The following is a 109,731-nucleotide window of genomic DNA, read 5'->3' as shown; positions in this document are numbered from 1 at the left end:
TACTACTCTACCATGCTGGTGTTGGTACTATACTATACTGTACTACTCTACCATGCTGGTGTTGGTACTATACTGTACTGTACTACTCTACCATGCTGGTGTTGGTACTATACTATACTGTACTACTGTACCATGCTGTTGTTGTTACTGTACTGTTACTGTATGCTGGTGTTGGTACTATACTGTACTGTACTACTCTACCATGCTGGTGTTGGTACTATACTATACTGTACTGTGGTGTTGGTACTACTCTACCATGCTGGTGTTGTTACTATACTGTACTGTACTACTCTACCATGCTGGTGTTGGTACTATACTGTACTGTACTACTCTACCATGCTGGTGTTGGTACTATACTATACTGTACTACTCTACCATGCTGGTGTTGGTACTATACTGTACTGTACTACTCTATGGTGGTGCTGCCCACTCTATCAAAGTGGACAGCACCACCAACAGGTGAAAGCCTGTAACTGCACCCTTCAAGGAAGGTGGAAGGTTTGGGATAGTTACAGTATGCAGAGCTGGTAAGAGCGAGCCTGCCTGTCCTCCTGACCACTATATTCTGTCCAGTCGCGGTCAGAAAGCTTTTTCCATCCACTTACTTATTGAAATGTTTAGATTACTCGAGTTCACCAGTTCATATTTTATTACAGTTTATCTCAATCCCGTACAAGCATTTTTTTTCATAACAAGAATCCACAAGAAACAGAACTTTGTGGGCTTTTGCAAAACAGTAAATCCGTTTTCAAGGTGAAGTTGCCTTCTCAAAAGTAAATTCATCAAAAGAACATGACTGCCTGCAAGAACATTAACACAACCATACTTATCTCTCAAGTCCAAGCAGACAAAACAGGAAGTTAAAGTATTTTAAAAATCCCAGTAGATCAACACATTTTATTTCTTTACTTCTATTTTTTGGTCACTAAATCCTGATGATTAAAATTGGAAGCACAACTATCTAAAGGTGTGGAATGATGGGCAAATACTCTGCTTTTATGCATATTTCACCAAACAATTTCATACACAGGAAATCAAATATAATTCCTGGTAAAAACATTGAAAAAAAATAAGCACATTGTGTGCAGGACTCATTCATCACAATCCAATTCCATGTATTCAATTCAAAAGTTGGTTCGCTGATAGTTTAAAAAAAAAACCTTCCATAGCTGCACAGAAACACAATTCACAATAGAACATGGAAAAGTGAATACAATGGAGAAACACAACTGATATGAACATATAAGTCTAAATCCACACCAAAGCAAAGCTCTATACTGGAAGGTCACAATGTGGGAGATGAAAAGGAACCCAACTTAATTGTTTGCGTCTCTGCATGTCCGCAATACTGCCAAAAAATCATCATAACAATTAGACAGTCCCCATTGTCTAGATCTTCCCATATATTGTACATAGTATGACACTGATGGGATGATTTAGAATTTTGCCCAGTAGTATTTACTGATTGCCGGGACATTTCACACATTTCTCTTCTGATGAAAACAATGTGTTAATAGTCCATGAACGGGTACTTAAGGCAAGAAAATGATCAGAAGTTCTGTAAATGTACACTGAACAAAAATGTGAACGCAACATGTAAAGTGTTGGTCCCATGTTTCATGAGCTGAAATAAAAGATCCCAGAAGTGTTCCACACAAGCAAGGTTATTTCTCTCAAATGTTGAGCACATGTTTTTTTTTACAACCCTATTAGTGAGCATTTCTGACAGGTGTGACATATGTAGAAGCTGATTAAACATCATTACTTTGATTAAACATCATTACACAGGTGCACCTTATGCTGTGAACAATAAAAGGCCACTCTAAAATTATTTTTTTTGTCATACAACACAATGCCACAAATGTTAAAGTTTTGAGGGGAGCGTGCAATTGCCATGCTGACTGCAGGAATGTCCACCAGAGCTTTGCCAGAGAATTTAATGTTAATTTCTTTACCATCAAATCAAATCAAATGTTATTTGTCACATGCGCCGAATACAACAAGTGTAGATCTTACCGTGAAATGCTAACTTACAAGCCCTTAACCAACAGTGCAGAGTTAAGAAAATATTACTATATAAACTGTTAAGAAAATATTACTATATAAACTAACAGATTTTGTTTTATAAAAGTAACAATAAAATAACAATAATGAGGCTATATACAGGGGGTACCGGTACCAAGTCAGTGTGCGAGGGTACAGGTTAGTCGAGGTAATTTGTACATGTAGGTAGGGGTAAAGTGACTATGCATAGATAATAAATAATAAACAGTAGCAGCAGTGTAAAAACAAAAGGGGGAAGTCAATGTAAACAGTAGTCAGTAGTCTTATGGCTTGGGGGTAGAAGCTGTTAATTAAGGAGCCTTTTGGACCTAGACTTGGAGCTCCGGAACCGCTAGCCGTGCAGTAGCAGAGAGAACAGTCTATGACTTGGGTGACTGGAGTCTTTGACAATTTTTTGGGCCTTCCTCAGACAATGCCTAGCATATAGGTCTTGGATGGCAGGAAGCTTGGTCCCAGTGATGTACTGGGCGTACGCACTACCCCCTGTAGCGCCTTATGGTCGGAGGCCGAGCAGTTGCCATACCAGGATGTGATAGAACCGGTCAGGATGCTCTCGATGGTGTAGCTGTAGAACCTTTTGAGGATCTGGGACCCATGACAAATCTTTCAGTCTCCTGAGGGGGAAAGGTTTTGTTGTGACCTCTTCACAACTGTCTTGGTGTGTTTGGACCATGTTAGTTTGTTGGTGATGTGGACACCAAGGAACTTGAAACTCTCGACCTGCTCCACTACAGCCCCTTCGATGTGAATGGTGGCGTGTTCGGCCCTCCTTTTCCTGTGGTCCACAATCATCTCCTCTGTCTTGTTCACATTGAGGGAGAGTTTGTTGTCCTAGCCTCCCTATAGGCTGTCTCATCATTGTCGGTGATCAGACCTACCACTGTTGTGCAAACTTAATGATGGTGTTGGAGTCGTGTTTGGCCAAGCAGTCGTGGGTGAACAGGGAGTACAGGAGGCGACTACCACAAGCCGCCGTCAACGTCGTCTTAGAGGATTGGGCATTACGTCCAACTGACCTCACAACCGCAGACCACGTGTATGGCGTCATGTGGGCGAGCGGTTTGCTGATGGCAACATTGCGAACAGAGCGCCCCATGGTGGCAGTGGGGTTATGGTATGGCAGGCATAAGCTACGGACAATGAACAGAATTGCATTTTATCAATGGCAATTTGAATGCACAGAAATAAGGCCTATTGTGAGGCCCATTTTTTGAAGTTATATTTGACCAACAGATACAAATCTGTATTCGCAGTCATTTAAAATCCATAGATTAGGGCCCAATGAATGCATTTAAATTGACTGATTTCCTCATATGAACTGCAACTCAGAAAAATCTTAGAAATTGTTGCATGTTGCATTTATATTTTTGTTCAGTATATTTGAGCATTTCATTATTGCTGTTCTGGGATAGATAGGCCTACATTTCAACACAGATCCAATTAAGAAAAACAATATATTGTATAGCCTGTTACATATTATTTGGGTAGTATTAATTTAACAATAGCTGCACAGCCTTCCATTTGTGTAAAAGTGGAAAATCTGGAAATGTATACATTTAGCAGGAAGTCTATACATTTACCAATGTGGTCGATATGAAGACCTCCAGATAAATGTAGATTAGAAAGAGACTTTAAACAGTGATAAGCTTCAAGAGACTATTTAATGTAAGCAGATTGGCTCCACTAGCACACTGCTGCACATAATCACATCAAATCAAATAAATGTTATAAATGTTTCACGTGTGCCAAATACAACAGGTGTAGACCTTACAGTGAAATGCTTACTTACAGGCCCTAACCAATGGTGTGGGGAAAAAAGGTATGTGTGTGTGTGTGTGTGTGTGTGTGTGTGTGTGTGTGTGTGTGTGTGTGTGTGTGTGTGTGTGTGTGTGTGTGTGTGTGTGTGTGTGTGTGTGTGTGTGTGTGTGTGTGTGTGCAGACGTGACAGTGTGTTGAGTTTCTGCTAACTGAGCACGGCGGGCACAGAGGGGTCAGGTGTGTTACCCTCACGGGGACCCCCAGTCAGTGACACCCAGGTGAGAGGGTTACAATTGTGTGTAGGTAAGTAAAGAAATAAAACAAGAGTAAAAATACATTTGAAAAAAGAGTAGCAAGGCTATATACAGACACCTGTTAGTCAGGCTTATTGAGGTAGTATGTACATGTAGGTATCGTTAAAGTGACTGTGCATATATGATGAACAGAGAGTAGCAGAAGCGTAAAAAGAGTGGTTGGCAGGTGGTGGGACACAATGCAGATAGCCTGGTTGGAGGGGGGAGGCACACAATGCAAATAGTCCAGGTATTATTATGGCTGGGGGGTAAAGCTGTTGAGAAGCCTTTGTGTCCTAGACTTGGCACTCCGGCACTGCTTGCCATGCGGTAGTAGAGAGACAAGTCTATGACTGGGGTGGCTGGGGTCTGTGACAATTTCTAGGGCCTTCCTCTGTAGAGGTCCTGGATGGCAGCTTTGCCCCAGTGATGTACTGGGCCGTACGCACTACCCTCTGAAGTGCCTTGCGGTTGGAGGCCATACCAGGCAGTGATGTAACCGGTCAGGATGCTCTCGGTGTTGCTGCTCTAGAACCTTTTGAGGATCTCAGGAAACTAAATCTTTTTAGTTTCCTGAGGGGGAATAGGCTTTGTCGTGCCCTCTTCACGACTGTCTTGGTGTATTTGGTCCAATCTAGTTTGTTGTTGATGTGGACACCCAAGAACTTGAAGCTCTCAACCTGCTCCACTACAGCCCCGTCGATGAGAATGGGGGCGTGCTCGGTGCTCCTTTTCCTGTAGTCCACAATCATCTACTTAGTCTTGGTTACATAGAAGGATAGGTTGTTATTCTGGCACCACCCGGCCAGGTCTCTGACCTCCTCCCTATAGACTGTCTCGTCGTTGTCGGTGATCAGGCCTACCACTGTTGTGTCGTCAGCAAACTTAATGATGGTGTTGGAGTCGTGCCTGGCCATGCAGTCGTGGGTGAACAGGGAGTACAGGAGGGGACTGAGCACGCACCCCTGGGGAGCTCCAGTGTTGAGGATCAGCGTGGCAGATGTGTTGCTACCGATCCTCACCACCTGGGGCGGCCTGTCAGGAAGTCCAGGATCCAGTTGCAGAGGGAGGTGTTTAGTTCCAGGATCCTTCGCTTGGTGATGAGCTTTGAGGGTACTATGGTGTTGAACGCTGAGCTGTAGTCAATGAACAGCATTCTCACATAGATGTTCCTTTCGTCCAGGTGGGAAAGGGCAGTGTGGAGTGCAATAGAGATTGCAACATCTGTGGATCAACCAATCATGTTGTAAAGCAAAACATTATAATTATAAGATGAGATTATCAACATGAAATTCATGAAATTGTAGGCTACTCCAAAATATGATCGATAAGTGATGGAAGGTATACTTTTGATTCTTTCCCCTTGGATACTGCTTTAAGAGTAAGCCTACAACATATGAAAACAGTCATAGAAATCATGAATGTCTTCAAGGATCTCCTTATACTCTGGGGTATCCCGGTCCAGGTGCATCTCTCTTTTCACCCATATTTTGAGGTCTCTTGCTTGACCCTCGTTGATTATCCCCTTGTAGAGATATTCATCGACCAGGTCAGTGTAGCCATATCTGTAGTAGCTCCTTGTGCCTTCATCAGACATGTCAACTTTACCCTCGGTACGTAGTGCGGCGTCAACCAATCCTACAAAAGGGGGCATATTTTCACATTTACAAGGGATTTTTACACGTTGAGAGAATGAATGTTAGTGATTCCAACACTAGTCCTTCTCAACTACACATTTTGCCTAGGCAGCCAATAGTGCACGGGCACTAGATCTGCACTATCAATCATCTAGCTAGGCTTGATGTGCATATCCGGTAATACACTCATGTCTCCTGAAGACGGCTCGTATATAAAAGCCTCCTCCATTCAGGCTGCAAATGCATAGTTCACCTTGTTAACTAGCTTTAATGGTAAGAAGGCAGAAAATAACAGAGAAAATATGCATGCTGTCTTTATGAAACACCTTTTCCACCACCTTTTTCATATTTTCAGACAATTTAGGATGCTGCACACAGCGTTCAGCCAATTAAAGGAGTCCAACATCCTAAATGATCAGAAAATACAAAAATGGTGGTGGAAATGGTGTTTCATAAAGAAAGTATGCATATTTTCCCTGTTTCCACCCCCCGCCCACCTTCTCGCCACTAAAGTGAGGACAATTCTGCCTTTACAGCCTGAATGGAGGATGCTTTATGTATGAGCTGGTCCATGGGGGACATGAGTGTATTACCCAGGAATGCACATCAAGCCTAAATGACATGGCAGCAGGACATAGAGGTGCTGAGGTGCTGCACACCCACTGAAAAATCATAATAAAACTAAAATTACACACAAAACAAATAATCTCACAAAAGTAGTGCACTGGGCCTTTTTCTATGTCAAATCACAGCACCTTCACCCCAAACATCTTTCCGCAGCTATGCTAAATGATAGTGCAGATCTAGCGCTATCGGGTGCGCTATCGGGTGCCTAGGCTTCTACAAGTTCATAAAACAATCTAAAACATTGACGGAAAAACAAATACTGGATACCTTTGTCAGATTTATGTTTAACACTAAATATCCATATGATGAGGGGAAAATATACACTGCCGGTCAAACGTTTTAGAACACCTACTCATTGAAGGTTTTTCTTTATTTGTACTATTTTCTACATTGTAGAATAATAGTGAAGACATCAAAACTATGAAATAACACATATGGAATCATATAGTAACCAAGAATGTGTTCAACAAATCAAAATATATTTTAGATTTGAGATTATTCAAAGTAGCCACCCTTTGTCTTGATGACAGCTTTGCAAACTGTTGGCATTCTCTCTACCAGCTTCACCTGGAATGCTTTTCCAACAGTCTTGAAGGAGTTCCCACATATGCTGAGGACTTGTTGGCTGCTTTTCTTTCACTCTGTGGTCCAACTCATCCCAAACCATCTCAATTTGTTTGAGGCCAGGTCATCTGATGCAGCACTCCATTATTCTCCTTCTTGGTAAAATAGCTCTTACATAGTCTAGAGGTGTGTTGGGTTATTTTCCCATTGAAAAACAAAGGATAGTCCCACTAAGCCCAAACCAGATGGGATGGTGTATCGCTGCGGAATGCTCTGGTAGCCATGCTGGTTAAGTGTGTTCTAAATAAATTCTAAATTCTAAATCATAGACAGTATCACCAGCAAAGCACACCCACACCATCATGCCTCCTCCTCCATACGGTGGGAAATATACATGCAGAGATCATCCGTTCACCCACACCGTATCTCACAAAGAAACAGCGGTTGGAACCAAACATCTCCAATTTGGACGCTCTAATGTCCATTGCTTGTGTTTCTTGGCCCAAGCAAGTCTCCTTTTCTTACTGGTGTCCTTTAGTAGTGGTTTATTTGCAGCAGTTCAACCACAAAGGCCTGATTCACACAGTCTCCTCTGAAGAGTTGATATTCAGATATGTTGGTTACTTGAACTCTGTGATTCATTTATTTGGGCTGCAACCTCTGAGGTAGGTAACTCTAATGAACTTATCCTCTGCAGCAGAGGGAACTGGGTCTTCCATTTCTGTGGCGGTCCTCACGAGAGCCAATTTCATCATAGTGTTTGATGGTTTTTGCGACTGCACTTGAAGAAACTTTCAAAGTTCTTGAAATGTTCCTTATTGACTGACCTTCATGTCTTAAAGTAATGATGGACTGTCATTTTTCTTTGCTTATTTGAGCTGTTCTTGCCATAATTTGGACTTGGTCTTTTGCCAAATAGGACTATCTTTCTGTATTCCACCCCTACCTTGTCACAGCCCAACTGATTGGCTCAAACGCATTAAGAAGGAAAGAAATTCAACAAATAATTTTTTAACAAGGCACACCTGTTAATTGAAATGCATTCCAGGTGACTACCTCATGAAGCTGGTTGAGAGAATGGCAAGAGTGTGCAAAGCTGTCATCAAGGCAAAGGGTGGCTATTTGAAGAAAAAGATTGTTTAACACTTTTTTGGTTACTACATGATCCCATATGTGTTATTTCATAGTGTTGATGTCTTCACTATTATTCTACAATATAGAACATAGTAAAAATAAAGAAAAACCCTTGAAGGAGTAGGTTTTCTAAAACTTTTGACCAGTAGTGTATATACTGTATGTATATATATTTTTTACCAGCATCATGTCTGAGCATCTGGGAAGCTATAGGATGACCCATGATAAAAGCTTGCTCCAGCATTTTTACTGCACAATCATCTTTTCCGCTTAGCATTGTTTGTGTCAAAATCCACCTGTGAACAGGAGGGGTAAACATTAAAGATAACACACAGAGCAGGGGAGCTGCACAGGCAATGTCCGGAAACAACCTCTTACACTTACCCCCGTGGAATTTGTGGTTTTATGAAAATATGGGATAGGTATAATCGGATTAGAAAAATAATATGCCATTCAAAATCCTCAATGGACACGTTTAAAAAAAAACAGTTACTTTCAGGAATTTTGTTAATTTATCATTTGTAACCAGAAAAGTCTGTCATTGTAAGGGTAAGAGGTTGTCTCTGTTTTTTCCCCAATTTCCAATTAAGTTTACACTTGTTCAGTCCCACTCAAGCAGGGTTGGGTCAATTCTGAATTGAGAATTGCTCTTTAATTTTAATTTAACTCTTGAATTAGGAAGCAGAATTTGAATTAATTTTGAATTAGATTTAAAGTATAATTTAATTCCATGAAATTCAATGAAATTCAAATGGCTTATTTATTCTATCACCATAGAAATGTTTATTTTGACATCATGTACAACCTGGTCTCAGAGCATATTGTATTATTCTGTTCGTATCCATTTAATATGATAGGTTACGTTTCGCATGGTATGGCTTGAATTGTGGATGTCCATCACCCATTTCGTATGATATGGTACGAATTACAATTCGTAATATATTACAAATTTGCAAAACGCACAATATGTTACAAAATGTACAATAATACTAGCTAGGTGGCTAACATTAGCTAATGCTAGCTAGGCTAGGGTTAGGCTTAGAAATTAAGGTTAGGGTTAAGATTAGGAGTTAGATTAAAGGGTTAGGGGAACGTATTAGCTAAAATGGTTAAGGTTCAGGTTAGGGAAGAGTTAGTTAAAAGGGTTAAGGTTAGGGTTAGGGGAAGACGAAGGGTTAGCTAATATTATAAGTAGTTGCAAAGTAGATAAAAAGTAGTGAGTTGAAAAGTTGCTTATTAGCTAAAATTCGAAACACCCACCCACCCCAACCAACCACCCTACTTTCATTTTTTGCCTTAAGTTACCATCTGTCTTATGTAACCATACCAAACATAACATGTCATACTAAATTGTTTCCCGGATTTAGACTAGACTATGAGACCAGGCTGTCATGTATGGTTACCAACACCATGTAGCATACATTTAATTTAAAAAATGCATTCTCCTAAAACAATTTTAAATAATTACAGTGGTCTGCAAATATTCTAAGATCATATTGTGGGTGTCTATAATAATTAATAAATCCCTCAATATTTTTTAAGATCAGATAATTTCTGGCAAGAATGCATTACATCAAACACTACAGTATGGAAGGGAACAATCTAACATCTCGTATAATAAAACAAATATTTGGAATGGCATGTGTATTTTTTGCATTAATAAGTGGCATATCCTTTGGATAAACATTTGTTTCATGTCTCAGCTGATTTGGCTTGAATTGCTTTGAATTAAATTATACTTCCTGCAATTGAAATTCAATTCAAATGATGCTTCCTGAATTGACCCCAACCCTATGCTCAAGGATGAATAACTATTTACAATCGTTAAGGGGAGGGAACTTGTACACATATCGGGGGAAAGCCGTGAGCATTTCTAAAGCATTCACCTGCTTATTTTAGATTCTTTGCTGCTACCAGTGGTCAGAGCATCTCTGTGGTCCTGGTAAAGAACCCTCATGGTTAATAGTTTCTGTCCAGTTGGGTCATTAACAAGGCTCATGATCATCTCATGAAGGCTTGGATTCACTTGTAGGAGACGATCCAGTCGTCCATTGTTTAGGGCCTTCCTCAGAGAATCTTTAGGTGGAATATGGTCTGCCTCTGTAATGCCTTCATTCTCCTTATCACACCAAGATGGTCGAAATTTTTTGTCACTTATGAGGAGAGAAGAAGAATTAGTCGGTCAGGTTTACATCATTTGTTTAACCTCGTCCCCAGTCTCGAATTGCTGGCGTGTAGAGCCTGGTAACAGTGTGGGACTAATTGGAATTCTGGGGGTGTGAATTTACTGAGTGAAATGCTAATCAATTTAAATTCTGAGTGAATCCCACGATTATGAGGCGTGGCTCTAAATGGAGACGGGAATGGAGCCTATGACAGTAGATGGGACTTAAAAAATATTACAAAATCGGCGAGGAAAATGTATGTTAAATCACATTGACCGTATTACTATTTCTAAGATGCGTACTTTCCAATTTTCTAAGCTCACTTTAAATCACTTGTGGTGCTGGCATTTGAAGTCCACAATGTAGGGGGGAGGTTCTAAGGATTATGCTAGAGGATGGACTGAGAGATCATTCAATTAAAACCAGAGGTTGTTTCATCCACTTCTGCCATAGACATCTATTCAACTTCCACTCTGAGGCCCTGTGAAACCATATGGTTCGACAGAGAGCCAGCTGGTGGACGAGATTATTAGTTTGTCAATGCAGTTGGAATTATATACATGCTGTCATGAACATTATGTCCTAGGCCTATCCATAACAAGGCCTATTGTATTCAGCTATCAAAGTAGACTTTAATCTAACCCCTTTTAAACATTGTGTGTTTGTTGTTCATCTATTTCTTCTGCGTCCATTGATAGTAACCATTAGTCTGTGTGATTAACGGTAGCAATGTTTGCGGATCCCGAAGGGGTTCACGAGCGCTTTTTCTCACAAAAACGTTGGTCGAGTTCGAATGATTTGAGCTACAAACTATTGAGACTCTCACAAACATGTACTTGTAATCTGTTTTGCTCTATAACGCTCACAAGCTACACAATAGTAGTTTGAAGGTAAAGAGTTATTCTACATAGAAGATCAAAGGAAATCAATAGGGTCTATAATACTCTAATAAGTTCACATAGTTGCTGTTACAAACTCCAAACTCCACACAGTTGTCACTGACTAGTTAAATATTAATTTCCCAATGGGCAAACACTTTCTATACTTACTACATTCTTATAAATTGCTTTCAATCAGGTTCTTGTTTGGCTGACCTTATTTTTCTTATTGACATCCATCAACAAAACTCATGAATGCTACAGTTTTTGTAATTTACTTGTAGCCCTGGTTGTCCTGAAAATAAACTGCTGAAACACTTCACTGTGAGGCTAAATATAAGGGTTGGACATGCAGATAAATGACAGTAGTGATTTCTATTTTTTTTTACACATATTTAACACCTTATTTTTGGGGGCACAAAACTACCTCTCTACTTCCATTAGCTTGTATGGGTTACCATCAGACTTCCATTGTTTATATTGGTTAACTTCAGACGAGTACTGGGACACTTGTGTGGGTCAAAGAGAAAAACAGAGAACACCATCGTGTTTATTCTCCACTTTCTATAAGTTTGTAGGCCAAACCTTCTGGACGCTACAGACGTTTTCGTGAGAAGACCGAGTTTTGGGATCTCTCATGGTCTGTAGTTCGGCCACCTTCCACTACAGATGTGGAACGCTGACATAGGCGGATGCTGTGGGTTGAGATGCAGCCCACGCCAAAATATCTGTTATCTTCACTTTAAACTGACAGATTTTGATGGGGATATTTTTATTATGTTACTTAGACTGACACACAGGTCCGTCAATAGACTCGGATTAAGTTTAAGGTCAGAAATCACACTGAAGGAAAGTGAGGTGGACTTGTCTGCAACCAAAAATGGATCCACCATGGTTCTGCCTTTCACACTAGTCATCCACCCAGAACCCAGAACATCGAGTAGATGGCTGAAGTATTCTGCTCACACAGTAATTGATTCTGGGTTGATGAGATTAGGCCTTGGTCTATCTGTAACTCCACACAAAAATGTACCCAAATGAAGGACTTACTCTTTATATTTGTGAACATGTCCAAGGCCGTAACCTTTTATTATGTCATCCTCATGTTCGTCATGACGGCATGGCTCTACTCTATTCTTCCTAGAGTTTCCAGTTCTTCCAGAAGCTTCATTAGACTTTTCCTCCTTCAACCGTGTTCTCTCGTCACCAAAACACTTGTGAGTTCCTGGAGAAATAGAACGTTTCTCCTCTCTGTTCTTTTTAACCACTTGAATCACTATAACCACCCCTACCAGCGCTGCTGCCCCCACCCTACTGGCCCCAAGAACTCTAACAGCCCGGCTGGAAGACCCATTTCAACTCCTGGTAGTCTGCAATGTCTTGTAGCCCAACTCTTGGTTCTCAGCAAATGTGTCCTCTCTGATCTTAACTCTGAAAAGTTATAATCTTGACACACAGGTTTGTCATGCGGCTTGTGGGATGGGCGGAGTTGTGCAATATATGACCAATGAGTCCAAATTCTAAGTGTGTGTGTGTGCATGTTTCTAAGTGAAAGAGAAAGAGATATTTTATACATTACTGGGTGAGGAGTGCCTGGATACATACACACATGCGCACACCCACATACTGTACACACACATTCAAACAGAAATATGCTATGTGGAACAAACATACCTCTCTGACATGGAGATCAAGGAATCATGTCGTCTCTTTTCATGGCCTTTCTATCTGCAATTCAATATTTGGTTGTGTGTTTCTACGCTTCGGCCTCGGTCTACCTGTACTTCACCACAAAAATTAAGCAAAATTATAGACCTACTCTTTAAACACACTTCGAATTTTTAATTATTTTTATAGCTGTGGCAGCTGTTGTACTTTAGAGTTTCTAGAGAAGTTAAAGTTCTACTTATCAACAAATGGGTAATATAATATCCATTTTCAAGGTGTCTAGTATCATTCAGTGAAGTTTCATATGATTTCTGGAAATGGTCACAAGACCACAAGAACATTTGTCCAAGGTGTTCTTATACAGACAGCTTTGGCACCAGAAGTCTGCATTCAGCTTTAAAAACAAAAACATTGTTCAAATAAAGTATTATGATGGATTAATAGCTTATTAATAATTTAGAGAGCATTGTGCCTAAATGTATAAATATTAGTAAGCTATTCATAAATGGTATTTTATCAATTCATAAACACTCTTATAAATTATGTATTAATGATTAAGAAGATCCATTAAAAGGTGTTTAATAAATGTATTTTCATACTTTATAGTTGATTTATAAACTAGATATAAATGAATTATTATTGCAATTACAAGCCAGTTGTAACAGACCTGTTATTGGTTCATGAAATCATTGAGAGCATTAGTTAACGGTCGGCAGATGATTTAGATACTGTATATATTAATATGTATAATTATACATATAATGAATTGGATATATAGTAATGGTTAATAAGTGTGTTCATACATATTATCGTCAACACTTTTAATACTGCAATGATGTAACGGTTTTCATGCGGTGAAGGAGAGTCGGACCAAAATGCAGCGTGTAGATTGCGATCCATGTTTAATGAAAACGTAAACCACGAATCAATACAAATACTACAAAACAAAAAGAACGTAACGAAAACCGAAACAGCCTATACTAGTGTCAACTAACATAGAGACAGGAACAAGGACACTAAGGACAATCACCCACGAAACACACAAAGAATATGGCTGCCTAAATATGGTTCCCAATCAGAGACAACAATAATCACCTGACTCTGATTGAGAACCGCCTCAGGCAGCCATAGACTAACGCTAGACATCCCACAAAACCCCAAGACAAAAACACACCACAATAACCCATGTCACACCCTGGCCTGACCGAATAAATGAAGAATAAACATCATATATTTCGACCAGGGCGTGACAAATGAGTGATTAATAGGGATACTTACAACACATATGTGTAGTTGACATGACGACCCATTGTTTTGTCCATGGTGGCAAACACAAATAGCTTAGATTTTGTTTTAATTGTATCATGAGTATTCTTAGGCAATGTTTTCTTACAATTTCGAACCAAACGTGACAATTGTCCCATGGTGTGACTGTCCCATGTAAGGTAGTGGAACATTGAACTTCAGTAAATGAATTAAAATAATGAATCAAATTCCCTTCACTTACTCTTTTAGTTATAGCACATAAGTTTATTTCAAGAAACAATAGTCCATATTTCCATATAGTTCTGGTTGATTATATTTTGTCCCTAAAAGCAATGTCCACTTGGTGTAACACAATTCAGATCCTCAAGAAGTTCTAAAGCTGCACCATCGAGAGCATTCTGACTGGTTGCATCACTGCCTGGTATGGCAACAGCTCGGCCTCCGACCGCAAGGCACTAGAGAGGGTAGTGAGTACGGCCCAGTACATCACTGGGGCCAAGCTTCCTGCCATACAGGAACTCTATACCATGTGGTGTCAGAGGAACGCTCTAAAAATTGTCAAAGAACCTAGTCATAGACTGTTCTCTCTGCTACCGCACGGCAAGCCTTACCGGAGCGCCAAGTCTAGGTCCAAAAGGCTCCTTAACAGCTTCCACCCCCAAGCCATAAGACTCCTGAACAGCTATTCAAATGGCTACCCGGACTATTTGCATTCCTGATTGTCCCTCCCTGCATTAGACCATCCATCCCCTTCCTCCTTCTCTGTCTGTCCTACCAGTTTCACTCCTCTTGACCATGAGCCACGTGATCCACCCTGGGAGGCCCCCCATCAGCTGTTCTTCTTTTGGAGACTGTTCCCCCCTTTTCTACCTGGTTGATCCTGCCATATTCTTGTCCCCCAAAGATTAAGCCATGCAAGTCTTAGTACACACGGAGGGTACAGTGAAACTGTGAATGGCTCATTCAATCTGTTGTGGTTCCATTGATCACCCCAATGTTACTTGGATAGCTGTGGTAATCCTAGAGATAAGATATGCCAACAAGTGTTGACCTTCAGGGACACATGCATTTATCAGACCCAAAACCCATACAGGGTGCTCTCGGGTGCCCTGGCGCTTTTGGTGAAGCTTTGTGCCACTGGCGTCTCATTCTAATGTCTGCCCTATCAACTTTCGATGGTAGTTTCTGTGCCTACCATGGTAACCACGGGTAACGGGGTAATCAGGGTTTGATTCCGGAGAGGGAACCTGAGAAACGGCTACCACATCCGAGGAAGGCAGCAGGCATGCAAATTACCCCTCCCGACTCGGGTAGGTAGTGACGAAAAATAACAAAACAGGACTCTTTCAAGGCCCTGTAATTGGAATGAATACGCTTTAAATCCTTTAACCATTACTGATGTTTTCAAGGATTTTTACAGTGGTCAGAAACCTCTGAAAGTTTCCTTAATTATGTTTTAACAGTACAATGACTGCCTGATGTGTATTGTTGTCACGTGTGCTCCCTCTCCGGCCTCTAGGTCACCAGGCTCCTCGTTATGGAGCACACCTGTCACCATTGTTATGTGCATAATGACACTCACCTGGACTCCATCACCTCCTTGATTACCTGCCCTTTATATGTCACTCCCTTTGGTTTCTTCACCAGGCGTCATTGTTGTTTCATGTTGGTGCGCTGTTAATGTTTCTTGTTTTGTCCATTAAATGTATTCACTCCCTGAACTTGCTTCCCGACTCTCAGCGTACATCGTTACAATTGTCCATTGGTGTGTCATAGTTATGGCCAAAACACATGGCAGCGTTGATCACATTTATTTACCAGGACCTCAGAGTTGTTTTATCAAAGAGGACGGCACCATCAACAGGTGGACACCTGCTACTGCACTCTTCAGGTAGAAGAAGGATCTGTGGAAGTAGAGGGTTTTACACACAGCTAAACTTTACACACGACAAACAGAAGATTTAATACAAATAAGAAAGTAATGTCCACTCACTCTCTGCTGCTTCCAAAATAGATGATATTTTAATGACGGTTTTCCCAGACATTGAGCTAGTGCGCACTGCATAATGTTACAATAACTGCAGAGAATCAGGAAATCTAAACATTTTGCACAGAAATCTATAGGCTGTACACTTACCAAATGCAACAGTCAGACAGGATCTACTACTAGTACACTGCTGAACATAATCAACCAGGCACAGACTATACAGTAGGCCAAAAAAACTTGGCAACAATTATCAACAATAAATTATCCTCCTCATTATGATATTTATACTGTTAGATTCTGAACAAACGGAGCAAAAACTCAAACGGACGACTACACAAAGCTCGAACCAAGTTTATTCACCCACTGGGTCAAACAGCTGCAAAGGCAAGACATGATTACACAAGCATTTATTTATTACCTTCTAATATGTGGGATCATGTCCTTACACATCTAGACAGCCAATACATCGCTGTTGTTAGGCAGAAACGTAATTGGTTCCTCTCACTGGTGTAGTTATAGCACTGCCTGATACTAAAACCTTCATGCATGGAAGTACATGTGTGAAATAGGACTGCAGTATGTTAGAGTTGCGTCAATTCGAATCTGGTATCAGGATAAATATGACAATGAGCGACCGATTGTATACTATGTATTTTTTATTAGCTAAGCAATAAATGGTAAATGCAATTTTCGTATATACGGGCTCTCTGTCCCACCTCGCAGGGCAAACAGAGAACTGACTTGTTCCTGACAAAGATATTATAATGTACCCTGATGACAGTAGTAGTTCCAGCTTCCGAGCCGGTCTGTCAGAGTAGAGACTGGGCGTGGTTTAATCTCACCCAGCCTATCGTTGATTGTTGTCGTACGAGCTGGTACCAGCCCCCGGGCGCTCCAGTTGATAGATGTAACTTGCTGTGTCGAGTATCTATGCGCTCATTCCCTAGATACCGTTATCACATATCTGGTTTCTGTTATTGTTAAGTTTGAGTTCTAACAAAAAACAGCCTGTGGTTTGCTACACTACGTTCTGTATGTGTCCGTTTTTATGTTATTCTGTATTCTTCCATCATGAGAAAGGCCCATGGCCCTGAAACTGTTAACAATGTTTCAAGTCAGCTATGTTGCATAACACCTACATACATCCACACAAGCCAACAGCAGATAGTATTCAAACACATATATGGTAACAGGCTATAGTGCATAACACAGAATTCTCATAAGTAGGAGAGTCATTGTGGTGGGTCTCTCTTGCCTGCCTCCCAGAGGTTTCTTATCACTTCATTTGTTGACTTGACCTCGAGATACATTCCTCGCCCCTCCCTAGTTCCTCAGCTGGCCTGCCTTTTCAGAGACTAACTATTGCCCTTCGACTCCCTCCTTAGAAACATGGAGCAGAATATGAACTTTCTACACTGTAACTTTCCATAAGTCCCTATCTACCCTTCCTTGACCCCAGCATATGCATTCCTTATACGTGTAAATTAATCAAGTTAATCAAGATGGTGCATTAATCGAGTTCTAGAATGGCAACATGAATTAGTATATTTCAAACTATAATCCAACTATACTGAATTCCATAAATTGCATATCATAGAAAGGGTTTTAACTTGGGAACTCCCGTTACACGGAACCCAAACATTTATGCACGTGCGCTATCGTGCATAAATGTATTTCTAAATGTATTTTGCGACGCTCGCGCGCGACGTGTCCAGTCTGGTCAGCATGTTAGATTACACAATCTGTATTTACTCTGTGTTGTCTGAGTTTGTTTGACATTTCTACCACCGGAAAACACGAATATGACGTTTAATGTAATCAAGGATCTCCTTATACTCTGGGGTATCCCGGTCCAGGTGCATCTCTCTTTCCACCCATGAAATGAGCTTTTTTGCTTGATTCTTGTTGATTATCCCCTTCCTGTGGTATGCTTCGACCAGCTCAATGTAGCCATTTCTGTAGTAGTACCTTGTTCCTTCGTCAGACATGTCAATGAAACCATCGGTTTCAAATAGGGAAAATTTGAACTTTAAAGTGGCATTTTACTCAAAAAGCAATTATGCATTTTTATTTTTATGTTTAAAAAATATGTTTTTCATTAGTCCATTTTTGATGAAATCCCAAATTGTCCCTCACATTCAAGGCATTTAGCTTCAAGTCGCCAGGAAAGCAAGAGCAAGTGTTGATAACAGTATTTTAGGAACTAAACAAGTTTTCTATAAGTCTGGCGCTGATGCTCCATTATTCAAAATGATGATATTCTGAGACCATATCAATGGTGGACTGGTGAGAAATAGACTGTATGCATATCTTAGTTTTTTTGTAAAATACTCCTAATATAACATACAGGCAAACTCAGCGACTAAGACAAACTTAGTGAAAATGTTACTTTTGTAAGCGACACTAAAGATCTACAGTGTCTACTGTAAGATGAGGGAACAGGGAAAGAATCCATGTCTTTACCTGCGTCTTCTCTGAGCTGCCAGGAAGATATAGGATGACCCATGATAAAAGCCTTCCTCAGCATAAGTGCAGCATCTCCGTCTACGATTGTCTCTGCCAGCAGACGACTAGAACACAGAAAACATGACAACGGAAAAGGTGATGACCACACCTATGTTTTGATGGCCGAGAATAACTACGGTGCCATGTACGACGTCACACATCATCATCATGGTGGCCATTTTGCTATTCTGCCTTAACTGGACAATGTATTTTCCTTCATATCTGCTAAACCATACAGGATAACACAGAAAAGGTGTTGCCTACTCTAAAGCATTCACCTGGATACTTGAGATTCCCTGCTGTTTCCAGTAGTCAGAGCATCTCTGTGATCCTGGTAAAGAACCCTCATGGTTAACAGGTTCTGTCCTGTTGGGTCATAATCAAGGCTCATGATCATCTCATGGAGCCTTGGATTCACTTGTAGGAGACGATCCAGTCGTTCATGGTTTCGGGCTATCCTCAGAGAAGCCAATGGTGGAATATGGTCTGCCTCTGCCATGCGAAAGTTACCCGGACCAAACTGAGATGGTCTACCTTTTTTAACACTTATGAGGATAGAACAGGAAGTATCAGTGGGCTAACATCATTCTTGTGTCAATTCAAAAGGAATTATACAATGTCATAGGAATTATATCATTAAAATAATGGCCTAGGGTAGGCCTATCCATGCTCTTATGAATAAAAAGGCACATTGTACTCAGTAAAGAAGACTTGATAGAAATATGTCAAAAATTATAGACCTACTTTTTATAAGTGTCAACCACTCCAAGGCCGTAAGCAATTATGATGGTAGTTTCATTGCTGCTCCCCTGTCCTTCTGTCTTCTTGCTGGCAGCATTTCCAGTGGGTTCATTTCCAGAAGCTTTATTTGACTTTACCTTCACGGAACGTGTTATTATGGGACTTCCTGGATGATATGAAGGTTTCTTATGAATCGCCTTAATCAATATAATCCCCCCTACTGCGACTGTTCCCAATGCTACTGGTAACGCAAGGGGCCCCAAAAACGGTATCAGACCCAAGGCTGGAAGACCCATTTCAACTCTTGGTAGCCTACAATGTCTTGTAGCCCAACTCTGGTTTCTCAGCAAATGTCCTCTCTGAGCTGAGCTCTTATACTCTTGACGCAGTTAGAAATGTTTGTCAGATGGCACAGAACAGTGGTGGTGCTGTAGAGCAGCAAATGACCAATGAGTCATGAAGTCTATAAATAGGCCTCTTTGTTTGTGTTGGAAAAGGCAGGCCATGGGGAGGAATGCTCAAACTTGGAATTGCTGGAGAAGAGCTCATATCCACATTCTGAACTTGTGTACTTTAAGGGAGAACTTGTAGGATAGTAAGGGTTTTAACAGGGGTTTATTAAGTGGGTGGGGCGATGTTCTGAGTGTTCCATATAGAAATGCAATGTATAGAGCAGCTCACATGATGCCCTACTGTTTATGACTGAGAACCATGCCTGTTCCACACTTTCTATCTAAATGTTCTAGAATGGCGCACCCTCCCAAACAGCCAAAGGTGTATAGTTATGAAGTGGTTCATTTATAAATGCTACAGTAGAATAAAGTGCTTCAAGCAAACACTGTTGGTGCAATTTTGAAATTTGGTTGTGCAACAGCAGTCACCTATAATTAGCCAATGTCAGCTACATGAGTCTAGGGCCAGCTGTCTAAACTTGTAGTCAGCATGGTAAAGGTTTGTAAGGTTTGAAATGTAAAGGTTTATTCCAACCTTTTTAAAAACACGTTCATAAAATATAAATTCCTACCTTTTTTAAAGGTATAGATTAGGTCCTAATTTATTTATTTAAATTGGCTGATTTCCTTATATGAACGGTAAGTAAGTACAAACTTTGAAATTGTTGCAAGTTGAGTTTCTATTTCTTTTCAGTATACATAAAGAGACTATTGGGGGTCGGGGTAACAGAATGTTTTTGAATGAGGAAAGGTCACAGGATTCAAAACCATTGGATGACTCCATGGAGAGGTTGTCGTGATTGGACCATGTCCTGGTGACCTAATGACTCCTCCAGTCCCCCAGCAGGACTGGTTGTAAAACAAAGAATCAGAAGGAGAAAAATCATCAGCAGCAGAAGAAGAGCCAGCCTCGAGCAGCTGGAATACAGCATGACCCATTAAAAGTACAGATATTCTGCTGCAGGAGGGTGGATGTTCACCTTATATGGAAGCAACCTGTTGAACTCAAGCCCTGGGTCAGAGCTGATAGAGCTGTAGAACAGCAGGTGGGAGGAGACATCACATTCTGTATCCTTGTTAAAAGGAGACACATAAAACATGTTAAATACCTTCTGTTGTAAAATGAGTTGGTGGAAAACTAAAACCTCCACTGACAACAATCACACGAAGTCACAAACAACCCCTACACACGTTAGGCCTCCTATAGGTCATAAGGGTGAATCAGTCCCTCTCTGACTGCACACACAACACACCTTCACTGGTCCCCAATTCTCAGGGGATTTGGACACACTGTCCTGGTGGATGGTCTGAGAGAAAGCGGGCCATGTTGAAGAATGCTCAATCTTGGACATGCTGGAGAAGAGCTCATATCCCCATTCTGAACATACAGTGAGCTCTACATGTATTGGGACAGTGACACGTGTTGTTGTTTTGGCTCTGTACATTCAATGGCTTTGAGGGTATTTCAACCATATTCGGTGAACCGTTTAGAAATTATAGCAGTTTTTGTACATAGAGCCCCATTTTAGGAGACCAGAAGTATTGGGACAAATTCACTTATATGTGTATTAAAGTAGTCAGAAGTTTAGTAATTGGTCCCATATTCCTAGCACACAATTTATCATTTTATTTTACCTTTATTTAACCAGGTAGGCCAGTTAAGAACAAGTTCTCATTTACAACTGCGACCTCGCCAAGATAAAGCAAAGCAGCGAGACACAAACAACACAGAGTTACACATGGAATAAACAAACATACAGTCAATAACACAATAGAAAAATCTATATAGAATGTGTGCAAATTAGGGCAAGATTAGGGAGGTAAGGCAATAAATAGGCCGTAGTGGTGAAGTAATTACAATTTAGCAAATAAACACTGGAGTGATAGATGTGCAGATGATGAATGTGCAAGTAGAGATACTGGGGTGCAAAGGAGCAAAAAAATCAATAACAACAATATGGGGATGAGGTAGTTGGATGGGGTATTTACAGGTGGGCTATGTGCAGGCGCAATGATCTGTAAGCTGCTCTGACAGCTGATGCTTAAAGTTAATGAGGGAGATATGAGTCTCCCTCATTCAGGTTAGCAATGATTACATCAAGCTTGTGACTCTACTAACTTGTTGGATGCATTGTGTTTGTTTTGGTTGTGTTTCAGATTATTTTGTGCCCAATAGAAATTAATGGTAAATAATGTATTGTCATTTTTAAGTCACATTTATTGTTAATAAGAATATAATATATTTCTAAACAATTCTACATGAATGTGGATGCTACCATGATTACAGATAGTCCTTAATGAATCACAAATAATGATGAGTGATAAAGTTAGAGGCACAAATATCAGGTTAGCATTTTTGAAGGGTTTTGTGAGTCTAGCCCACATTCATTGCCAGACCAACTGACAAGCCCGTCATGATGCGTGGTCTCATGTCTGCCACAAGGTGGGAGTATAATGCATTAAAAATAAACTCACTGAAAGATGTGGAACAAGATTAGTTGTATAACCTGAGTAATGATTGAGTATATACACTAACAATTTAGTATTTTCAGGTCTGCTAAACTCTTGAGGTGAGTACAGAAAAATACTGGCATGATTGATGTGTTTGTCATAAAGATGGCTGAAAAACTATTTTCATATTTTAATTTCAAATTTAAACCAACAAATAATGTAATCTTCTATAAAAGTACATCTTTATTTCTCAGTTTAATTTCTCTTTTTGTTTGCATATTATACATTGTGACCGTTAAGACCATTGAGATTTTATTTACATCACTGTCTATCTTTAAGAGGCTCATAACATCATTGATAGAACTGATTAACATACATTGGTAGATTGAGACACTTTTTTTTGCTTTCACTACTATATATAAATTAGGACATCTTGAAGTGACATTCACCACTATGAAGGCTACATAGTGATCCCGCATTTGACTGACAATGTTAAGATAAAAAATAAAACAATGATTAAGTGACAGACTATCTTTGTGTAATGGTGTAACTCCTTGTACTTGTCTGTGTTATAATTGTGTATCATTGTTATATTACGATGGTTGATTATTGCATAATGTAGCTGACTATTTGGGAGGAGTTCCTCTGTCCTTGTCCAGCGAAGACATTGACCATCAGTGTCCTGGAGGTCCCAAAGTGGGCTTTATCCCAGGACTCTTCATCCACTGTCCTGCACACCTTCAGCAGCACAGAGACTCCAGACAATCCTACTGCTCTACCATCACTGTGACTCCATACTCCTGCTGCTCACCTTACTGTCCATCTACCTTATCTGTGGAGAGAGGAAGGACAACATTGTAATTCAGCAAAGTTTTTAAGTGTAACATTAACTATCCAGTGGTTAACGTGTGCTCAGTCAGATTGGTTAGGTATCAACCAGAGACATTGACATGTTTTGACTATAATCTAATCAAATTGGCTTGACATTCCATGACAACATAATTTAAGTGAACCCGTACCTTTAGGGACGAACTTCAGTGAGCTGCTGAATATTCAGAAACGTGAGAGTCCTTTCTTTGGCCCGTCTCCCACAAACTCATGACCCAGTCCGTTTCCACACTTCCCACATCGGACCTGAAACACACAATTATCAAATTCCATCTTTCCGTACAATAGTAAAGTCAATTCTATGTGTCACATTTTTATCAAGAAAAAGGTGTTTTCCTTCATAAAAACTCTGTTCACAACGTTGACATCGGCAAACCGCTCCCCCAAACAACACCATACATATGGTCTGCGGTTGTGAGGCCGTTTGGACGTACAACATATTCTAAAATTATGTTGAGGTGGCTTATGGTAGAGAAATGAACACTTTGGTGAACAGTTTTGCAGTCAGCATGCCAATTGCAAAAATAAGCTTTTTGTGCCTATGGAAAATGTCGGGGATATTTTATTTCAGCTCATGAAACATGGGACCAACACTTTACAAAGTTGCGTTTCAATTTTTGTTCAATGCACAATCAACATATCAAACATGATTATTAGGACCCTCCCAAGTTCAAAATGAAACACTGCTTACAAATGCAGAAATTGAATGCAATACCCTACACACATCCTGTTAAAATGAACATGGGCTCATCAGTGTATTGACCACAAGCAGACAACTACTTAGCAATGAACAGTCAACAGAGGGACACCCCTATGGAGAAGGGATAAGTTGTCACCCATATTTTCTGTCACGATCACTTTCGCAGTCAAAAAGCAAGCCGAAATTTACCGCTCAGATTAAAAAAATATGACTTAACTTTATACGTTTCTGTGCAGTAAACCTAATACATTATCACAGCATATTTGGCTATATGCATGGCCTGCCAATATTGTTCTTCTCAGACCATATTATATTTCAAAACTCAAGCTTTGATAACAAAATAGATGAGTTGCGAGGCATTGTTGAGCATTAATTGAAATAATCAGATGTTTTATTTTACTGGACTAATTAATGGTACCTGCATCTGATGGTCAGTCTCAGCGGAGGAAAGGAGAGAGCAGCAGAGCATCCGTCTGTCACGGTCCCTGCTGTCTACCTTCCTCCAGTGACACTGACCAGAGGGTACACATTATTTCTGCCTCATGCACAAACTCATGCTGTTCTTACGACCAGAGAAAGTGAAATATTCATCGATATTAAAATAGACATGAGCTGCTGATAATGAAGACGCAGGCCTAGCGACACACTTGGCTACTAACTCGTTGCAGCTGCAGGTGATCGACTACGAATGCCTAGAAGATCGACCAGTCAATCGGTTGGTGACCACTGCCATAGACAATGATCTTGGATTAGTTTTGAATTTCCCCCACTAATGGATAAGATTGGGGAAGGGGAAGCTTAGCTGACCTTAGATCTGTACCTAAGGTAAACTTCACAACTCTGGTCCAATGCAACTCCACGGCCAAACTGAGAGGATCTCACCTTGAATGCCCCAGGTCTCTCCTCGTGCTTGGACACACTGTCCTGGAGGATGGTCTCAGTGAAGGCAGGCCAGGGGGAGGAATGCTCGTACTTAGATCTGCTGGAGAACAGCTGGTGTCCACACTGGGCACACACATACAACCCTGGGGAGATAGAAGATTACAGTGAGATTAGCCAAAAGTAGATCTAGGATGTATGTTCAACACATTCTCTTTGAGTGAAGTTACAGGATGATTTGACCAGTGAAAACGTCATTAATCCACCAGGAACAATCCTCAATGAGAGGATAAAAGTGCAGTTGACTCACATTATTTCCTTAACCAAACCGGTTTGTCATCTATTAACCCTGGGGAGGGACCCATGTTCAACACATTCTCTTTGAGTGAAGTTACAGGATGATTTGACCAGTGAAAACGTCATTAATCCACCAGGAACAATCCTCAATGAGAGGATAAAAGTGCAGCTGACTCACATTATTTCCTTAACCAAACCGGTTTGTCATCTATTAACCCTGGGGAGGGACCCATGTTCAACACATTCTCTTTGAGTGAAGTTACAGGATGATTTGACCAGTGAAAACGTCATTAATCCACCAGGAACAATCCTCAATGAGAGGATAAAAGTGCAGTTGACTCACATTATTTCCTTAACCAAACCGGTTTGTCATCTATTAACCCTGGGGAGGGACCCATGTTCAACACATTCTCTTTGAGTGAAGTTACAGGAGGACATGTCAAAACCTACATTTAGGAGAAATGATGACATAAGTGGCCACATTAAGATCTAAATATACTTGTATTGGCGCTACATTGTATACATATAATTTGTATACATACAATTTGTATTTTGAATTATACTTTACAGTTACTGCAACTACTAATGTTTGGTTTACATTTGTTTTCTTGGCCCAGTGGAGTAAGTTGCTACAGTTTAACTGGCTGGTGGTTCAATCTTCCATCACGGTTTGGTAAGAGCCAGAGGGCGATCAGAAGTAATGCAACGTTTTGGAACGTTCAGACAGAAACATGTTAGCCATGCAGAGCAAACATGGCTCTCTGACATGTAGAATAAGGACTCACGACGGCTCTATTCATGGTATTTCTATCTGCAACGTTCGAAAACGTTTGGCACTTTAACGTGGCCCTTGTGTAATCAGTGATTACAAGAGCATGCTACTTTTAGTTAGTTACTGATTGAGCATAAGTTAGGTCATAGCATAAGTTAGGTCATAGTCCAACACAGTTGGGCTAACGTTACTGTAAAAGATACCAGACGTTATAGTTATGTGCCACAACGTCCCAAATCAAATGTATTTATAAAACCCTTTTTACATCAATGTCAAAGTTCTTATACAGAAACCCAGCCTAAAACCCCAAACAGCAAGCAAAGCAAATGTAGAAGTTATTTTTACTGACTAATCTCATGTTTACAAGTTAGCTTAGCTTAGCTACTGTAACTGCCTAACTTCAATGCTATCTTAGCTAGCTGAGGAGCCTCTTACCAGTTTTAAAGTGGTCTTTAAAGACCTCACCACCGAAGAAGGAACAAAATGACATTACTCCACCTGCAATTAACCTTAATGAGAGTATAAAAGTGCAGTTGACTCGCACTCTTTCCTTCCGGTTTGTTATCTATCGGCTTTGAGAAAAGTTCAGACTTGTGCTTGCTTTGGGACAGCAGCAGTGGGCTGGTACTGCTGAATGACGTCGATTGTTCAAAGCTCCAATTAAAGTGTACTTCCGGTTGCTTTACAGTGAGGTTTCAAAATAAAAGCCTCAACTCCAACGGTTAGTGCTTTCAGGGATCCTTGGGACGTCCCTACTGTAAACCCTAACCTTGGGAGCAGTCAGGCTTTTTTTTCTACAACCAAATCTCTAATTTTGATGTAAATTGAATGTTCCTGAGAAACCTAACGCAACCAGTGATTCATTCATTTGATATTTTTGCACTGTCTCTATGCACACTTACAGGGCCCTACACACACCCACTCACATAGGCCTACAATCATCATATACGCTGCTGCTGCTGATCTGTTTACCATAAATCCTGATGCCTAGTCGTGTTATCCCTATACGTGGGCTCCTGAGTGGCCCAGCAGTCTTATGCACTGCTCTTTGCTCTTAATTGACTTGCCTAGTTCAATAAAGAATAAATACATACTGTAACGACCCTGGCTTTATAAGCGCGGATAAGTCTTTATAAGAGCTGGACTTCGGGCTAGAAGGTTGAGGGTTCGAGACCTGCTCCCTGCCTGTTTCATTACACTGGTGTCAGAAGTGAGATCGGTCCTTGCATCCACGAACTTGCGTGTGCTTGCCCAGTGAGCGTGTTCCTATAAGACGTTGAGTCACAAGCTAAAACGAGGACGCGCTCTTTAAATGGAGTGAGTTGTGTAACAACCCTGGGTTTATATGCGCGGATATCCACGCTCCCACTTGAGCATGCTGCTCAGTCAATAGCACGCTGGACTTCGGGCTACAAGGTTGAGGGTTTGAGACCTGCTTCCTGCCTGTTTTAAAACAATACTTTATCTACCTCTGTCACTCCAGTATCCCTGCACATTGACCCTGTATATAGTATTCTTACTTACTTTCTCGTTTTTTATTTCTTGTGTTTTTGTTCTACATTGTTATTTGTGTATTATTCTTATTGATTACTGCATTACTGGGATTAGACCTGGCAAAAAAAGGCATTTCACTGAACTTGTGCATTTGACATTAACACTTCATCAAATCAAATGGTATTAGTCACATGCGCCAAATACAACAGGTGTAGACCTTACAGTGAAAAGTTTACTTACGAGCCTCTAACCACAATGCAGTTAAAAGAATATATGGATAAGAATAATAAATATAAGTAACAAATAATTAAAGAGCAGCAGTAAAATAACAATAACAAGACTATATACAGGGGGGAACCGGTACAGAGTCAATTTGAAGGGGCACTGGTTAGTTGAGGTAGTATGTACATAGGTACGTACGTAGGTAGAGTTAGTAAAGTGACTATTCATAGATGATAACAACAGAGAGTAGCAGCGGTGTAAAAAGGGGGAGGGACAATGCAAATAGTCTGTGTAGCCATTTGATTAGATGTTCAGGAGTCTTATGGCTTGGGGGTAGATGTTGCTAAGAAGCCTCTTGGACCTAGACTTGGCGCTCCAGTACCGCTTGCCGTGCGGTAGCAGAGAGAACAGTCTATGACTAGCCTAGCTGGAGTCTTTGACAATTTTTAGGGCCTTCCTCTGACACCGCCTGGTATAGAGGTCCTGGATGGCAGGAAGCTTGGCCCCGGTGATGTACTGGGCCGTTCGCAGTACCCTCTGTAGTGCTTTGCGGTCGGAGGCTGAGCAGTTGCCATACAAGGCAGTGATGCAACCAGTCAGGATGCTCTCGATGGTGCAGCTGTAGAGCCTTTTGAGGATCTGAAGACCCATGGCAAATCTTTTCAGTCTCCTGAGGGGGAATAGGTTTTGTCGTGCCCTCTTCACGACTGTCTTGGTGTGCTTGGACCATGTTAGTTTGTTGGTGATGTGGACGCCAAGGAACTTGACGCTCTCATACCTCCTCATCCTTGTTTTGCAGTACGGTGGCACTGAAAAAACACGAACAAATACTCCAAAAACACCCAAATACATCCTTTTAGAAACAAAAGCGCTGTTAGTATAGCATGAAATTGTGTCATTCCTGACTTAATATTCCATTTATTGTGACTCGAGCTGCTTCCCCATTCTCTGTGTCGCCTGCTGCTACAGGTAACTGACGAAATAAAAGAAACACCAACATAAAGTGTCTTAATAGGGTGTTGGGTCACCATGAGCCAGAACAGCTTAACTGTGCCTTGGCATATATTCTACAAGTGTCTGGAACTTCCTGTGTGATAGCACCTGCTTTCAATATACTTTGTATTCCTCATTTACTCGTGTTTCCTTTGTTTTGGCAGTTACATGTAGAATGGACGGAGAGGCATCACTCGAGTCTCAGCAAACAAACTGCGGAACTTAGAAATAACACAATTTAATGTGTACAACACGTGAAGACTTGCATTACTATACTTAAAGCTTTTCTGTTTCTAAAAGTGTTTTCCCCGCCTTTGTTCATGTTGTTTCAGAGCCCCATAGTGCACAACTAGGATGAGGAAAATAATCACTGGTTGGGGGTAAGTTTCTCAAAAACAAGTGAAATCACATAAAAAGTGTCTGGACCCTTCCACAACATGCTATTTACATAAACAATGTAGGTTGGTTGTGAAAAAGCTATAGCAAGGACCCCAATGTACAATTAGCATCCAGTGACTGTAAGTGACAAGTTGCAGACTAATGGGCCTGACCCTTCTAACCCATTTGTCACTTCAGTTTAATAAACTAAACAAGAAACTGATGAACTACAGATATCACAATTCCCCCACGTATTGTCATTTCGTTTATATGAATGACACCAGATATTTGAGCAATATTTAATTTATTGATTTGATATAAAACACAACAACAACATGATTGCAAATTCATGACTTAAATCATCCCTTAAAGCCAAATCACAACATTGATCAGATGTTTTGTCCTGTCGTAGTCTGTAACAAGCAAAGGAAATGCCCCATACCGTATAGAAGACAGACATTTCAAAGGTACATTTTCTCCCCAGTTTAAAAGAAAAGCAGAGGCTGGATATTCAGGCCATGCATTTTTCTATATGTCTTTTAAAGGGCACCATGGCCAACAAAACTATACCAACACAATTCAGATTCAGAAAGAGAACGCCTCCACTTTAGAGGTCTACACAGACCTCTTTCTCTCTCCAATGCAGAGATTACAGCAATTCCATAGCATTGAAAGACATCAATGAATTCAGCATTTTTACAATAGATAACTCTTAAATATACATATTTACAAAACAAAACCCAGGATAAAATAACACTCTCCTGAAATCCACCGTTTTACTCTGTTCACAGCGACGACCTACAACAAACCATGAATAACAACCAACACACAATTACATTTGAAATTACATGGCGTCAATTTCCAACCAATAAGAGGGCTTGACTGCAAGGAGAGAGGAGGAAATGAGTTTGATCATCCCACACATTTATATCCATATGAAGAAAGATTGAGTGTGCTGATTGAAGAGTCTATTTATCAGATCTCTGTGTATCTAGGTAACAAACCCTGAGATACAGTATCAACTGAGATGAAAGAGGACTGAGACACTGAAGAGAAGCAAAGTATTCAGAGGAATGTGAACTAAATTAAATCAGACTATAATTGACCTTCACATGAGCTTTCTGGCTGGTAGATGGTGCTGGTTGCTGTGTTTTGATGGGACCAATGGAGAGGTTCAAGAGGTTTTTAAAAGACACTCAGTGTGTGTGAGAGTGCGTGAGTGTGTGTGTATGTCTGTGAGTGTGTGTGTGTATGTGCGTGAGTGTGTGTTTGCACGTACATGTATTTGGTGTGTGCCTTGAGACTCCTCTCCAAGTGTTGCGTGGTGATCAGACTGACTCTCTCTCTGCAAAAGCAGACCAAGACACAGTTAGTTGGTGACAGTGGCTGGCTTCAGGGTGATACCAGCAACTGTCTGTGGAGAGGCATTTACCACACCACCAAGTTACAGGAGGTCTGTGAACAACACTCCCTTTTACATAAGTTGTCTAGGGGACAAAATGGCCACTCCCTGAATGTAGATAGGTGTATACCACACCTATGGGTCCCCCTCTCATTCAGGCTGGGGGCTAGGGGTTGAGCCCCAGGAGAAGATGCTAGCCAGCCTGAAGCCTGAGTCCCTGCGATTGGGGTCGGGGAGGGTCAAGGTCTCTGGGGCTGACTTCTTCCTGGGTCGGTCCTTGGGCACGGAGAGGTACTCTGGAGGCTCCGTGGAGAGGGGGTGGAGGGGCGCTGGAGGGCCCGTTGCGGGCCACTGAGGCCAAGGGGGTCTCGGTGATGGAGATGGATGGGGGGAAGGGGCCGATCTTACGGTTGGTGGCCTCCTGGGTGGCCCGCTCGTACTCTCTCACCTCGTCCATGGTCATTTCTTCAGGGGGGGAGAGAGAGGGATATATTTCAACCCCATGACATCTACTGTATGTCTTAGCATTGTAGTGTAATAACACAATTACATTATACAGTAAATACGTATCTGACTTCACCTGTTGCATTTAAAAGAGCTTCCATTTCAAAGGCTCTTGGAGATGAATACAAGCAATACATGAAAAGATGTTCCCTGCTCTGAACACAAATCTGAATTCATCATCAGTTGTGTGTGTTCCAAAGGAGACACAGTAACAAAGTCATCATCCTCGTTCACAAGTGTGTGTGTGTGTGTGTGTGTGTGTGTGTGTGTGTGTGTGTGTGTGTGTGTGTGTGTGTGTGTGCGCTTTGGTGTGTGTGTGTTTGGGTCCGTACACGTGTTCTGTGCTGTTCCGGTAGGACAAACAAAGCATGAAGTTTGATGCAGTCAATGACAATCCATGAACGTTTGAGTGTGTTTGAATGGATGACATGAAATGAGTCAGAGAGGAAGAGGGAGATGAGTCACCAGCAGACAGAGAAACAGTGAAGGAAGAGTGAAGACATACGGCTGGCTGTCACAAGGCTCTCTACCATGTCCAGTGATGGCGGTGGGTGGCAGGTGAGTTTATGCTGTGCTATGCTGTGGTTGTTGGACATGGCCAACTCTAATGCATGTGTTTCTCGTACTCCTGCACATCATCCCAAGTTATATCTGTGGAGATGTTCCAGACCACCACCACGCCGCCTGTTAGCTAGCTAGGGCACTTGGTGCAGGAGGAGCAAGGTCTTGTGGGAAGGGTCGGCAAGAGGTCAGGTGGTCACAGCCATAAAGAGCTGAGGAAGTTGACGTAGTCTGCAGGTAGTTAACCATTAGTGACAAACACTTGTACTTTCAATTGAGATTCTCATTTGAGAAGTATTTAAATCAAAGACTTTACCTGGCTCTGGGAAACCTTGGTGAGATAGAGTACGTACTGGGCAGGTATGGATATAGGTTAAAGGCCCAATGCAGCCATTTTTTTTATCTTAATACCAATTCATTTTGGGGTAACAATTAAGTACCTTACTGTGATTGATTTAAATTAAAATGGTAAAATAGAAACAAAAATTGGATCTTAGCAAAGAACAATTTCTCAAGCAATAATTTTTCTAGGACTGTCTGGGAGTGGTCTGAGATGGGAGAACTGAAAACCAGCTGTTATTGGCAGAGAGGTTTGGAACTCTTTCTTATCAGTCTATGAACTAATTTACCACCTGGTGATGTCACCAGGCAGGCCAAAACTCCATCCCATCAAAACAGGCTGACATTTTAGATAGCTCTTACAAAAGGGAATCATTTTTGATAGCTCCAACACTAAAAGGGAATTATCATAATGTTCAGAATTGAACAGTATTATTCCAACCTCATACACTTTAGAAAAAAAGATGCTATATAAAACCATACAGGGTTCTTCGGCTGTCCGCATAGGAGAACCCTTTGAAGAACACTTTTTGGTTGCAGGTAAAACTGTTTTGGTTCCAGGTAGAAGCCTTTCTACAGAGGGTTCTACATGTAACAAAAATGGCTCTATCTAGGCCCAAAACAGGTTGTACCTGGAACCAAAAAGGTTTCTCATATGGGGACAACTGAAGAACCCTTTTGGAACCATTTTTTGTAAGAGTGTAGTGTGGAAATAAATATAAAACACAGAAAATCACATTTTTGACTGCACTGGACCTTTAATGTGAAGTGGAGCAGCGCATTAGTGGGTGGACACAGGGTGGTTTGATATAGTGGTGGTTTATGGTATAAGATACACACTCTCAGGAATATTATTTGACAAGCCTTAGTAATGTCGGCTGTGGAAAACCACAATGCAAGGATGGAGGGAAGGACCACTGCTGGACAGCAGGGACGTGTTCGTTTAGGGCACACAACGTTTGAAAATGTTTTGCAACAGAAAATCTAAACTTGTTTTTCTTATTGGACAGGTAGTCCCTCTGATTCAGTTGATTTACTTCTGTTTGGTGCTAAATTAATATGACCCAGATGATATACAGCCCACAGGAGGTTGGTGCCACCTTAATTGGGGAGGACAGGCTCGTGGTAATGACTGGAGTAGAATTGGTGGTATTGTATCAAATGTGTTTGATGCATTCCATTCACTCCGTTCCAGCCACTATTATGAGCCGTCCTCCCCTCAGGGGCAAGCCAGTTAAGAACAAATTCTTATTTACATTGACGGGGCCTGGGATAAAAATAACATTTATAAATACTGAATCAATCAATAATGAATCATTATTGTTATTATTATTAAGAATGTTTATGTTCCTTCTCCATGACAATCGTGATGCGTCAGCTTTTCAAAAACACAAAGTTAAGTACATAATTCAAAATGTACAAAAGAGTGGTCTGGCCTATCAATTGTCTTTTTTCCTAAAATAAAAGGCTGCTAACAAATGTAACAACAGGATGAGAAGTGTAGTTTCAGTCAAATCTGCATTCAAATACTGTTAGAAATGATTTGAAATAGTGAAGCTGTGGTTGATTGAGCTGGCCTGTTGCATTGGAACTAATAAAAAAGTATTGGAAATACAACCCCCGCCCACCTGGCCCTCCAGGCAGGTTAAAGCAACCGCTTAAGCTATTTGAAATACTGTAGTGTTGAACTCAGGTCTTATTGCAGTGTACCTTGTGTTTGACCATCCTGGCCACACAGATCCATTTTATAAGCCGTTTGCTCATGTTAACACAAATCAATGCTTGTATAGATGAGTTACTGACATTTTGAGATAGCTTTCAGGAAACAGACAAATGAACACAAACTGAAATATACAGATAATAGATAGTGGCAGTGCTTGTTGCCTTGGCCCAGGTCCTACATTAGGCAGAGCGAAGATCATGGTCACATAGAAGTAGATAGTAGTTATGCGCCAGAGGCTGGTCTAGCAGGTAACTGGGCCACTGCAGCACATACACGTCACCCCTCAGTGTGGGTAAGAATCCTGGCCCCAGCACTAGTCTGCATCTCCCTCCCGCTCCATCTCCTTGCTCACTAAAATACAAATACTATGAAATATACAGTGCCTTGCGAAAGTATTCGGCCCCCTTGAACTTTGCGACCTTTTGCCACATTTCAGGCTTCAAACATAAAGATATAAAACTGTATTTTTTTGTGAAGATTCAACAACAAGTGGGACACAATCATGAAGTGGAACGACATTTATTGGATATTTCAAACTTTTTTAACAAATCAAAAACTGAAAAATTGGGCGTTCATGGGGGCCGAATACTTTCGCAAGGCACTGTACATTAAAAAAATGTAATAATAATAAAAATATATATATACACACAGTATAAACAAGCTAGCTCACTCTGTCTCTGACAGAGACAAGATGCAAACTCACCAATCCACTCATCCACCCAGGCAAAGGCTTGTCTGTGTCCTAGGAGCAGGACGTCACGGATAACCTGAGGATGGAGAGAGAAGGACAAGGAAGGTAAAGAGGGAGAGTGAGAAGGACAAGGAAGGTAAAGGGGGAGGGAGGGAGGGAGGGAGGGAGGGAGGGAGGGAGAGAGGGAGGGAGGGAGGGAGGGAGGGAGGGAGGGAGGGAGGGAGGGAGGGAGGGAGGGAGGGAGGGAGGGAGGGAGGGAGGGAGGGAGCAAGAAAGAAAGAAGGGTGGACAGGAAAGGAGGTTAGAAGACTTAGTGAGAGGACAGGTGAGTCAGAGAGGAAAGGAAGTTAGAAGACTTAGTGAGAGGACAGGTGAGTCAGAGAGGAAAGGAAGCTAGAAGACTTAGTGAGAGGACAGGTGAGTCAGAGAGGAAAGGAAGTTAGAAGACTTAGTGAGAGGACAGGTGAGTCAGAGAGGAAAGGAAGCTAGAAGACTTAGTGAGAGGACAGGTGAGTCAGAGAGGAAAGGAGGTTAGAAGTCTCATCACATTCGTCCCAAGATGGCAGTTCAGACGTCTTTTGTCCTCGTCTTGTCGTGTCCCGTATATATATATATATATATATATATATATATATATATATATATATATATATATATATATATATTCTTTTAAATTTTCCATAAACTCATCTTCAAAACACTCTCCTGCAACCTGCCTCACCAATTTATATTTATAAAAAAGTATTATTTACCTCAAATCTGTAATCCTCCAAGAAGCTAGCCAGAAACTCCAAGAAGCTAGCCAGAAACTAGCCAGGAGCTAGCCAGAAGCTAATCCAGAAGCTAATCAGAAGCTAGTTAAAGCTTTCGTCGATTCCGGAGCAAACATCAGTTGTTCCGGAGCTAGCCAGCTGAGGAGTTCCATCAATCACTCCTGGGCTGCGGTCACCTATCCGGACCCGTTTTGCTGCCTACGTGGAGCCCCACCGTGCCTTCACGGCTGGACTGCCGACGTTATCTACCCGAAGGAGTTATCCGGCTGGCTCCTCCGTCGCGACCTTGCCTGGGCGCCCATCTGCGGCCTGCTAGCCATTAGCTGTCTTATCGGCTGCTATCTGAATAGACAATCGGACAATTTATTTATTTATTTGTATTGTTATTGTTATTTTTTCTTCTTCTTGGGCCTCTAGCTATATCTATTGTTATTATTTTTGTTTTTGTTGTGTGATTTGGATTAATCCCCTCTACCACACGGAACCCCACTAATCTACTGACGGAACGCAAGAGGTGGCTACTAACAGACGTCCATCATATGCTAGCTTGCTACCGATGGCCTGGCTAGCTGTCTAAATCACCGTGACCCCCCCCAACCAACCTCTCCACTCTCCGGACCCTTTTGATCACTCGACTAAGCATGCCTCTCCTTAATGTCAATATGCCTTGTCCATTGCTGTTCTGGTTAGTGTTTATTGGCTTATTTCACTGTAGAGCCTCTAGTCCTGCTCACCATACCTTATCCAACCTATTAGTTCCACCACCCACCCATGACATCTCCTGGTTTCAATGATGTTTCTAGAGACAATATCTCTCTCTTCATCACTCAATACCTAGGTTTACCTCCACTGTATTCACATCCTACCATACCTTTGTCTGTACATTATACCTTGATGCTATTTTATCACCCCCAGAAACCTCCTTTTACTCTCTGTTCCAGACGACCAATTCTTATTGCTTTTAGCCGCACCCTTATTCTACTCCTCCTCTGTTCCTCTGGCGATGTAGAGGTGAATCCAGGCCCTACAGTGCCTTGCTCCACTCCTATTCCCCAGGCACTCTCTTTTGACGACTTCTGTAACCGTAATAGCCTCGGTTTCATGCATGTTCACATTTTTTTTTTTTTTACCTTTATTTAAGAACACATTCTTATTTTCAATGACGGCCTGGGAACAGTGGGTTAACTGCCTGTTCAGGGGCAGAACGACAGATTTGTACCTTGTCAGCTCGGGGGTTTGAACTCACAACCTTCCGGTTACTAGTCCAACGCTCTAACCACTAGGCTACCCTGCCTCCTCATTAGAAGCCTCCTCCCTAAGTTTGTTCTATTCACTGCTTTAGCACACTCTGCCAACCCGGATGTTTTAGCTGTGTCTGAATCCTGGCTTAGGAAGACTACCAAAATTTCTGAAATTTTAATTCCAAACTACAACCTTTTCAGACAAGATAGAACTGCCAAAGGGGGCGGTGTTGCAATCTACTGCAAAGATAGCCTGCAGAGTTCTGTCCTACTATCCAGGTCTGTACCCAAACAATTTGGACTTCTACTTTTAAAAATCCACCTCTCTAAAAACAAGTCTCTCACCGGTGCAGCCTGCTATAGACCACCCTCTGCCCCCAGCTGTGCTCTGGACACCATATGTGAACTGATTGCCCCCCATCTATCTTCAGAGCTCGTGCTGCTAGGCGACCTAAACTGGAACATGCTTAACACCCCAGCCATCCTACAATCTAAACTTGATGCCCTCAATCTCACACAAATTATCAATGAACCTACCAGGTACCTCCCCAAAGCCTTAAACACGGGCACCCTCATAGATATCATCCAAACTAACTTGCCCTCTAAATACACCTCTGCTGTCTTCAACCAAGATCTCAGCGATCACTGCCTCATTGCCTGCATCCGTAATGAGTCAGCGGTCAAACGACCTCCACTCATCACTGTAAAACGCTCCCTGAAACACTTCAGCGAGCAGGCCTTTCTAATCGACCTGGCCTGGGTATCCTGGAAGGATATTGATCTCATCCCGTCAGTAGAGGATGCCTGGATATTTTTTAAAAATGCCTTCCTAACCATCTTAAATAAACATGCCCCATTCAAGAAATTTAGAACTAGGAACAGATATAGCCCTTGGTTCTCCCCAGACCTGACTGCCCTTAACCAACACAAAAACATCCTATGGGGTTCTGCATGAGCATCGAACAGCCCCCGTGATATGCAGCTGTTCAGGGAAGCTAGAAACAATTATACACAGGCAGTTAGAAAATCCAAGGCTAGCTTTTTCAAGCAGAAATTTGCTTCCTGCAACACTAACTCAAAAAAGTTCTGGGACACTGTAAAGTCCATGGAAAATAAGAACACCTCCTCCCAGCTGCCCACTGCACTGAAGATAGGAAACACTGTCACCACTGATAAATCCACCATAATTGAGAATTTCAACAAGCATTTTTCTATGGCTGTCCATGCTTTCCACCTGGCTACTCCTACCCCGGTCAACAGCACTGCACCCCCCACAGCAACTCGCCCAAGCCTTCCCCATTTCTCCTTCTCCCAAATCCGTTCAGCTGATGTTCTGAAAGAGCTGCAAAATCTGGACCCCTACAAATCAGCCGGGCTAGACAATCTTGACCCTTTCTTTCTAAAATTATCTGCCGAAATTGTTGCCACCCCTATTACTAGCCTGTTCAACCTCTCTTTCATGTTGTCTGAGATCCCCAAAGATTGGAAAGCAGCTGCGGTCATCCCCCTCTTCAAAGGGGGGGACACTCTTGACCCAAACTGCTACAGACCTATATCTATCCTACCATGCCTTTCTAAGGTCTTCGAAAGCCAAGTCAACAAACAGATTACCGACCATTTCGAATCTCACCATACCTTCTCTGCTATGCAATCTGGTTTCAGAGCTGGTCATGGGTGCACCTCAGCCACGCTCAAGGTCCTAAACGATATCTTAACCGCCATCGATAAGAAACATTACTGTGCAGCAGTGTTCATTGATCTGGCCAAGGCTTTGGACTCTGTCAATCACCACATCCTCATCGGCAGACTCGACAGCCTTGGTTTCTCAAATGATTGCCTCGCCTGGTTCACCAACTACTTCTCTGATAGAGTTCAGTGTGTCAAATCGGAGGGTCTGCTGTCCGGACCTCTGGCAGTCTCTATGGGGGTGCCACAGGGTTCAATTCTTGGACCGACACTCTTCTCTGCATACATCAATGAGGTCGCTCTTGCTGCTGGTGAGTCTCTGATCCACCTCTACGCAGACGACAACATTCTGTATACTTCTGGCCCTTCTTTGGACACTGTGTTAACAACCCTCCAGGCAAGCTTCAATGCCATACAACTCTCCTTCCGTGGCCTCCAATTGCTCTTAAATACAAGTAAAACTAAATGCATGCTCTTCAACCGATCGCTACCCGCACCTGCCCGCCTGTCCAACATCACTACTCTGGACGGCTCCAACTTAGAATACGTGGACAACTACAAATACTTAGGTGTCTGGTTAGACTGTAAACTCTCCTTCCAGACCCATATCAAATATCTCCAATCCAAAGTTAAATCTAGAATTGGCTTCCTATTTCGCAACAAAGCATCCTTCACTCATGCTGCCAAACATACCCTTGTAAAACTGACCATCCTACCAATCCTCGACTTTGGCGATGTCATTTACAAAATAGCCTCCAATACCCTACTCAACAAATTGGATGCAGTCTATCACAGTGCAATCCGTTTTGTCACCAAAGCCCCATATACTACCCACCATTGCGACCTGTACGCTCTCGTTGGCTGGCCCTCGCTTCATACTCGTCGCCAAACCCACTGGCTCCATGTCATCTACAAGACCCTGCTAGGTAAAGTCCCCCTTATCTCAGCTCGCTGGTCACCATAGCATCTCCCACCTGTAGCACACGCTCCAGCAGGTATATCTCTCTAGTCACCCCCAAAACCAATTCTTTCTTTGGCCGCCTCTCCTTCCAGTTCTCTGCTGCCAATGACTGGAACGAACTACAAAAAGCACTGAAACTGGAAACACTTATCTCCCTCACTAGCTTTAAGCACCAAATGTCAGAGCAGCTCACAGATTACTGCACCTGTACATAGCCCACCTATATTTTAGCCCAAACAACTACCTCTTTCTCTACTGTATTTAATTAATTTGTTTATTTTGCTCCTTTGCACCCCCAATTATTTTTATTTCTACTTTGCACATTCTTCCATTGCAAATCTACCATTCCAGTGTTTTACTTGCTATATTGTATTTACTTCGCCACCATGGCCTTTTTTTGCCTTTACCTACCTTATCTCACCTCATTTGCTCACATCGTATATAGACTTGTTTATACTGTATTATTGACTGTATGTTTGTTTTACTCCATGTGTAACTCTGTGTTGTTGTATGTGTCGAACTGCTTTGCTTTATCCTGGCCAGGTCGCAATTGTAAATGAGAACTTGTTCTCAACTTGCCTACCTGGTTAAATAAAGGTGAAAAAAAAGAAAAAAAAGAAGACTTCAGAGAGGAAAGGAAGTTAGAAGACTTAGTGAAAGGACAGGTGAGTCAGAGAGGAAAGGAAGTTAGAAGACTTAGTGAAAGGACAGGTGAGTCAGAGAGGAAAGGAAGTTAGAAGACTTAGTGAAAGGACAGGTGAGTCAGAGAGAAAAGGAAGTTAGAAGACTTAGTGAAAGGACAGGTGAGTCAGAGAGGAAAGGAAGTTAGAAGACTTAGTGAAAGGACAGGTGAGTCAGAGAGGAAAGGAAGTTAGAAAACTTAGTGAAAGGACAGGTGAGTCAGAGAGAAAAGGAAGTTAGAAGACTTAGTGAAAGGACAGGTGAGTCAGAGAGAAAAGGAAGTTAGAAGACTTAGTGAAAGGACAGGTGAGTCAGAGAGAAAAGGAAGTTAGAAGACTTAGTGAAAGGACAGGTGAGTCAGAGAGGAAAGGAAGTTAGAAGACTTAGTGAAAGGACAGGTGAGTCAGAGAGAAAAGGAAGTTAGAAGACTTAGTGAAAGGACAGGTGAGTCAGAGAGGAAAGGAAGTTAGAAGACTTAGTGAAAGGACAGGTGTGTCAGAGAGAAAAGGAAGTTAGAAGACTTAGTGAAAGGACAGGTGAGTCAGAGAGGAAAGGAAGTTAGAAGACTTAGTGAAAGGACAGGTGAGTCAGAGAGGAAAGGAAGTTAGAAGACTTAGTGAGAGGACAGGTGAGTCAGAGAGGAAAGGAGGTTAGAAGACTAAGTGAAAGGACAGGTGAGTCAGAGAGGAAAGGAAGTTAGAAGACTTAGTGAGAGGACAGGTGAGTCAGAGAGGAAAGGAAGTTAGAAGACTAAGTGAAAGGACAGGTGAGTCAGAGAGGAAAGGAAGTTAGAAGACTAAGTGAAAGGACAGGTGAGTCAGAGAGGAAAGGAAGTTAGAATACTTAGTGAAAGGACAGGTGAGTCAGAGAGGAAAGGAAGTTAGAAGACGTAGTGAGAGGACAGGTGAGTCAGAGAGGAAAGGAAGTTAGAAGACTTAGTGAGAGGACAGGTGAGTCAGAGAGGAAAGGAGGTTAGAAGACTAAGTGAAAGGACAGGTGAGTCAGAGAGGAAAGGAAGTTAGAAGACTTAGTGAGAGGACAGGTGCGTCAGAGGAAAGGAAGTTAGAAGACTAAGTGAAAGGACAGGTGAGTCAGAGAGGAAAGGAAGTTAGAAGACTTAGTGAGAGGACAGGTGAGTCAGAGAGGAAAGGAAGTTAGAAGACTTAGTGAGAGGACAGGTGAGTCAGAGAGGAAAGGAAGTTAGAAGACTTAGTGAGAGGACAGGTGAGTCAGAGAGGAAAGGAAGTTAGAAGACTTAGTGAGAGGACAGGTGAGTCAGAGAGGAAAGGAAGTTAGTAGACTTAGTGAGAGGACAGGTGAGTCAGAGAGGAAAGGAAGTTAGAAGACTTAGTGAGAGGACAGGTGAGTCAGAGAGGAAAGGAAATTAGAAGACTTAGTGAGAGGACAGGTGAGTCAGAGAGGAAAGGAAGTTAGAAGACTTAGTGAGAGGACAGGTGAGTCAGAGAGGAAAGGAAGTTAGAAGACTAAGTGAAAGGACAGGTGAGTCAGAGAGGAAAGGAGGTTAGAAGACTTAGTGAGTCAGAGAGGATGAACTTTAAGAGTTGTTCTCTGTCTTTCTTCCTCTCCTCCACCAGTTAATGTTAGCCATGTGTGTCCCTGTATGAGTAATGCTGTGTGTGTGATGTTAGGGAAAGAGACCCTTAGGCAAGGAGAGGGACAGCTCAGAGGGGGAACAGGGGTATAGGCTGGGGTGGAGGGGGCTAAATTGAATTGTGTGTGTGAATACAGAAATGGTGGGTGGACATAACTGGACTGACCTTGTGTACAAACTGCTCCACCCGTGTCTGAAGACCCCACACCTCGAACTTGACTGTCACCAGTTTGTAGGAGCACATGATGGGTTCCTGGTTGTCGATCCAGCCCTCCTGCAGAACACCCCGGTCTGTCTTCTCTGATTTAAAGTACCGCAAGTCCTACAGGGAACCATGGAAACACAGTATGGACAGTATTAAAGCTACACACCGGGATTGGTACATCCAATGTTGGACATCTTTTGACATAGTGACATTGAAGAATATAACTTTCACATACCTCATGAGCTTAGTGCCACTGTCTCACCTCATTGTTTTGTCTATATACAGGAATGCAATTCAATTCCTGACCCAATGAGTTTTGCAGTAAACATTCTGACAAGTATGAATGAACCATGTTTCTTTGTCCAGCAGTCCAGCAGAGGGGTTGGTAGGTACCAGGTGGGTACAAGTCTCATGGAGAGCTCAGTCTGGAGCAGCCCGCTGGGGGGGAGGGTTCTCATTACAAACAGTACCCATTACGCATGAATTAATCACACTTCCCTGGGGACTGTAATGCTCATTAGCAAGGTCAGGTGTCTCAGTGTTGGGATGGTGAGAAGGGATGCGTCTCACACGCACGCACGCACACAGAAACACACACACACACAGAAACACACACACACACAGAAACAGACACACACACACGCTGTGCACAGGAGGAGAAACCTGGAGGCACTTTAAGTGATTGCAGATGAGACGCGTTATAACGTTTGGTTAGGTTGGGTCAGAGGTGTGTGTGTGTGTGTGTGTGGGGGGGGGTGTATATAAGCTATTTTATGTGCACAGTCTGCTTTTCAGGTGCTTCTTGATCATGTGACCTTACCAGGAGAGAACTCTGGGACAAGATGGTATACAGTCACGAACAGAATTGACTTAGGAGAACTTACGCAGCAGGATAGGATAATTAACCTAGCAGGTTAGGAGAACGTACACAGCAGGATACGATAATTAACCTAGCAGGTTAGGAGAACTTACGCAGCAGGATAGGATAATTAACCTAGCAGGTTAGGATAACTTATGCAGGAGGATACATTAATTAATCCAGATAGGTTAGGAGAACTTAAGTAGCAGCATAGGACAATTGTCACGCCCTGACCTTAGAGATCCCTGTTTATTCTCTATATTTTAGTTAGATCAGGGTTTGACTAGGGTGGGTACTCTAGTTTTTGTATATCTATGTTTTCTTTTTCTTTGCTGGCCTAGTATGGTTCCCAATCAGAGGCAGCTGTCTATTGTTGTCTCTGGTTGGGGATCATACTTAGGCAGCCCTTTTTCCCACCTTCAGTTGTGGGATCTTGTCTTTGTTTGTTGCATGGGTTGCACTCCTAAGCTTTTCGATTGTTGTATTGTTTATTGGTTTATTTTTCTGGTTCACATTTTAATAAAATATGATGAACTCAAATCACGCTGCGCCTTGGTCTCTACCCTTAACAATGAACGTTACAACAATTAACCTAGCAGGTTAGGAGAACTTACGGAGCAGGATAGGACAATTAACCTAGCAGGTTAGGAGAACTTACGGAGCAGGATAGGACAATTAACCTAGCAGGTTAGGAGAACTTACGGAGCAGGATAGGACAATTAACCTCGCAGGTTAGGAGAACTTACGGAGCAGGATAGGACAATTAACCTAGCAGGTTAGGAGAACTTACGGAGCAGGATAGGATAATAACCTAGCAGGTTAGGAGCATTAGGTTAAGGTTAGGACAATGGTTAGGCTTAGGGTTAGTTGAAATGCTACAATTCTCCCCCAAACCACCAACAAATTTACATTTTGACGATTTATGTGTCACTTTCGGCTTTAGAAGCTTCTGATAGGTTAATTGACATAATTTGAGTCAATTGGAGGTGTGCCTGTGGATGTATTGAAAGGCCTACCTTCAAAATCAGTGCCTCTTTGCTTGACATCATGGGAAAATCAAAAGAAATCAACCAAGAACTCAGAAAAAAGTTGTAGACCCCCCACAAGTCTGGTTCATCCTTGGGAGCAATTTCCAAACACCTGACGGTACCACGTTCATCTGTACAAACAATAGTACGCAAGTATAAACACCATGGGATCACTCAGCCATAATACCGCTCAGGAAGGAGACGTGTTCTGTCTCCTAGAGATGAACGTACTTTGGTGCCAAAAGTGCAAATCAATCCCAGAACAGCAGCAGAACAGCTTGTGAAGATGCTGGAAGAAACAGGTACATAAGTAGCTATCCACAGTATAACGAGTCCTATATCGACATAACCTGAAAGGCCGCTCAGCAAGAAAGAAGCAACTGCTCCAAAACCGCCATAAAAAAGCCAGACTACGGTTTGCAACTGAACATGGGGACAAAGATTGTACTTTTTGGAGAAATGTCCTCTGGTGTGATGAAACAAAAATAGAAGAACAGCATCCCAACCGTGAAGCATGGGGGTGGCAGCATCATGTTGTAGGGGTGCATTGCTGCAGGAGGGACTGATGCACTTCACAAAATAGATGGCATCATGAAAAAGGAAAATTATGTGGATATATTGAAGCAACATCTCAAGACATCAGTCAAGAAGTTAAAGCTTGGTCGCAAATGGGTCTTCCAAATGGACAATGACCCCAAGTATACTTCCAAAGTTGTGGCAAAATGGCTTAAGGACAACAAAGTCAAGGTATTGGAGTGGCCATCACAAAGCCCTGAACTCAATCCTAGATAAAATTTGTGGGTAGAACTGAAAAAGCGTGTGCGGGCAAGGAGGCCTATAAGCCTGACTCAGTTACACCCACTCTGTCAGGAGGAATGGACCAAAATTCACCCAACTAATTGTGGGAAGCTTGTGGAAGGCTACCTGAAACGTTTGACCCAAGTTAAACAATTTAAAGGCAATGTTACCAAATACTAATGGAGTGTATGTAAACTTCTGACCCACTGGGAATGTGGTGAAATAAATAATTCTCTCTACTATTATTCTGACATTTCACATTCTTAAAATAAAACGATGATCCTACCTGATCTAAGACAGGGAATTTTTATTAGGATTAAATATCATTGTGAAAAACTGAGTTTAAATGTATTTGGCTAAGGTGTATGTAAACTTCTGACTTCAACTGTATATCATTGTTCTGGTATAATGTGAATTTGGGTTGCAAAATTAGAAGGGTTCAACCTAGAACCAAAGTAGTTCTACCTGGAACCAAAAAAAGGGTTATTCAAAGGGTTCTCCTATGGGGCAGCCAAAGAACCCTTTTAGGTTCTAGATAGTGCAGTTTTTCTAAGACCGTATTCTCTTAGATATTTTGTTATCACCCTCTTACACTTTTTCTGACTTTGTGAAACAACCAGGTTGCTAGCACCCAGAGCTCACCCCCCCACTCCTCCCAAAAAGTACACTTCCACAATTTCTAACATGGGTTTAACAATGGTAGAAACTCTTGCCAGCCAATGCTTACACCAATCATATGGTTTTAAATCCATGCCGGTGAGTGTACAAGTACACACTTGTACTGGAAAACGATGGAGAATTGTGACTGTCGAAGTCCACTGCTGCTGAAACAGTGACTTGGGATTCCTAACCCTTGACTTCTAACCTTTGACCTCCTCACCTCAGACTCCTTGTAGTAGCGCTCTGGGATCTCGTCGTAGGCGATATCCACTAAGCACACCTCTATCTCCTCCTCCCTTTGGGCTCGCTGTCAAAGATCTGAGGGATAGAGAAAAAGAGATGGGCATGTCATTTTAGAGAGAGAGAGAAAAGAGAGAAACATAATCAACTGTTCTCCATGATGAGGACGTTGTATTTCAGCAACACCTTATCTATGTAGATGTATATCAGTGATCTTAGGAGTGAAGCTTAATCAACGGTCATTCCCACAGCAGCCACTAGGTGGAGCTCTGATGTTTGGGTAAGTTGAGCCAGCGAGCATTTCATGATACTGATCTGCCAGAGCTGCCAATCATATAGAGAATCACATTGTTTGAAGGAGGAAAGCGAGGCTTTTAACGGTTATGAATGCTTTACTCCTTTCCCCATTAAAGCCATTAGACCTCGTCAGGTGACAGGTGCTTTCGCCCGGAGGATACATTTAGCTCATTTTGCAGGGAGAAAGAAACAGGAGAGACAGAGACAGAGCTGGTGCAGTAATAACCTCCTTGAAATAGTTGAATAATCCAGACAAAAATCCATCCATTACTGACATCAATGTATATTCATCTACCAACCTTTGCATGATAAGTAGACTGAGAGGATGAAAAACTGAACTGAATAACGATGTCTTTGAGAGTAGAGGAAGTAAGCCTTGGCAAATTGAGGCATTGATGGGATGAATTTAAAACAGGGAGGGATTACCTGGAAATGTCCAATAAGAAACTTTTCTTTTGTCTATAGCAAAACGTTTTGAAATGGTTTCCGTTATGTCCTAATGAACACGACCCAGGACAGACAAGATCAGTTTTATGATATGACATCATGTAAATGTTGTGGAATGGTAATGTTAATGTGTCCCCCACCAGGAAATGAGGATCAGTGGTGAGAGGAACAAGAAGCAACAGTCCTTGTTTAAAGGACTAGATCAGACATGCAGACAGATACACACAATATCTCCCTATATCTTATTTCCTTTCTATCTTACTCCCCCTTCTCTCAACTCGGGTTGTCTGGATATCAGTCCTTCATACTGTAGGGAATTCAAATATGTAGCCAAGGAGCTGTAGGCAATCATCCCTTTCTCCCTGACATACCAACTCTCACAAAGAGAAGATGCAGCAGGCGAACGTGGCTGAAAACAACTGTTGTCTGCATCTCAAATGGCACCCTATTGCCTATGCAGTGCAGGGCTCTGGTCAAAAGTAGTGCACTACATAGGGAATAGATTGTCATTTCAGATGCAGATATGTGACAGAGTAAGACATTGGTGTACTAAGGATGTCCTTGACATGTCCTTCAAACCAGAAGTAGGGAGATGAGTTATGAGTAAACCCATTGTGTAACATGAAGCAATGGGCATCTGATAGCAAACCCAACCAAGATAATGCATTATTGAAACTCTCCTATCACAGAGGTATACGATATAAACTCTCCTATCACAGAGGAATACGACATAAACTCTCCTATCACAGAGGTATACGATATAGACTCTCCTATCACAGAGGTATACGATATAGACTGTCAGGACCCGGTTACGAACCTGGGTCTCCGGAGTGAGAAACAGTCACTTAACCAACTGAGCCACGAATAGTCAGCAGAACCCAGAAGATGAGGCAGACACAGCAGTACTTAAGACGGTGTATTTAATAAAGTAAAAAAGGAGAAGTCCTTAAATACAAAAATGGTAAATCCAAAAGGTGGTAGGAATAACACAAAAAGCCTCAAGAGATACTCAAAAACAAAAACAGAATTCCACAAGAGCATCCACCGGAATCGACAAGAATACACAGAACACTAGGGCTGGGTGCTAACATACAAACACAGAGCACAGAACTGAGGGAAACTTAGGGTTTAAATACAATCAGGGAAAACGAGGCACAGGTGCAAATAATAATGGGGAACAAGGGAAAAAACTTAAGGTCAAAAAGCACAATGGGGGCATCTAGTGACCAAAACCCGGAACAACCCTGGCCAAATCCTGACAATAGACTCTCCTATCACAGAGGTATACGATATAAACTCTCCTATCACAGAGGTATACGATATAAACTCTCCTATCACAGAGGTATACGATATAGACTCTCCTATCACAGAGGTATACGATATAAACTCTCCTATCACAGAGGTATACGATATAGACTCTCCTATCACAGAGGTATACGATATAGACTCTCCTATCACATAGGTATACGATATAAACTCTCCTATCACAGAGGTATACGATATAAACTCTCCTATCACAGAGGTATACGATATAGACTCTCCTATCACAGAGGTATACGATATAAACTCTCCTATCACAGAGGTATACGATATAGACTCTCCTATCACAGAGGTATACGATATAAACTCTCCTATCACAGAGGTATATGATATAAACTCTCCTATCACAGAGGTATACGATATAGACTCTCCTATCACAGAGGTATACGATATAAACTCTCCTATCACAGAGGTATACGATATAGACTCTCCTATCACACAGTTATCCATATTTTATTTAACTAGGCAAGTCAGTTAAGAACAAATTCTTATTTACAATGACAGCCTAGGAACAGTGGGTTAACTACCTTGTTTAGGGGCAGAATGACAGATTTTTACCTTGTCAGCTCAGGGATTTGATCTAGCAACCTTTTGGTTACTGGCCCAATGCTCTAACCACTAGGCCACCTGCCACCCCAACGGATGAACCCATATCCAACTTGATTTGATATGCTCCACATTGAAAGGCTGGAGAAAGAACCACTTCCACTTGACTCGGAGGCCTGGGCCCATATTAATAAATCCTCTCAGAGTTGGAGTGCTGATCTAGGACCAGTTTTGACTTGAACAAGGGGAACCTGATCCTAGATCAGCATTCCTAATAAAGATGCTTTATGAATATGGGCCCTGAAGCCCACAGACTGAATGGTAATCTCACTGATTTTAGTGAGGGAGAGGCTAGCCAATGAAATAAACATGCATTCTGATGAGTTGGTTGGGGCATCGTGAATATATTAGACCAGTGTTCTTATTCATCCCAGCATCCCCCTGTTCTGACTCCATCCACTCGTTTAGCAGTGAGAGAAAAAGATGGGACTGAATGTTGTATGTGGCATTCAAGTGCACACACCATGACCACTCACAGACACACACCATGACCACTCAAAGACACACACCATGACCACTCACAGACACACACCATGACCACTCAAAGACACACACCATGACCAGTCACAGTCACAGACACGCACCATGACCACTCACAGACACACACCATGACCACTCAAAGACACACACCATGACCACTCACAGACACACACCATGACCACTCAAAGACACACACCATGACCAGTCACAGACACACACCATGACCACTCACAGACACACACCATGACCACTCAAAGACACACACCATGACCACTCACAGACACACACCATGACCACTCACAGACACACACCATGACCACTCAAAGACACACACCATGACCACTCACAGACACACACCATGACCACTCAAAGACACACACCATGACCAGTCACAGTCACAGACACGCACCATGACCACTCACAGACACGCACCATGACCACTCAAAGACACACACCATGACCACTCACAGACACACACCATGACCACTCACAGACACACACCATGACCACTCACAGACACACACCATGACCACTCACAGACACACACCATGACCACTCACAGACACACACCATGACCACTCACAGACACACACCATGACCACTCACAGACACACACCATGACCACTCACAGACACACACCATGACCACTCACAGACACACACCATGACCACTCACAGACACACACCATGACCACTCACAGACACACACCATGACCACTCACAGACACACACCATGACCACTCACAGACTCACCAGACCACACACCACCATGACCACTCACACACACCATGACCACGACACCATGACCACTCAAAGACACACACCATGACCAGTCACAGCACAGACACACACCATGACCACTCACAGACACACACCATGACCACTCCACTCACAGACACACACCATGACCACTCACAGACACACACCATGACCACTCAGACACACACCATGACCACTCACAGACACACACCATGACCACTCACAGACACACACCATGACCACTCAAAGACACACACCATGACCACTCACAGACACACACCATGACCACTCACAGACACACACCATGACCACTCAAAGACACACACCATGACCACTCACAGACACACACCATGACCACTCACACACACCATGACCACACAGACACACACCATGACCATGACCACACCATGACCACTCACAGACACACACCATGACCACTCACAGACACGCACCATCCACAGACACACACCATGACCACTCACAGACACACACCATGACCACACCATCACAGACACACACCATGACCAGTCACAGACACACCATGACCACCATGACCACTGACACAGACACGCACCATGACCACCACACACCATGACCACTCACAGACACACACCATGACCACTCACAGACACACACCATGACCACTCACAGACACACACCATGACCACTCACAGACACACACCATGACCACTCAAAGACACACACCATGACCACTCACAGACACACACCATGACCATCACAGACCACACCATGACCACTCACAGACACACACCATGACCACTCACAGACACACACCATGACCACTCAAAGACACACACCATGACCACTCACAGACACACACCATGACCACTCAAAGACACACACCATGACCATGACACAGTCACACCACTCACAGACACACACCATGACCACTCACAGACACACACCATGACCACTCACAGACACACACCATGACCACTCACAGACACACCATGACACCATGACCACTCCACAGACAACACACCATGACCACTCACAGACACACCATGACCACTCACAGACAAACACCATGACCACTCACAGACACACACCATGACCACTCACAGACACACACCATGACCAGTCACAGACACACACCATGACCATTCACAGACACACACCATGACCAGTCACAGACACACACCATGACCAGTCACAGACACACACCATGACCGTGCACAGACACACACCATGACCATTCACAGACACACACCATGACCAGTCACAGACACACACCATGACCAGTGACACACACCATGACCATCTCACAGACACACACCATGACCAGTCACAGACACACACCATGACCGTGCACAGACACACACCATGACCAGTCACAGACACACACCATGACCACGCAGACACACACCATGACCACGCAGACACACACCATGACCACTCACAGACACACACCATGACCACGCACAGACACACACCATGACCACGCACAGACACACACCATGACCATGCACAGACACACACCATGACCATGCACAGACACACACCATGACCATGCACAGACACACACCATGACCATGCACAGACACACACCATGACCACTCACAGACACACACCATGACCATGCACAGACACACACCATGACCATGCACAGACACACACCATGACCATGCACAGACAACCATACTGACATTGTCATTGCTGCCTTTGTTGTCCTCATACTTGGTCTCTATGTGAATGGAGAACTTTGGCAGAAAGGAGCACTAGAGAAGAGGAGAGAACAGCAGGAGATTACACACAGAATTTAGACACATTAAGACAATATTTTGACTTGTTATGTCTGAGTCCCAAATAGTACCCTATTGCCTATGTAGTGCACTATTGTTGACCAGGACGCACTATGTTGGCCCCATAGTGGGCCAAAACACTACATTGGCTATTGCCCATTTGGGACATACCCTAAATGTAGAGTGGTTAAATCCGAATCATCTCCAACAAGGTGTGGAGCACTGGGGAATCTGATCTCCATGGGAGATGGGATAGTATCTTTCTACCACTATCCATACAAGCTCAGGAAAGACAGAGGGAATATCTTCCTGGGTCTTTGTGGTCAGCCTGCAGGGTGAGGTGTTTTATGGGCAGTGTGTGTGTGTGTGTGTGTGTATGTGTGTGTGTGTGTGTGTGTGTGTGTACGTGTACGCATGTGTGTGTGTCATGCTGAGTGTGATTGCGTGTGTTTTATTGCCCCCGTCTTCAGTAATAATGATTATATTATATCGCCCTGTGGATTTACTGGCTCCTAGTCCACACCCCGAACCTCCCCCCAGTCCCCCCCATGGCTAGTCAACTATCACTCATACCTCCCCCCAATCCCCCCATGGCTAGTCAACTATCACTCATACCTCCCCCCAATCCCCCCATGGCTAGTCAACTATCACTCATACCTTCCTCCCCATCCCCCCATGGCTAGTCAACTATCACTCATACCTTCCTCCCCGTCCCCCCATGGCTAGTCAACTATCACTCATACCTTCCTCCCCATCCCCCCATGGCTAGTCAACTATCACTCACACTGCTCTCACCATAGGCTTTGATTAGATTAACTCTTTAACACCGCAATTACAATAAAGCATAATAGATCTCCAGTTACATAACGGTATCAGTGAGTGAGTGTGTTTCGGTATGTGTGTGTGTTCATATGTCTCTTTAGAATAGAGAGAATGGGAACAAATGAATATGTCCACAGTGCAGCAACATGGGGTGGGGCCCAGGCTATAGGCTTGCTGCAGGAGGTTGTGTGTGTGTGTGTGCTTATCTAGAGAGAGGGTGTGTCCTTATCTTCATCTGAACCAACATTATCTTCAGCACATCCATCCCTTTTGTTTCTTTAAATAACATCTCCTGTCCTACAAAACTACACAGCAGGAGACGCCTTCAATCCCTCCACTTCAACAGAGCTGTTTGGTATACTACACCCAATCTACTGACACAATATCACACAACCAAGAACCCCATGTTGAACATGTTCACTGTAGTCAACTCCTGTTAACGAGCACGTGTTCCATCTTTTCCATTCATTTAGCCTCATTAAAGTGCGCACGCACACACACACACACACACACACACACACACACACACACACACACACACACACACACACACACACACACACACACACACACACACACACACACACACACACACACATACACACACACATACACACACACATACACACACCAGGTTCAGTGCATTGTGTAACCGAGCAGCTCTCCTTTAATAATTTCAGTAAAAGCCCATACATGAATGAGGTTGTGTCCCAAATACCATCCTATTCCCTATGTAGAGCCCATAGGACTCTGGTCAAAAGAAGTGCAGTATATAGGGGAAATGGTGCCATTTAGGACACAGACTGAGGTGGTTGAAAATAAATCCTCAATGGCTAAATATAGAACCAGAACAATAGATGAAGCTGTCTGTAAAACTCATTGAAAAATTATAGGCGAATTAAATAATATTCCATATTGAAGTCCCTTTAATGACATTCAAAGCCTAATCAAATTGAGCTTGTGCTTTACATAAGAGTCTAAGCTATTAAGTGAACATATGGAATTGTTTTAAGATGGTCATGCAAAGGATCATTTAGCTATTAGATTTGGAATTTAAGGACCCACACAGCATTATTGTGGCATTGTATTGCTGCTCTATACATCTCTGGGGGAACCATTCACTGATTCAAAACAGAGATGGAATTCTACAGGAATACAACATTTCATCCTCTTCTGTCTGTCATCAGAGCACAGCTCACCTAACCCTTGACTTCTGGCAGACTGCTCTGCATGTCTACTAGTTTATTTAACTAGACAAGTCAGTTAAGAACAAATTCTTATTTACAATGACTGCCTACCCCGCTCCAGCCTCGGACGACGCTGGGCCAATTGTGCACTGCCCTATAGGACTCCCGATCACGGCCGGTTGTGACACGGCTGGTTGTGACACAGTGTGTGTGTGTGTGTGTGCGCGTGCGTGCGTGTGTAAGGAACATCAGTGGTATACTCACAGTGTACTCTGCGTCACAGCAGGTGAAGAATCCAGGACCAGAGAGAGATGGAGAGACAGAGTCAAAGAGGGGAGGGCGTTAAACAAGAGGAGAGAGAGATACAGAGAGAGAAACAGAGAGAGAGAGGGAGAGACAGAGAGAGAGAGAGAAAGATGGGAGGGAGGGAGAAAGAGACAGAGAGAGAGAAACAGAGAGAGAGAGCGAGAGAGAGCGAGAGAGAGACAGAGAGAGAGAGCGAGAGACAGAGAGAGACAGAGAGCGAGAGAGAGAGCGAGAGAGAGAAAGACGGGAGGGAGGGGGAGAGAGAGAAAGAGAGGGAGAGAGGTAGTGAAAGAGGGGAGGGAGTTTAACAAGAGGAGAGATGGAGAGAGAGAAAAAGAGAGAGAGGAAGAGAGGGAGTGAAAGAGGGGACAAGAGAAGAGAGGGAGAGAGAGCATCATGTGTTAAGAGGACACCTGAGAAGGACAACAAGGAGCAGCAGGAGCTTGTTTTATTTTAGAGCGCTAAAATACTATGATCCTCTCATCATGTTTTCATCCATCACTCCCCCCATCTCTCCCAACAAGCTATTGGGATTCTTCTCTCTGAGGAAAGAAATATTGTGTGTGTGTGTGTTTGTGTGTGTGTGTGTGTGTGTGTGTGTGTGTGTGTGTGTGTGTGTGTGTGTGTGTGTGTGTGTGTGTGTGTGTGTGTGTTCGTGTGTGTTCGTGTGTGTGTGTGTGTGTGTGTGTGTGTGTGTGTGTGTGTGTGTGTGTGTGTGTGTGTGTGTGTGTGTGTGTGTGTGTGTGTGGTAGAGGGATGAAGTCTGAACAGATAGAGAAGGTTGAGAACAGATAGAGCTCTTAGTCAGTCCAGTCCAAACTAGCCAGCCAGAACAAACAGTCCCTGTGCAGAGTACAGTACAGTCCATCACCTATCTATAGACTATATCACAATGTCTATCAGAGTACAGTACAGTACATGGTTTGAATCAAGGTGTAAAAATGTGTGGTTCTTCACCTTGAGCGAGACAGTTAACCCCCAACACCACCTGCTCCCCGGGCGCTGATGACGTGGATGGAGATAAAGGCAGCCCCCGCACCTCTCTGACTCAGAGGGCTTGGATTAAATGTGGAAGACTCATTTGGGTTGAATGTATTCAGTTGTACAACTGACTAGGTATCCCCTTTCCTCCTTTCCATTATCAGACACACTGTACTTCCTGTACTGCTCTTCTGTGATGTGTAGTAGTAGGTAAGAGGTGTTACAGTGTAATGGTCCTAGTAGTGTAGAGGTGTAGAGGTGTTACAGTGTAATGGTCCTAGTAGGTTACCTGTGATGGTGTAGGTAGTAGTGTAGAGGTGTTACAGTGTAATGGTCCTAGTAGGTTACCTGTGATGGTGTAGGTAGTAGTGTAGAGGTGTTACAGTGTAATGGTCCTAGTAGTGTTACCTGTGATGGTGTAGGTAGTAGTGTAGAGGTGTTACAGTGTAATGGTCCTAGTAGGTTACCTGTGATGGTGTAGGTAGTAGTGTAGAGGTGTTACAGTGTAATGGTCCTAGTAGGTTACCTGTGATGGTGTAGGTAGTAGTGTAGAGGTGTTACAGTGTAATGGTACTAGTAGGTTACCTGTGATGGTGTAGGTAGTAGTGTAGCGGTGTTACAGTGTAATGGTCCTAGGAGTGGTTACCTGTGATGGTGTAGGTAGTAGTGTAGAGGTGTTACAGTGTAATGGTCCTAGTAGGTTACCTGTGATGGTATAGGTAGTAGTGTAGCGGTGTTACAGTGTAATGGTCCTAGGAGTGGTTACCTGTGATGGTGTAGGTAGTAGTGTAGAGGTGTTACAGTGTAATGGTCCTAGTAGGTTACCTGTGATGGTGTAGGTAGTAGTGTAGCGGTGTTACAGTGTAATGGTCCTAGGAGTGGTTACCTGTGATGGTGTAGGTAGTAGTGTAGAGGTGTTACAGTGTAATGGTCCTAGTAGGTTACCTGTGATGGTGTAGGTAGTAGTGTAGAGGTGTTACAGTGTAATGGTCCTAGTAGGTTACCTGTGATGGTGTAGGTAGTAGTGAAGAGGTGTTACAGTGTAATGGGCCTAGGAGTGGTTACCTGTGATGGTGTAGGTAGTAGTGTAGAGGTGTTACAGTGTAATGGTCAATAGGTTACCTGTGATGGTGTAGGTAGTAGTGTAGAGGTGTTACAGTGTAATGGTCTAGGAGTGGTTACCTGTGATGGTGTAGGTAGTAGTGTAGAGGTGTTACAGTGTAATGGTCCTAGGAGTGGTTACCTGTGATGGTGTAGGTAGTAGTGTAGAGGTGTTACAGTGTAATGGTCCTAGTAGGTTACCTGTGATGGTGTAGGTAGTAGTGTAGAGGTGTTACAGTGTAATGGTCCTAGTAGGTTACCTGTGATGGTGTAGGTAGTAGTGTAGAGGTGTTACAGTGTAATGGTCCTAGGAGTGGTTACCTGTGATGGTGTAGGTAGTAGTGTAGAGGTGTTACAGTGTAATGGTCCTAGTAGGTTACCTGTGATGGTGTAGGTAGTAGTGTAGCGGTGTCACAGTGTAATGGTCCTAGGAGTGGTTACCTGTGATGGTGTAGGTAGTAGTGTAGAGGTGTTACAGTGTAATGGTCCTAGTAGGTTACCTGTGATGGTGTAGGTAGTAGTGTAGAGGTGTTACAGTGTAATGGTCCTAGTAGGTTACCTGTGATGGTGTAGGTAGTAGTGTAGAGGTGTTACAGTGTAATGGTCCTAGTAGGTTACCTGTGATGGTGTAGGTAGTAGTGTAGAGGTGTTACAGTGTAATGGGCCTAGGAGTGGTTACCTGTGATGGTGTAGGTAGTAGTGTAGAGGTGTTACAGTGTAATGGTCCTAGTAGGTTACCTGTGATGGTGTAGGTAGTAGTGTAGAGGTGTTACAGTGTAATGGTCCTAGTAGGTTACCTGTGATGGTGTAGGTAGTAGTGTAGAGGTGTTACAGTGTAATGGTCCTATGAGTGGTTACCTGTGATGGTGTAGGTAGTAGTGTAGCGGTGTTACAGTGTAATGGTCCTAGGAGTGGTTCCCTGTGATGGTGTAGGTAGTAGTGTAGAGGTGTTACAGTGTAATGGTCCTAGTAGGTTACCTGTGATGGTATAGGTAGTAGTGTAGCGGTGTTACAGTGTAATGGTCCTAGGAGTGGTTACCTGTGATGGTGTAGGTAGTAGTGTAGAGGCGTTACAGTGTAATGGTCCTAGTAGGTTACCTGTGATGGTGTAGGTAGTAGTGTAGAGGTGTTACAGTGTAATGGTCCTAGGAGTGGTTACCTGTGATGGTGTAGGTAGTAGTGTAGAGGTGTTACAGTGTAATGGTCCTAGTAGGTTACCTGTGATGGTGTAGGTAGTAGTGTAGCGGTGTTACAGTGTAATGGTCCTAGTAGGTTACCTGTGATGGTGTAGGTAGTAGTGTAGAGGTGTAGAGGTGTTACAGTGTAATGGTCCTAGGAGTGGTTACCTGTGATGGTGTAGGTAGGAGTGTAGAGGTGTTACAGTGTAATGGTCCTAGTAGGTTACCTGTGATGGTGTAGGTAGTAGTGTAGAGGTGTTACAGTGTAATGGTCCTAGTAGGTTACCTGTGATGGTATAGGTAGTAGTGTAGCGGTGTTACAGTGTAATGGTCCTAGTAGGTTACCTGTGATGGTGTAGGTAGTAGTGTAGCCACAGTGTAATGGTCCTAGGAGTGGTTACCTGTGATGGTGTAGGTAGTAGTGTAGAGGTGTTACAGTGTAATGGTCCTATGAGTGGTTACCTGTGATGGTGTAGGTAGTAGTGTAGCGGTGTTACAGTGTAATGGTCCTAGGAGTGGTTACCTGTGATGGTGTAGGTAGTAGTGTAGAGGTGTTACAGTGTAATGGTCCTAGTAGGTTACCTGTGATGGTGTAGGTAGTAGTGTAGAGGTGTTACAGTGTAATGGTCCTAGTAGGTTACCTGTGATGGTGTAGGTAGTAGTGTAGAGGTGTTACAGTGTAATGGTCCTAGTAGGTTACCTGTGATGGTGTAGGTAGTAGTGTAGAGGTGTTACAGTGTAATGGGCCTAGGAGTGGTTACCTGTGATGGTGTATGGTGTAGAGGTGTTACAGTGTAATGGTCCTAGTAGGTTACCTGTGATGGTGTAGGTAGTAGTGTAGAGGTGTTACAGTGTAATGGTCCTAGTAGGTTACCTGTGATGGTGTAGGTAGTAGTGTAGAGGTGTTACAGTGTAATGGTCCTAGGAGTGGTTACCTGTGATGGTGTAGGTAGTAGTGTAGAGGTGTTACAGTGTAATGGTCCTAGTAGGTTACCTGTGATGGTGTAGGTAGTAGTGTAGCGGTGTTACAGTGTAATGGTCCTAGTAGGTTACCTGTGATGGTGTAGGTAGTAGTGTAGAGGTGTAGAGGTGTTACAGTGTAATGGTCCTAGGAGTGGTTACCTGTGATGGTGTAGGTAGGAGTGTAGAGGTGTTACAGTGTAATGGTCCTAGGAGTGGTTACCTGTGATGGTGTAGGTAGTAGTGTAGAGGTGTTACAGTGTAATGGTCCTAGTAGTGGTTACCTGTGATGGTGTACGTAGGAGTGTAGTAGTGTAGAGGTGTTACAGTGTAATGGTCCTAGGAGTGGTTACCTGTGATGGTGTAGGTAGTAGTGTAGAGGTGTTAGGTGTTACAGTGTAATGGTCCTAGGAGTGGTTACCTGTGATGGTGTAGCTAGGAGTGTAGAGTGTAGAGGTGTTACAGTGTAATGGTCCTAGGAGTGGTTACCTGAGATGGTGTAGGTAGTAGTGTAGAGGTGTTACAGTGTAATGGTCCTATGAGTGGTTACCTGTGATGGTGTAGGTAGTAGTGTAGCGGTGTTACAGTGTAATGGTCCTAGGAGTGGTTACCTGTGATGGTGTAGGTAGTAGTGTAGAGGTGTTACAGTGTAATGGTCCTAGTAGGTTACCTGTGATGGTGTAGGTAGTAGTGTAGAGGTGTTACAGTGTAATGGTCCTAGTAGGTTACCTGTGATGGTGTAGGTAGGAGTGTAGAGGTGTAGAGGTGTTACAGTGTAATGGTCTTAGTAGGTTACCTGTGATGGTATAGGTAGTAGTGTAGAGGTGTTACAGTGTAATGGTCCTAGTAGTGGTTACCTGTGATGGTGTAGGTAGTAGTGTAGAGGTGTTACAGTGTAATGGTCCTAGGAGTGGTTACCTGTGATGGTGTAGGTAGTAGTGTAGCGGTGTTACAGTGTAATGGTCCTAGTAGGTTACCTGTGATGGTGTAGGTAGTAGTGTAGAGGTGTTACAGTGTAATGGTCCTAGTAGGTTACCTGTGATGGTATAGGTAGTAGTGTAGCGGTGTTACAGTGTAATGGTCCTAGGAGTGGTTACCTGTGATGGTGTAGGTAGTAGTGTAGAGGTGTTACAGTGTAATGGTCCTAGTAGGTTACCTGTGATGGTGTAGGTAGTAGTGTAGAGGTGTTACAGTGTAATGGTCCTAGGAGTGGTTACCTGTGATGGTGTAGGTAGTAGTGTAGAGGTGTTACAGTGTAATGGTCCTAGTAGGTTACCTGTGATGGTGTAGGTAGGAGGTAGTAGTGTAGAGGTGTTACAGTGTAATGGTCCTAGGAGTGGTTACCTGTGATGGTGTAGGTAGTAGTGTAGAGGTGTTACAGTGTAATGGTCTTAGTAGGTTACCTGTGATGGTATAGGTAGTAGTGTAGAGGTGTTACAGTGTAATGGTCCTAGTAGGTTACCTGTGATGGTGTAGGTAGTATTGTAGAGGTGTTACAGTGTAATGGTCCTAGTAGGTTACCTGTGATGGTGTAGGTAGTGGTGTAGAGGTGTTACAGTGTAATGGTCCTAGGAGTGGTTACCTGTGATGGTGTAGGTAGTAGTGTAGAGGTGTTACAGTGTAATGGTCCTAGTAGGTTACCTGTGATGGTGTAGGTAGTAGTGTAGAGGTGTTACAGTGTAATGGTCCTAGTAGGTTACCTGTGATGGTGTAGGTAGGAGTGTAGAGGTGTAGAGGTGTTACAGTGTAATGGTCTTAGTAGGTTACCTGTGATGGTATAGGTAGTAGTGTAGAGGTGTTACAGTGTAATGGTCCTAGTAGTGGTTACCTGTGATGGTGTAGGTAGTAGTGTAGAGGTGTTACAGTGTAATGGTCCTATGAGTGGTTACCTGTGATGGTGTAGGTAGTAGTGTAGAGGTGTTACAGTGTAATGGTCCTAGTAGGTTACCTGTGATGGTGTAGGTAGTAGTGTAGAGGTGTTACGTGTAATGGTCCTAGTAGGTTACCTGTGATGGTATAGGTAGTAGTGTAGAGGTGTTACAGTGTAATGGTCCTAGGAGTGGTTACCTGTGATGGTGTAGGTAGTAGTGTAGCGGTGTTACAGTGTAATGGTCCTAGTAGGTTACCTGTGATGGTGTAGGTAGTAGTGTAGAGGTGTTACAGTGTAATGGTCCTAGTTTACCTGTGATGGTGTAATGGAGGTGTTACAGTGTAATGGTCCTAGTAGGTTACCTGTGATGGTGTAGGTAGGAGTGTAGTAGTGTAGAGGTGTTACAGTGTAATGGTCCTAGGAGTGGTTACCTGTGATGGTGTAGGTAGTAGTGTAGAGGTGTTACAGTGTAATGGTCTTAGTAGGTTACCTGTGATGGTATAGGTAGTAGTGTAGAGGTGTTACAGTGTAATGGTCCTAGTAGGTTACCTGTGATGGTGTAGGTAGTATTGTAGAGGTGTTACAGTGTAATGGTCCTAGTAGGTTACCTGTGATGGTGTAGGTAGTGGTGTAGAGGTGTTACAGTGTAATGGTCCTAGGAGTGGTTACCTGTGATGGTGTAGGTAGTAGTGTAGAGGTGTTACAGTGTAATGGTCCTAGTAGGTTACCTGTGATGGTGTAGGTAGTAGTGTAGAGGTGTTACAGTGTAATGGTCCTAGTAGTGGTTACCTGTGATGGTGTAGGTAGTAGTGTAGAGGTGTTACAGTGTAATGGTCCTAGGAGTGGTTACCTGTGATGGTGTAGGTAGTAGTGTAGAGGTGTTACAGTGTAATGGTCCTAGGAGTGGTTACCTGTGATGGTATAGGTAGTAGTGTAGCGGTGTTACAGTGTAATGGTCCTAGGAGTGGTTACCTGTGATGGTGTAGGTAGTAGTGTAGAGGTGTTACAGTGTAATGGTCCTAGGAGTGGTTACCTGTGATGGTGTAGGTAGTAGTGTAGAGGTGTTACAGTGTAATGGTCCTAGTAGGTTACCTGTGATGGTGTAGGTAGTGGTGTAGAGGTGTTACAGTGTAATGGTCCTAGGAGTGGTTACCTGTGATGGTGTAGGTAGTAGTGTAGAGGTGTTACAGTGTAATGGTCCTAGTAGGTTACCTGTGATGGTGTAGGTAGTAGTGTAGAGGTGTTACAGTGTAATGGTCCTAGGAGTGGTTACCTGTGATGGTGTAGGTAGTAGTGTAGAGGTGTTACAGTGTAATGGTCCTAGGAGTGGTTACCTGTGATGGTGTAGGTAGTAGTGTAGAGGTGTTACAGTGTAATGGTCCTAGTAGGTTACCTGTGATGGTGTAGGTAGTAGTGTAGAGGTGTTACAGTGTAATGGTCCTAGTAGGTTACCTGTGATGGTGTAGGTAGTAGTGTAGAGGTGTTATGTAATGGTCCTAGGAGTGGTTACCTGTGATGGTGTAGGTAGTAGTGTAGAGGTGTTACAGTGTAATGGTCCTAGTAGGTTACCTGTGATGGTGTAGGTAGTAGTGTAGCGGTGTCACAGTGTAATGGTCCTAGGAGTGGTTACCTGTGATGGTGTAGGTAGTAGTGTAGAGGTGTTACAGTGTAATGGTCCTAGTAGGTTACCTGTGATGGTGTAGGTAGTAGTGTAGAGGTGTTACAGTGTAATGGTCCTAGTAGGTTACCTGTGATGGTGTAGGTAGTAGTGTAGAGGTGTTACAGTGTAATGGTCCTAGTAGGTTACCTGTGATGGTGTAGGTAGTAGTGTAGCGGTGTCACAGTGTAATGGTCCTAGGAGTGGTTACCTGTGATGGTGTAGGTAGTAGTGTAGAGGTGTTACAGTGTAATGGTCCTAGTAGGTTACCTGTGATGGTGTAGGTAGTAGTGTAGAGGTGTTACAGTGTAATGGTCCTAGTAGGTTACCTGTGATGGTGTAGGTAGTAGTGTAGAGGTGTTACAGTGTAATGGTCCTAGTAGGTTACCTGTGATGGTGTAGGTAGTAGTGTAGAGGTGTTACAGTGTAATGGTCCTAGTAGGTTACCTGTGATGGTGTAGGTAGTAGTGTAGAGGTGTTACAGTGTAATGGTCCTAGTAGGTTACCTGTGATGGTGTAGGTAGTAGTGTAGAGGTGTTACAGTGTAATGGTCCTATGAGTGGTTACCTGTGATGGTGTAGGTAGTAGTGTAGCGGTGTTACAGTGTAATGGTCCTAGGAGTGGTTACCTGTGATGGTGTAGGTAGTAGTGTAGAGGTGTTACAGTGTAATGGTCCTAGTAGGTTACCTGTGATGGTATAGGTAGTAGTGTAGCGGTGTTACAGTGTAATGGTCCTAGGAGTGGTTACCTGTGATGGTGTAGGTAGTAGTGTAGAGGTGTTACAGTGTAATGGTCCTAGTAGGTTACCTGTGATGGTGTAGGTAGTAGTGTAGAGGTGTTACAGTGTAATGGTCCTAGGAGTGGTTACCTGTGATGGTGTAGGTAGTAGTGTAGAGGTGTTACAGTGTAATGGTCCTAGTAGGTTACCTGTGATGGTGTAGGTAGTAGTGTAGCGGTGTTACAGTGTAATGGTCCTAGTAGGTTACCTGTGATGGTGTAGGTAGTAGTGTAGAGGTGTAGAGGTGTTACAGTGTAATGGTCCTAGGAGTGGTTACCTGTGATGGTGTAGGTAGGAGTGTAGAGGTGTTACAGTGTAATGGTCCTAGGAGTGGTTACCTGTGATGGTGTAGGTAGTAGTGTAGAGGTGTTACAGTGTAATGGTCCTAGTAGTGGTTACCTGTGATGGTGTACGTAGGAGTGTAGTAGTGTAGAGGTGTTACAGTGTAATGGTCCTAGGAGTGGTTACCTGTGATGGTGTAGGTAGTAGTGTAGAGGTGTAGAGGTGTTACAGTGTAATGGTCCTAGGAGTGGTTACCTGTGATGGTGTAGCTAGGAGTGTAGAGGTGTAGAGGTGTTACAGTGTAATGGTCCTAGGAGTGGTTACCTGAGATGGTGTAGGTAGTAGTGTAGAGGTGTTACAGTGTAATGGTCCTATGAGTGGTTACCTGTGATGGTGTAGGTAGTAGTGTAGCGGTGTTACAGTGTAATGGTCCTAGGAGTGGTTACCTGTGATGGTGTAGGTAGTAGTGTAGAGGTGTTACAGTGTAATGGTCCTAGTAGGTTACCTGTGATGGTGTAGGTAGTAGTGTAGAGGTGTTAGTGTAATGGTCCTAGTAGGTTACCTGTGATGGTTACAGTGTAATGGTCCTAGTAGGTTACCTGTGATGGTGTAGGTAGGAGTGTAGAGGTGTAGAGGTGTTACAGTGTAATGGTCTTAGTAGGTTACCTGTGATGGTATAGGTAGTAGTGTAGAGGTGTTACAGTGTAATGGTCCTAGTAGTGGTTACCTGTGATGGTGTAGGTAGTAGTGTAGAGGTGTTACAGTGTAATGGTCCTAGGAGTGGTTACCTGTGATGGTGTAGGTAGTAGTGTAGCGGTGTTACAGTGTAATGGTCCTAGTAGGTTACCTGTGATGGTGTAGGTAGTAGTGTAGAGGTGTTACAGTGTAATGGTCCTAGTAGGTTACCTGTGATGGTATAGGTAGTAGTGTAGCGGTGTTACAGTGTAATGGTCCTAGGAGTGGTTACCTGTGATGGTGTAGGTAGTAGTGTAGAGGTGTTACAGTGTAATGGTCCTAGTAGGTTACCTGTGATGGTGTAGGTAGTAGTGTAGAGGTGTTACAGTGTAATGGTCCTAGGAGTGGTTACCTGTGATGGTGTAGGTAGTAGTGTAGAGGTGTTACAGTGTAATGGTCCTAGTAGGTTACCTGTGATGGTGTAGGTAGTGTAGTAGTGTAGAGGTGTTACAGTGTAATGGTCCTAGGAGTGGTTACCTGTGATGGTGTAGGTAGTAGTGTAGAGGTGTTACAGTGTAATGGTCTTAGTAGGTTACCTGTGATGGTGTAGGTAGTAGTGTAGAGGTGTTACAGTGTAATGGTCCTAGTAGGTTACCTGTGATGGTGTAGGTAGTATTGTAGAGGTGTTACAGTGTAATGGTCCTAGTAGGTTACCTGTGATGGTGTAGGTAGTGGTGTAGAGGTGTTACAGTGTAATGGTCCTAGGAGTGGTTACCTGTGATGGTGTAGGTAGTAGTGTAGAGGTGTTACAGTGTAATGGTCCTAGTAGGTTACCTGTGATGGTGTAGGTAGTAGTGTAGAGGTGTTACAGTGTAATGGTCCTAGTAGTGGTTACCTGTGATGGTGTAGGTAGTAGTGTAGAGGTGTTACAGTGTAATGGTCCTAGGAGTGGTTACCTGTGATGGTGTAGGTAGTAGTGTAGAGGTGTTACAGTGTAATGGTCCTAGGAGTGGTTACCTGTGATGGTATAGGTAGTAGTGTAGCGGTGTTACAGTGTAATGGTCCTAGGAGTGGTTACCTGTGATGGTGTAGGTAGTAGTGTAGAGGTGTTACAGTGTAATGGTCCTAGTAGGTTACCTGTGATGGTGTAGGTAGTAGTGTAGAGGTGTTACAGTGTAATGGTCCTAGTAGGTTACCTGTGATGGTGTAGGTAGTGGTGTAGAGGTGTTACAGTGTAATGGTCCTAGGAGTGGTTACCTGTGATGGTGTAGGTAGTAGTGTAGAGGTGTTACAGTGTAATGGTCCTAGTAGGTTACCTGTGATGTTACCTGTGATGGTGTAGGTAGTAGTGTAGAGGTGTTACAGTGTAATGGTCCTAGGAGTGGTTACCTGTGATGGTGTAGGTAGTAGTGTAGAGGTGTTACAGTGTAATGGTCCTAGTAGGTTACCTGTGATGGTGGTAGTAGTAGTGTTAGTGTAATGGTCCTAGGAGGTGTTACAGTGTAATGGTGTTACAGTGTAATGGTCCTAGGTTACCTGTGATGGTGTAGGTAGTAGTGTAGAGGTGTTACAGTGTAATGGTCTTAGTAGGTTACCTGTGATGGTGTAGGTAGTAGTGTAGAGGTGTTACAGTGTAATGGTCCTAGTAGTGTTACCTGTGATGGTGTAGGTAGTAGTGTAGAGGTGTTACAGTGTAATGGTCCTAGGAGTGGTTACCTGTGATGGTGTAGGTAGTAGTGTAGAGGTGTTACAGTGTAATGGTCCTAGTAGGTTACCTGTGATGGTGTAGGTAGTAGTGTAGAGGTGTTACAGTGTAATGGTCCTAGTAGGTTACCTGTGATGGGTAGTAGGTAATGGTCCTAGTGGTTACCTGTGATGGTGTAGGTAGTAGTGTAGAGGTGTTACAGTGTAATGGTCCTAGTAGGTTACCTGTGATGGTGTAGGTAGTAGTGTAGAGGTGTTACAGTGTAATGGTCCTAGGAGTGGTTACCTGTGATGGTGTAGGTAGTAGTGTAGAGGTGTTACAGTGTAATGGTCCTAGTAGGTTACCTGTGATGGTGTAGGTAGGAGTGTAGTAGTGTAGAGGTGTTACAGTGTAATGGTCCTAGGAGTGGTTACCTGTGATGGTGTAGGTAGTAGTGTAGAGGTGTTACAGTGTAATGGTGTTACAGTGTAATGGTCCTAGTGTAATGGTTACCTGTGATGGTGTAGGTAGTAGTGTAGAGGTGTTACAGTGTAATGGTCCTAGTAGGTTACCTGTGATGGTGTAGGTAGTAGTGTAGAGGTGTTACAGTGTAATGGTCCTAGGAGTGGTTACCTGTGATGGTGTAGGTAGTAGTGTAGAGGTGTTACAGTGTAATGGTCCTAGTAGGTTACCTGTGATGGTGTAGGTAGTAGTGTAGAGGTGTTACAGTGTAATGGTCCTAGTAGTGGTTACCTGTGATGGTGTAGGTAGTAGTGTAGAGGTGTTACAGTGTAATGGTCCTAGGAGTGGTTACCTGTGATGGTGTAGGTAGTAGTGTAGAGGTGTTACAGTGTAATGGTCCTAGGAGTGGTTACCTGTGATGGTATAGGTAGTAGTGTAGCGGTGTTACAGTGTAATGGTCCTAGGAGTGGTTACCTGTGATGGTGTAGGTAGTAGTGTAGAGGTGTTACAGTGTAATGGTCCTAGTAGGTTACCTGTGATGGTGTAGGTAGTAGTGTAGAGGTGTTACAGTGTAATGGTCCTAGTAGGTTACCTGTGATGGTGTAGGTAGTAGTGTAGAGGTGTTACAGTGTAATGGTCCTAGTAGGTTACCTGTGATGGTGTAGGTAGTAGTGTAGAGGTGTTACAGTGTAATGGTCCTAGGAGTGTTACCTGTGATGGTGTAGGTAGTAGTGTAGCGGTGTTACAGTGTAATGGTCCTAGGAGTGGTTACCTGTGATGGTGTAGGTAGTAGTGTAGAGGTGTTACAGTGTAATGGTCCTAGTAGGTTACCTGTGATGGTATAGGTAGTAGTGTAGCGGTGTTACAGTGTAATGGTCCTAGGAGTGGTTACCTGTGATGGTGTAGGTAGTAGTGTAGAGGTGTTACAGTGTAATGGTCCTAGTAGGTTACCTGTGATGGTGTAGGTAGTAGTGTAGAGGTGTTACAGTGTAATGGTCCTAGGAGTGGTTACCTGTGATGGTGTAGGTAGTAGTGTAGAGGTGTTACAGTGTAATGGTCCTAGTAGGTTACCTGTGATGGTGTAGGTAGTAGTGTAGAGTGTAGAGGTGTTACAGTGTAATGGTCCTAGGATGGTTACCTGTGATGGTGTAGGTAGTACAGTGTAATGGTCTAGTGGTTACCTGTGATGGTGTAGGTAGTAGTGTAGAGGTGTTACAGTGTAATGGTCCTAGTAGGTTACCTGTGATGGTGTAGGTAGTAGTGTAGTAGTGTAGAGGTGTTACAGTGTAATGGTCCTAGGAGTGGTTACCTGTGATGGTGTAGGTGTAGAGGTAGAGGTGTTACAGTGTAATGGTCCTAGGAGTGGTTACCTGTGATGGTGTAGGTAGTAGTGTAGTGTAGAGGTGTTACAGTGTAATGGTCCTAGTAGGTTACCTGTGATGGTGTAGGTAGTAGTGTAGAGGTGTTACAGTGTAATGGTCCTAGGAGTGGTTACCTGTGATGGTGTATGGTGTAGGTAGTGTAATGTGTAGATGGTGTAGGTGTTACAGTGTAATGGTCCTAGTAGGTTACCTGTGATGGTGTAGGTAGTAGTGTAGAGGTGTTACAGTGTAATGGTCCTAGTAGGTTACCTGTGATGGTGTAGGTAGTAGTGTAGAGGTGTAGAGGTGTTACAGTGTAATGGTCCTAGGTTACCTGTGATGGTTACCTAGTGTAGAGGTGTTACAGTGTAATGGTCCTAGAGTGGTTACCTGTGATGGTGTAGGTAGTAGTGTAGAGGTGTTACAGTGTAATGGTCAGTGTAATGGTCTAGTGTAGAGGTGTTACAGTGTAATTACCTGTGATGGTGTAGGTAGTAGTGTAGAGGTGTTACAGTGTAATGGTCCTAGGAGTGGTTACCTGTGATGGTGTAGGTAGTAGTGTAGAGGTGTTACAGTGTAATGGTCTTAGTAGGTTACCTGTGATGGTATAGGTAGTAGTGTAGAGGTGTTACAGTGTAATGGTCCTAGGAGTGGTTACCTGTGATGGTGTAGGTAGTAGTGTAGAGGTGTTACAGTGTAATGGTCCTAGTAGGTTACCTGTGATGGTGTAGGTAGTAGTAGTGTAGAGGTGTTACAGTGTAATGGTCCTAGGAGTGGTTACCTGTGATGGTGTAGGTAGTAGTGTAGAGGTGTTACAGTGTAATGGTCTTAGTAGGTTACCTGTGATGGTATAGGTAGTAGTGTAGAGGTGTTACAGTGTAATGGTCCTAGTGGTTACCTGTGATGGTGTAGGTAGTAGTGTAGAGGTGTTACAGTGTAATGGTCCTAGTAGGTTACCTGTGATGGTGTAGGTAGTAGTGTAGAGGTGTTACAGTGTAATGGTCCTAGGAGTGGTTACCTGTGATGGTATAGGTAGTAGTGTAGAGGTGTTACAGTGTAATGGTCCTAGGAGTGGTTACCTGTGATGGTGTAGGTAGTAGTGTAGAGGTGTTACAGTGTAATGGTCCTAGTGGTTACCTGTGATGGTGTAGGTAGTAGTGTAGAGGTGTTACAGTGTAATGGTCCTAGTAGGTTACCTGTGATGGTGTAGGTAGTGGTGTAGAGGTGTTACAGTGTAATGGTCCTAGGAGTGGTTACCTGTGATGGTGTAGGTAGTAGTGTAGAGGTGTTACAGTGTAATGGTCCTAGTAGGTTACCTGTGATGGTGTAGGTAGTAGTGTAGAGGTGTTACAGTGTAATGGTCCTAGTAGGTTACCTGTGATGGTGTAGGTAGTAGTGTAGAGGTGTTACAGTGTAATGGTCCTAGGAGTAGGTTACCTGTGATGGTGTAGGTAGTAGTGTAGAGGTGTTACAGTGTAATGGTCCTAGTGGTTACCTGTGATGGTGTAGGTAGTAGTGTAGAGGTGTTACAGTGTAATGGTCCTAGTAGGTTACCTGTGATGGTGTAGGTAGTAGTGTAGAGGTGTTACAGTGTAATGGTCCTAGGAGTGGTTACCTGTGATGGTGTAGGTAGTAGTGTAGAGGTGTTACAGTGTAATGGTCCTAGTGGTTACCTGTGATGGTGTAGGTAGTGTGTAGAGGTGTTACAGTGTAATGGTCCTAGGAGTGGTTACCTGTGATGGTGTAGGTAGTAGTGTAGAGGTGTTACAGTGTAATGGTCCTAGTAGGTTACCTGTGATGGTGTAGGTAGTAGTGTAGTGTTACAGTGTAATGGTCCTAGGAGTGGTTACCTGTGATGGTGTAGGTAGTAGTGTAGAGGTGTTACAGTGTAATGGTCCTAGTAGGTTACCTGTGATGGTGTAGGTAGTAGTGTAGAGGTGTTACAGTGTAATGGTCCTAGGAGTGGTTACCTGTGATGGTGTAGGTAGTAGTGTATGTGTAATGGTCCTAGTAGGTTACCTGTGATGGTGTAGGTAGTAGAGAGGTGTTACAGTGTAATGGTCCTAGTAGGTTACCTGTGATGGTGTAGGTAGTAGTGTAGAGGTGTTACAGTGTAATGGTCCTAGTAGTGGTTACCTGTGATGGTGTAGGTAGTAGTGTAGAGGTGTTACAGTGTAATGGTCCTAGGAGTGGTTACCTGTGATGGTGTAGGTAGTAGTGTAGAGGTGTTACAGTGTAATGGTCCTAGTAGGTTACCTGTGATGGTGTAGGTAGTAGTGTAGAGGTGTTACAGTGTAATGGTCCTAGTAGGTTACCTGTGATGGTGTAGGTAGTAGTGTAGAGGTGTTACAGTGTAATGGTCCTAGGAGTGGTTACCTGTGATGGTGTAGGTAGTAGTGTAGAGGTGTTACAGTGTAATGGTCCTAGTAGGTTACCTGTGATGGTGTAGGTAGTAGTGTAGAGGTGTTACAGTGTAATGGTCCTAGGAGTGGTTACCTGTGATGGTGTAGGTAGTAGTGTAGAGGTGTTACAGTGTAATGGTCCTAGTAGGTTACCTGTGATGGTGTAGGTAGTAGTGTAGAGGTGTTACAGTGTAATGGTCCTAGGAGTGGTTACCTGTGATGGTGTAGGTAGTAGTGTAGAGGTGTTACAGTGTAATGGTCCTAGTAGGTTACCTGTGATGGTATAGGTAGTAGTGTAGAGGTGTTACAGTGTAATGGTCCTAGTAGTGGTTACCTGTGATGGTGTAGGTAGTAGTGTAGAGGTGTTACAGTGTAATGGTCCTAGTAGGTTACCTGTGATGGTGTAGGTAGTAGTGTAGAGGTGTTACAGTGTAATGGTCCTAGGAGTGGTTACCTGTGATGGTGTAGGTAGTAGTGTAGAGGTGTTACAGTGTAATGGTCCTAGTAGGTTACCTGTGATGGTGTAGGTAGTAGTGTAGAGGTGTTACAGTGTAATGGTCCTAGTAGTGGTTACCTGTGATGGTGTAGGTAGTAGTGTAGAGGTGTTACAGTGTAATGGTCCTAGGAGTGGTTACCTGTGATGGTGTAGGTAGTAGTGTAGAGGTGTTACAGTGTAATGGTCCTAGGAGTGGTTACCTGTGATGGTGTAGGTAGTAGTGTAGAGGTGTTACAGTGTAATGGTCCTAGTAGGTTACCTGTGATGGTGTAGGTAGTAGTGTAGAGGTGTTACCTGTGATGGTCCTAGTAGGTTACCTGTGATGGTGTAGGTAGTGGTGTAGAGGTGTTACAGTGTAATGGTCCTAGGAGTGGTTACCTGTGATGGTGTAGGTAGTAGTGTAGAGGTGTTACAGTGTAATGGTCCTAGTAGGTTACCTGAGTGGTTACCTGTGATGGTGTAGGTAGTATGGTGTAGGTAGTGTAGCGGTGTTACAGTGTAATGGTCCTAGGAGTGGTTACCTGTGATGGTGTAGGTAGTAGTGTAGAGGTGTTACAGTGTAATGGTCCTAGTAGGTTACCTGTGATGGTGTAGGTAGTAGTGTAGAGGTGTTACAGTGTAATGGTCCTAGGAGTGGTTACCTGTGATGGTGTAGGTAGTAGTGTAGAGGTGTTACAGTGTAATGGTCCTAGTAGGTTACCTGTGATGGTGTAGGTAGTAGTGTAGAGGTGTTACAGTGTAATGGTCCTAGTAGGTTACCTGTGATGGTGTAGGTAGTAGTGTAGAGGTGTTACAGTGTAATGGTCCTAGTAGGTTACCTGTGATGGTGTAGGTAGGAGTGTAGAGGTGTAGAGGTGTTACAGTGTAATGGTCTTAGTAGGTTACCTGTGATGGTATAGGTAGTAGTGTAGAGGTGTTACAGTGTAATGGTCCTAGTAGTGGTTACCTGTGATGGTGTAGGTAGTAGTGTAGAGGTGTTACAGTGTAATGGTCCTAGGAGTGGTTACCTGTGATGGTGTAGGTAGTAGTGTAGCGGTGTTACAGTGTAATGGTCCTAGTAGGTTACCTGTGATGTGTAGGTAGTAGTGTAGAGGTGTTACAGTGTAATGGTCCTAGTAGGTTACCTGTGATGGTATAGGTAGTAGTGTAGAGGTGTTACAGTGTAATGGTCCTAGGAGTGGTTACCTGTGATGGTGTAGGTAGTAGTGTAGAGGTGTTACAGTGTAATGGTCCTAGTAGGTTACCTGTGATGGTGTAGGTAGTAGTGTAGAGGTGTTACAGTGTAATGGTCCTAGGAGTGGTTACCTGTGATGGTGTAGGTAGTAGTGTAGAGGTGTTACAGTGTAATGGTCCTAGTAGGTTACCTGTGATGGTGTAGGTAGGAGTGTAGTAGTGTAGAGGTGTTACAGTGTAATGGTCCTAGGAGTGGTTACCTGTGATGGTGTAGGTAGTAGTGTAGAGGTGTTACAGTGTAATGGTCTTAGTAGGTTACCTGTGATGGTATAGGTAGTAGTGTAGAGGTGTTACAGTGTAATGGTCCTAGTAGGTTACCTGTGATGGTGTAGGTAGTATTGTAGAGGTGTTACAGTGTAATGGTCCTAGTAGGTTACCTGTGATGGTGTAGGTAGTGGTGTAGAGGTGTTACAGTGTAATGGTCCTAGGAGTGGTTACCTGTGATGGTGTAGGTAGTAGTGTAGAGGTGTTACAGTGTAATGGTCCTAGTAGGTTACCTGTGATGGTGTAGGTAGTAGTGTAGAGGTGTTACAGTGTAATGGTCCTAGTAGTGGTTACCTGTGATGGTGTAGGTAGTAGTGTAGAGGTGTTACAGTGTAATGGTCCTAGGAGTGGTTACCTGTGATGGTGTAGGTAGTAGTGTAGAGGTGTTACAGTGTAATGGTCCTAGGAGTGGTTACCTGTGATGGTATAGGTAGTAGTGTAGCGGTGTTACAGTGTAATGGTCCTAGGAGTGGTTACCTGTGATGGTGTAGGTAGTAGTGTAGAGGTGTTACAGTGTAATGGTCCTAGTAGGTTACCTGTGATGGTGTAGGTAGTAGTGTAGAGGTGTTACAGTGTAATGGTCCTAGTAGGTTACCTGTGATGGTGTAGGTAGTGGTGTAGAGGTGTTACAGTGTAATGGTCCTAGGAGTGGTTACCTGTGATGGTGTAGGTAGTCGTGTAGAGGTGTTACAGTGTAATGGTCCTAGTAGGTTACCTGTGATGGTGTAGGTAGTAGTGTAGAGGTGTTACAGTGTAATGGTCCTATGAGTGGTTACCTGTGATGGTGTAGGTAGTAGTGTAGCGGTGTTACAGTGTAATGGTCCTAGGAGTGGTTACCTGTGATGGTGTAGGTAGTAGTGTAGAGGTGTTACAGTGTAATGGTCCTAGTAGGTTACCTGTGATGGTATAGGTAGTAGTGTAGCGGTGTTACAGTGTAATGGTCCTAGGAGTGGTTACCTGTGATGGTGTAGGTAGTAGTGTAGAGGTGTTACAGTGTAATGGTCCTAGTAGGTTACCTGTGATGGTGTAGGTAGTAGTGTAGAGGTGTTACAGTGTAATGGTCCTAGGAGTGGTTACCTGTGATGGTGTAGGTAGTAGTGTAGCGGTGTTACAGTGTAATGGTCCTAGTTGGTTACCTGTGATGGTGTAGGTAGTAGTGTAGAGGTGTAGAGGTGTTACATTGTAATGGTCCTAGGAGTGGTTACCTGTGATGGTGTAGGTAGGAGTGTAGAGGTGTAGAGGTGTTACAGTGTAATGGTCCTAGGAGTGGTTACCTGTGATGGTGTAGGTAGTAGTGTAGAGGTGTTACAGTGTAATGGTCCTAGTAGTGGTTACCTGTGATGGTGTAGGTAGGAGTGTAGTACTGTAGAGGTGTTACAGTGTAATGGTCCTAGGAGTGGTTACCTGTGATGGTGTAGGTAGTAGTGTAGAGGTGTAGAGGTGTTACAGTGTAATGGTCCTAGGAGTGGTTACCTGTGATGGTGTAGGTAGGAGTGTAGAGGTGTAGAGGTGTAATGGTCCTATGAGTGGTTACCTGTGATGGTGTAGGTAGTAGTGTAGAGGTGTTACAGTGTAATGGTCCTAGTAGGTTACCTGTGATGGTGTAGGTAGTAGTGTAGAGGTGTTACAGTGTAATGGTCCTAGGAGTGGTTACCTGTGATGGTGTAGGTAGTAGTGTAGAGGTGTTACAGTGTAATGGGCCTAGTAGGTTACCTGTGATGGTGTAGGTAGTAGTGTAGAGGTGTTACAGTGTAATGGTCCTAGTAGGTTACCTGTGATGGTGTAGGTAGTAGTGTAGAGGTGTTACAGTGTAATGGTCCTAGTAGGTTACCTGTGATGGTGTAGGTAGGAGTGTAGAGGTGTAGAGGTGTTACAGTGTAATGGTCTTAGTAGGTTACCTGTGATGGTATAGGTAGTAGTGTAGAGGTGTTACAGTGTAATGGTCCTATGAGTGGTTACCTGTGATGGTGTAGGTAGTAGTGTAGAGGTGTTACAGTGTAATGGTCCTAGTAGGTTACCTGTGATGGTGTAGGTAGTAGTGTAGAGGTGTTACAGTGTAATGGTCCTAGTAGGTTACCTGTGATGGTGTAGGTAGTAGTGTAGAGGTGTTACAGTGTAATGGTCCTAGGAGTGGTTACCTGTGATGGTGTAGGTAGTAGTGTAGCGGTGTTACAGTGTAATGGTCCTAGTAGGTTACCTGTGATGGTATAGGTAGTAGTGTAGCGGTGTTACAGTGTAATGGTCCTAGGAGTGGTTACCTGTGATGGTGTAGGTAGTAGTGTAGAGGTGTTACAGTGTAATGGTCCTAGTAGGTTACCTGTGATGGTGTAGGTAGGAGTGTAGTAGTGTAGAGGTGTTACAGTGTAATGGTCCTAGGAGTGGTTACCTGTGATGGTGTAGGTAGTAGTGTAGAGGTGTTACAGTGTAATGGTCTTAGTAGGTTACCTGTGATGGTATAGGTAGTAGTGTCGAGGTGTTACTGTGTAATAGTCCTAGTAGGTTACCTGTGATGGTGTAGGTAGTAGTGTAGCGGTGTTACAGTGTAATGGTCCTAGTAGTGGTTACCTGTGATGGTGTAGGTAGTAGTGTAGAGGTGTTACAGTGTAATGGTCCTAGGAGTGGTTACCTGTGATGGTATAGGTAGTAGTGTAGCGGTGTTACAGTGTAATGGTCCTAGGAGTGGTTACCTGTGATGGTGTAGGTAGTAGTGTAGAGGTGTTACAGTGTAATGGTCCTAGTAGGTTACCTGTGATGGTGTAGGTAGTAGTGTAGAGGTGTTACAGTGTAATGGTCCTAGTAGGTTACCTGTGATGGTGTAGGTAGTGGTGTAGAGGTGTTACAGTGTAATGGTCCTAGGAGTGGTTACCTGTGATGGTGTAGGTAGTAGTGTAGAGGTGTTACAGTGTAATGGTCCTAGTAGGTTACCTGTGATGGTGTAGGTAGTAGTGTAGAGGTGTTACAGTGTAATGGTCCTAGTAGGTTACCTGTGATGGTGTAGGTAGTAGTGTAGAGGTGTTACAGTGTAATGGTCCTAGTAGTGGTTACCTGTGATGGTGTAGGTAGTAGTGTAGAGGTGTTACAGTGTAATGGTCCTAGGAGTGGTTACCTGTGATGGTATAGGTAGTAGTGTAGCGGTGTTACAGTGTAATGGTCCTAGGAGTGGTTACCTGTGATGGTGTAGGTAGTAGTGTAGAGGTGTTACAGTGTAATGGTCCTAGTAGGTTACCTGTGATGGTGTAGGTAGTAGTGTAGAGGTGTTACAGTGTAATGGTCCTAGTAGGTTACCTGTGATGGTGTAGGTAGTAGTGTAGAGGTGTTACAGTGTAATGGTCCTAGTAGGTTACCTGTGATGGTGTAGGTAGTGGTGTAGAGGTGTTTCAGTGTAATGGTCCTAGTAGGTTACCTGTGATGGTGTAGGTAGTGGTGTAGAGGTGTTTCAGTGTAATGGTCCTAGGAGTGGTTACCTGTGATGGTGTAGGGGTAGTAGTTCCAGGCCTTCTCTGTCACATAGAAGATTTTAGGGACCACAGCCCTGGCCCAGCTCGGGAGCTTACTGAAAGAGACAAAAGAAGATAAGTGAGCTGAATGAAATAAGGGAGGAGTAGAGTGAAGAAAAGAGAGAAGCAAGGGAACGAGGGATGAGAAGAGACAAGAAGAGGGGAGAAGTAGAGGTAAGGTGGAGCACAGTGAGAGAAATAGAGAACAGCATCAAGCAGAAACGAGAGAAGACATGACATCCATCTGAATCATAGACCTGAACCTTTCCACCCCTTGCTATCCCTTCCTCACTGTTAGACCCTATACAGTATCTGGCGCCAGCTGTGAGGAGACGAAAATGGAGACTGCTGGGTGGCCATTGCGGCTCAAAATTCTGTATATGATGGTGATGTTACTGGGCAACCTGCAGTAAAAGGGAGAGGACGGAGCACAGAGAACACAGACAGGGGTTTTCTCATTCAGAACTAAAGGGACCTCTGTGACCATCATGGTCTGACCTTGTAGCCAATCAGGGAGAACCCATTCCAGAATGTCCTATCTAAACCCTAACCAGAGAACCAGAGCTGGAAGGATGAGCAGCGAAGATGTCTGCTGCTGTGATGCTGAGATGGATGTTTATATTTTGGCAAAGTTTGGAAAAGCAAAATGCTGAGTTAAAACTGTTAAATACGAGGAGAGAGGACAAGAATCCTATGAGAACAAATTAAATTGCCACTGAGATTTTGAGCCCTTGGGTGGAGGCATAAACTTTATTAGAGGCATAAAGTATATTTTATCCCAATTCCATCCGGACACTACATTTGTGTGGATGAATCGAAGCAGAAATCCCGCAACAGCAAAAGCCAACAGGTACAGCCCAAATGGCTGTGTATGAGGGACGCAGACCCATAAATATTGTGGGTGTCACGGGTGGGGTAGTTTACTGCAGTCAATATCATACATTGGAGAAGTGCAGACTGCAGCACCAGGCCAGCCATAAAGTTGCAAATAGCTCTGTCAACAGAAGGTGGGCGGCTGCCATTTTAAACAGCCAAATGCCACTGGGGGAGGATTCCCACTCAAAATGCTACATTTACTGAGTAATGTTGGAGCACAACCCTCCCTCCCTCAGCCTTGTTGATTCGATGGCTGAATCACATGAGGATGGGGGCCCCTTAATTGGGGAGGACGGGCTGGTGGAACGGTATCAAATACATAAAACACATTGTTTCCATGTGTTTGGTGCCATTCCATGCGCTCCGTTACGGCCATTATTATGGTCCGTCCTCCCCTCAGCAGCCTCCTGTGGACTGAATATTGTGTTCCTGTTGGTCCCAGTCTACAGATCCTCCAGTCGCTAATCTCCTGTCAGTTCCACAGAGGACTGACATGCTGTGTTCATTGCACTCTCACTGACGGACCTTTAAATAGCAAAGTATAGAGGACCACTTTTATGTCCTCAACCTCCCTTTCTGCACACACAAACTCTCACACACACTGACGTACTTGTCTGGCTGTGGTAGCAGGTGGTCTGTGGGTGGGAAGGCAGGTACAGCATCCCAACGTGACTGTTTAAATGATCCACCACTTACACAACACTGATCTCCTCTCCCATCAGAGCTCACACTGGCAGCTACCAGTCTTACTTCTGTCTGAAAACCCCCACTCCTCTCTGTCTTTTCCAGTTCTTTCTCTTTCTGCCTCGCCTGGCATTTTAAAATCTAAAACCGGCACTCAAATCTCTACAGGGAAGTGACTGGTGGTAACAAAACCAGTCATGGTAACATAATGTGTGCTAAATTAGAACTAAGGTTTTGAAATTATGTTTAAAAACTTGAGTTTCAGAAGTGGGCATCTGTAACCTGTGAACTGGGACCCTGTACCACCCATATATACCATACATTACTGGTACCACCCATAGATACCATACATTAATGGTGCCACCCATAGATACTATACATTACTGGTACCACCCATAGATACCATACATTAATGGTGCCACCCATAGATACCATACATTACTGGTGCCACCCATAGATACCATACATTACAGATACAACCCATAGATACCATACATTACTGGTACCACCCATAGATACCATACATTACTGGTCCCACCCATAGATACCATACATTACTGGTACCACCCATAGATACCATACATTACTGGTACCACCCATAGATACCACACATTACTGGTACCACCCATAGATACCATACATTACTGGTCCCACCCATTATCATGACCTGCTTCCCAAATGTCACTATTTTCCCTATGGTCAAAAGTAATATTGCATTATAAAGGGATTAGGGTGCCATTTAAGATGTCGCCCATCTCTGACCCGGTTTGTACCTATCTGACCCCCTGGAAACCAATCAGAGTGTCTCCTTGCTTCCAGACATCTAATGAAGTCAGTGAATGGGAGATAGATAACGCTCCATAGGGACCAGACCCATGGAATCAATAGAGAGCAGTTCCTTCCGCCAGGCAGGCAGGTCTGCTGTGATCAGAATGAAACAGTCTGGAACACAGTTAGACCTGATGGATTTCCCAGAGCAGCACACTGCAGGGCCGTGGCTTTCTGTGACTGTCCGCCAACGCTGTCCACTTAGTGCATGAAGAACCCCTTGGGTTGTGACGGTTGCCTAGCTGGTGGAGGATTTGGCTAAATTTGGATGTGGGAGGCTGTTTCCATTGGCGACCGCATCTTGACCATTTTCCAAACTGGAATGAACCCACTCTGCTAAACTGTGTTCCTGGTCACATCTCTGATGACGAGTCAGTGACTCAGTTGATTGACTCTGATCTGTCAGTATTACTACAAGAGAAAGATGTGTGTGTTTGAGATAAAGAGAAAGAACAAAACATTGTAAAAAGAAAGAAATAGGGAGAAAGAGTGAGGGAGAGACAAAGAAAGAGAGACAGAGGTATACAATATGCATGTCTGAGTATCAAAGAGCAGGCGGGCTTGCTTTTGCACGCAGTGTGTATGTTATCATGTGTCTCTGTGTGTGGAAGTGTGTGACTGATTGGGTCAAATCCAGGGCCAACTCACAGAAAGGGCATTAGTGAAGCAGAACGTGTATTTCAGACTCACCAGTGCGTTTAACAGCAAATTCAATTGTGATCTAAATCTACATAATGGAGAATCAAATATTCAATTTCACACAGTAATCATGTTCAACAGAGTGTGGAGATGGACTAACAAAAAAAATGGGATTGAAATGACACATGCAATAAAATAGATTGCTCTTCTATGGCCAGAACCTGTGAGACCTATAATGTGTTAAAATCTTTATGTCCTCTTATGAGTGTTTTATGGAACCTCCATGTCCATACGGCAGCCCATACTGTGTACAGTATGTTTTATTCCATTCTATTCTGATCTATTCTATTCCATTCTATACTATTCCATTCCATAATGTTCTATTCTTTTCCATTCTATTCTATTATGTTACATTCTATTCTATTAAGTGACCCATAATGATATGAGGATATCACAATACTATTTAAGTTCCTCGGCATACACATCACGGATAAACTGAAATGGTCCACCCACACAGTCAGTGTGGTGAAGAATGTGCAACAGCGCCACTTCAACCCCAGGAGGCTAAAGAAATGTGGCTTGTAACCTAAAACCCTCACAAACTTTTACAGATGCACAATTGAGAGCATCCTGTTGGGCTGTATCACCGCCTGGTACGGCAAATGCACCGCCCACAACCGTAAGGCTCTCCAGAAGGTGGTGTGGTTTGCACAACGCATCACCGGGGGCAAACTACCTGCCCTCCAGGACACCTACAGCACCCGATGTCACAGGAAGGCCAAAAAGAGGGCAACAACCACCCGAGCCAGTGCCTGTTCATCCCGCTAGCATCCAGATGGCGAGGTCAGTACAGGTGCATCAAAGCTGGGACCAAGAGACTGAAAAACTGCTTCCATCTCAAGTCCATCAGACTGTTAAACAGCCATCGCTAACACAGAGAGGCTGCTGCCTACATACAGACTCGCAAAATCATGGGCCACTTTAATAAATGGATCACAAGTAACTTTAATAATGTTTACATATCTTATATTACTCATCTCATATGTATATACTGTATTTTATACCATCTATTGCATCTGGCCTATGCTGCTCTGTCATCGCTCATCCATATATTTATATGTACCTATTCTTATTCCATCCCTTTAGATTTGTGTGTATTAGGTAGTTGTTGTGGAATTGTTAGATTACTTGTTAGATATTCCTGCACTGTCGGAACTAGAAGCACGAGCATTTAGCTACACTCGCAATAACATATGCTAACCATGTGTATGTGACCAATAAAGTTTAATTTGATTTGATTTAGATTATAAAATGGCTGGGCCTGAGTAAAAGTGACTGGGCCTGAGTAAAAGTGACTGGGCCTGAGTAAAAGTGACTGGGCCTGAGTAAAAGTGACTGGGCCTGAGTAAAAGTGACTGGGCCAACATTTTCCAGTAAAAATACAGCAAAAATAACTGAACATTTTTACGATCACATTGCATCATTTAACACATGATAAATGTGACCAAGAAACACCACAAAATGTCCTTGTCCAACAAACCCTTTTTAGGCCTACAGATGTAAGATCTTAACTTGAGAATGTTTGTTACAGCATGAAAATAATTCTGCAGCAACAGGAATTGTGAATTGTTATGTGGAATATGATTACATTTACATTTTTGTGGGGGTAGATACATATTTTGTCAAGGAAAATCAAGTCTGAAATGTCAATGTGTAAACTACAAACTTCAGAAGCCTTTTTAAACCTCCAATACACTACTAATATTTCTACTATGATCCTACATCTGTAGCCAGGGCAGCTACACACATTACAACCTCTTACAGCAACACTGCTGACAAAACAGGCAGACTGTCCAACTCAGACAGTAAACAATCATAATGAAATACACAACATCATAGGAGGCGTGTGAGTTTCATGTTTAGTGTAGCAATTCAGCCCCAACTAGAGGAACATTTTCAAGGAGCATTCGGGGGGGGTGGGGGCTTTTATAAACACATTTCAGGTAATTCTATGACATTCATTATCAGAATCTTTAATATGATACCACAACCATGACAGGGTAGGCCTAGGATACTCTACTGACACTGACAAACTGAGATCAATGAAAATGACCTTGTCTTGAATGCAACCATCTAATCTAGGCCTACGAGAAGGGGAGACACACATTGTACAATATGACATCCATCTAGCCTGGAGGAGAGAAGTATTGTCCTAAACTTTCCAGTGGCACTGACTCACCCAATGAAGACAGTGAATATGGCACTCCCCAAGGATATGTCAGACGCTCCCCGCTAGTGCCAGGAGATTAGTCCTGCTGTAGCTTACTAATGGGAATAAACTACACAACACCTTGTGCTTAAATCATTTGACAGGATCCTTCGGAGTATACAGTATGTGACTTTTGTGTTTACTGTATCTTCTGTAGGCAGTATTCAATCTGGCAGGACCATGGCTTTGTGGCGTCTGGTTTGCTTAATATGAGGAATTTGATGTATAGCATTTTATTTTATTTTTTACTTTTACTGAAGTGTGACAATTGAGTACTTTCCCCACTACTGTGCACATAAATCCAGATACTTTTATACTGTTATTACTCAACTAGTATTTTACTGGGAAACTTTCACTTTTACTTAAGTCGTTTAAGTCGTTTTCTATTAAAGTAACTTTACATATATTTTTTGTGTACTTTTTACCCTTTTTTCTCCACAATTTCGTGATATCCTATTGGTAGTTACAGTCTTGTCCAATCGCTGCAACTACCGTACCGACTCGGAAGAGGCGAATGTTGAGAGCCATGATTCCTCTGAAACAAAACCCTACCAAGCCGCACTGCTTCTTGACAGACCGCTCGTTTAACCCGGAAGCCAATGTGTAGGAGGTGATGACCCTGTAAGCGTGCATTTGCCCAGCCCGCCACAGGAGTCGCTAGAGCGCGATGGGACAAGGATATCCCGGATATCCCCTAACCCGGGCGACGCTGGGCTAATAGTGCGCCGCCTCATGGGTTTCCCGGTCTTGGCCAGCTGTGACAGTCTGGATCTGTAGTAGCGCCTCAAGCGCCGCAGTGCAGTGCTTTGGACCGCTGTGCCACTCGGGAAAACCTTTATTTTCACTCAAGTATGTCAATTGAGTACTTTTTACAACACAGTTGGTAAGTACACACTTACTTGTTGAGGTAGACCCGTTTTTCTGTGAACTGTCCCTGTCCATGTGTGGGGTCCTCGTAGGGTTCGTTCTGCACCACCTCCACTCCTTCTCCACGCTCACTCTGTTCATGGCTGTGCTTGCTGATCATATACAGCTGGCCAATCCTGTACTGGAAGACAGACAGACAGACAGACAGACAGACAGACAGACAGACAGACAGACAGACAGACAGACAGACAGACAGATGTGGTTTTAGATCCACCATTCTAATGTTAGCTGTACAACAAATTGGAATGTTTCCAAACATTGTAGGAACGTTCATTGTTTGCAGGAATACATAGAGCAAGACGACAGCTTTAGCATGAGGCCATTTAAAGATCATTAATAAGTTAAGATTAGTTGAGTATAATTAGGAATTTTATTGAGTGAAAATCTAAGGTTGTTGAAGAATGATGGTAAGATAAAACCACTAGTAAATCTCCCATTTAATGTTAGGCATCAGAACAATAACTTCATGACCATCATTAAACATATAAGCCCAGATCAGGTGCTATCCCAAGATCATAAATACCAGAGTTACAACAACCATGGCATATTCACACCTGGTAACCATCTCCATAACAACCAAACACATGATTTAAAAGAGTCACCCACACCATAACAACAGAAACGTCCATATCAGTCCCACCCCCGAGCTAGCTCTAAACAACAGAACAATAGCAACAGTTGCCCACGCTAGGTGATACCATATCCCAGAGGCCTCCAGTCTAGTCAACACTCACAATCCTTCACTCATCACATACCGGCATGGACGGTGAGGGCGTAACGACCATGTTGCTGTGAGCGACAGGGATGGTGTCATCCAACTCGGGTGGAAAACATGAGTTGGGAGAGCAGGAGGGGGGATCTCAACAGCTTTGAGAGCGCGGTTTTCCGACTGCTGGCATCCCCATTCGTAGTCCAGGAAATCAATACTGAACTGTGACTAACATATATGACCCTGGTAGTCCTCTCAGGGACACAGGGGCTCAGTGCCTGTATCCCAAATGCCTACATAGTGTACTACTTTAGACCAGGACCCATAGGGCTCCGGTCAAAACTAGTGTACTATATAGGGACTAGGGTGGCATTCGGGACTCAACCAGTGGCTCAGAGTGTAGCTTCCTATAGAGTTTCAGAGAGACCAAACTAATCTAGGAGGGGGAACAGAAACAGTCCACGGGGCTCTGACTTGTGGCTGACACCTCTTTTGATGATGTACCCCCAAGACGTCGAAGAGTAAGGTGTGGAGCATGAGGGAAAAAGAAGACCATTCTTAGAAATAGCACTATCAGCAGAACCAGTGGCAGCAAGAAACAACATGTGGGGGTGTGAGTGCAAGTTAAACTACAAATACTTATATTATGCCCAACAATCCAATCATTTTGGAACTTTCAGACTGTGGTAATGGCTGGTTCACTAAAGCAAATGGGGGAATATTCTATATATTCTGGTCACAATTAACGACCTTTTTGCTGTCACACCAAATTAGGTTTCTGTCACAATGGTACCCTAATGCAGTATACCTTATTATTACAGTAGGCTTGGTGGTGCAGCTCCACCGTGGGACTCCCAATCCCGTTAATTACACTGGGACCCCTTTGATACACAGGAGCGCAGTGCCATTCATCACAATGGGCTCCCTGACGCAGCTGCGCATTAGGGCGAGGTGACACTTTTAATGGAATTCTATGATCTGATATGTGATGTTTAGTGCTGCCTCTGTTTACAGGGCCTCTCGCGGAGGTGATTTCTCAAACTGAAGGCTGAAGTACAGACGTTAAATTAAATGATGTTCTCTCTCTCTGCATCTATTTTTCTCTCTCCATCTCCATATCGCAATTAAATTAAATTCAGTAGACTTTATTAACAGCAAGTTAAATGACTTATGTTGTCAAAATACACTTATAACAACAATGGTGGGACCAACTGCAATAAGGTATCAATAATGTATCTAATTCTCTGTCCATATATCTCTCTATGTATCTATTTCTCTGTCCAGATCTCTCTCTATGTATCTATTTCTCTGTCCATATCTCTCTCTATGTATCTAATTCTCTGTCCATATCTCTCTATGTATCTATTTCTCTGTCCATCTCTCTCTCTATGTATCTATTTCTCTGTCCATATCTCTCTCTATGTATCTATTTCTCTGTCCATCTCTCTCTCTAAGCATCTATTTCTCTCTCTCTATGTATCTATTTCTCTGTCCATATCTCTCTCTATGTATCTATTTCTCTGTCCATATCTCTCTCTATGTATCTATTTCTCTGTCCATATCTCTCTCTATGTATCTATTTCTCTGTCCATATCTCTCTCTATGTATCTATTTCTCTGTCCATATCTCACTCTCTATGTATCTATTTCTCCGTCCATATCTCTCTCTCTATGTATCTATTTCTCTGTCCATCTCTCTCTCTCTATGTATCTATTTCTCTGTCCATATCTCTCTCTATGTATCTATTTCTCTGTCCATATCTCTCTCTATGTATCTATTTCTCTGTCCATATCTCTCTCTATGTATCTATTTCTGTATCTATTTCTCTGTCCATCTCTCTCTATGTATCTATTTCTCTGTCCATATCTCTCTCTATGTATCTATTTCTCTGTCCATCTATCTCTCTCTCTCTATGTATCTATTTCTCTGTCCATATCTCTCTCTATGTATCTATTTCTCTGTCCATATCTCTCTCTATGTATCTATTTCTCTGTCCATATCTCTCTCTATGTATCTATTTCTCTGTCCATATCTCTCTCTATGTATCTATTTCTCTGTCCATATCTCTCTCTCTATGTATCTATTTCTCTCCATATCTCTCTCTCTATGTATCTATTTCTCTGTCCATCTCTCTCTCTATGTATCTATTTCTCTGTCCATATCTCTCTCTCTGTATCTATTTCTCTGTCCATATCTCTCTCTATGTATCTATTTCTCTGTCCATATCTCTCTCTATGTATCTATTTCTCTGTCCATATCTCTCTCTATGTATCTAATTCTCTGTCCATATATCTCTCTATGTATCTATTTCTCTGTCCATCTGTCTCTCTCTATGTATCTATTTCTCTGTCCATATCTCTCTCTATGTATCTATTTCTCTGTCCATATCTCTCTCTATGTATCTAATTCTCTGTCCATATATCTCTCTATGTATCTATTTCTCTTTCCATCTCTCTCTCTATGTATCTATTTCTCTGTCCATCTCTCTCTCTAAGCATCTATTTCTCTCTCTCTATGTATCTATTTCTCTGTCCATATCTCTCTCTATGTATCTATTTCTTTGTCCATATCTCTCTCTCTATGTATCTATTTCTCTGTCCATATCTCTCTCTATGTATCTATTTCTCTGTCCATATCTCTCTCTATGTATCTATTTCTCTGTCCATCTCTCTCTCTCTATGTATCTATTTCTCTGTCCATATCTCTCTCTATGTATCTATTTCTCTGTCCATCTGTCTCTCTCTATGTATCTATTTCTCTGTCCATCTCTCTCTCTCTATGTATCTATTTCTCTGTCCATTTCTCTCTCTATGTATCTATTTCTCTGTCCATATAACTCTCTATGTATCTATTTCTCTGTCCATATCTCTCTCTTTATGTATCTATTTCTCTGTCCATATCTCTCTCTCTATGTATCTATTTCTCTGTCCATATCTCTCTCTCTATGTATCTATTTCTCTGTCCATATCTCTCTCTCTATGTATCTATTTCTCTGTCCATATCTCTCTCTCTATGTATCTATTTCTCTGTCCATATCTCTCTCTATGTATCTATTTCTCTGTTCATATCTCTCTCTATGTATCTATTTCTCTGTCCATATCTCTCTCTATGTATCTATTTCTCTGTCCATCTCTCTCTCTAAGCATCTATTTCTCTCTCTATGTATCTATTTCTCTGTCCATATCTCTCTCTATGTATCTATTTCTCTGTCCATATCTCTCTCTATGTATCTATTTCTCTGTCCATATCTCTCTCTATGTATCTATTTCTCTGTCCATATCTCTCTCTATGTATCTATTTCTCTGTCCATATCTCACTCTCTATGTATCTATTTCTCCGTCCATATCTCTCTCTCTATGTATCTATTTCTCTGTCCATCTCTCTCTCTCTATGTATCTATTTCTCTGTCCATATCTCTCTCTATGTATCTATTTCTCTGTCCATATCTCTCTCTATGTATCTATTTCTCTGTCCATATCTCTCTCTATGTATCTATTTCTCTGTCCATATCTCTCTCTATGTATCTAATTCTCTGTCCATATATCTCTCTATGTATCTATTTCTCTGTCCATCTGTCTCTCTCTATGTATCTATTTCTCTGTCCATATCTCTCTCTATGTATCTATTTCTCTGTCCATATCTCTCTCTATGTATCTAATTCTCTGTCCATATATCTCTCTATGTATCTATTTCTCTGTCCATCTCTCTCTCTATGTATCTATTTCTCTGTCCATCTCTCTCTCTAAGCATCTATTTCTCTCTCTCTATGTATCTATTTCTCTGTCCATATCTCTCTCTATGTATCTATTTCTTTGTCCATATCTCTCTCTCTATGTATCTATTTCTCTGTCCATATCTCTCTCTATGTATCTATTTCTCTGTCCATATCTCTCTCTATGTATCTATTTCTCTGTCCATCTCTCTCTCTCTATGTATCTATTTCTCTGTCCATATCTCTCTCTCTATGTATCTATTTCTCTGTCCATCTGTCTCTCTCTATGTATCTATTTCTCTGTCCATCTCTCTCTCTCTATGTATCTATTTCTCTGTCCATTTCTCTCTCTATGTATCTATTTCTCTGTCCATATAACTCTCTATGTATCTATTTCTCTGTCCATATCTCTCTCTTTATGTATCTATTTCTCTGTCCATATCTCTCTCTCTATGTATCTATTTCTCTGTCCATATCTCTCTCTCTATGTATCTATTTCTCTGTCCATATCTCTCTCTCTATGTATCTATTTCTCTGTCCATATCTCTCTCTCTATGTATCTATTTCTCTGTCCATATCTCTCTCTATGTATCTATTTCTCTGTTCATATCTCTCTCTATGTATCTATTTCTCTGTCCATATCTCTCTCTCTATGTATCTATTTCTCTGTCCATATCTCTCTCTCTATGTATCTATTTCTCTGTCCATATCTCTCTCTATGTATCTATTTCTCTGTCCATATCTCTCTCTCTATGTATCTATTTCTCTGTCCATATCTCTCTCTCTATGTATCTATTTCTCTGTCCATATCTCTCTCTCTATGTATCTATTTCTCTGTCCATATCTCTCTCTCTATGCATCTATTTCTCTGTCCATATCTCTCTCTATGTATCTATTTCTCTGTCCATATCTCTCTCTCTATGTATCTATTTCTCTGTCCATATCTCTCTCTCTATGTATCTATTTCTCTGTCCATATCTCTCTCTCTATGGATCTATTTCTCTCTCCATATCTCTCTCTCTCGCTCTTCGCCTAAGCACAGTACCCCAGCCCGCTGAGGCTCTAACACAGACTTATATTCTGTCTAATACAATTTTTCATAAAGCTCAAAATGTACGCAAGATCTCATTTAGATGTAGGCTGCCTACACGTCAATTGCAAAGACTGGCAACCACATTGTCAGCTGTTATAGTCAATGGCTTCATTCAAAATGGCACCCTATTCCCTATATAGTGCACTACTTTTGACCAGTGCCCATAGGAGAGCACTATGTAGGGAGCCAATTTGGAAGCATCAAATCACTGTTGTTTGGCATAGGTAGTGTAAGCTGGCGTTACATATAGACAGTCTGCTGCATCCATCCTCCTAGAGAGGAAACACATAGATAAGACACTAGGTTTACAATAATAATGACCTCCTTCAGTCCTCCTGGTATGGTTGAGATGTGTTTTAGCCTCAACTGTCTCTCCTCACACAGAAGCCCAGTCATTTAGCCTTTAACTAAGATATATGGAGAGCTATATTAGCAGTAATTAGTCTGTCTATGTTCGCATTTGAATTACATCATTGTGTTGAGTAGACCATTGTCTGTTAGTTAGCGCTGGGTTGCCGTGTGGGTTGCCGTGTGCCGGTTCTAGCCCCAAAAATATCTAGAAAAACGTTCCCTGGCTGTAAACACAAGCTTCTCGCCCCCACCTGCTTTTCTGTGGACATGGTGTGTGTGTCTGTCTGTGCGTGTGAAAGTGCGTGTGTGAGCGTGTGTGCATGGTGCATATACAGTGGGGAGAACCAGTATTTGATACACTGATGATTTTGGAGGTTTTCCTACTTACAAAGCATGTAGAGGTCTGTCATTTTTATCATAGGTACACTTCAACTGTGAGAGACGGAATCTAAAACAATAATCCAGAAAATCACATTGTATGATTTTTAAGTAATTATTTGCATTTTATTGCATGACATAAGTATTTGATACATCAGAAAAGCAGAACATAATATTTGGTACAGAAACTTTTGTTTGCAATTACAGAGATCATATTGTCACGCCTTGGTCTTAGTATTTTGTGTTTTAGTTAATTAGTTGGTCAGGTCAGGGTGTGACATGGGTTTATGTTATTGTGTTGTCGTATTGGGTTTTTTGTAGGCATTGGGATTGTAGTTGATTAGGGGTGTGTTTAGTTTAGGTTTGGCTGCCTGAGGCGGTTCTCAATCAGAGTCAGGTGATTCTTGTTGTCTCTGATGGGGAACCGTATTTAGGTAGCCTGGGTTTCACTGTGTATTTCGTGGGTGATTGTTCCTGTCTCTGTGTAGTTTCACCAGATAGGCTGTAATTAGGTTTCACGTTCCGTTTTGTTGTTTTGTATTTATTAGTTATTTCATGTATAGTTCCGTTTTTTCTTCATTAAAAAACATGAGAAACCAACACGCTGCATTTCGGTCCGACTCTCATTCAACAAACTAAGAATGTCGTTACAGAATCACCCACCACACACGGACCGAGCAGCGAGTTAACAGGCAGGAGCCACAGAAGAGGCAACAGAAGCAGCTTCAGTGGGAGAGGCTGCACCACTTGGAGAATTGGACATGGGAGGAAGAACTGGACGGAAAAGGACCCTGGGCTCAGCCTGGTGAATATCGCCGCCCCAATGAGGAACTAGAGGCGGCTAAAGCGGAGAGGGCGCTGGTATGAGGAGGCAGCACGGCGACGTGGATGGAAGCCCGGGAATCAGCCCCAAAAATTTCTTGGGGGGGGGGGGGCTTTCAGGGAGTATGGCTACGCCAGGTAGGAGACCTGCGCAAACTCCCTGTGCTTACCGGGGGGCTAGAGAGACCGGGCAGGCACCCGTGTTATGCAGTGGTGCGCACGGTGTCCCCAGTGCGGGTGCATAGCCCGGTGCGGTATATTTCAGCTCCGCGTATCGGCCGGGCTAGATTGAGCGTCGAGCCAAATGCCATGAAGCCGGCTCTACGCATCTGGTCCCCAGTGCGTCTCCTTGGGCCGGCTTACATGGCACCAGCCTTGCGCTCGGTGTCTCCGGTTCGCCTACATAGCCCAGTGCGGGCTATTCCACCTCGCCGTACTGGCCGGGCGACCGAGAGTATTCAACCGGGTAAGGTTGGGCAGGCTCGGTGCTCAAGAGCTCCAGTGCGCCTGCACGGTCCGGTCTATCCAGTACCACCTCCCACCTCACACCCCAGCCCTCCGGTAGCAGCTCCCCGCACCAGGCTTCCTGTGCGTGTCTTCGGCCCAATACCACTAGTGCCAGCACCACGCATCAGGCCTACAGTGCGCCTCGCCTCTTCTGCGCTGTCGGAGTCTCCCGCCTGTTCAGCGCTTCTAGAGCCTTCCTCCTCTACAGCGCTGCCGGAGCCTCCTGCCTGTTCGGAGCAGCCTGAGCTGTCAGTCTGCATGGAGCAGCTAGAGCTGCCAGTCTGCATGGAGCAGCTAGAGCTGCCAGTCTGCATGGAGCAGCTAGAGCTGCCAGTCTGCATGGAGCAGCTAGAGCTGCCAGTCTGCAAGGAGCTGCCAGTCTGCAAGGAGCTGTCAGTCTGCATGGAGCAGCCAGAGCTGCCAGTCTGCATGGAGCAGCCAGAGCTGTCAGTCTGCTTGGAGCAGCCAGAGCTGCCAGTCTGCATGGAGCTGCCAGTCTGCAAGGAGCTGCTAGTCTGCATGGAGCAGCCAGAGCTGTCAGTCTGCAAGAAGTTGCCAGTCTGCATGGAGCTGCCAGTCTGCAAGGAGCTGCCAGTCTGCAAGGAGCTGCCAGTCTGCAAGGAGCTGCCAGTCTGCAAGGAGCTGCCAGTCTGCAAGGAGCTGCCAGAGATGTTAGTCTGCATGGAGCAGCCAGAGCTGTCAGTCTGCAAGAAGCCGCCACAGCTGTCAATCTGCATGGAGCAGCCAGAGCCGCCAGTCAGCATGGAGCAGCCAGAGCCGTCAGTCAGCATGAAGCAGCCAGAGCCGTCAGTCTGCCAGGACTCTTCCAGATCTGCTAGTCAACCAGACTCTTCCAGATCTGCTAGTCAACCAGACTCCTCCAGATCCGCCAGTCAGCCAGGATCTTCCAGATCTGCTAGTCAACCAGACTCTTCCAGATCTGCTAGTCAACCAGACTCTTCCAGATCTGCTAGTCAACCAGACTTCCAGATCCGCCAGTCAGCCAGGATCTGCCAGAACTGCCAGCCAGCCAGGATCTGCCGGATTCAACTGCCTGGCTGGGCTTCCTCTCAGTGCCTGGCTGCCCCTCAGTCCCGGGCTGCCCCTCAGTCCCGAGCTTCCCCTCAGTCCCAAGCTTCCCCTCAGTCCCGAGCTGCTTCAGTCCCGAGCTGCCCCTCAGTCCCGAGCTGCCCCTCACTCACGAGCTACTCCTCAGTTCAGTGGGGTTCTGGGTGAGGACTATTAGGCCATGGTCGGCGGCGAGGTGGATTATCCCAGGACGCGAAGGGGAGGAACTATGACATTTATGGAGTGGGGTCCACGTCCCGAGCCGGAACCGCCACCATGGACAGACGCCCACCCGGACCCTCCCTATGGTTTTGAGGTGCGTCCGGGAGTCCGCACCTTAGGGGGGGGGGTTCTGTCACGCCTTGGTCTTAGTATTTTGTGTTTTAGTTAATTAGTTGGTCAGGCCAGGGTGTGACATGGGTTTATGTTATTGTGTTGTCATATTGGGGTTTTTGTAGGCATTGATATTGTAGTTGATTAGGGGTGTGTTTAGTTTAGGTTTGGCTGCCTGAGGCAGTTCTCAATCAGAGTCAGGTGATTCTTGTTGTCTCTGATGGGGAACCGTATTTAGGTAGCCTGGGTTTCACTGTGTATTTCGTGGGTGATTGTTCCTGTCTCTGTGTAGTTTCACCAGATAGGCTGTAATTAGGTTTCACGTTCCGTTTTGTTGTTTTGTATTTATTAGTTATTTCATGTATATTTCCGTTTTTTCTTCATTAAAAAACATGAGTAACCAACACGCTGCATTTCGGTCCGACTCTCATTCAATAAACGAAGAATGTCGTTTCACATATGTTTCCTGTAGTTCTTGACCAGGTTTGCACACTCTGCAGCAGGGATTTTGGCCCACTCCTCCATACAGATCCTTCAGGTTTCGGGGCTGTCGCTGGGCAATATGGACTTTCAGCTCCCTCCAAAGATTTTCTATTGGGTTCAGGTCTGGAGACTGGCTAGGCCCTCCAGGACCTTGAGATGCTTCTTACGGAGCCACTCCTTAGTTACCCTGGCTGTGTGTTTCGGGTCGTTGTCATGCTGGAAGAGGTTGATGCCCCACGAGGTGAGATCTTGCATGGAGCCCCAGACCGAGGGTGATTGACCGTCATTTTGAACTTCTTCCATTTTCGAATAATTGCGCCAACAGTTGTTGCCTTCTCACCAAGCTGCTTGCCTATTGTCCTGGAGCCCATCCCAGCCTTGTGCAGGTCTACAATTGTATCCCTGATGTCCTTACACAGCTCACTGGTCTTGGCCATTGTGGAGAGGTTGGAGTCTGTTTGATTGAGTGTGTGGACAGGTGTCTTTTATACAGGTAACGAGTTCAAACAAGTGCAGTTATTACAGGTAATGAGTGGAGAACAGGAGGGCTTCTTAAAGAAAAACTAACTAACTATCAAATACTTATGTCATGCAATAAAATGCAAATTAATTACTTAAAAATCATACAATGTGATTTTCTGGATTTTTGTTTTAGATTCCGTCTCTCACAGTTGAAGTGTACCTATGATAAAAATGACAGACCTCTACATGCTTTGTAAGTAGGAAAACCTCCAAAATTGTCAGTGTATCAAATACTTGTGTGTGTTCAACAGAAGACAGGGTTGTCATCCAACCATCACTGGTAACCAGTGGTGTACTTAGTAGGGTCGGGACAATACCAGTATCATGATGCTTGTTAGTATCGTGGCAAGGAAACAAAACACAAAACAGATTTAACTTCTTTAGGAAAACAGCCCTAATGTTGGAAACAAACATCATTGTGTGTTCACCCAGATTCACATTTACTTTTTTTCCAGGCTATAGCACACAATATTTTACATACTGTAGGTTTTTATAGGACCAAAGACTCTGCTTCGTGTTTTCATTCTTGCCATGGGAAAATATTGCAGTACTGGTATCATCACAACCCTAGTATCAGTACTAAGAGCAGTAGCAGTGGACTATTAGCATGGAGCAGGCCTGTGGTTATCTATTTGACCCTGTGTAGTGTCTCTATCGATCCTCCCTCCCTTACAGAGAAACGACAGATGAAGGAGAAAAGAGAATGTTTTATGGAGAAAGAGAATGTTTTATAGAGAAACGACAGATGGAGGGAAAGAGAATGTTTTATAGAGAAATGACGACAGATGAAGGAGGAAAGAGAATGTTTTATAGAGAAATGACAGATGGAGGGAAAGAGAATGTTTTATAGAGAAATGACAGATGGAGGGAAAGAGATGCTCCCTGCTTTACAGGGAAACGACAGATGAAGGAGGGAAAGAGAATGTTTTATAGAGAAACGACAGATGAAGGAGAAAAGAGAATGTTTTATAGAGAAACGACAGATGGAGGGAAAGAGAATGTTTTATAGAGAAACGACAGATGAAGGAGGGAAAGAGAATGTTTTATAGAGAAACGACGGATGAAGGAGGGAAAGACAATGTTTTATAGAGAAACGACAGATGAAGGAGGGAAAGAGAATGTTTTATAGAGAAACGACAGATGAAGGAGGGAAAGAGAATGTTTTATAGAGAAATGACAGATGAAGGAGGGAAAGAGAATGTTTTATAGAGAAATGACAGATGGAGGGAAAGAGATGCTCCCTGCTTTACAGGGAAACGACAGATGAAGGAGGGAAAGAGAATGTTTTATAGAGAAACGACAGATGAAGGAGGGAAAGAGAATGTTTTATAGAGAAACGACAGATGAAGGAGGGAAAGAGAATGTTTTATAGAGAAACAATAAACGGAGGGAAAGAAAAGACAGAAAGCATCTTTCTGCAGGAATGCAGCCATTGTATGCGGAAACACATTTCAAGCATATTTCAAAGTAAACAGTAAATAATCATTACATTGTTGTACTCCAAGTCTCAAATGCAAATGGCACCCAAGTCCCATATATAATGTGCTATATTTGTCCAGAGTCATATGGGCCCTGGACAAAAGCAATGCACTATGGACAAAAGCAATGCACTATGGACAAAAGCAATGCACTATGGACAAAAGCAATGCACTATAAAGGGAATAGGGTGCCATATGAGAAGAAACCCCTGCCTCGGGTTGCAAAGTTACTGGTCATTTACCAAAGTTACTGGAATATTCAGTCATTTTGGTAATTAACCAGCCCAGTGTGAATGCTTAGACTCGAGAGAATAAACAGAGCCATACCATGCTGGGTCTAATACACTGTGAGCTCCACATGATGTGAACAAGTGGATTCAGCCCCAGTTAGCTAACATGCTAGTATATTCTGCATAGGGACTATGATAGGGTGGATTCAGCCCCAGTTAGCTAACATGCTAGTATATTCTGCATTGGGACTATGATAGAGTGGATTCAGCCCCAGTTAGCTAACATGCTAGTATATTAGGGACTATGATAGGGTGGATTCAGCCCCAGTTAGCTAACATGCTAGTATATTCTGCATAGGGACTATGATAGAGTGGATTCAGCCCCAGTTAGCTAACATACTAGTATATTAGGGACTATGATAGAGTGGATTCAGCCCCAGTTAGCTAACATACTAGTATATTAGGGACTATGATAGGGTGGATTCAGCCCCAGTTAGCTAACATGCTAGTATATTCTGCATAGGGACTATGATAGGGTGGATTCAGCCCCAGTTAGCTAACATGCTAGTATATTAGGGACTATGATAGAGTGGATTCAGCCCCAGTTAGCTAACATGCTAGTATATTCTGCATTGGGACTATGATAGGGTGGATTCAGCCCCAGTTAGCTAACATGCTAGTATATTCTGCATTGGGACTATGATAGGGTGGATTCAGCCCCAGTTAGCTAACATGCTAGTATATTCTGCATAGGGACTATGATAGAGTGGATTCAGCCACAGTTAGCTAACATGCTAGTATATTCTGCATAGGGACTATGATAGGGTGGATTCAGCCCCAGTTAGCTAACATGCTAGTATATTCTGCATAGGGACTATGATAGAGTGGATTCAGCCCCAGTTAGCTAACATGCTAGTATATTCTGCATAGGGACTATGATAGAGTGGATTCAGCCCCAGTTAGCTAACATGCTAGTATATTAGGGACTATGATAGAGTGGATTCAGCCCCAGTTAGCTAACATGCTAGTATATTCTGCATAGGGACTATGATAGAGTGGATTCAGCCCCAGTTAGCTAACATACTAGTATATTAGGGACTATGATAGAGTGGATTCAGCCCCAGTTAGCTAACATGCTAGTATATTAGGGACTATGATAGAGTGGATTCAGCCCCAGTTAGCTAACATGCTAGTATATTCTGCATAGGGACTATGATAGGGTGGATTCAGCCCCAGTTAGCTAACATGCTAGTATATTCTGCATTGGGACTATGATAGAGTGGATTCAGCCCCAGTTAGCTAACATGCTAGTATATTCTGCATAGGGACTATGATAGGGTGGATTCAGCCCCAGTTAGCTAACATGCTAGTATATTAGGGACTATGATAGGGTGGATTCAGCCCCAGTTAGCTAACATGCTAGTATATTCTGCATAGGGACTATGATAGAGTGGATTCAGCCCCAGTTAGCTAACATACTAGTATATTAGGGACTATGATAGAGTGGATTCAGCCCCAGTTAGCTAACATGCTAGTATATTCTGCATAGGGACTATGATAGAGTGGATTCAGCCCCAGTTAGCTAACATGCTAGTATATTAGGGACTATGATAGAGTGGATTCAACCACAGTTAGCTAACATGCTAGTATATTAGGGACTATGATAGAGTGGATTCAGCCCCAGTTAGCTAACATGCTAGTATATTAGGGACTATGATAGGGTGGATTCAGCCACAGTTAGCTAACATGCTAGTATATTAGGGACTATGATAGGGTGGATTCAGCCCCAGTTAGCTAACATGCTAGTATATTCTGCATTGGGACTATGATAGGGTGGATTCAGCCCCAGTTAGCTAACATGCTAGTATATTCTGCATTGGGACTATGATAGGGTGGATTCAGCCCCAGTTAGCTAACATGCTAGTATATTCTGCATAGGGACTATGATAGGGTGGATTCAGCCCCAGTTAGCTAACATACTAGTATATTAGGGACTATGATAGAGTGGATTCAGCCCCAGTTAGCTAACATACTAGTATATTAGGGACTATGATAGAGTGGATTCAGCCCCAGTTAGCTAACATGCTAGTATATTCTGCATAGGGACTATGATAGAGTGGATTCAGCCCCAGTTAGCTAACATACTAGTATATTCTGCATAGGGACTATGATAGAGTGGATTCAGCCCCAGTTAGCTAACATGCTAGTATATTCTGCATAGGGACTATGATAGAGTGGATTCAGCCCCAGTTAGCTAACATGCTAGTATATTAGGGACTATGATAGGGTGGATTCAGCCCCAGTTAGCTAACATACTAGTATATTAGGGACTATGATAGAGTGGATTCAGCCCCAGTTAGCTAACATACTAGTATATTAGGGACTATGATAGAGTGGATTCAGCCCCAGTTAGCTAACATGCTAGTATATTCTGCATAGGGACTATGATAGAGTGGATTCAGCCCCAGTTAGCTAACATACTAGTATATTCTGCATAGGGACTATGATAGAGTGGATTCAGCCCCAGTTAGCTAACATGCTAGTATATTCTGCATAGGGACTATGATAGAGTGGATTCAGCCCCAGTTAGCTAACATGCTAGTATATTCTGCATAGGGACTATGATAGAGTGGATTCAGCCCCAGTTAGCTAACATGCTAGTATATTCTGCATAGGGACTATGATAGAGTGGATTCAGCCCCAGTTAGCTAACATGCTAGTATATTCTGCATAGGGACTATGATAGGTGGATTCAGCCCCAGTTAGCTAACATGCTAGTATATTCTGCATAGGGACTATGATAGGGTGGATTCAGCCCCAGTTAGCTAACATGCTAGTATATTAGGGACTATGATAGGGTGGATTCAGCCCCAGTTAGCTAACATGCTAGTATATTAGGGACTATGATAGAGTGGATTCAGCCCCAGTTAGCTAACATGCTAGTATATTCTGCATAGGGACTATGATAGAGTGGATTCAGCCCCAGTTAGCTAACATACTAGTATATTCTGCATAGGGACTATGATAGAGTGGATTCAGCCCCAGTTAGCTAACATACTAGTATATTAGGGACTATGATAGGGTGGATTCAGCCCCAGTTAGCTAACATGCTAGTATATTAGGGACTATGATAGAGTGGATTCAGCCCCAGTTAGCTAACATACTAGTATATTAGGGACTATGATAGAGTGGATTCAGCCCCAGTTAGCTAACATGCTAGTATATTCTGCATAGGGACTATGATAGAGTGGATTCAGCCCCAGTTAGCTAACATACTAGTATATTAGGGACTATGATAGGGTGGATTCAGCCCCAGTTAGCTAACATGCTAGTATATTAGGGACTATGATAGAGTGGATTCAGCCCCAGTTAGCTAACATGCTAGTATATTAGGGACTATGATAGGGTGGATTCAGCCCCAGTTAGCTAACATGCTAGTATATTAGGGACTATGATAGAGTGGATTCAGCCCCAGTTAGCTAACATGCTAGTATATTAGGGACTATGATAGAGTGGATTCAGCCCCAGTTAGCTAACATGCTAGTATATTCTGCATAGGGACTATGATAGAGTGGATTCAGCCACAGTTAGCTAACATGCTAGTATATTAGGGACTATGATAGAGTGGATTCAGCCCCAGTTAGCTAACATACTAGTATATTCTGCATAGGGACTATGATAGGGTGGATTCAGCCCCAGTTAGCTAACATACTAGTATATTCTGCATAGGGACTATGATAGAGTGGATTCAGCCCCAGTTAGCTAACATACTAGTATATTAGGGACTATGATAGGGTGGATTCAGCCCCAGTTAGCTAACATGCTAGTATATTAGGGACTATGATAGAGTGGATTCAGCCCCAGTTAGCTAACATGCTAGTATATTAGGGACTATGATAGAGTGGATTCAGCCCCAGTTAGCTAACATGCTAGTATATTCTGCATAGGGACTATGATAGAGTGGATTCAGCCACAGTTAGCTAACATGCTAGTATATTAGGGACTATGATAGAGTGGATTCAGCCCCAGTTAGCTAACATGCTAGTATATTAGGGACTATGATAGGGTGGATTCAGCCACAGTTAGCTAACATGCTAGTATATTAGGGACTATGATAGGGTGGATTCAGCCCCAGTTAGCTAACATGCTAGTATATTAGGGACTATGATAGGGTGGATTCAGCCCCAGTTAGCTAACATGCTAGTATAATAGGGACTATGATAGGGTGGATTCAGCCCCAGTTAGCTAACATGCTAGTATATTAGGGACTATGATAGAGTGGATTCAGCCCCAGTTAGCTAACATGCTAGTATATTAAGGAGCCAGAGAACACTGTAGCCCACTGTAATCTCTGAAATAGCAGACCATTAAACTCAGAGCAGAAAGAGCTCTGTGGTCGTGTCCCAAATGACACCCTATTCACTATATAGTATACAAAAGTAGAGCAATAATAGGGTGTCGTTTGTCACGGCCCCGTGAAAACAGGTCCTCTGTAGCTGTAACTCTGACAGATGTCCTCTGACTCTGTAACAATGGTGTCTGAGTTTTGGCCATTACCCGGTGTAGTAACACCCACAGAGACAACCAAGGACACATCTGGGGAACAGAGAAAGGGTGTTTATACGTAGGGTGAAGAGAGGGAAGAGGAGGGAGGTCGTGGAGAAAGAGAGAGATGATGAAGAGGAAAAGGAGGTCGGTAGATGAGAAAGGTGAAAGAGGGGGAGAAGAGGTCGGTAGAGGAGAAAGGTGAAAGAGGGGAAGAGGAGAAAGGTAGAGGAGAAAGGTGAAAGACGAGGTCGGTAGAGGGAAAAGAGAAAAATGAAAGAGGGGAGGAGGAGGTCGGTAGAGGAGAAAGGTGAACGAGGGGAAGAGGAGGTCAGTAGAGGAGAAAGGTGAACGAGGGGGAAGAGGAGGTCGGAGAGGAGAAAGGTGAAAGAGGGGAAGAGGAGTCGGTAGAGGAGAAAGGTGAAAGAGGGGAAGAGGAGGTCGGTAGAGGAGAAAGGTGAAAGAGGGGAAGAGGAGGTCGGTAGAGGAGAAAGGTGAACGAGGGGAGAGGAGGTCGGTAGAGGAGAAAGGTGAAAGAGGGGAAGAGGAGGTCGGTAGAGGAGAAAGGTGAAAGAGGGGAAGAGGAGGTCGGTAGAGGAGAAAGGTGAACGAGGGGAAGAGGAGGTCGGTAGAGGAGAAAGGTGAAAGAGGGGAAGAGGAGGTCGGTAGAGGAGAAAGGTGAACGAGGGGAAGAGGAGGTCGGTAGAGGAGAAAGGTGAAAGAGGGGAAGAGGCTTGGGGTGGTGAGTGATTCAATGTTGTCCCTTTTTCTGGTATTATTCATCCCCTTGTTAATTGCCTCTTAGCCATTCCACCATCTATCCATCCCTCCGGCTCCCACTCCACTTATCTCTATGCACATCTGTCCAGCCTCCGGAGAGAAAAAGCGAGGGAGTGAGAAGAAAGGAGGGAGAGAATAATGAATGATTTACAGGCACTTTAACCAAAGAGGCCTTTCTAACCAGCTACCTGTATTCATCTGTATGAGTTGCCTTTCTAAAGAGAACAATGAAACGCACATCTCATTAATCAAACAGCTCTCTGGGCAACGGCTAAAATGGCACCATATTGCCTACAATGCACACTACCAGAAGTAGTGCACTATAGGGAATAACCCTATTCCCTATATCCTGCACTACGAAAAGTAGTGCACGATATAGGGAATAGGGTGCGATTTGGGACAAAAACCTTGTGAAAAGCAGGCTTCTGTCGCATCACAAAGGTAGATGATGGGGTGCATAGCTCGAGGCTAATGCATATATACAATGGAACTTACACTGAATACAAGGTAAAGAGGTTTGTTTTTGCTTGTTTGTTTGTTTACCCGTGTGTATGTGTGTGTGTGTCATTCACCTAGCACAATACTATCATTATATATTTCTCCTATCTAATCGCCCTCCTTTCCTTCTCTCTCTTGTCTGTCTCTCTATCCCCTCGTTCTCTCTTAATCTCATTCCCGCTTTCTCCCTCTCTGTTGAACCTCTCAAGCTCCTTTTCTTAACTGTCTATTTTCTCCCTTCGAACCAATTGTTGGATCAATGACAGTTGGAAATGAAACTGCACACACACACACACACACACACACACAGGGAGAGACAGAGAGAAACAGAGAGAGAGAGAGAGAAACAGACAGATATATATAGAGAGAGAGAGGGAGAGAGAGACAGCGAGAGAGAGAGAGAGAGAGAGACAGAGAGAGAGAGAGAGAGAGAGTAGGAGAGAGAGAGAGAGGGAGAGAGAGAGACAGAGAGAGAGGGAGAGAGACAGAGAGAGACAGAGAGAGAGAGACAGAGACAGAGAGACAGAGACAGAGACTGTGGGAGGTATAAAGTCAGTAGTAGTGGTGATACAGAACTGCAGCAGGACTGCAGAGGAGAGTCTCTGTCATGGGAGCTGTTGCCGTAAATAAGACAGGACAGTGTGTGTGTATGTGTGTGTGTTTGCTGGCAAGGTGCCCTTACTCAGAGAGTGGTGAGGCCTTTCCCTGTGGTGATTGGCTGTTACCGGTGGCAGCGGGCTGAGTGGAGAGCCCTACATCTACTGCAGCCTGGAGGGTGCTGCTTCAGCACAAATAACACTGTGTGTGTCTGTGTGTATGTGTGCGCTTGTACGGTGTGTGTGTGTGTGTACAGTGTGTGTGTGTGTGTGTGTGTGTGTGTACAGTGTATATGTGTACAGTGTGTATACAGTGTGTACATGTACAGTGTGTGTACGGTGTGTGTGTGTGTATGCATGTACAGTGTGTGTGTGTGTGTGTGTGTGTGTGTGGTGTGTGTGTGTTTTGGGGGGGGTGAGTGAGTGTGTACATACAGCATGTGTGCCTATGCTGCTTCAGCAGACAATTATTTGATGTGTGTGTGAGCAGTTCTACTGTATCTGTGTGCTAAAACATTCATGTGTGTGTGAGCAGTTCTACTGTATCTGTGTGCTAAAACATTCATGTGTGTGTGTGTACTGTACATGTGAGTGATTACATGAACATGTGACATTAGGTGTGTATACGTGAGTATCAGCACATACACTGAGGACAGTAGTCTGACTCATATCTACATCATGCTCTGCCCCTATGGGCCAGACAAGGACTCCTTTGGACAATGACACACTGTCCACCACTAAGTTTAACACGTTTTTTCACTATACATTGTGTCAAAGCCGAAACCAAATTGTACAATATATACAATATGTCAAAATGGCTTCCCACTGTACAAGCCATTTAACTGTTTCCCAATGAAGGTGGAGGAGCACAATGGAGGCTCCCTCATCAAATGATGCATCTCTGCTGTTCTGGAACTCAAATGTCAAATCACTTGAACCTTCCAATGCTTCTGTTCCCAACCTTGTGCGCTGTGCGTCTGTCTAGCTAGCATTAATAATGTGAAAGCTACACGACTGTCATTACATACAAACAGGCTGTGGTAATGTGGCAGTGATACTAATGATGCAGATTGTAGTGGGGAAGACTGCTATCCCTCCCCCTCTCCTCAGCCCCCATCTCTCCCACACCCTTCTCCCCTCCTCTCTCCCTCCCTCCCTCCCTCCCTCTCCCTCCTCTCCTTGATACCTGTCTCCACTAACATTTGTCTGGAGATCGTCTGAATAGAGATGACATAATTGACAGATCACTACGGTTCACTCAGCTGGTTTACACTGCAACCTGCCAGTAGGTGTACTTGTGGAAGCCTGTTTTCATTTGCACACACACTAGAGAGAGATGGGGGAGAGAAGATGAAGGGGGAGAGATAGAGGGAGATCGAGATGGGGGGAGGAAAGTGTGGGAGATAGGTAGGTAGGGAAGGAGATGGAGGGAGAGGGAAGGAGAGAGGGAGGGAGGGAGGGAAGGAGATTGAGAGAGGGGGAGGGATGGAGAGGGAGGGAGGGAGAGAGGAAGGTAGGGAAGGAGATGGAGAGAGGGGGGTGGAGCAGGAGGGAGAGAGAGAAGGAGAGAAGGAGGCAGGTAGGGGTGGGAGATGGAGAGAGAGGGGGATTGATGGAGAGGGAGGGAGGGACAGAAGGAGGTAGGTAGGGAAGGAGATGGAGAGAGAGTGGGAGGGAGAGCGGTAGGGGAGCCTGTCTCCTCCTCTGTTATATCTGTCTCTTTCCGTTTTGTCACCAAAGCCCCATATACCACCCACCACTGCGACCTGTATGCTCTCGTCGGCTGGCCCTCGCTACATATCCGTTGCCAGACCCACTGGCTCCAGGACATCTATAAGTCGTTGCTCGGTAAATATCCACCTTATCTCAGCTCACTGGTCATCATAACAACACTCACCCGTAGCACAAACTCCAGCAGGTATATTTCACTGGTCATCCCAAAAGCCAACATCTCCTTTGGCCGCCTTTCCTTCCAGTTGTCTGCTGCCAGTGACTGGAACGAATTGCAAAAATCGCTGAATTTGGAGACATATCTCCCTCACTAACTTTAAGCATCAGCTGTCAGAGCAGCTTACCGATTGCTGCAGCTGTACACAGCCCATCTATAAATAGCCCATCCAATCTACCTACCTCATCCCCATATTGTTTTTATTTACTTTTTTGCTCTTTTGCACACCAGTATTTCTACTTGCACATCATCATCTGCACATCTATCACTCCAGTGTTAATTTGCTAAATTGTAATTACTTCGCTACTATGGCATATTTATTGCCTTACCTCACGCCATTTGCACACACTGTATATATACTTTTTCTATTGTGTTATTGACTGTACATTTGTCTTCATGTGTAACTCTGTGTTGTTTGTGTCGCACTGCTTTGCTTTATCTTGGCCAGGTCGCATGAGAACTTGTTCTCATACTGTACAGAAGTTAACACACTTGAATAATACGACACGGCATGTAGAAAGGTTGAAATTGTTCATTACTGATTGCAAAACAATGTCCATATGTAAAATATGCTGATTTCAAAGCCGATTGCCATCAAAAACGTTATTCATTCACTTAATAGGTCTCTCTGTCACGTCTGTCCATCAGCCAAAGATGGTCTATTGCATCAGCACCTTGTTTATAGCAGGGTGTCATCTGAATGACATCATTACTGCTTAAAGAGACAGCGCTCACTTTTAGAAAATAAACTACTTCTATGCAAATGTTGTTGATCAGTACAATAAAACAAGTCCCAGATGGAAAGGAAGCAGAGCATTTGTTCTTGTATTTGTAGCCCCATGAAATGAGCCAAAACAAGCTTGATAACTCAATGCATACAAACAGCACTATTAAATATCCATTCCCCTGTCTGGTGAAAAGGGCGAGGCTACATCTTGATTTACTGACTTTATCAATAGACATTTACCACTCAAATAAATGATTACTATTATGTTGTTATGTTGATTGGTAAAACCAAAGTCAAATTGATTGTATAATTAATGAATTAATGCTTTCTCTGATGTTGATGTAAAACTATTCAAATGCAGCGATATTGAACTCTAAAGATGCCCAACAATTGAACAGAGCAGTAGCTGAGTTTATGTGTCTGGATCAAGAGCCATTCTGTGACTCTGGCTGATATAGGCTTCCTTCTTCTTTAGCTGTGGTATCGTTTTGGTATTGAGCATCGTGATACTGGACCTGGTATCAATGTCAAAACTCTGGTATCGTGACAACACTAATAGAGGGGGAGAGAGAGATGGAAGGGGAAACAGCAGTGCAGCAGAATGAAGACAGTGAGGAGACACTTTCTCTCCCTGTCCATTTGCCTGTCTGTCTCTCTTCATATCTACCTTATTTATCCTCCCTTTGTAACTCTCTCTACATATCTCACTCTCATTCCCTCTCGCTGTCTATCTGCCTGTCTGTCTCTCTTTTCATATCTACCTTATTTATCCTCCCTTTGTAACTCTCTCTACATATCTCACTCTCATTCCCTCTCGCTGTCTATCTGCCTGTCTGTCTCTCTTTTCATATCTACCTTATTTATCCTCCCTTTGTAACTCTCTCTACATATCTCACTCTTATTCCCTCTCGCTGTCTATCTGCCTGTCTGTCTCTCTTTTCATATCTACCTTATTTATCCTCCCTTTGTAACTCTCTCTACATATCTCACTCTCATTCCCTCTCGCTGTCTATCTGCCTGTCTGTCTCTTTTCATATCTACCTTATTTATCCTCCCTTTGTAACTCTCTCTACATATCTCACTCTTATTCCCTCTCGCTGTCTATCTGCCTGTCTGTCTCTCTTTTCATATCTACCTTATTTATCCTCCCTTTGTAACTCTCTCTACATATCTCACTCTCATTCCCTCTCACTGTCTATCTGCCTGTCTGTCTCTCTTTTCATATCTACCTTATTTATCCTCCCTTTGTAACTCTCTCTACATATCTCACTCTTATTCCCTCTCGCTGTCTATCTGCCTGTCTGTCTCTCTTTTCATATCTACCTTATTTATCCTCCCTTTGTAACTCTCTCTACATATCTCACTCTCATTCCCTCTCGCTGTCTATCTGCCTGTCTGTCTCTCTTTTCATATCTACCTTATTTATCCTCCCTTTGTAACTCTCTCTACATATCTCACTCTCATTCCCTCTCGCTGTCTATCTGCCTGTCTGTCTCTCTTTTCATATCTACCTTATTTATCCTCCCTTTGTAACTCTCTCTACATATCTCACTCTCATTCCCTCTCGCTGTCTATCTGCCTGTCTGTCTCTCTTTTCATATCTACCTTATTTATCCTCCCTTTGTAACTCTCTCTACATATCTCACTCTCATTCCCTCTCGCTGTCTATCTGCCTGTCTGTCTCTCTTTTCATATCTACCTTATTTATCCTCCCTTTGTAACTCTCTCTACATATCTCACTCTCATTCCCTCTCGCTGTCTATTTGCCTGTCTGTCTCTCTTTTCATATCCACCTTATTTATCCTCCCTTTGTAACTCTCTCTACATATCTCACTCTCATTCCCTCTCGCTGTCTATCTGCTTGTCTGTCTCTCTTTTCATATTTATCCTCCTTTGTACCGCTCTCCCCTCTCTCCTTCTCTCTCACCCTCCCTCTGTCTCTCTCCCTCTCCGTCCGTCTCCCTCTCCTTCTCTGTCTCTCCTCTTTCTCTCCCACCCGTCTCTCTCCTTGTCTTTCTCTCCCCCTCCGTCTCTCTCACTCTCTCTCCCTTCTCTCTCACTCTCCCTCCTTCTCTCTCACTCTCCCTCCATCTCCCTCTCCCTCCCTCTCTCTCTCTCCCTCCCACTCCGTCTCCCTCCCCACCCGTCTCCCTCCCTCTCCGTCTCTCTCCTCTCCCTCCCCCTCCCTCTGTCTCCCTTTCCCCCTCCCCCTCTCCCCCCTCCCTCCGTCTTCCTCTCTCCGTCTCCCTCTCTCCGTCTCCCTCTCTCCGTCTCCCTCTCTCCGTCTCCCTCTCCCTCCCCATCTCCCTCTCCCTCCCTGTCTCTCCCTCTCCGTCTCCCTCTCTCTCCCACTCCGTCTCTCTCCCACTCCGTCTCCCTCCCACTCCGTCTCCCTCCCACTCCGTCTCTCTCCCACTCCGTCTCTCTCCCACTCCGTCTCTCTCCCACTCCGTCTCTCTCCCACTCTGTCTCTCTCCCACTCTGTCTCTCTCCCACTCTGTCTCTCTCCCACTCTGTCTCTCTCCCACTCCGTCTCTCTCCCACTCCGTCTCTCTCCCACTCCGTCTCTCTCCCACTCCGTCTCTCTCCCACTCCGTCTCTCTCCCTCCCACTACGTCTCTCTCCCACTCCGTCTCTCTCCCTCTCTCTCCCTCCCTCTCCGTCTCTCTCACTCTCCCTCCCTCCCTCTGTCTCCCTTTCCCCCTCCCCCCCTCTCCCCCCTCCCTCCGTCTTCCTCTCTCCGTCTCCCTCTCTCCGTCTCCCTCTCCCTCCCCATCTCCCTCTCCCTCCCTGTCTCTCCCTCTCCCCCTCTCCGTCTCCCTCTCTCTCCCTCTCCGTCTCTCTCTCTCTGTCTCTTCCTCTCTCTCTCCCTCTCCGTCTCTCACTCTTCCTCTCCCTCCCTCTCTCTCTCCCTCCCTCCCTCTCTCCCTCCCTCTCTCCCTCTCTCTCCCACTCCCTCTCTCTCCCACTCCGTCTCCCTCCCACTCCGTCTCTCTCCCACTCCCTCTCTCCCACTCCGTCTCTCTCCCACTCCGTCTCTCTCCCGCCCTCCCCCTCTCTCTCTCCCTCCCTCTCTCTCCCTCGCAATCCCTCTCGCTCCCTCCCTCCATCTCCCTCTCTCTCCCTCCCTCTCCCTCCCTCTCTCCGTCTCTCTCCGTCTCCCTCCTTCCCTCTCCATCTCCCCTCTCCGTCTCTCAGTCTCCCTCTCCCTCTCAGTCTCTCTCCCTCTCTCCTCTCCGTCTCTCTCCCTCTCAGTCTCCCTCTCCCTCTCAGTCTCTCTCCCTCTCCCTCCCTCCCTCCCTCCCTCTCCCTCCTCTCCATCTCCCTCCGTCTCTATCCCTCTCTCTCTCTCCGTCTCTCTCTGTCTCTCTCTCCGTCTCTCTCTCCGTCTCTCTCCGTCTCTCTCCCGTCTCTCTCTCCGTCTCTCTCCGTCTCTCTCTCCGTCTCTCTCCGTCTCTCTCTCCGTCTCTCTCCCTCTCTCTCCCTCCCTCTCCCTCCCTCCCTCTCCCTCCTCTCCGTCTCCCTCCGTCTCTATCCCTCTCTCTCTCTCCGTCTCTCTCCGTCTCTCTCTCCGTCTCTCTCCGTCTCTCTCTCCGTCTCTCTCCGTCTCTCCCCGTCTCTCTCTCCGTCTCTCTCTCCGTCTCTCTCCCTCTCCCTTTCCGTCTCCCTCTCCGTCTCAGTCTCTCTCCGTCTCTCTCTCCGTCTCTCTCCATCTCTCTCTCCGTCTCTCTCCGTCTCTCTCCGTCTCTCTCTCCGTCTCTCTCCCTCTCTCTCCCTCTCCCTCTCCCTCCCTCCCTCTCCCTCCCTCTCCGTCTCCCTCCGTCTCTATCCCTCTCTCTCTCTCCGTCTCTCTCCATCTCTCTCTCCGTCTCTCTCCGTCTCTCTCCGTCTCTCTCTCCTCTCTCTCCCTCTCCCTCCCTCTCCCTCCCTCCCTCTCCCTCCTCTCCGTCTCCCTCCGTCTCTATCCCTCTCTCTCTCTCCGTCTCTCTCCGTCTCTCTCTCCGTCTCTCTCCGTCTCTCTCTCCGTCTCTCTCCGTCTCTCTCCGTCTCTCTCTCCGTCTCTCTCTCCGTCTCTCTCCCTCTCCCTTTCCGTCTCCCTCTCCGTCTCAGTCTCTCTCCATCTCTCTCCCTCCCTCTCCCTCTCCGTCTCACTACGCCTCTCTCTCTCTCCGTCTCTCTCCCTCTCTGTCTCTCTCCGTCTCTCTCCCTCTCCATCTCTCTCCCTCTCTCTCCCTCCCTCTCCCTCCCTCTCTCCCTCTCCCTCCGTCTATCTCCCCCCCCGTCTCCCTCCTTCCCTCTCCTTCTCCCCTCTCTCAGTCTCCCTCTCCCTCTCAGTCCCCCTCTCCCTCTCAGTCTCTCTCCCTCTCCCTCTCTCCCTCTCCCTCTCTCTCCCTCTCCCTCCTCTCCATCTCCCTCCGTCTCTCGCTCCGTCTCTCTCCGTCTCTCTCCCTCTCCCTCTCCGCCTCCCTCTCCGTCTCAGTCTCTCTCCGTCTCTCTCCCTCTCCCTCTCTCCTCTCCGTCTCTCTCCCTCTCAGTCTCTCTCCCTCTCAGTCTCTCTCCCTCCCTCCCTCCCTCTCCCTCCTCTCCGTCTCTATCCCTCTCTCTCTCTCCGTCTCTCTCCGTCTCTCTCCGTCTCTCTCTCCGTCTCTCTCTCCGTCTCTCTCCGTCTCTCTCCGTCTCTCTCTCCGTCTCTCTCTCTGTCTCTCTCCCTCTCCCTTTCCGTCTCCCTCTCCGTCTCAGTCTCTCTCTGTCTCCCTCCCTCTCCCTTTCCGTCTCCCTCTCCGTCTCAGTCTCTCTCCGTCTCTCTCTCCGTCTCTCTCCGTCTCTCTCTCCGTCTCTCTCCGTCTCTCTCTCCGTCTCTCTCCCTCTCCCTCCCTCTCCCTCCCTCCCTCTCCCTCCTCTCCGTCTCCCTCCGTCTCTATCCCTCTCTCTCTCTCCGTCTCTCTCCGTCTCTCTCCGTCTCTCTCTCCGTCTCTCTCCGTCTCTCTCCGTCTCTCTCTCCGTCTCTCTCTCCGTCTCTCTCCCTCTCCCTTTCCGTCTCCCTCTCCGTCTCAGTCTCTCTCCATCTCTCTCCCTCCCTCTCCCTCTCCGTCTCACTACGTCTCTCTCTCTCTCCGTCTCTCTCCCTCTCTGTCTCTCTCCGTCTCTCTCCCTCTCCATCTCTCTCCCTCCCTCTCCCTCCCTCTCTCTGTCTCTCTCCCTCTCCCTCCGTCTATCTCCCCCCCCGTCTCCCTCCTTCCCTCTCCTTCTCCCCTCTCAGTCTCCCTCTCCCTCTCAGTCCCCCTCTCCCTCTCAGTCTCTCTCCCTCTCCCTCTCTCTCCCTCTCTCTCCCTCTCCCTCCTCTCCATCTCCCTCCGTCTCTCGCTCCGTCTCTCTCCGTCTCTCTCCCTCTCACTTTCCGCCTCCCTCTCCGTCTCAGTCTCTCTCCGTCTCTCTCCCTCTCCCTCTCTCCTCTCCGTCTCTCTCCCTCTCCCTCTCTCTCCCTCTCTCTCCCTCTCCCTCCTCTCCATCTCCCTCCGTCTCTCGCTCCGTCTCTCTCCGTCTCTCTCCCTCTCACTTTCCGCCTCCCTCTCCGTCTCAGTCTCTCTCCGTCTCTCTCCCTCTCCGTCTCTCTCCGTCTCCCTCCCTCTCCGTCTCTCTCCCTCTCTCTCCCTTTCCGTCTCCCTCTCCCTCTCCGTCTCACTACGTCTCTCTCTCTCTCCGTCTCTCTCCCTCTCTGTCTCTCTCCGTCTCTCTCCCTCTCCATCTCTCTCCCTCTCTCTCCCTCCCTCTCCCTCCCTCTCTCCCTCCCCCCCCGTCTCCCTCCTTCCCTCTCCTTCTCCCCTCTCTCAGTCTCCCTCTCCCTCTCAGTCCCCCTCTCCCTCTCAGTCTCTCTCCCTCTCTCTCCCTCTCCCTCTCTCTCCCTCTCCCTCCTCTCCATCTCCCTCCATCTCTCGCTCCGTCTCTCTCCATCTCTCTCCCTCTCCGCCTCCCTCTCCGTCTCAGTCTCTCTCTGTCTCTCTCCCTCTCCCTCTCTCTCCCTCCTCTCCATCTCCTTCTGTCTCTCGCTCCGTCTCTCTCCCTCTCACTTTCCGCCTCCCTCTCCGTCTCAGTCTCTCTCCGTCTCTCTCCCTCTCCCTCTCTCCTCTCCGTCTCTCTCCCTCTCCCTCTCTCTCCCTCTCTCTCCCTCTCCCTCCTCTCCATCTCCCTCCGTCTCTCGCTCCGTCTCTCTCCGTCTCTCTCCCTCTCACTTTCCGCCTCCCTCTCCGTCTCAGTCTCTCTCCGTCTCCCTCCCTCTCCGTCTCTCTCCCTCTCTCTCCCTCTCTCTCCCTTTCCGTCTCCCTCTCCCTCTCCGTCTCACTACGTCTCTCTCTCTCTCCGTCTCTCTCCCTCTCTGTCTCTCTCCGTCTCTCTCCCTCTCCATCTCTCTCCCTCTCTCTCCGTCCCTCTCCCTCCCTCTCTCCCTCTCCCTCCGTCTATCTCCCCCCCGTCTCCCTCCTTCCCTCTCCTTCTCCCCTCTCTCAGTCTCCCTCTCCCTCTCAGTCCCCCTCTCCCTCTCAGTCTCTCTCCCTCTCCCTCTCTCTCCCTCTCTCTCCCTCCTCTCCATCTCCCTCCGTCTCTCGCTCCGTCTCTCTCCGTCTCTCTCCCTCTCCGCCTCCCTCTCCGTCTCAGTCTCTCTCTGTCTCTCTCCCTCTCCGTCTCAGTCTCTCTCCGTCTCCCTCCCTCCCTCTCCCTCTCTCTCCGTCTCTCTCCCTCTCCGTCTCTCTCCGTCTCCCACTCCCTCTCTCTCCCTCTCTCTCCGTCTCTCTCCCTCTCCCTCTCCATCTCTCTCCGTCTCCCTCCCTCTCTCCCTCTACCCTCTCCCCCTCTCCGTCTCTCTCCCTCTCTCTCCCACTCCCTCTCTCTTCCACTCCGTCTCTCTGCCACTCAGTCTCTCTCCCACTCCGTCTCTCCCTCCCACTCTCCCTCCCTCTCACTTCGTCTCCCTCCCACTCCGTCTCTCTCCCACTCTGTCTCTCTCCCACTCCGTCTCTCTCCCACTCTGTCTCTCTCCCACTCCGTCTCTCTCCCTTTCCGTCTCCCTCTCCGTCTCCCTCCCTCCCTCTCCGTCTCCCTACGTCTCTCTCTCTCCCTCTCTCTCTCTCTCCGTCTCTCTCCCTCTCCCTTTCCGTCTCCCTCTCCCTTTCCGTCTCCCTCTCCGTCTCTCTCCCTCTCCGTCTCTCTCCCTCCCTCTCTCCCTCTCCGTCTCTCCCTCTCTCTCCCTCCCACTCCCTCTCTCCCACTCCGTCTCTCTCCCACTCCGTCTCCTCTCCCTCCCTCCCCCTCTCCCTCCCTCCCCCTCTCTCCCACTCCATCTCTCCCCTCTCCGCCTCTCCTCTCCTCTCCCGTCTCTCTCCCTCTCCGTCTCTCTCTCCCTCTCCGTCTCTCTCTCCTCTCTCCCTCCCACTCCCTCTCCTCCCACTCCGTCTCTCTCCCACTCCGTCTATCTCCCACTCCGTCTCTCTCCCTCTCCGTCTCTCTCCCACTCCCCTCTCTCCTCCCTCCCCCTCTCCCTCCCCTCCCCCTCTCTCCCACCCGTCTCCCTCCCTCTCCATCTCTCTCCCTCTCCATCTCTCTCCCTCTCCGTCTCTCTCCCTCTCCGTCTCTCTCCCTCTCCGTCTCTCTCCCTCTCCCTCCCACTCCTCTCTCCACTCCGTCTCTCTCCCACTCCGTCTCTCTCCCTCCCTCCCCCTCTCCCTCCCACTCCCTCTCCCTCCCACTCCCTCTCTCCCACTCCGTCTCTCTCCCACTCCGTCTCTCTCCCACTCCGTCTCTCTCCCACTCCCTCTCCCTCCCACCCGTCTCTCTCCACTCCCCGTCTCTCTCCCACCCGTCTCTCTCCCACCCGCCTCTCTCCCACCCGTCTCCCTCCTACCCCGTCTCTCTCCCACTCCCTCTCTCCCACTCCGTCTCTCTCCCACTCCGTCTCTCTCTCCCCTCCCCTCCCCTCCCCTCTCCCACTCCCTCTCCCTCCCACTCCCTCTCCCCTCTCCTCCGTCTCTCTCCCTCTCTCTCCCACTCCCTCTCTCTTCCACTCCGTCTCTCTGCCACTCAGTCTCTCTCCCACTCCGTCTCTCCCTCCCACTCTCCCTCCCTCCTCACCCGTCTCCCTCCCACCTCCGTCTCTCTCCCACTCTGTCTCTCTCCCCCCGTCTCTCTCCCACTCTGTCTCCTCTCCCCACCGTCTCTCTCCCTTTCCGTCTCCCTCTCCGTCTCCCTCCCTCCCTCTCCGTCTCCCTACGTCTCTCTCTCTCCGTCTCTCTCCCTCTCTCTCTCTCCGTCTCTCTCCCTCTCCCTTTCCGTCTCCCTCTCCCTTCCGTCTCCCTCTCCGTCTCTCTCCCTCTCCGTCTCTCCCTCCCTCTCTCCCTCTCCGTCTCTCCCTCTCCCTCTCTCCCTCCCACTCCCTCTCTCCCACTCCGTCTCTCTCCCACTCCGTCTCTCTCTCTCCCTCCCTCCCCCTCTCCCTCCCTCCCCCTCTCTCCCACTCCATCTCTCTCCCTCTCCGTCTCTCTCCCTCTCCGTCTCTCTCCCTCTCCGTCTCTCTCCCTCTCCGTCTCTCCTCTCCCTCTCTCCCACTCCGTCTCTCTCCCACTCCGTCTATCTCCCACTCCGTCTCTCTCCCTCTCCGTCTCTCTCCCACTCCGTCTCTCTCCCTCCCTCCCCCTCTCCCTCCCTCCCCCTCTCTCCCACTCCGTCTCCCTCCCTCTCCATCTCTCTCCCTCTCCGTCTCTCTCCCTCTCCGTCTCTCTCCCTCTCCGCTTCCCTCTCTCCCTCTCCGTCTCTCTCCCCTCTCCCTCCCCACTCCCTCTCTCTCCACTCCGTCTCTCTCCCACTCCCTCTCTCCCACCCCCCCTCTCCCACTCCGCTTCCCTCCCTCCCTCCCCCCTCCCACTCCTTCTCCCTCCCACTCCCTCTCTCCCACTCCGTCTCTCTCCCACTCCGTCTCTCTCCCCTCCTGCTCTCCTCCCACTCCGTCTCTCTCCCCTACTCCCTCTCCCTCCCACTCCCGTCTCTCTCCCCTCCCGTCTCTCTCCCTCCCGTCTCCCTCCCACTCCGTCTCTCTCC

At 44.5% G+C, this 109,731-nt stretch overlaps 1 protein-coding gene, 1 long non-coding RNA gene and 2 pseudogenes across 3 annotated transcripts; all 4 read right to left on the bottom strand.

Annotated features, from left to right (window-relative positions):
• Window positions 1–5,148: 5,148 nt before the first annotated feature.
• LOC135529127 (uncharacterized) lies at window positions 5,149–12,962 on the bottom strand. The gene is made up of 4 exons (XM_064958010.1): window positions 12,795–12,962; window positions 9,964–10,230; window positions 8,258–8,373; window positions 5,149–5,753 (listed from the first exon to the last, which is right to left on the bottom strand). Exons 1-4 carry the CDS (start codon window positions 12,803–12,805, stop codon window positions 5,503–5,505), a joined length of 645 nt encoding a protein of 214 aa, XP_064814082.1. The 5' UTR covers window positions 12,806–12,962; the 3' UTR covers window positions 5,149–5,502.
• Window positions 12,963–16,376: 3,414 nt separating this feature from the next.
• Window positions 16,377–19,720, bottom strand: LOC135529124 (uncharacterized). 2 transcript variants are annotated; one of them, XR_010453657.1, is made up of 4 exons: window positions 19,291–19,720; window positions 18,825–19,091; window positions 18,505–18,611; window positions 16,377–18,016 (listed from the first exon to the last, which is right to left on the bottom strand). It is a non-coding gene; the product is annotated as an uncharacterized LOC135529124 (long non-coding RNA). The 2 variants fall into 2 exon arrangements; XR_010453656.1 differs by having other exon boundaries at window positions 16,377–18,611; window positions 19,291–19,719.
• A 2,690-nt stretch (window positions 19,721–22,410) lies between these two features.
• LOC135529123 (methionine-R-sulfoxide reductase B1-A-like) lies at window positions 22,411–26,357 on the bottom strand (annotated as a pseudogene).
• Window positions 26,358–29,100: 2,743 nt separating this feature from the next.
• On the bottom strand, window positions 29,101–53,902 carry LOC135529121 (cytoplasmic phosphatidylinositol transfer protein 1-like; annotated as a pseudogene).
• Between the last annotated feature and the right edge of the window lie 55,829 nt (window positions 53,903–109,731).

This window comes from Oncorhynchus masou, unplaced genomic scaffold, assembly GCF_036934945.1.
Source record: "Oncorhynchus masou masou isolate Uvic2021 unplaced genomic scaffold, UVic_Omas_1.1 unplaced_scaffold_1102, whole genome shotgun sequence".
Taxonomy (NCBI): Eukaryota; Metazoa; Chordata; class Actinopteri; order Salmoniformes; family Salmonidae; genus Oncorhynchus; species Oncorhynchus masou.
This window is presented reverse-complemented; position numbering and strand designations above follow the sequence as displayed.

Coding starts and splice junctions, on each gene's coding strand:
- LOC135529127 (XM_064958010.1), bottom strand. Junction 8,374..9,963: donor AAAGAATCTAAAATAAGCAG/GTGAATGCTTTA, acceptor TCCTGTTCACAG/GTGGATTTTGACACAAACAA. Junction 5,754..8,257: donor GATGCTCAGACATGATGCTG/GTAAAAAATATA, acceptor CCCCTTTTGTAG/GATTGGTTGACGCCGCACTA.